The 109,764-nt window shown below is 45.1% G+C and overlaps 6 protein-coding genes and 4 non-coding genes across 35 annotated transcripts; 7 read left to right on the top strand and 3 right to left on the bottom strand.

The window, feature by feature from the left end:
- Positions 1 to 1,677: 1,677 nt before the first annotated feature.
- CFAP141 (cilia and flagella associated protein 141) lies at positions 1,678 to 4,878 on the bottom strand. The gene is made up of 4 exons (XM_069478685.1): positions 4,820 to 4,878; positions 4,408 to 4,448; positions 3,075 to 3,204; positions 1,678 to 2,118 (listed from the first exon to the last, which is right to left on the bottom strand). The coding sequence occupies exons 1-4, from the start codon at positions 4,850 to 4,852 to the stop codon at positions 2,017 to 2,019; spliced, it is 306 nt and encodes a 101-aa protein (XP_069334786.1). The 5' UTR covers positions 4,853 to 4,878; the 3' UTR covers positions 1,678 to 2,016.
- Positions 4,879 to 5,258: 380 nt separating this feature from the next.
- C8H1orf43 (chromosome 8 C1orf43 homolog) lies at positions 5,259 to 14,353 on the bottom strand. Of its 6 annotated transcripts, none has more exons than XM_069478679.1 (7): positions 14,036 to 14,348; positions 13,545 to 13,646; positions 9,911 to 10,028; positions 9,664 to 9,717; positions 8,833 to 8,999; positions 8,687 to 8,745; positions 5,259 to 6,207 (listed from the first exon to the last, which is right to left on the bottom strand). In XM_069478679.1, the coding sequence occupies exons 1-7, from the start codon at positions 14,099 to 14,101 to the stop codon at positions 6,012 to 6,014; spliced, it is 762 nt and encodes a 253-aa protein (XP_069334780.1). In that variant the 5' UTR covers positions 14,102 to 14,348; the 3' UTR covers positions 5,259 to 6,011. The 6 variants fall into 6 exon arrangements, with proteins under 6 accessions (XP_069334780.1, XP_069334783.1, XP_069334781.1 ...); XM_069478682.1 differs by having other exon boundaries at positions 14,113 to 14,348; XM_069478680.1 differs by lacking the exon at positions 9,664 to 9,717 and having other exon boundaries at positions 14,036 to 14,349.
- Positions 14,354 to 14,539: 186 nt separating this feature from the next.
- UBAP2L (ubiquitin associated protein 2 like) lies at positions 14,540 to 58,707 on the top strand. 18 transcript variants are annotated; one of them, XM_069480535.1, is made up of 28 exons: positions 14,633 to 14,667; positions 19,058 to 19,187; positions 20,751 to 20,828; positions 21,450 to 21,560; positions 26,180 to 26,348; positions 26,784 to 26,879; positions 27,296 to 27,341; positions 27,962 to 28,074; positions 32,260 to 32,312; positions 34,349 to 34,434; positions 36,260 to 36,431; positions 39,639 to 39,837; positions 40,636 to 40,913; positions 41,082 to 41,254; positions 42,318 to 42,507; positions 43,251 to 43,305; positions 44,068 to 44,242; positions 44,593 to 44,665; positions 45,671 to 45,866; positions 45,952 to 46,040; positions 47,811 to 47,864; positions 48,504 to 48,585; positions 49,319 to 49,536; positions 50,346 to 50,451; positions 55,223 to 55,290; positions 56,596 to 56,790; positions 57,203 to 57,253; positions 58,060 to 58,707. In XM_069480535.1, the coding sequence occupies exons 2-28, from the start codon at positions 19,098 to 19,100 to the stop codon at positions 58,153 to 58,155; spliced, it is 3,312 nt and encodes a 1,103-aa protein (XP_069336636.1). In that variant the 5' UTR covers positions 14,633 to 14,667; positions 19,058 to 19,097; the 3' UTR covers positions 58,156 to 58,707. The 18 variants fall into 18 exon arrangements, with proteins under 18 accessions (XP_069336651.1, XP_069336636.1, XP_069336635.1 ...); XM_069480534.1 differs by having other exon boundaries at positions 56,593 to 56,790; XM_069480533.1 differs by having other exon boundaries at positions 26,180 to 26,381; positions 56,593 to 56,790.
- On the top strand, positions 27,458 to 27,625 carry LOC138390946 (U1 spliceosomal RNA). Its single transcript, XR_011234612.1, has one exon. It is a non-coding gene; the product is annotated as a U1 spliceosomal RNA (small nuclear RNA).
- On the bottom strand, positions 29,557 to 29,662 carry LOC138391081 (U6 spliceosomal RNA). Its single transcript, XR_011234718.1, has one exon. It is a non-coding gene; the product is annotated as a U6 spliceosomal RNA (small nuclear RNA).
- LOC138391178 (small nucleolar RNA SNORA58) lies at positions 48,285 to 48,420 on the top strand. Its single transcript, XR_011234792.1, has one exon. It is a non-coding gene; the product is annotated as a small nucleolar RNA SNORA58 (small nucleolar RNA).
- Positions 58,708 to 60,304: 1,597 nt separating the features above from the next.
- On the top strand, positions 60,305 to 63,063 carry HAX1 (HCLS1 associated protein X-1). Of its 4 annotated transcripts, none has more exons than XM_069478678.1 (7): positions 60,305 to 60,497; positions 61,170 to 61,288; positions 61,466 to 61,653; positions 62,110 to 62,161; positions 62,341 to 62,447; positions 62,574 to 62,664; positions 62,808 to 63,063. In XM_069478678.1, the coding sequence occupies exons 1-7, from the start codon at positions 60,445 to 60,447 to the stop codon at positions 62,891 to 62,893; spliced, it is 696 nt and encodes a 231-aa protein (XP_069334779.1). In that variant the 5' UTR covers positions 60,305 to 60,444; the 3' UTR covers positions 62,894 to 63,063. The 4 variants fall into 4 exon arrangements, with proteins under 4 accessions (XP_069334779.1, XP_069334778.1, XP_069334776.1 ...); XM_069478677.1 differs by having other exon boundaries at positions 60,305 to 60,410; positions 61,026 to 61,288; positions 62,808 to 63,046; XM_069478675.1 differs by having other exon boundaries at positions 60,306 to 60,497; positions 61,026 to 61,288.
- Positions 63,064 to 67,476: 4,413 nt separating this feature from the next.
- Positions 67,477 to 67,579, top strand: LOC138391100 (U6 spliceosomal RNA). Its single transcript, XR_011234732.1, has one exon. It is a non-coding gene; the product is annotated as a U6 spliceosomal RNA (small nuclear RNA).
- A 14,052-nt stretch (positions 67,580 to 81,631) lies between these two features.
- AQP10 (aquaporin 10) lies at positions 81,632 to 84,359 on the top strand. The gene is made up of 6 exons (XM_069479228.1): positions 81,632 to 81,736; positions 82,185 to 82,311; positions 82,861 to 82,998; positions 83,104 to 83,222; positions 83,467 to 83,684; positions 84,161 to 84,359. The coding sequence occupies exons 1-6, from the start codon at positions 81,632 to 81,634 to the stop codon at positions 84,357 to 84,359; spliced, it is 906 nt and encodes a 301-aa protein (XP_069335329.1).
- Positions 84,360 to 88,911: 4,552 nt separating this feature from the next.
- Positions 88,912 to 109,113, top strand: ATP8B2 (ATPase phospholipid transporting 8B2). Its single transcript, XM_069478674.1, has 27 exons — positions 88,912 to 88,999; positions 90,292 to 90,350; positions 90,683 to 90,796; positions 90,922 to 91,020; positions 91,290 to 91,351; positions 91,450 to 91,522; positions 91,799 to 91,869; positions 92,124 to 92,203; positions 92,838 to 92,996; positions 93,249 to 93,337; positions 95,339 to 95,535; positions 98,416 to 98,624; positions 100,628 to 100,671; positions 100,951 to 101,116; positions 101,263 to 101,451; positions 101,604 to 101,719; positions 102,116 to 102,280; positions 102,366 to 102,477; positions 102,618 to 102,723; positions 102,849 to 102,993; positions 103,184 to 103,367; positions 103,529 to 103,752; positions 104,012 to 104,095; positions 104,415 to 104,660; positions 104,794 to 104,932; positions 107,076 to 107,206; positions 107,426 to 109,113. Exons 1-27 carry the CDS (start codon positions 88,912 to 88,914, stop codon positions 107,702 to 107,704), a joined length of 3,630 nt encoding a protein of 1,209 aa, XP_069334775.1. The 3' UTR covers positions 107,705 to 109,113.
- The last annotated feature ends 651 nt before the right edge of the window (positions 109,114 to 109,764 follow it).

Genomic DNA, 109,764 nt, shown 5'->3' with positions numbered 1-109,764 from the left:
GTAGAAGTGATGGGAACTGGGCGATGAATAGATATATAGGACAGAGAGAAGGATGGGCATGGGATGGAGAATGACATTTGATCTGGATAAGGGGGCTGGCCAGAGTGCTAACAAACAATCTCTGAAGGACCTGGGTCACAGGGAAATCTCCTGGGGGGGGGGGGGGAAACGGAGGATACCTACTGTGTGCTAAGCACTGGGCTTGCTCTGTCTCTCTACATACATTATCTTGCTTATCAAAAGGATCCTATGAGATGGGTGTCACTGTCCTCATTTTCAGAAGAGGAAATTGAAGCTCAGATAAGTTAAATCCCTTACACATGATGATATAAGAATTAAAGAGATGAAACCTCTTTAATTTGAACCCACACCTGACTCCAAAGCCTTTGTTCTTCTCCTTACACCCTGTGGCCTCTCAATGCTCCTGATCAGTGGGGTGTGCAGGGGCAGAGAAGGGAGAAACCCTGACAACTAGGAGATGAATAACGGGGGATTCATCAGGAGACTGAAGGATAAAGACAGACTTGGGCAGTGGGGAAGGAAGGGTATGAGTTTTGCAGTGGAGACACAGGCACATGGGAGTTGAGGGTGGGAAAAGATCATGTTGATAGAATAAGTGACCAGTGAGGACACCAGTGGCAAGGTGAGAGCACAGGGCAAAGTAGTGTATAAAGGTGCTGACAGCAGGGAGTGCTGGTGTGCTCCTACAGCTGCCACTGGCTGTGAAATGGGGGTTTCTCTGGTTTGGGATGTCATTTGCATGTAAAGTGGACCCTTATAAGTGATGTTCTTTTTTTTTCCTTTTTTTTATATTTTTAAAAAAAGCGATAATTTTCTTTCTTTCTCTTTTTTTTCTTTCTTTTTTTTTTTTTTGTTTTGAGAGAGTCTCCCTCTGTTGCCCAGGCTAGAGTGCGGTGGCGTCAGCCTAGCTCACAGCAACCTCAAACTCCTGGGCTCAAGCAACCCTTCTGCCTCAGCCTCCCAAGTAGCTGGGACCACAGGCATGTGCCACCATGCCTGGCTAATTTTTCTTTATATATTTTAGCTGTCCATATAATTTCTTTCTATTTTTAGTAGAGACGGGGTCTCGCTCTTGCTCAGGCTGGTCTCGAACTCCTGAGCTCAAACAATCCGCCCACCTCGGCCTCCCAGAGTGCTAGGATTACAGGCGTGAGCCACCGCGCCCGGCCGTAAGTGATGTTCTTTATGGTCTATGGATGCATATGGTCAATCAGTACTTTTCAGTATTTTTCAGAATTTTGAATGCCTTTCGATTGGACATGTTCTTCCCAGCAACCTACAAATCCCACCAATCCTTATTCCCTTACACTTGCCACATTACCAGCCTGAATCCTGGAGGCATTTAAGTTTGGAACTCTCTCATTTGGCAGAGGTGGGAATTCAGGCCCAGAGGAAAGAGACTTGCCCAAGGTTTCACAATAACTAGCTGACTCAAAACCCAAAATGCAGGCTTCCTGACACCAAAGCATCACAGTGCCTGTAGATTAATAGCCACAGTCAGAGCAATTTGTCCAAGTATACAGAAAAGATCAGCACAAGAGAGATCTGAGAGGTGGTGAGCAAAATCCAGGAAGTTAAGATTATGGTAGCTGAGAAGTAAGCACTTTTAAAACAAATCAAGAGTTAGAGCTGAGAGAATGAGCCCACTGACCTAAGTTTGAACCTTTAAGAGCTAGCTTTATTTGTTAAACCAAATTGGGATTCTCAATTCTCAAATCACATTGTCCACCTACCCCATTCCCGGCCCCCTTACATCAACACTGTATTTCCCAGTCTGACCACAAGGCGTCACTCTTGTTTTTAACCATTGTTTCATAGATTGTTTCCCAAATAGCAGTAGGGGGTCGACATGAAAGTGAAGAGGTCAAGAGTTGGAGTCTTAGGCAGATCACTACATCCAGGAATGTTTTGAGAAGGAAGTTCAAGGCGGTAGAGGCTCGAGAAGGCTAGGTTAGCAGACATGATGAGAATGGAAGAACGGAGTTTTGGATGCTGTCAGAGTCTCTCCACATAAAAAGCTTTGCCCATCTGATTTAGTTCCTGCTGGTACTGCTGATGCTCCTTTTCAAACAGCTGGTGCAGGGCAGCTTGACGGACCTGGTGGGGAGGGCAGAATAAAGTGTGTTGTTTGTCTTGTCTTTACCACCCTTTCTCATTCTCTCTCCCTGGTTGCTTTCCTATTACGTGTGTTCTCTTGGACCTGGACTTAACTGTGACATAAAGTTAGGCAGGAGCAGAGAGGCTGAACCAGTGGAGGAGAAGCCTATCCAATTTTTTTCTCCATGGGTGAAGCCCCATGTTCAGCAAATATTTGCTGAGAACATACCATGAACCATGCATGAACTCTGCTAGAGTACTTGGGATACAAAGACGGTTACACGACAGCAATTGGGGACCCCAGGGAGAGGGAGATACTGATAGGCAGGTGCTGGGCACTAAGAGGCAATTCTTTTTTTTTTTTTTTTTTGAGACAGAGTCTTGCTTTGTTGCCCGGGCTAGAGTGAGTGCCGTGGCATCAGCCTAGCTCACAGCAACCTCAAACTCCTGGGCTTAAGCGATCCTACTGCCTCAGCCTCCCGAGTAGCTGGGACTACAGGCATGCGCCACTATGCCCGGCTAATTTTTTTTTTTTCTATATATATTTTAGTTGGCCAGATAATTTCTTTCTATTTTTAGTAGAGACGGGGTCTCGCTCTTGCTCAGGCTGGTCTCGAACTCCTGACCTCGAGCGATCCGCCCACCTCAGCCTCCCAGAGTGCTAGGATTACAGGCGTGAGCCACTGCGCCCGGCCTACTAAGCGGCAATTCTGAGTCTCACCAAGATGAAAGGTGCAGGGACTAGAATGCACTTTGGTATTTTAAAATGTGCCACTGCCAGTTGGATGCAAAGAATCATTTAATGAAAAAGAGCTTTAGCATTTGAAGTTAGAGTTGTTGTCCTGCTCTAATGGTGAAAACCTCAGAGGCAAATGAGATGGGTGAGTAATGACAGAGACCAAGAACTTGGAAATCCTAGTGGGCAAAGGCACAGAGCAGTAATGAATAGAACTCACCATCAGTAGTTGCTTGTTGGCCAGTGCCAATTCCTGTACCATGGTCTCCTGCATCCTTAGGGTGGCATATGGGTTTCTTCTCTGGCTCAATGTCATTTGCCACAGACAGTTAGTATGTGAATTTTGCCACCTGCCCCAGGTATACATAGGTGGAGGTTGAACGGGTTAGAGTTAGAAGTGGAGACAAAACCCTCATGAGTGAGGCTGCTTCTTCACTCAGAACCTCTATGCCAATGTCAGAAGATGTAAAATCCTTAAAAGTGTAACTTAGAACCTAGTGTATATATTATGCCATTTAATCATTACAATAATCATGTGGCAGAGGCATTAATTTTTACACAATACAGTCGGGGAAACTTGTGAGTTGCCCAAGGTCACTTGGTGGTGGACCTGGGTCTCTAATCTCTCTAAGGCTAACATTCCTTCCATCATACCAGTGATTCTCAACCCTGGCTGGACACTGGAATCTTCATTAAAGTTTTTTTAAACAATAAAAAAGATTTTTAATGCATCAAAGGAATATACATATATATCATGCATATAAGTATGTGTATATATACACTGTTGACATTTTTTAAAAAGTCAAAAGTGGTTTTTCCACAACTAGAAAATTTAACCCACATAGAAATATATTAAATGAAAAGTAAAAGCTTCACTCTGCCCCAGTCCTTCTCAACAAATTTAGCAGTTTCTTGTGCATCCTTCCAGAAAAATTTTCTATCATTTATTAGCAAGTATATCTTCTTTTTTTTAAATGAGAGATCATACATTTACATAAGAAGTGTTACTTAATAATTTGGATTTTTCATATTAGCACATACAAATTTGCTTCATTCAGCTTAAAGAGGCTTCTCTTATTTCATCCCAGACCATTTAAACCAGAATCTCCTAGGATAAGACCTGGGCATCAGAACTTTTTAAAAAGCTCACCAGGTGAAACAGATATGCACTGCAAACTTTTGAGGTTTCTCATTCATTCATTCAACAAATACTGCAATACCTACCACATGATTAGTATAAAGCCAGACAACAAATGCTTGAATTCTTAAAAAATGAAAAAAACAACAAAAACTTGCTCTAACTTTCCTTCAGAGACTGGGAAGCAGGAAGCAATTAAAAACCATACAGTCTATACAGCCAAACCTAGTGAGCACTTGGAGGTTGATCTCTGCTTGCTTTGAGAACAATACTGGTTCATACCCCCTTCCACATCTGTTCGCCTTCTTGATGAGCTCCTAACAAGATGGAACAGAGTTGGGAGGTGGCTCAGGGAGGACAGGGGAGTGGAAAGGTCAAGCTGAAAGAAAAGGGAGGGGATAGAAGCAGCGATTACCTGTCGACCATCTTCTTAAGACTCATGGCCCTTTGAAAATTCTGCAAGAAAAGGGAATTCTGTTGATCTGCCTTCATCTCCAGTACCTCACCCCCAGTACCCTGTTCTAGGGAGAGACACATCTTTCTCTTTTGAGAGAGGAAGCAGTCACTACTCTAGGGACGGTGGGGAGAAGAAAGCTCTACTCCTTCCAGAATGGATCAAAGAAAACATGCAGGAGGTGGGATGGAATATGTATTTGAATACCTACTATGTGCCAGATACAGCCTCCCACTCCTGTTACTAACTACAGTATATCCTTCTGTTACATCAAAAGCCTTTCCCAATAAATGATGCACTTCTGGCAAACTGATCTGGAAACCTCATCAAGGGAAATTCCTCCAACCCAGCCCTTCTTTCCAACTCTGCATACCTCTTCTACTTTTGTCATCTTTTCCATAGACATGTCTACAGACTTGCTTGATATGGTCTTAGGAGACTGGGCAGGCTCTCCTTTCTGTTTAGTTCAGTCACCGAGGTTTCAGTAGTCATAGCAACATTTATGCCTCCAACAATGACCCTGGGCCTAGGAGTTGATTGGTCACCTGGCCTGTTGCCCTGGAGACCTAAAGAGAATCCTGCTTTTGCAGACTTCTATTAGTGACACAGCCAAGTCTATGAGCAAAGGCCACAGTCCCTATTTCAGGATGTCTTCTGCTGGGGTCCCAAAGAGTATCTGAATGGTCCTAGGTCCAGGGTATGCACACAGTTCCACCAATTCTCTGGAAGCAAATCCTCATGCCCTATACCCTATTAGAAATGTGCAGAGAACATATCATATGCCTGTTTGATTAAAAGAATCAATCATATACTTTATTTTTTAATAGTTCATTTTATTAAATAATTTATAAGTCAGACCACTGCATTGGCTTGTTTGGGGAAACCATTTCTTCCCATTATCTCAAAGCCTGGCATAGATTATACCAGGTGCCAGAACATTCCCTTTTATTCACAACAGAGTATGGAATGAAAGTGGAAGGATAGATCCTTGCAGGTTAGGAAAGCTGTGTTAATGTTTCAACACATCTTGGTTTAAGTGGAGCACCGGGGTAAGTTGTTCCACATACCACCCACTTCCTCATCTCATCCCCCCACCAGTTTCTACCTGCCTTTTCCACCAATCAACTCTGAGATGTCCTGTACCCAAATAGTTTCTATTTAACCATGAACAAAGGGGTAGATACAGAAAACACCCCACTCCAACTCTCACTTATGGGATTAAAACCCTGGAACAGGGCACACCAACCATGGCTGAAACCAAGTGAAGATGTTTAAGGAGGCTTTGACAGAAACATTGAGAATAACATCTGAATTCAAATCCAAAAAAAAAGTGCTATTGGCAGAAAATAAAAACTTAGCCAGTGTTCTAAAATTGCCTGTAAGAAAGGGTTGGGAATGACTCTCTAGGCACAAGCTCTAAGAACTCTGGACACAATGGGAGCTTCAGCTGATATAGTCTGGGCCTGCTAAGCCAGATGTCCTGAGGGCTGCCCAGCAAGCAGCCTGTCTGCTCAATCTGTCTGCAACTGTCTGGCTCAATCTATAGTGAGAGTCCTTCAGCGCCATCACAGAGTACTCTCCAATGTGTTATAGTTGTCCTTAAAGCTCTTCAATTCGAGGAAGTGCTTGGCACGTTTACTCTTCTGACTGGAGGGGAGGTATGTCACCTGGATGGTTGTTGGGGAGACTTCAGGGGACTGAGTTAGGTCTTTTGCTGCTGACTGGTGTTGTCGCTGAGAGCTCCCAATTCGTGCTTTGACCCTGAAGAATTACAGAGAGGGGAGGTCATAGACAGAATGAGGACTAATGAAAGAATATCATTCAGGGCCTATCCCATCCCATAAATACAATGGTAGCCACAAATGGTCTCTGTTTTTTCTTGTAAACTACTTACTAACATCCCATCTGGTAGCTTAGAAATAACATAGAAACCAATTTCCCACCAAGTCCTTACTTCTGGTTCACTATTGCTTAAAGAAAACTTTTAGGCCAGGTGCGGTGGCTCATGCCTGTAATCCTAGCATTCTGGGAGGCCGAGGTGGGAGGATCGCTCAAGGTCAGGAGTTTGAGACCAGCCTGAGCAAGAGCGATACCCCGTCTCTATTAAAAATAGAAAGAAATACGGACAACTAAGAAAATATATAGAAAAAATTAGCTGGGCATGGTAGCGCATGCCTGTAGTCCCAGCTACTCGGGAGGCTGAGGCAGGAGGATTGCTTGAGCCCAGGAGTTTGAGGTTGCTGTGAGCTAGGCTGACGCCACAAAACTCTAGCCCAGGCAACAGAGCAAGACTCTGTCTCAAAAAAAAAAAAAAAAAAAAAAAAGAAAGAAAGAAAAAGAAGAAAAACTCTTTTTTTTTTTTTTATTTAAAAGGGAGTCCCAGGGTCTGTTCCGTCCAAACACTGTTGAAGCAAGAGACAGAACCACGAGACCACCCAACGCGCCGCCGAAAAACTCTTAACTTTACTGATTCACTCAATGTAAATATGCAGCTAACATAAAGACAGTCCCTTGAAAATCAAATACCAAAAAATAAGAACAGAAGCAGCTATTGGGTACTTACCACATGTTAGGACATTACACCTGGTGCTCTACCAATATCTAATTTACCAATATCCCATTACCCCCTATATAAGTTATCACCCTGTTTTGCAGGTTAGGAAACCTGAGGGTCCAATAATTAATTTGCATGAGATTATAAAGCTAGTAAGTGACAGACCTGGGATCCAAACTTAAAGTTGTCATATTTCTTTTCACTATACTAGAAAGGTTTGGACCTTTCTAGAAATTAGACATCAGAGGCAGAACTTTAAAATATATATAACATAAAATTTATCATCTTAACCATTTTTTACACTACAGTTCAGTAGTGTTAAGTACATTCACATTGTTGTGCAATCAACCTCTACTTTTCATCTTGCAAAACTGAAACTCTATGCACATTAAGCAACAACTCCCCATTTCCCCCTCTCTCCAGGCCCAGGCATCCACCATTCTACTTTCTGTCTCTGAGTCTGACTACTTAGGTAGCTCATGTAAGTGGAATCATTCAGTATTTGTCTTTCAAACAGACTGAATTTTGAACAGGCTTCCTGCCAACGTCCAGACCAAATGTCCTTTTCCAGCCTCCATACATGTCACTTTTCATAACTGTTCTAAGCAGTTTTTGCTAGGACTTTTTGTCTTTAAGAACAAGGCAGCTAATTTCTAGGGACAGGAGGCAGATAGAAGATAGAAGACTTACCTCTTGAGAGTCATATTCAACATAGAAAACAGATGTATTCTTTTTATAGCTGGCAACTAATTTTTTACTCTAGATTGGCTTTGCTTCTTCACCAAGAACTTTCATTTTACCATTTATATAAACAACATAGTGAAGCTATGTTTAGTACATATTTATAACATTCCCAAACAAAAGTCATGATTCCTCTCTCACAACACCAATGCTCAACAGCTGACTCTTACAGTGCTGCCCTCTGTTTCAGACAGGGTTACTAAGGCTTTACATAGTAATAAAAATGGGTGACATTTAATTCTTTTATCAGATCAAGACACAAAAGGACACTGAGACCCCAGAACAGAGGGAATCCCTATGTGCTGCAAAACTTTATTCCCATTGTTAGGCTACACCGATTTTGACATTTTATTGGGCTAGACCAAAAAAGGGGGGGGGGGGTAAGCGGATGCCTGTAATCCCAGCACTCTGGGAGGCGGAAGCAGGAAGATGGCTTGAGGCCAGGAGTTCAAGACCAGCCTAGGCAAGAGCGAGACCCTGTCTCTACTAAAAATAGAAAGAAATTACATAGACAACTAAAAGTAAAAAAAAAAAATATATATAAAGTTAGCCGGGCATGGTGGCGCATGCCTGTAGTTCCAGCTACTCGGGAGGCTGAGGCAGTAGGATTGCTTGAGCTCAGGAGTTTGAGGTTGCTGTGAGCTAGGCTGACACCATGGCACTCTAGCCTGGGCAACAGAGTGAGACTCTGTCTCAAAAAAAAAAAAAGAAAAGAAAAGAAAAGAAGATGCACATGAAAGTAGAAGCTTCTCTTATTAACTTGTATAGTAGCACTGCTTTCTAATGTGAGCAAGAGGCAGTTCTAATAGTTTAGAACCTGACAACTCTTATGGTATCATGGATTTTGCTCACATTACTTTCTGAAGGTCTTCTCACTGTGGGAACAGTCCAGCACTACCATATTCTCTAACTAGCCCCCTTTGACAGGTTCCCCTCCAAACTCACACGGTGGCCAGCTCACTCAGGGCCTCTTGATAGCGCAGGTATTCATTCTGGCCAAAGACCTTAGGAAAGAGAAAGGAAGAGTGAGGATTTCTCAGTGTGGGGCATCCCTTTAGCTCCTAAAAGGAAAAACTGACCATCTAGCTTACCCCTGTCCCATAGCGGGCAGTTTCATAACCATCCAGCAGGGTATCAATGAGGGCCTTACGCACACCCTTAAAAGGAGTACTAGTGTTTCGAAGATCTAGTAGGTAGGAGCGGAAATTCTTGCCCATTAAGGAACGAGGATGCCGGCCTTCAGCATGAAATGGGATCTCTGAGGAGATAATAGCACAAATATAACCCTTCTCCCATAATTAAGTCTTTCTAGTTAATTTCCCAAATTTAGAAATGGATCTAATGAAATGAGTGAGCTGAGGTGGAAGGAATTTCTGACAGAATTAAGATGAAAGCTACAGAGCTGTGCCAGACCGGTCATTTGGTGGTGGCAACACAACTTTAAGCTGAGTAATGATACATGATAATGTCATCATACGTTTTACCATCCTACTTACCAATCCTGGCTTTAAGATATAAACTAAGTTTTGGTAGATACAGAGCATATATAAGTGGTCACAGGATGGAAAAAATTCAAGAACCACCTATCTTGTGCTTAGTGAAAAAGCAGATGTCACCTATCTTTTGTGGAAAAACAAGCAAATTACCACCATCCAATTCATCAAACTAAAGGCTTCAAAACAAGAACCTTAAAAAAAACAAGAACCTTAAAAAATAAAAACACCCAGACTCTTTGGAGAAGAAATAACCTGCTTACATCATACCTTTGGCAAACAGCAATCTAGCACTCTCAAAACTCTAAGAACTTCCTACTGGCCAAAGACATGCAGAAAGGGCAAATCCTAACATTAAAGTAGGTCATCACTCTGTTCCCTAGGTGAGCTTTCAGGATCCTGGAATTGACCCTGTCAGGCAGCCCTTACCAGAGGCACGAATGGCATCCAGAGCTTTCATCCTGTACAGATAGTTGTAGCAATCTGTTGAGAAAAAGACTGGTCTCAGGCATAACCCTCAAATAATCCCCAAACTCTAGCAAGCTAATAAACTGCCTCCCTGCATCTGGCATATATCCAGTAACAGGAATAACTGAGGCTTTGCCAGCAGCTGCAAAAGGAATTCTGAACTTGTGGAACTCCTCACTGAAGCATCCTCCAAGAGCTTGCTACATACTTTGATTTCCCTGGGTTTCCAGCTGTAGCAGTCTAGCATCATCATTTGCAAGGAGCTGGGGTTCATACTTGATATCCTGAACCCTGGATAGTCGAATATCAATCTCCTCTTTCAAGTCCTGTTCACATAGAGAAAAGAATACATAATTACTTACCCTGCACTCTGCTACCCAATGCTCTGGAAAAGTGGGCAGAGTAAGTGAACAACTAAGACAAGAGAGGCAGAGAAAATGCTCTTGTAGCTAATAAAATTGCCAGACTTTAAATTGTACTTAGAAGAATCTTGGTTAGGTGTCATAAAGAACTTCGTGAGTTGAGAAAAAATGGACAGCAACTGAAGTCATAATCTACTCTAAAAATCTGTAAGTAGCCAGCCTGAGCAAGAGCAAGACCCTGTCTCTACTAAAAACAGAAAGAAATTATCTGGTCGACTAAAAAAAAAATATATAGAAAAAATTAGCCAGGCATGGTGGTGACACGTGCCTGTAGTCCCAGCTACTTGAGAGGCTGAGGCAGGAGGATCCCTTGAGCCCAGGAGTTTGAGGTTGCTGTGAGCTAGGCTGATGCCACGGCACTCACTCTAGCCCGGGCAACAGAGGGAGACTCTGTATCAAAATAAATAAATAAATAAATAAAAATCTATAAGTAGGCCTGTATTTATATTAGTTTGGAGACTATTCCACATGGTGGACCACAGGACTTCTAGAGGCTAAAGAAAATTAAAGCATATTTAATTTTTAAAATAGGTAATTTACATCCATGGTATAAAATTTAAAAATGTACCACCTCTCATTTATCCAGAAGCAACCACTTTTATCAGTTTTATATCCATCTCTCTTACCTAAAAAGGATTACCAGAGCCCCAGGAAATAAATTTTTTGTTATAACTTCTTAGAAACTTCCATTGTGAAATACATCATACACAGAATCTGGATACTATATATGTACATCTTAAATAATTAAAAAATCATTAAGATGAACACCGAAATATCCAGTTTATGAAATGGAACATTACCAATGCTTTTGAAGTCCTGTGTGCCCATCGCTCATTGAATGCCCCCCATTCCAAACCTTGTCAACAGTCCTCTTACTTTTCTTCACTATTTTATCACGTTACCCTAAACAAGATGTTTAGCTTTGTCTCATTTTGAACTTTATACAAATGGACAAATACTTTATGAATTCCTCTGCAACCTGTTTTTAAAATGTATTCACATTTAACCATACAGATTGATGAATTTTGACCCTCCAACCACCATCTTAATCAAAATAAAGAACATTCCCATCACCCCAAAATGTGCCCTCATAGTCTTTTGCAGTCAATTTCCCCATCCCAGCCCCAGGCAACATAATGTGCTCTCTTCTAGAGTTCTGCCTTTTCTAGAATTTCATATAAATGGAATGGAATCATATGGTACATATTCTTTTGTGAATGGCTTTTTGGCTTTTTTCACTCAACATATTTTTGAGATTCGTTCATGTTAGCAATTTACTTTTTTCATTCAAAAATACTTTGAAGTTCATTTGTGTTCCCTCATTTATTACGTCTCCATTTTATTTTCATTCCTTACAGTATTCCTGTATATATCCATTTAAAAGTAGACATTTGGATTAAGTTTGGGATTTTTTGCATTTATTTTTTGTAGAGATGGGGCCTTGTTATGTTTCACATGCTGGTCTTGAACTGGCCTCAAGCAATCCTCCTGCCTCAACCTCCCAAAGTATTAGGATTAAAGGCGTGAGCCACCCCACTCAGCTGAAGTTGCTCTTTTAAACATTAACAATGCTGGTATGAACACTCTTGTACATGTCTCCTGGTACATATAAGCAAAAATTAATTTCTCTATGGTAGGAGGGGAACTGCCAGACCACAGTTTAGGAACATGTACAATCTTACTAGATAATGCCCAATTATTTTCCAAAGTGGTCTTGCTAATTTACTAACCCACTAGCAATGGATGAAATTTAGACGAATTTCTTAAAGCAAAAGGAATCTTGATCTCATATAGGCCAGAAGGTGCCTAAATAGCCAAAGTTTTGATTGATTCATGATGTGCTAGAAACAACTCTATGTCCCTCTCACGACAGGTAGGTGGAAGGAAGTGGGTGGGGTAGGTGGAAGGAGCACTGTTGAAGTTTCAGGCCATGTCTTCCTTGAGCCTTTCCATGTGATGTCAGCAAAGAACAAGGAGGGGGAAGGTTAATAACACTAGTTAATGAAAGAACACTGTTCTAGGAGTTGACAGTGCACTAGCCCTAGCTCTCTCACTATCCTGTTTTTCACTCGACAACAAATTATTGAGTACATGTTATATGTAGGCCCTGGCATTAACCTGTTTTTCATTCAGTAAGAAATTACCGAGTACCTACTACATGTGGGCCGTGGCTTTACAGTGGTGAACAAAACTGGCATGGGTGCCTGTATTCCTGAAGCTTAAAGTCTAGTGGAAGACAGAGGCATGTTTTAAACAAATAGGTATGTATAAAAGAAAAATTATGGTAAATGTTATGAAGAAAAAAATCAGGGTACCATGAAAAAATAGAGATGGGGACCTACTTTAAAATAAGCAATAAGCATTCCTTTTTTTGAGAAAGTAACATTTAAGCTGAGATCTAAAGAATGAATGAGCTATCCAAGTGGAGACCATTCCAGGTCACAGTAGAAAGGTGAGAAATTCCATCAGTGGTGGTGGTGGGGAATGCCATAAACAAAGAGGCTGGTAAGGGCAGTAGGTGCCTTTTACTAAAAAGTGAAAGACTGAAGCAACAGGATGAGGGTGGCAGTTGGGTATTAAGACTTCCGATTTAAACATGTTATGTTTGAGATGTCTATTAAATGGAAATGTCAAGTAGGCAGTTGGATGTATAAGTATGGAACATAGGAAAGGGGTGTGAGATAGAGGTAAAATTTCATCTATAGATACTTAAAGCTAAGGAAAGGGCAAGGTGCAGTGGCTCACATCTGTAATCCCAGCTACTTGGAGGCTGAGGCTGGAGGATTGCTTGAGCCCAGATCAGGGCTGCAGTTAGCTATGATCATGCCACTGCACTCAAGCCTGTGTGACAGAGACCCTGTCTCTTTAAAGAAAACAAAAGCCAAGGAAAGGAAGGCAATCACTAAGGAGAGAGAGTAAAGACAAAAGTAAGAAATCACCCTTATTCACTTTCTATGTTCTCTGGTAAATTGCTTCCTTTTCATGGGCTTGTATATAACAAATGATGGAATTAGATAATTTAAAGACTTTTAGGCCTAAAGCTCTGCAAAGGCAACCCTTTTCATTGCTCTGGGGTTAAACATACCCCAACCCCATTCTAAAACAAAATCAAAACAAACAAAATAAACCTAGGTAATTTAAGATGAACTGGGAAACACCTTAGGACAGTTGGGAACTTCAACCCAAGCTCTTCATTCTGCAGATCCAAAAACTGAGGTTCCTGGTTAAGCTACATGCAGTGTCACAGCAGTGGGCAGGTAAACCAAGGCGCAGGGCTGACAGTTATTGCTTAATTAAGTAAGAGGGTAATTGGGCCAAGAAACATGGGAATGAAAGTCATCTCTAAAGGCAGAGAAAGTCTCATTTTTGTCCCTAAAAAGATTTGGAGAAATAGGTTTATCTTGTACCCTAAGGACCTACCTTGGGGGCATTGTGTCCCACAGGGACATGAGGTCCCCTTCTAGATTTCATTGCAAAGCGCATGATTTGCCTCTTCACAAAAATAAAGAGTAGTACAAACACCTGTCCAAAAAGACATAAGGAACCTTTAATGAAAAGTTAAAAAAAAAAAAAAAAAGCATGCCTTCATTCCAAATCCCCAGTTTCAGGCTCTCAGGGATGCTTCAAGGGTAAAACTTGGGGCAAAGCAAGGCGGTCAAAGATGCGTGTGGATCAGGGAAGCCACTAGCGGGGAGGCGTGGGGTCTGTGCCCTAGGACTTAAAAGGAGGGTTCTCGGCCAGGGAGGTTCGGTCCGGGTCGGTGAATTAAACTCCCAGCTACTTCTGAGATAGGAGTCAAATTCAGAAAAAGCCAGGTGAGTGGGTGGAGAATGAAGTCATGGAACAGCTCAAGAGGAGGGTCTCTATTGGGTCAGATGCGACAGCAGGAATGGGGTGGGGGATCTCCTCACCAGGCTGCCGTAGGCCATCACCAGCACGACATTCACCCCGGACAGCCAGTTACTGCCGGACGCCATGGCCTCCCTACCTCGCGCAGAACTGCTCGGATTTACCCCGCTGCCCTGCCTCGTCAGCCCGGGCTCCGCCGAAGCGACGGCGCCTGGGTTTCCCGGAGCTCCCCGGCCATTTCCTTATGGGGGAAGACCAAGACAAACCCGGCCTGAAAACATGGCGGATGGGGGGGTGCTAAAAAGGAGAACGACGCCTTCCCGCTTCCCCCCGACACGTGACTTAGGCAGGTTACGGCACCCGGGAGCTGAACGCGCGGAGACGCGGAACTACGCCAGTAAGAGGAAGAGGAGGCCATCAGTGCGTCACGTAGCGGAGGCGGGGCCGCCGGGCAGTAGGCGGGGTGGATTCGCGGAACCGGAAAGCAGTGTCTCGTGGCGAGGCGGCACGCGCACGCTTGCGTGCGCGTCCCTTTTCACGTCACGTACCGGGGGACGCAGGAAGGCAAGTGGGAGGGGGAAGGCGCGAGAGCGAGCGCGAGAGGGAAAAGGAGGGAGGGGGGTGGGGAGGAGGGAATCTTATATCACGTGACAGGGGCGGCGCGGCCCGGGGTGTCAGTGTGGAGGAGACTGAGGTAAAGTTGGGAGCGCAGCGGCGTTGGCGGCAGCGGCGGCGGCAGCGGCAGCGCGGCGGGGCCGGGTATTGTCCGCGGCCCCTTTAAATCCGCGATCCCCCTTTTACCCTCCCTCCTTTCCCCCCTGCCCCCGCCGTATCCCCCTCCCTCGGTAGGCGCCCCCCCCGCACCGTGTGTTCCCCACTGTACACCCCCCTCCTAGTCATGCGAGCCTTGGCGCCCCCCCTCGAGTCGGCCGCCAGAGGTTTTGTTTATGGTTGGGTTCGCGGCCTAGTGGGCCGCGCCAGAGCCGGGGCCTCGATTTGGGAGCGTGGCCGGGGCGGGGCTTGGGGCAGCCGTAGGGGGGGGCATGCGGCTAGAGCCTGACGGGGGGGAGAGCGAGAAAGAGCGCGAGCGAGCAAGGCCTGGGCTCTGCTTGAGGTAGGGCCCTCTCTTCCCTGGCCAGTGCTTGTGGAGAAGCAGAGGGCCTCCTCCCTTTCCAACCCCCTGCGGGCCTCCTCTGATCCGGATTCGGCTTGGTTTGGGGGTGGTGGGGGGAGGGAGGGCGATAGGGTGGAGCTGCCCCAAACTCCCCCATGTGGCCCTCAGTTTGGAGTGCGGAGGATTAATTTGTTTCGGGTGGGAGGTAGTGAGGCGATGGGCCCTGTGGGTTCCCGATGTGGCGCTGAGGGGGGTGAGCCTCCCATCCTCCACGCGTGGGCTTGCGTCCCCTCTCCGTTTCCAGCCTCTTTGTCAGCTTCTCTTATTACCCTCCCTTTTTTCTCACCAACCCAGCTCTTAGAATATATTTTTGCTGCTGTCTTTAGCTTCCTGTTGTTTATACTGTAGTTTTGGGTACCCGAAACAATTATGATGTTATTTTGGAAGCTGGACATGGAGGCCCCCATAGGGTGTATTACGCTTAAGGGACGTCACTAGAGCACTGGGGTATTTGTTCACTCTTCTCATAATGGGACAGGAATTCCAAATTTCTGAAGACCCTTCACCTTGTGGACGCCTGAAATCGCTTTGCAAACTGATGTCACAAACAGGAGACTGCTCCTTTTCCACCATTCTTGAAATGTAGCCACGTCTGGTGTAGGATGTTGAAAGAAAAACACCACAGTAACAGGCGTTTTTGTTGTTACTGTTAATGTTTTTGCTTTAGACTCTCCCTGATTATTAAATGGAGAAATCCTTTTTTTGTCTCCTCTCCCCGTCCACCCTCCACCCCCCACCCCCCCCCATATCCTGCTCTGGGGATATCTGATGTGACTTGCTGGGAGGTGATGGGGGTCAGTGATAACCAGCATTACTAAAGAACTAAAACATTTTAACTGTATCAGTTGATAAAACTGCTTTGAGATCCTACACCATTGTCCTTAAAGATTAGACTATCCTGGTGATTGTTTCCTTTGTGAATGGGAAGTATTGCTGGCACATAAACTAGTGATGAAAGGCCTAAAAATGTACTGTTTTATTTTTGATTTTTGAATCTTCTCCTTACTGTGTCCTACCTGGGCAATGCTCTTATTAGATTCAAGGTGGTGGGGAAGGGATCGCAAGGGCCATTTTCAACAAAGAATCTAGGGAAATTAGTTGCTCTGTTAGAGGTAGCTAATTCTTAGCCAGCCCAGTCCAGCTTCAGAGTTTCTGAATTGTCTCTTAAACTAGATTGTAAGCTCCCTGAGGGCAGTAACCAAGTCATAATTGCTTTTGTATTTCCTGAAGTACTGGACACATAGTAGATACTCAATAAATACTTGTTATTTATTTTTTTCAGTAAAATTTCTCTGGCTATTTTTTTAAGTAGCTGGTTTTCAAAAAAATAGTCAAGGGCACCCCTGCGTTGAAACCTGTATTTACTCCTGCACTATTTCCTTGGTCTCCAGTATTTCCCACCCTACTTCTATTAAATATTTTTATTTTCTAAGAAAAAGTAACAAGATTCCCACTTCACTGTGATAACTCTGGGTATGTGTCTGTGCTACTAAAAAGCTACTAATTCCGTGCCCTCAAGTGATCCATCCCAGATCACTTACTTTTGACCTGTTGCTCAGTGTTGTTACAACCTAGATGGTAAAATTTTCATAGTCACACTTTTCAAAGCATTTATAAGAGGGAAATGTTAATAGCAAGAGTGATCAGGAGGCTTTTTTTTTTCTTTCCTGGTTAATTATGTGTCTTTCAAGATAACATTTTAATACATTTACACCTAACTAGTATGGGATATGTGGTCACATATAGCTAGTCTTGCAGTTTATTTCTGCAATATAACTCATCCTCACAAATTGATATCCCATGTGGAGTAGAAAGCAGTCAATATTTGTAAGTTACAGGGGTGGGTTGGAATGACTACATATTAAAAACTTCAGTTTAGAGCCAATTTAAAAACATAATAGTTTTCTTCTTGCCTTAACTTGCTTTTTTTTCCCTCTTGTTGATTTGGATCCAGGGGTATTTGGTTAAACAACACTTATTTTTTTGTAAATTAAATGTTGAAACTTAACTATAAAGCCAGCATGGGAAAATGGACTACTGTATAGCAAATAATCCTATACTAGCTTGAAATATTTACAGGCCTATGTATGCACATGTGTGTTGGGGGGAAGAGGTAAATGGTTAAAAAATTACCTCTGAAGCTGCCTTAAAAAATCTTTCTTGGTGATAGAGAATGTACAACTCTTAATTAATGACCACATCAAAAAACAAAGACCTATGCAACTTATTGACACACTTGGTGAAGAATTTATCCACAGGGAAGTCAGCTTTCTCTGACATCCAAGAAACAGTCAGGTGAAATTCACTTCCCTAATAGTTAATCCTTGCATATTTCTTGAGAACCCTTTCCCGTCTCCCTTAAGTCCAGCAATGTCTTCTGTCCAGAACTACCCTGTATGAAGTTTCATTAACGAGAAAAATTAAATATTGAGCAGAAAATATAAACTTTTCCTCTTTGGAAGGGAATAAAACAACAGATGCAAAGTAACCTCTTATTTTGAGCACTCTGTGATATGGTGAATGTTTTCTTTGTTTACTAAATATAGCAGCTGAGATTGCATTATTAAAACTAAGTATGAATGAAGGGAACTTGAATTCAGTAGAATCCTTGCTGCTTAGAAGTCTTATAACAAAAACTAAGTTCTGGTTTTGGGAAGGCCCTGTGTGTTCTCTTTTTAAAAACTCATCTAAATCATCTTGCCAGCTTTAATGTCTCAAGTTTAAATGATAAAACTTTGTGCTTTGTTTGAGACAAATTTGGGATTCCCTGTATATTAAGGTGAGTAGTGGAAGGTAATTGCAATTCTGGTTTCCTGAAAATGTGGTCTTAGGAGACCAAGAGAAGCAGCTGTAAAAGCATTGTGTTGGAATTATCCAGGGAACTGAGGTTCTGGACAAAGTCACTGGGGCCAGTACATCCCCTGTTGAAGGCTATGATATTAAATTTTTAAAAAAATCCCATAGCATACAGAGAAGATGAAACTTTAGGGAAAAGAGGCTAGACTTGAATTTGTCCTTTCCCAAGCAATGAAGGTCACATGCAATTTATATAAAATGGTTGTAAGGCAGGTAATGCTATTTTCTTAGGTAGATTGAATACAATGTTTTAAAATATTTCTTTGGCGTGTAGACTAATCCCCTTCCTGGAAGACTTATGCTTCCAGGCTTTGCTGATTATCTTTCCTTCTGTCAAAGATACTTCAGATACTTTCACCTACATAGACTTTTGATTATTAACATTGTCTTGCTTACAATCAAGATAGCTAAATGTCTTTTTTTTTTTTTTTTTTTTTTTGTTGAGACAGAGTCTCACTTTGTTGCCCAGGCTAGAGTGAGTGCCGTGGCGTCAGCTTAGCTCACAGCAACCTCAAACTCCTGGGCTTAAGCGATCCTACTGCCTCAGCCTCCCGAGTAGCTGGGACTACAGGCATGCGCCACTATGCCCGGCTAATTTTTTCTATATAGATTTTTAGGTGTCCATATAATGTCTTTCTATTTTTAGTAGAGACGGGGTCTCGCTCAGGCTGGTCTCGAACTCTTGACCTTGAGCAATCCACCCGCCTCGGCCTCCCAGAGTGCTAGGATTACAGGCGTGAGCCACCGCGCCCGGCCGAGATAGCTAAATGTCTTAAAGCCTGCTTTTAGGGGACTGATAACCAAACTGTGCTGTAACTTCTTTAAAAAGTTCATCATTTTTTTAGTTTATATATTTTTTTGTTATACAAAAATGGATTAACAGCCATAGTTCCTTAAGGAATTTGTCCAGCTGATTATGTTGCGCGAATAGGTGAATCTTTTTGGTTTGTTCCTTTGTAGAAGTGAAAGTGGTGGTGAAGGTGCTGATGAAAGAGATGTTAAAAACAGATTTTGCCTACATTTAACACCTAAATTATTTTTTTTAATCTTTCAGTATTCTACCTTGTAAATACTGTTATTTGTATATACTGTAAATGATGACGTCGGTGGGCACTAACCGAGCCCGGGGAAACTGGGAACAACCTCAAAACCAAAACCAGACACAGCACAAGCAGCGGCCACAGGTAAAGAACCCAAGAGATATGGATCCATGGGTAGCGTTGCTGGTTGATACTGGTTTCCATTCATTATAGCATCATTCTGTGCTTTGGATTGTTGATTTAGGTTCTTTTTTTTTTTTTTTTTTTTTTGAGATGGTCTCACTCTGTTGCCCAGGCTAGAGTGCCATGGTATCAGCCTAGCTCACAGCAACCTCAAACTCCTGGGCTCAAGCAATCCTCCTGCCTCAGCCTCCTGAGTAGCTGGGACTACAGGCATGTGCCACCATGCCCAGCTAATTTTTTTTTTCTATATATATTTTTAGTTGTCCATATAATTTCTTTCTATTTTTAGTAGAGATGGGGTCTCGCTCTTGCTCAGGCTGGTCTCAAACTCCTGAGCTCAAACGATCCACCTGCCTCGGCCTCCCAGAGTGCTAGGATTACAGGCGTGAGCCACCGCACCTGGCCCTAGGTTCTTTATTTCTGTTTTCTAGTCCTGGACTCTTTATTTTTTTTACTTAGGGTCTGGTAACTGTTCATGACGTGCTGTAATGCGAAATACTTCTTTTTCTTGTTTAATACTGCATTGTGAGGCTTAGTGCATTATTATGGGTCCTGTGCTTTATATCTCTAAGATCGCATTTCCCTTCTTACATTTGGGCCATTTTATAATACATTTCTTATTTCCTAGACCTTCCACCTTGACATCTCTAGCCAACCTTTGTCTTGACACCTTTCCCCTTCCAGATTTTATTCTTTGTTCCTCTTTTCCCTGACTTGTCTTTTATCTTCCTCTCTGGTCTCATTGAGGCCTTAACCTGATTTTTCCTTTCCCATGAGGAGTTGGCATCTTCATTGTATTCCTTCAAAATTAAATGAGACAACTTAGAGCATTGCTCAGTTTTAAGTTCTAAGGAGTAAATTAACCTCTTGGGTATTAAGTTTGATTTAGATATGATCTGTTTCCCATAACCAGTTTGGTGTTGGTTGGTACCTAATATGAATGAATTGCTTATATTTGACTGTGGCCTGATAAATTAAATATGTAAGACTAAAACTTTTCCCTTATGCGTTTTTCTTTCACCTCTATTTCCAAATGAATTTCTAGTAGAATTTTAGTACTTAGTTGGGGCAGTAAAATTCCTGCTGTCTTATTGACATATACTGGGTACGCAGAAGATGTGTTATTTATGGTCAGACCAAACCTTGTGTGGTATTCTCAGCCCCAGGAATAAGTGAGTGGCATTGGTAATTGCAGAAATAGGAACGGTTTACACATGACTTTGTGAATACATTAATGTGAATTGAGGGACAGATGTTTCATAGATGAAAGTCCTTTATGAACACTGGTGAGAGTTTCCTGCATTTTTGGAATTGTAGAGTAAGATAATAAACAGCTTTACTTTTTTGTCTTTTTTTTTTTTTTAACTGATTTAAACATCTTAAATGGTGCTTTACTGGTCATTTTTGACAAGGAAAAAGAAACTGGGGCAGTGGGGAGACTGGAGATTGACTACCTAGGTCTCTGTTGTTTCTTTAAACTGTTGCCTCCTGATTATGCTTTCTTGATCTAATCTCAATGCCTAGGCTACTGCGGAACAAATTCGACTTGCACAGATGATTTCGGACCATAATGATGCTGACTTTGAGGAGAAGGTGAAACAAGTGAGTGTGCCACTAATTTGTTGTAAGCTATGGCTAAAAGATATCAAGACTAAAGCATAATTGAATAACACAGATGTCCACCAGGATATTTTATTCTATAGGTATTGAAAGAATTATGACCTGAAATAAAATAGGCCAATAAATAAATGCTTTCATTGTCTGATTTACTGTACCCCTTTGATAGAAAATTTGTTCAAAGAGATTTTATTTCAATTTTAATCTCTTGTTTATTGAATAACTTTGTTGATGCCATTTTATAGCAACTTTGAGCAGCTGTGGATCTAGGAAATGTAGAAATTCATGTTATGCTGAACCTTGTGTGTATCAGGATTTGATTATCTACTTGATGATTAACTGATTGCTTTTTAAATACTTTTGACCCCATCCCTAAACCACGGGTATTAATATTTTGCTTTTGGAAATAGAATACCAAAATTTTATATATCCTGCTTTTTTGGGAGGGAGGGTTTCCAGTAAAAACCAGAAAACCTGCTAGATATTTTGTTTTTTAAGCCTGGTTCTTTCAAACTCAGCTGGTATCGTCTTCCTTCACCTAGTTTCCTTTCGTTGGAAATAGGAGCTTAAGCTTATTCTTGATGGTTGCTAATTTTTCTCTTTCAGTTGATTGATATTACAGGCAAGAACCAGGATGAATGTGTGATTGCTTTGCATGACTGTAATGGAGATGTCAACAGAGCCATCAACGTTCTGCTGGAAGGAAACCCAGATACGGTAGAGTGCTAATAAAGCGTTCTAGAACGTGGGTCCTGGGTAGGGAAGCTAGTAATATTCTAAAAATAGCAAGTGGAATAACTTGCCTTAAAGCAAAGTACTTTATTCTTCAAGTAGCATAGGGAACTTTCTTGGAGACGTTTGCTTTAGCTTGCAAATACTTAAAATTTATGTGTACTATATCCTTTTCATGGGGAAAATGGTTATAGGTGAAAACAAGTGAAATCAGTCTCTTCTAATTGGCCTGGAATAAATTATTCATTCCAGGCTAGGGACTGTTTTTAAGGCTTGGCTTAGACTGACTTAGAGGTGCTATGTGATAGCCTTGGTTACTAATCGTGGAAGATTTCTGCTCACCTTTTTTATTGTTGTTGAACGAAGTCACAAACTAAACTCAACTGTCAATCAGGACATTCCCGTCAATATCACCTTCACATTGCACAATACTATTTCATTGCATGAACTTATTTCTGTTGAGATAGAGGAACAAGCTTTATAGTCTGTTGATCATCCCTGGAGATGGTAGGGGATATCTTGGAGGACCTCTTGCCCTGGAATTTAAATAAGTTGCTTTCACCTTTTCTCCTTCCCACTTAATGAGAATTGTGTTTCTGTGCTTGTCTTTGTACCAAATTGTAATCCTCTTAAGAACAGGGACACTCCCCCATAATAAGCTGGAAAAAAAAAAAAAAAAAAGAACAGGGACACTGCCTTACGAACTTTTGGCATATTCTTGCATGCTTACTAGAGAACTTTATTTTTTTTTTAAATGAGCAGTGTATCATTTTGAAATAATTTTTATTTATTTGATCTTATACTTGATTTTGGTTGTGATACTAGAATTCATCCTTAGAGATAACAACTTTCTGTTACAGTGTCACTTCAGCTAAATGCTGGAGGTTTGTCAGTTTCCTTGAGACAATGGGAAATAATAATGGAAAACTTTTTTAAATCAGTGAATTTAAATTTGTGGATTTTTTTATTCAAAAGTAGTATTTGGTAAAATAAGACACTTATTTCTGTTGAGATAGCAGAGAAACAAGTTTTATAGCCTGTTGACCATCCCTGGAGATGATAGAAGGGATATCTTGGAGGACCTCTTGTCCTGAAATTTAGACAAGGTGTTTGACTAGTTGTAGGCCTGGATTCAATTTTACCTTATTTGACCTTATTTGAAAATTTGCTGCCTTGACAATCAAGATATAGTGCCTTTGGTTCATTTTGGGTTTACAATAAAATAATTGTCTCAAGAATTTTTAGGGGGGAAGAAGTGGGACTACTTATACTTTTTTTTTTTTTTTTTGAGACAGTGTCTGTGTTGCCTGGGCTAGAGTGCCGTGGCATCAGCCTATCTCACAGCAACCTCAAACTCCTGGGCTCAAGCCATCCTTCTGCCTCAGTCTCCCGAGTAGCTGGGACTACAGGCATGCACCAACATACCCAGCTAATTTTTCCTATATATTTTTAGTTGTCCAGCTAATTTCTTTCTAGTTTTAGTAGAGACAGGGTCACACTCTTGTTTAGGCTGGTCTCGAACTCCTGACCTTGAGCGATCCTCCCGCCTCGGCCTCCCAGAGTGCGAGGATTACTGGAGAGGCGTGAGCCACCGTGCCCAGCCCTAAAGTCTGAATGTTTTTTCACATAAGTCACATTTTATGTTACCTTCCAGCATTTTCTTCTTGTTCTTTTTTTTTTTTTTTTTTTTGGGAGACAGGGTCTCGCTGTGTTGCCTGGGCATGAGGCATGAGGGCATGAGGCACACAGCTGTCATCACAGCTCACTGCAACCTCAAACTCCTGAACTCAGGCAATCCTGCTGCCTCAGCCTCTCGAGTAGCTGGAACTACAGGCATGTGCCTCCACACCCAGCTAATTTTTGTATTTTTTTGTAGAGATGGAGTCTTGCTGTGTTGCTCAGGCTATTCTCGAACTCCTGACCTCAACCTCAAGTGATCCTCCCACCTCGGCCTCCCAAAGTGCTGGGATTACAGGCATGAGCCACCATGCCAGGCCCCTTCCAGCATCTTCTGTCTAGTGCTATAAGTCTGACTTTCCACAGTATCAACAAGGAAAACAAGCAGGAGAATGTAGGTTTATACGTTAAATAAACCAGCTATTAGTGAAACCAATGGATAGCCAAGTCACCTGCTGGGATATTGGATGTATTTGGGTGGGTGAGATCATTATCAAAAAACTGAGAGTGCCTTTGGGAAGATCATAGTAATTCTTTTTCCCTTATAAAACCCATCTGGTGCCAGCATCTGGTACACAGGAGAGGGAGAAAGGTGGCAGGTTCTTTAAACTTGCCAGGTTTTTGAGATAAACTAGCATACATTCTAAAAGCTAACTGTTTTGAGTCTAGTGTCTAGGATGTTGCTGGTGCAGATTTAGCTATAGGGTTATTGTAACTTAAGAATTGAAGCTACTGTGAGCATAAAATGACCCCCTAACTGTCATGTGGAATAAGCTGGGGTTGGAAAAGTAGGCAGCAAGGAAATGCTGAGTCCTAGGAGGATACTTAATCTTGTTTTAAAAAATTGCTTTAGTAAACTATTACAGACTATTTAGAATATATATAGAGAGAATTTTATTGTTATTATTTTGAGACAGAGTCTTGTTCTGTTGTCCAGGCTAGAGTGCAGTAGTGTCATCATAGCTCACTGCAGCCTCAAACTCCTGGGCTCAAGCAGTCGTCCTGACTCAGCCTCCCTAGTAGCTGGGACTACAGGTGAATGCTACCACACCCAGCTAATTTTTTAATTTTTTGTAGAGATGGACTCTCACTCTTACTCAGGCTTGTCCTGAACTCCTGTCCTCAAGCGGTCCTCCTGTTTTGGCCTCCCAAACTCCTGGCCTCAAGCAATCCTCCTTCCTTGGCCTCCCAGAGTGCTAGGAATACAGGCATGAGCCACCATGCCCAGCTGACTTTATTATAATTTTAAATTTCCTTTTTTTGAACTTAAAAACTTTTCATTGTGGTGAAATATACATAAGATTTACCATTTTAACCATTTTTAAACCATTATAACCAAATGTATAATTCAGTGGTATCAAATACATTCACAGTGAGTGCAACCAACACTACTGTCTATTTCCAGAACTTGTTCTTTCATCCCAAACAGGAATTCTGTACCCATTAAACAATAACTCCTTATTCCTCCTTCCCACCAGCTCCTAGTAACCTCTATTTCTATGAATTTGCCTGTTTTAAGTAACTCATATAAGTGGAATCATACAGTATTTTTTGTGTTTGACATATTTCACTTAGCATAATATTTTCAATTCATCTATATTATGGCATGGGTCAGAATTTCATTCCTTTTTAATGCTGAATATTCCATTGTATGTATGTACCACCTTTTGTTTATCCATTCATCCATCGAGGACACTTAGAATTATCTGGAAGTAAGGTGTAGACATCATAATACTTTGTACTCTAAATTCTACAACATACTTTGTTTAACAGAGAACACTCTTTTATATGACCATGATACTATTATAAATCCTGAGAAAATTAATAATTTTATATTTTCTAATACCCAGTCTATATGCTTGAAACTGATTAGATATTAGACAGCTGTTACTGAGCATCAAGGCCATGGTTGTTTGAGTTAGATGGTATTGTAGTAAAGATCTGATAGTCTTGATGTTTGTCCTGAACTTTTTTGTTTGTGTAGGTTTTTTGCAAAAATGTGTATAAACTAAGGTATGCATGTTTTTAAAACTTTAAATTTGTAAAGCTCGTTTTCCTGAAGAGTGTTTTGCAATGGTATTTAGCTTATTTTCCTTACCACAAATTTTCTATCTTGCAATTTGGAATGTATCATAGATATGATCTGCTTTGGGGGGAGTTATGTTGGATTATATCGGTTTAGGAAGTATAGGGAGAACACAACAGGTAAAACCTGGATGGAAGGCTTCTTATAATCAGTATGTCTCAGGGTCAGAGCTGTGACTGCTATTTGGTCTTCTTTTATATGAAATTGCTCTGTGTGTGTGTGTGCTTGTGTGTGTGTGTGTGTGTGTGTGGTCTCCTTTTAAGTGAAATTGCTCTTTGTGTGTGTGTGTGTGTGTATGTGCGTGTGTGTTGCTTGGTATAGTTGTTTTCCTCCTCAATTTGTGGGCTCCTTCATTAGAGAAGGTACCCAAGAGCTAAATGCTGTTCATTCATTTTGAATTCATAGGTAACTTTCAGAAATTTTTTCTTCTTTTGTTTATTTGATATGAATAAGACTATGAAAAGTTGAGGGTCATTGAATCCAAAGGGAATTAGGTTTTTCAGCCCAAGAGACAACACTTGAAAGATAGGGACCAATAACTAGATCCTTTGACTAATACATGGAGTGACTGAGCTGAATGGAGATCTTTGTGATCCTCTTGGAATAGATCCCTACAATCCATTATCTATAAGTACCTCTCCTACAAAAAGGACTTTACTTTTGGCAGTGGTAGGTATAAAATTTGTTTTGAGGTTTAGTCTGTACACTCTAAACAAAGAAGTAAATTAGACATGGATGCTGAGGAGAAAATGACTAAATCAGCCATTTGTCCCAGCTTTCATCTTTGGTGTACTGATAGGAGTCCATATTGATTAGACATAAATGCTCTACTCTCTTTTAGCATTCCTGGGAGATGGTTGGGAAGAAGAAGGGAGTCTCAGGACAGAAGGATGGTGGCCAGACGGAATCCAACGAGGAAGGCAAAGAAAATCGAGACCGGGACAGAGATTATAGTCGGCGACGTGGTGGGCCACCAAGACGGGGGAGAGGTGCCAGCCGTGGACGAGAGTGTATGCATGGGGCTTTATCAAAACCAGCTGTGGGTCAGTAATGTCTAGACTCCAGGGATGTGTGAGGGCCCTGCTAGGCAGGACCCAGGAACCATTATATCACCTTCTTGCTTTTCTTACCATCATGCGTTCTGAGATCTTGGCACCTCTTTTCTGTAGCCTTTTCTAGCAATAGCCACCAGTCTGGCTTAAAATTACTCTGTAATTGTTTGTGAAGTTACTTGATTTACAACTCGCTGTTATGGCTCAACGCCATTCCCTGAGTGACCTTCATGTCCTGTCCTTCCAGCTCATTTTCTCTTGTTTGTGTTTTGTATCCCCAACACCACATTACATACTATTTACTTATATATTTGTATATACCCTGTTAACCCTGCTTGGGCCATCTGTGTTTTTTGTTTTGTTTTGTTTTTTTAATTTTTATTTTTATTTCAGTTCGGGGTCAGGAAAATGGATTGGATGGCACCAAAAGTGGAGGGCCTTCTGGAAGAGGCACAGAAAGGGGCAGAAGGGGCCGTGGCCGAGGCAGAGGTGATCAATTTGTGGGGGGGTGGATATTGGGAGCAGGTTACACTTTAGTTCATTAGAGGTCTTTATTTAAAAACAAATTAACGTGGAGTCTACTTACCTTAATTGTTGAGGTATTGTGTATATACTAGAGATTGCTAAAGTGGAGAGTGGGAAGGAAGCATATGTCATTTCTTCTAGTCTTTATTGCTGGTGTTATTGTATTTGCAAATGAGGACCCAGCAGTTTGAGCAGCAAGAGAATAATCTGTCAACAGTAATGATTGTCTTACTGTATTAACTGATGCGCCACAAGGGACTGAGAGGAAAAAAACATGATAATATCAACCACTTACTATTTGAGAGCTGCCTCTGCTGGCAAGGTGGTTTTGTATCAGTTTCTAAAATACTTCTCTCTTCCTCCCTTTTTCTTTTCTTTAGGTGGATCTGGTAGGCGGGGAGGAAGGTTTTCTGCTCAAGGAATGGGGTAAGTTTCATTGATCTAGTGTCTTTAATTTTTTTCCCTTAAGAATCTTGACAGGCAGCCTTAACCAAAATGTGATCAGAAAGATTTCTAGAGTATTTAATCAGAAAGATGTGTGCATACTTACCTGGCAGGGAAGATACCATGATTATGAAGGTGGTTTCCCCAGGGCAAGGCCTATCCATTCCACTCTGGATGTGCTGACTCCTGGAATTTCCCCAAATGTGGGGAACTGAACCACATAATTTGTGGGTGTAGGAGTGAGAGACTGTGCTTAAGCTTTCCTCTGGTGTTTTTGCTTTTTTTTTTTTAATGTGGACTTAGGGTTCATTTCTTAGGCATAAACATTTAACACTTGGATCATTACCTCTACGTTATATCTTCATTTGAATGCATGTTCCTTCTATTTCTCAAAATGCCCTACGTACAAGTGGAGATTATACCATGAAATTTTGGGTAGCTGATAAATGAGAAAAAGTAAACGGCATATAGGATTATGGGATGGGGTCATGATTGATCTGTACTAGGAAGGAGACATTTAAAATTTTGATCGTCCTGTTTGAGTTAATATTCACAGAAGCTGATTAGAGATGAGAGACTCTTTTAAGCTTTGTTTTTTTCAGAACCTTTAACCCAGCTGATTATGCCGAGCCAGCCAATACTGATGATAACTATGGCAATAGTAGCGGCAATACGTGGAACAACACTGGCCACTTTGAACCAGATGATGGGACGAGTGAGTGACCATTTATTATTCATTTCTTGTTTCTGGGAATCTAAGGAAATAATTTTTTTGAGGTTATAGTTACATAAAAAAGTGGAGTAATAGTGTTTGGGTGCGGAGATAGGATGAGAAAGGGATGGCAATTGAATTACTGTGTATACTGTTTACTATGAGCACATTATACATGCTATTTTACTTCATTCACATGACTGTTTTATGAAATGGGCATTATTTATCATCACTTTCCAGATGACAAAACTAAGACTGAAAAGAGAAGTTAAGAATTTGCTAGTGTTTGAACTCTGAATTACTTGATTTTAGGTTTATGCTCTTTCAATTATACCGTGTCACTGCTATTAGCTCCACATGTATTTCCTAGTGTTTATATTAGAGTAGCTTTGCCTTTGTTGAAAAGATATCCAGAATTAATCAGTTGATTAATCAAGCCACTACTTGTAAAAGATGATAAGAATATCCGTTTTTTCTCCTTTCATTTTTGGGAAATCTCAGTATCTGAGCAAGAAGTCAATCTCTTCTCTAGCCTTTCTGGTTTTCGTTTTTTTTTTTTTTTTGAGACAGAGTCTCACTTTGTTGCCTGGGCTAGAGTGAGTGCCATGGCATGAACCTAGCTCACAGCAACCTCAAACTCCTGGGCTCAAGTGATCCTCCTGCCTCAGCCTCCTGAGTAGCTGGGACTACAGGCACGTGCCACCAAGCCCTGATAATTTTTTGTTTCTATTTTTAGTTGACCGGCTAATTTTTTTCTATTTTTAGTAGAGACTGGGGGTCTCACTCTTGCTCAGGCTGGTCTTGAACTCCTGACCTCAAGTGATCCTCCCACCTCGGCCTTCCAGAGTGCTAGGATTACAGGTGTGATCACCACGCCTGGCCCTCTTCTCTAGCCTTTCTGATGTTCTGTTGAGTAGCCCTGTTGGTGCGGTGTGGAGTATTATGGGATTTGAATATGATTGTTTTTTTGTTAGCTGATTTTGGTGCCTGCATCTGGGTAGGGTATAAATATTTTAGGATATGTTAGGCTGAGGGATATACCAGCACGTGTTTAGGGGTAGAAGATATTTGTGCTGCTTTTAGTAAGAGCAGGGTCTTAGAGTGCTTTCTTCTTATAAGATCACCTTCCTCTTTCTGGCTGAGCTAGGACATGAGAGCTTGAGACTTTTTTCCCATCCTTCTTTATAAAAGGGGATGAGTAATAGGGCCTGAAATAGACTCTTTAACTCCTTATCCATTTAAATTTGCCTTGTCCACTTTCAAAGATCAGTGATTTTTATCTCTGGATCTTTGGAAGGGTCTTTGGCACAAATAACTTCTTACCTACTTTCCACAAGATGTTATACCTCAGGTCCTGAATGTTGCCTTCTTTTTGTTCACTAAAGTGCTTTATCTCAAACATTTTTATTTGAAAAGTTTTTCTTTATTTTTCTTTTGTGTTTTTGTTATTGGTAGCACTAGGATAGTTTATCAAACAATTTTTTTAAAATTATGGAGCGGTTCATGAATTTGTGTGTCATCCTTGCATGGGGCTATGCTAATCTTCTCTAAATCATTCCAATTTTTGTATGTGTGCTGCTGAAGCTAGCACTATAAACTCATTTTTAATATTTCCCGTGGGTGGGAGCTAAAGTTGGGTTATTGACAAGGTAGGTATCCTGTTGAATTTCCCTCTCATTTGGCTAGGAAATGTCCTGTTCTATTCTAACTTACTATACATTGGAGGCATTAGAACTGCTCTTCACTCATCTCTTGATGGCTTTGGAGAGGCAGTAATAGCAGTCTTGATAACAAATAAGTTACTGTTTTTGAGCTGTAGTTTATTCTTTTTATCTTCTTATATTTGCTACCAGAAAAGATGGTGGAAGTTACGAGATTTGTTTTTAGTTTGGAATAGAAAGTCAGTCATGGGGTCCCAGTCCTTAGCCTTAGCTGTCTTCAACAAGGATCTGGTTAGAAAAACAGGGAAGGGTGAAGTATGTGTTTATTTCTACTGAATAGAAAACGGTGTGTGTGGGGGGCAGATTTGTAAGGCTAGAATCAGAAATCTGGTTTCAGATTTGTAGCTGAATGTGGTGCTGCTGTCATCTTATTAGTGTGAAATGTTGGATATATCTTTATGAATTTCCATTGTTAATTTTCATGGTAGGAATATTTTTTCTTTTTGTGTTTTCATGATAGCAAATTTAAAATTCCCCTTTTAATTTAAAAATAAATCCAAATCTCCTAAAATATCCACAGGTACAATGGGAATTATGTATTGGGGGCCAGCATTCTCCTTCACAAGCAAAGTTTCATTGGTGGTTTTTTCTTTTCTTTCTTTTTTGTTTCAGGACTTGATTTCATTGGGGTTGAGGGGTCAAATTATCCCCGAAAATTTGAATCTGCTCCTGGTATGATACATCCAGGTGCCTAACTGCCCCGGATAGTTTTGTAGCTTTTTATAAACTGAAATATCTGTGGATATGTCATTTTTCTTTTCTGCTTTTTCTCCTTTTGCCTTTTTCTCTCATTTTCTATATCTACTTTTCTTTCTTAAAAGTTTGTTCATTTAATGAATGTTTGACATTTACATCGACTGCTTTCTGCTTGTGGAATGGAAACCCTAATTTGTTGTTCAGAGCATTTCCATCTTATTGTTCCTTAAAGCTTCCTCAGCATAGCTCTCTTTCTTGGCCATGATTATGTAGCCTGTATGGGAACATATCAAGTAGGTATCTACATTCTTCCTCTCCATCCCAGTTGAAGTCACCAGAGTGCAAAAAAAAATTCTTAAGAACCTAGGTTAGATGATGTCTCATACCACTTTTAATTCTAGGATTGCTTGTAAGTGCTAACTCATCCTGGGTTGCATTTAAGCAGGGTAAGATGGATGTCCATGAGAAGAAAGTGTGGTATTAACAGAGAGAGAGAGAAAAATGTGGTTTGTAACTTGTTTATACTGAGATTAGACTTTGGAGAACATTGTCGTTACGTGGTTTGGGATTTCCTGGGTACAGTTTTAACATTTTCTTGGAAAGTCATTACAATGAATACATTTTGCTATAGAAAATTATTAAATGTTTAGAAGAATTTCAGATGGATTTGTTAAGTGTTATAATATTTCTCTTCAGTGACAGTGAAATCTGAGTGTTAGACTTTCATTCTTGTAAGCTTTTTCCATTTGGAGAGAAGGCTTCAAAAGTTAATCGATATAGACTATAGTTCCAGAGAAGAAAATAAAGGGTGTTCTTGTCCCTTCTACAGATAAGTTCTTGTTTCTTACTGTGTTCTTTGGTTGAAGGGAAGAGTCCTGGTTCTCAGAAATTCTCACCAAAATTCCTTAAGAAAGGGCATTTTCCCTTTCTGAGAATATATGTATATATGTAGCAAATAAAGGGTATGTGGAAGGGGATTTGATTGCGTATAGACCTTTCCATAGAAACTATATCCCAACTTTGGTATTACCAACTTGAGGAGAGTGTACACCTCCATTGTCTGTGTCATGACCTTGGCAAGTCAAATTTCATGTTCTTTATGAGCAGGATTCGGACAGTAACTATCATTCATATTTGATTTTTCAGTCTTATCCATAGTTGTTTGAAAAGAACAGGTCCATAAGGGCTTGCCTTACAGTTATCTAAACCAGTAAGATCTTATAAACTTAACTTCTGCTGAGTGTGCATTTTTTTATTCTGTTCTAATAGGTCTCATTACTCTCAGTTTGGGTTTCAAACCTACCCACTGCTCTTGACTATCATGTGGCAGCCATTTGTGTTCCTTTGTCACTTCTACTCTCTTCAGACTGTCTGCAGTGTTTTTTGTCTTACAGCCGATCAGTAGGTATAGTTTGTGTGTTCTGGTTTAAATTGGCTGTTGCCATTTTACAGAATTGATCACTAAATCAGAGAGCTGAGGGCCTTAAAGATATTGCCTAGAGCGTTGGATCGGTGTCTGGTCCCTCCCTGCCCCGCCAATGCAACAAAAACTGAAAGTTAGCTTTGAAATCATAATCTTATTAAAACCCTGGTACTCTGAGGTATCCCTTTCTAAAGAGTCTTTCCCTACCTCTGAAGCCCAAGAATTCCTTCTGATTATTAAATTCTGGTCATAAATTTGGTGGCCAAAAATGTTAGTACGTTAATGTTTTCTGCACATGCTTTTGTACTGGCACTTAAAATTACTTCACTGTTTTTCCTTTATTCCCAGGTGCATGGAGGACTGCAACAGAGGAGTGGGGAACTGAAGATTGGAATGAAGATGTAAGTATTCCCAGATCATTCCTCACTGGTGCCTTCTATCCCTAAGTGGTGTTTAGGGATAGAAAATGGGTATGTTTCTACCCCTCAAAATTCACCCTTAAGATTCTGACCCAAAACTTTTACATCCAAAATAGTGTTCTGAGCCAGAACATTTCACATATGTTATATGAAGGAGACTGGGCATGAACAGGACTCTGTGGAACCACACTATGGAAAGGGCAAGTGCACTTGTGTAAGTCCAATATCTGATTGTCGGATTTATCCCAGGAAGAGATGGTGGTTGGGTAGGGCACCAGAAATGGAGTTAGGCAGGTAGTGCTTTAGTCACAGCTGCTGGTGGCACATGACTCTACTTGGAACCATTCATTATTTGGTTTGTGTTTAAGTATTTGGTATAAGATCCTGTAATTGATTGGCAATGGATATACAAAGTGAGCATTATGGTCCCAGATCCTCAAGGTTGCAATCAGGTCGGCTCTGGAACCCTTGTGTTTAATTGTAATTGAGATGAGTATGTGTAGAATTGGTTATCTGCCAGCTTGACTCAACTTGAAAACCTCATAGATGGGTGGCATATGAATGAGCTCTGTGAATCCACTTTAGTATTACCTGAGTAAAAGAATTTTGCCGATTCCTGGTTAAAGTTAAGTTTTTGCCATGAATTACGGTTTTCAATGATCATGGATAAACTCTTATTTTAACATTGTAAAATCTACTTTCCTATACTTATATGTAGTCAGGCAAGACAGCTTTTGTGGTAAGAGGAAATGATATGTCAAAATTGTTTGGTTGCCAGTCCTGGGTTTTTAAATTTCAGATGCCCCAGCATCAGAGGGTGATTATTTTCTGTTGTAACTGTGCTAGACTACCTTGTGAATATGGGCAAATTCTGCTAGTTTCTGAGATTTGGCTTGTCAAAGCAGAGTTGCTTAAGCAACTTTCAGAGAATGATATATTGGAGAGGGGTTGATGGAGAGGGGTTGATTCCTTGTTTTTCAGAGAGGAGATTTTAAGAAGTAAAACAAGGCCGGGCGCGGTGGCTCACGCCTATAATCCTAGCACTCTGGGAGGCCGAGGTGGGCGGATCGTTTGAGCTCAGGAGTTCGAGACCAGCCTGAGCAAGAGCGAGACCCCATCTCTACTAAAAATAGAAAGAAGTTATATGGACAGCTAAAAATATATATAGAAAAAATTAGCCGGGCATGGTGGCGCATGCCTGTAGTCCCAGCTACTCGGGAGGCTGAGACAGGAGGATCGCTTGAGCTCAGGAGTTTGAGGTTGCTGTGAGCTAGGCTGACGCCACGGCACTCACTCTAGCCTGGGCAACAGAGTGAGACTCTGTCTCAAAAAAAAAAAAAATAAATAAATAAAAAAAAATAAATAAATAAAAAGAAGTAAAACAAAAATAAAACAAAGCCCAAATCAACTTTTGAGTAGTAGAAAAAGTTACTCCTTACAATTGCTTAACTAATTTTGTTACCTTAATAGTGAAAGACTAGGTATAATAAAGTCAGTATTAAGGCAAAAATTGCATGTAGTTAAAATTAACCCTGAAAAGACCTTAACTCACCAGTACTTGGGCCCTTACTATTCAAAAGCCAAAAATTAACTTTTCTTTTTTTCTTCATCTTGGCTATGATATTCTTTTTTGGGTGGGGGGAGAGTAGTGGAAGGTAAATGTAGTTTGGGTAGAGATGGGAGTTGGAAACTATAATGGGAAAATATAAAGGGATTTTCTTTCTCTCTTTTTATGTCTAGCATGTATATTAACCTTCCTGAAAGTTCAGTGTACATATGATGCTGTAACTCCACTATTAATTTATTGGGTTCCTTGGTTCTACCTTCTCTTTAGATACAACCATTGAGCATATATATTAAAGGGGCTTGAAGGTCTAGCCATTCAGGATTCTTCAGGGTAGATAGTTTCCTCTTCATAGGGTTTTCCCTTTTACTTGATGTTGAATTCCCCTTACCTATGCCAAGTTTCCAACTGTAGCCTCCTGACACCAGGAGTGACTAATCCCTCTGTTTTCCAGCTTTCCGAGACCAAGATCTTCACTGCCTCTAATGTGTCTTCAGTGCCTCTGCCTGCGGAGAATGTGACAATCACTGCTGGTCAGAGGCAAGTGTGTGGTAAAATTCAGTACCTTTTTCCAAAGAGATCTGTAAGGAAGTGTGGCACTGGCTTTCATAAACCCCTTTGATGTTGGTAATAATAATAACCAAGTCACATTAGGTTCCTCTTTAATTGATTGAGAGATTTATAAGAGGTGGTACTAGTTAATCTAGGGAATGGAAGGAAGTCCATGTTACAATTATAAAGTTGAATCTCCCCCAAAATAGCACTTCAATTACATAAATCAGCCTGTCACATCACCAGCATTGACTATATAACCTGTTTGAAATAAGTCAGGGAAAGAATAGCTGAAAGTGGAAAATGTTTTCATTTATTTCTGAATTCTGCAGAACTGCTCAGTAGCTTCTTCTCTTGCTTTATAATAATGGTCTTTGTCTGCCAGTTCCACTGAGTATAGTGATCCCTTTTTTACCCTTGGATCAGCAGGATCCAGCTAATGAACTTTTTAGAACTTGAACCTCTAGGGGTCAATGATAAGGAGATACTCTCTTCTTTATATTTAATCCCCTGAAAGCCTTTTGGATTATTTCTAGACCTGGGCATGATAGCTCTTGACTCAGAAGGCCTTAAAGAAGAAGTGTGATAGGAATAGAGTGCTAAGGATGTCATTATCAGAGTTAATGTGTGTTTTTTTCTGACACCAAAACGTGTTCTGCAATTCTCTGATACCAACTGCGTGTTCAGAAATTCAGTTCTGACACTACCCACAGTTAGCACAGACCCCACAAGTTGAGGGCTCAGTTCCATAAGACTACCCGCACTTCAGAAGTCTGCCAACCAATTACAAATTTAGAGGTTCCCATGACCCCCTTGTCAGGTTTGATAATTTACTACAGTGACTCAGAACTCAGGAGTTTTACTTACTATTACTGGTTTATTGTAAAGGTAACAACACAGGAACAGCCAAATGGAAGAAATGCATAGGGCAAGGTATGGATGGGTGGGTGGGTGGGTGGGCACACACAACTTCCATGCCCCCTCCAGGTATCCTGAAGCTCTCCAGATCTCATTGATCAAGAATTTTGAATTGAATTTTCGTTAACTAGGCTTGATTGATTAAATCGTTGGCCATTGAACTTAATAACTACCTCACCTCCCCTGGAGTTGGGTGGGATTGGGAGGGGCTGAAAGTTCAGGCTCTGTGGCCAGCCCCCATCCCGAAGCTATCTAGAGACCTTCCCTACCCTGGGTCACCTCATTAGCATAAACTCTGGTGTGGTTGAAAGAAGCTTGTTATGAATAACAAAGGACACTATCACTTAGAAAGTTCTAGATGTTTTAGGAGCTCTGTGCTGGGAACAAGGTAAAACCCAAATACATATTTTTATTATCCTACAGGTAACTTGAAATTTTTTTAAAGTCAAGGGAAAAAAATCTTTAAAACCCTCCCTATTCTAAAGCCATTTTTAGAGATACCAGAGTCCTGGTATATGGTTATATATTATAAAAATTGGTAATGACAAGTATTTAGTGTTAAAATCATGGATAAGTGTTTGTAAATTTTGGCCCAGTTATTGAGCTTCCGTATTAAAACTAGCATTTGATATTTCATTAAATTAATAACTTCACTGAAATAAAAAATTTAAACAATCATTGGCAACATTATGGAATTCAGCTGGATGCTATAGTGGCCCTTATGTATCAGTTATTTTGGTAAATTAAGCATTTTGGGGCTTTTTGTGTCTGAGCCCATTTAGAAGTACCACCAGGAAGTGACTTCATTTTGATCTAACTGTAATCTAAGTCAGGTGTTTGGGAATGCTGGAACATTCAGTGATTATTCATCAAGATCCCTTCCTCTTGCCACTAGAATTGACCTTGCTGTTCTGTTGGGGAAGACACCATCTTCAATGGAGAATGATTCATCTAATCTGGACCCATCTCAGGCTCCTTCTCTGGCCCAGCCTCTGGTGTTCAGTAACTCGAAGCAGAGTGCCATATCACAGCCTGCTTCAGGGAACACATTTTCTCATCACAGTATGGTAAGTAGGAAACATGGTTTATCCTAATCAATCAAACATTCCTGCTAACACACACAGTCATTCCTTCCAAAGAGAGGTTTGTGGTAGGGTGAAGTATCCTCTTGGTCTTAAGCAGTCTTTGGTGTAGAGATGCTGAGTTGGGTAGTAGGGGATAGCTCTAGGAGAGGACTTAGCTTTTGGACAGACTGGATCTTATAAAAAATTAGTTAACACCATTTATTGGATACTCTCTGTGCTAAACACTGCTGTTACTCCTGAAGAGAGAAAATCAGTGGTATCAACTGGTCAACAAATTTTAATCCTTTTACAATACTAATCAACCTTCGTTGAGAGATTGTAGCAGTTCCCCATTTCTTGATGGCGCAGAATTGCCTTATATATTTACTTAAACCAGACATTTGCAGACTAGGATTCTAAAAACCAATGGTCTTCGGAAATCTGCCACTTATTAGGCTATGTCTCCATTTCTCTGTAAATGGGGATAAGAGTGCTTGCTCTTCTATTTTGCAAGGCTATACACCTATGACACATGGTTTATTGACTCAGAACATTTAAAAAATCCAGGGTCATAAACTACATCAAAGGAATCATTTAAGCTAAACAAAGATGGTGTAAGTACTAATTTTCTTATAGTCAGTAAGCCCTAAGAAGTACTGCTTTTTCTTTTTTTTCTCTTCTTCCTCTCTTCTGTGTGTTTATTTTTTGGTGGAGGGATACTAAAGTTTGAAGAGGTAAGCAGACTGTGTGTGCATATAATTTTATTTTTGCAGTTGTAGTAATTATTTTAACTAGAAAACTGCTGAGCTAGCCACTAATCCAGAACTCTGTCAGTTTTTAACTATTGTTTTAGAATGGTTTTGTGTTAATTTAGTAGTGGTTGATGTTCTGCCACATAGGAAAGGTAACATGAGAGGTGGGGGAGAGAAGGGGAAATGAAGAGAAGTGTTAGGATTAAACAGAAAAAGAGGAAAGAAAATAGGACAAAGGTCATAAGAAGGTATGAAGATCAGAAGATAATTACTAACCACTAAGATACAAGATTGGAAAATGTGGTCAAGTGCTCTCTTTTAATTGCTCTCAATGTCTGGAATTATGAGGATTTACAACCAAATCAAAATTTGGATATCAAAAAGATGTTTTCAACATGATTCCACTTTACCTTAACATTCTATTTAATATGTGCTACCTGATGTGTTAAACTAAATAAAAATACTATTCTGTTTTTTTTATTACATGTATTAATATGTTATTTAATATAGTTTCTTTTTCCTTGAGAATAAATGTTAGAGGATTAATTTCCCTTAAAATTTAATACATCTAAAGAACATAGGAGTTCCTCTGTTTTTGTGTATAATACAATAAACATTGGGTAATTTTCTTTGTTTTTAATATCACGCTTTGCACTTGCAGAGTATCTGATAATCATTGGCTGTGTGAGAACAAATCTCTGCCACAGACTTTGAGGTTTTCGTTTGTGTAATCTTGGGGTATAGACTGTGGTGGGAAAAGTTTTATCTTAAGTTGGATGAACTGGTTTTGTGTAAGAAAGCAGCATTGTTTGATAATGATGAGGAGGAGGTTGTTAAAACAACTACCTAAGAAAGACTAGATTTAACGTCCTTGGAGGTTTTTTAGACTAGTCAAGGCCACATAGTTTATCTTCTCGACTAGGGTGATAGTTTTACCTGGTAGTGGGTAATGGGGGGAATTTCCAGAAGCATTAAGAGAAAATTTTGCGTGGTTATCATAAAGTGATTATCCTGTAGAACTTGTATATACACAGAGGAAAGAATCAAATCCTATTGACTTGTTATTTGATTATCTAGTGTAGAAGTTGGGATGGCCGGTTAACTTCTCTTTCTTGCTTCTGTGTTAGTTACTAGCAGCATTGAGATGAGGCTCCATTTAGTTTTTGTTTCTTTTGAAGTTTAAAAAATTTTCTTTTTATTTACCACTTCTACATGATGATGGATCTTTTTTTTTTTTTTTTTTGAGACAGAGTCTCACTCTGTTGCCCAGGCTAGAGTGAGTGCCGTGGCGTCAGCCTAGCTCACAGCAACCTCAAACTCCTGGGCTCAAGGGATCCTCCTGTCTCAGCCTCCCGAGTAGCTGGGACTACAGGCATGCACCACCATGCCCGGCTAATTTTTTCTATATATATTTTTAGCTGTCCATATAATTTCTTTCTATTTTTAGTAGAGATGGGGTCTCGCTCTTGCTCAGGCTGGTCTCGAACTCCTGAGCTCAAACGATCCGCCCACCTCGGCCTCCCAGAGTGCTAGGATTACAGGCATGAGCCACCGCGCCCGGCCATGATGGATCTTTTGAGTTATTTAATGAAAGAAGCAAGGACCTTGTTGTCTAAAGTAAATTTTTATATTACCTTTATGTTAATTTAATAATCAATTTGTTGATTTAAAAATATAAAAGAAAGGGAATACCCTCCCGTCAACAGAGCTTTATCCCTGAGGAGGAGGGAGGAAGAAATGATGGTATGAGCTCTAACAGCTCTCATTTTTTTTGAGTGTTTATTACTATGTGCTATGCATGTATTAAGTGCTTTGATACGTTGTTTAATCCTACAACTTTATGAGATACTACTTTTATTCCCAGTTTCAGATGAAGAAACTGAGGCAAAGAGAGATTAGAAGTAATTTTTTTTTTTTTTTTGAGACAGAGTCTCACTCTGTTGCCCAGGCTAGAGTGAGTGCCGTGGCGTCAGCCTAGCTCACAGCAACCTCAAACTCCTGAGCTCAAGCAATCCTCCTGTCTCAGCCTCCCAAGTAGCTGGGACTACAGGCATGCGCCACCATGCCCAGCTAATTTTTTCTATATATATTTTTAGCTGTCCATATAATTTCTTTCTATTTTTAGTAGAGACGGGGTCTCGCTCTTGCTCAGGCTGGTCTCGAACTCCTGAGCTCAAACGATCCGCCCACCTCGGCCTCCCAGAGTGCTAGGATTACAGGCGTGAGCCACCGCGCCCGGCCTAGAAGTAATTTTTTTAAGATTACATAGCTGAGGTTTCAATCTCAGACAGTCTGACTCTGTATCTTATACTCTAATGGACTATGCTGTATACTTAGTCTAGTAGCAGACTACCAGACTTTTATTTGTCTGATCTATGCTGGCTTTCAGTCTGGATAAGTGTCTTTCTGACCAAGGTTACTGGCTATAGATTTCTCTCATCTCTTTGTTGATCTATAGGTGAGCATGTTAGGGAAAGGATTTGGTGATGTCAGTGAAGCTAAAGGCAGCAGTACCACTGGCTCCCAGTTCTTGGAGCAATTCAAGACTGCTCAAGCCCTGGCTCAGTTGGCAGCTCAGCATTCTCAATCTGGAAGCACCACCACCTCCTCTTGGGACATGGGCTCGACGACACAGTCCCCGTCACTGGTGCAGTATGGTGAGAAGATGGAAAATGATTTGAATCTAAGCATACTGTCAAGAGGCTGGCAGGGGAGGGGGTGGAGAATGTGTCCTGAAGTGAAAAGAGGGGCAGCCAACTGGCTGGTTTCCCACATTGATTTCTCCTAATCAGATGGGCTTAGTTCTGAAAGTTGAACAATAAGAATTCGAGGCTGTGTATTTATGCCTCCCATCAAATTTAGTCATATACTTAGTTGCAGTCTTCTGTTGACCTGGGGATTTTTTCAGATTCCCTCTAGATTTATCTTCAGCGTTTGAAAATAACATATTGCCTTTGGGTTCTTGGGCTTGGCCATCTTAAGACTTATATAGTAGTAAGTTCTCACTTAAAATTGCAGTAGGTTCTTGGAAACTGACTATGCAAAATGACATATAACAAAACCAGTTTTTTTCACATTAACATTATAACAAAATGATGTTGAAGGAAATGATGTTATTTGAGGACTTGTGCATTGTTTTGCTTAAAGTCACAGTTTTTAAGAACCTATTGGTGACATTCAGCGACCACTTACTGTGTTTTAAACATGGGCAATTTGTAGATTCCTGTCTTACACAGGCAGGATAACAGTGTTGATTTATTTAGGCTCTACCTAAGAACAGATGTGATCCAATGATTGTCACCTATAGAAATGAGATTAAGTCCTAAAAGAGGACCTGTTTATATATGAATTTCTGATTTTTGAGGGCCTTGTTCATGCTGCTAGTGCAGGACAATAGCATTTCCTTGAGATCATCAGTATCTTTGGCCTGACACATATTGGGTTTCCTCTTGCAGATTTGAAGAACCCAAGTGATTCAGCAGTGCACAGCCCCTTTACAAAGCGCCAGGCTTTCACCCCGTCTTCAACCATGATGGAGGTGTTCCTTCAGGAGAAGCCACCTGCAGTGGCTACCTCCACGGCTGCACCTCCACCCCCTTCTTCTCCTCTGCCAAGCAAATCCACCTCGGCTCCACAGATGTCGCCTGGATCTTCAGACAACCAATCCTCCAGCCCTCAGCCGGCTCAGCAGAAACTGAAACAGCAGAAGAAAAAAGCCTCCTTGACTTCTAAGGTACTTGAACTTTTAGATAGATACTATCTTAAGGCAAAGTGTATAGGGATTTGAGAATAGAGGTTGTTAAGAGTAAGTTTGGACATGTGAGGGGCAAGTTTTTTATTAGTCTACAGTAAGATTGTATTAAAACCATTACTTTCTCTTCTCCTTTGTCTTTCTCTACAGATTCCTGCTCTGGCTGTGGAGATGCCTGGCTCAGCAGATATCTCAGGGCTAAACCTGCAGTTCGGGGCATTGCAGTTTGGGTCAGAGCCTGTCCTTTCTGATTATGAGTCCACCCCCACCACGAGCGCCTCTTCAAGCCAGGCTCCAAGTAGCCTATATACCAGCACGGCCAGGTAGAGGAAACATTAGCTATGAGACCTCTTATTAGTCTTTTATTACTTTTTCTAAGTATCTTGGTGATTTCTAGAACTGTGGAGTGCCAATCTTCTGACTGGTGAGAGGAAAAGTAGTCAATCATAGCATTTTGTTGAGTATTTTGAGATACTGTTACTAGGATTACCTGTGACTGTAAACAGAAATATACCCCTTGGGTACTTCTAGAATGTCCAAGCATAGTTCTAAAAGATGTGTACAGCACTTCTAACAGTATCTTGGCATTTGCCACAGCTAAAAATGCTATTGGCACTTCTTTCAACACTTTGGTGTGGGACTCATGCCTGCAAAGGGTATAACTTTGAACTCCTAGGAAGGAGGGAGCATTAATATCTTAAATTAAAAGGAACCTTACCAGTAGAACCTTTTCTACCTCCTATGATAGTTATGAAGGAGGATCATCTTTAGCAATAGAAAATCCTGGAGGAATTTCAGGAGAGTAGGCTGTTTATCCTCAATCCTTAGAATTTAAAGATACAAATGCCTGGCCCTAGTCTAGATCTATGGAGTCATAACTGCCACTGATGCATCTAAATATTCTAAAAAGTTCCTCTCAGGAAACTGTTCTACCAGTAATTTTTAAAATCTAATAAGGGTTCTCCAAGGAGCCTGGAGCTCAGAATTCCTTAAAATGAGTGTGAACAAAACATGGCTTTTCCTGTGCTTGGGGTTCAGGTTAAACTAATGTATAGAAGGGACCAACAATAGTATATCCTTTCTATCGACTGTTAGTCTCTTTTTCTTATAATAGCAGAATGTAGGGGAACAAGAGGCTTTTCTCTTTCTTTAAGAATTGAAGATACTTTAAACTCTATTCTTAATTCAGATCTCTGGCATCATAGAATGTGGAAATTCCTAGTGTTCTCAGGAGAAAATTGTGGCAGTTTCTTTTATTTGTTACTGGAAATTTTCTTTTTGATTGAAATCAGCTTATTCCAGTAGTAGATCTCCAGTACTTCCTTAGTATCAGTAATCTGCTCTATTTTGTTTCTCTGAGATTTTCCTTCTCTTCATTCCCCACAGTGAATCTTCATCTACAATTTCATCTAACCAGAGTCAGGAGTCTGGTTATCAGAGTGGCCCAATTCAGTCGACAACCTATACCTCCCAAAACAGTGCTCAGGGCCCTCTTTATGAACAGAGATCCACACAGACACGGCGGTACCCCAGCTCCATCTCTTCATCACCCCAAAAGGACCTGACTCAGGCAAAGGTAGTGGCTTCAAGTGCCCCCCTGGGCATTGATTAGGAGAATAGTGGGCAAAAGTCCCTGAAATATTTGTGTTTTACTTTTCGGCAAATGGTACTAAGAAACATTGGATGTACTAATTGAGAAGCTGAAAACACATTTCTATGGTTAGTAAATAAAAGTTCTTTTCACCAAGCCTAGAGACTCATGAGCCAGAAAACCATTCTCTTTGCACTAAAGATTCACTGTCTCTAGTAGAATCAGTCTCAAGTACCTGTCCTGTCTTCTGGGAAGATGTGAGTGCTAGATTTCTGGGTGCATATCAGTAGACCTCACCTTGCTATGTCCTGGCATGGTGACGGGGACAACATATTCGAGAGGTGATGTGGAGTGACCGTCAGATGCAGCCAGCAGAATAGGTGGTTTGGCTGAACGGTGGTACCTCCCACATTCTCCCCCAAGGATCACTGGATTTGGGCTTTGGGCTTTCCTATATCTATTTTGGGTTTGTGGTATCCTCTGCAGTTCGGGGGGGTTGCCTTCTGTTGTTTTCGGTCACACAGGGTTGGTATATCTATCTAGATTTTGTTGTTGTTTAATTTTGATTGCTATTTTGGTTCTTTGGATAGTCTGCATTGTGTTAATCCTTTGGTTAACTTGCAGAGTTTCTACTAATGGTTTGTTGACCAAAATTAAGCTGAGTCAGTGTTTAACTGCCCCATTCACATGCGTTTGTCTATTTCTTGCTCCTCTGTTTGTTATATCAGAATGGCTTCAGTTCTGTGCAGGCCACGCAGTTACAGACCACGCAATCTGTTGAAGGTGAGTGTTCTCTAGGCTTTTTCCTGTCAGTTGTAGTGTGTTCCCTACCCTCTCAATAGTTTTGCATTTCTTAGATTGTAGTGAAAAGAGCCCTGGCTCAATGATCAAAATATTTGGTTATGGTCTGTGTGGTTTACACTTGCTGCTTAATCTCAAACCATCCTAAGTTTCAGATTCTCTATTTTAAAACGGTGATAATTCCATTGGTTCCCTTTGTTGAACAAATGAGATCAGTGCTGTGAAATGCTTGGAATTAAAAAGAAAGAAGAGATTTCTACCTAATACAAATGATGCATTGTTTTTGTTTGTTTGTTTGTTTGTTTTTGAGACAGAGTCTCACTCTGTTGCCCGGGCTACAGTGCTGTGGCGTCAGCCTAACTCACAGCAACCTCAAACTCCTGGGCTCAAGTGATCCTTCTGCCTCAGCCTCCCTGGTAGCTGGGACTACAGGCATGCTCCACCATGCCTGGCTAATTTTTTCTATATATTTTTAGTTGTCCAGCTAATTTCTTTCTATTTTTAGTAGAGACGGGGTCTGGCTCTTGCTCAGGCTGGTCTCGAAGTCCTGAGCTCAAACGATCTGCCTGCCTGGGCCTCCCAGAGTGCTAGGATTATAGGTGTGAGCCACCGCGCCCGGCCTAAATGGTGCATTGTTACATAACTCACACGCTTGTTTTGGGGGCAGCCTAGGACTGTAGTCACCCCTTTACTTACAGACACTCTTTTTCGTCTGATGAGGTGAATTCATTACTTTATTTCCAGGTGCTACAGGCTCTGCAGTGAAATCTGACTCACCTTCCACTTCTAGCATCCCCCCTCTCAATGAAACGGTATCTGCAGCTTCCTTACTGACGACAACCAATCAGCACTCATCCTCCTTGGGTGGCTTGAGCCACAATGAGGAGATTCCAAATACTACCACCACACAACACAGCAGGTGATTTGGGGTGAGAATGGAGGTTGGGGTTGGTGAATAGCAGTAACAGAGCTTTGTGGTTCTATCTTATTCCCTCTACCTGGCAGAGACCACATTAGCCCTGCTTTTGTGGTAAGTGGGTGACTTAAGAACTGTGAGAAATGAAGACAGGAGGCTTGTTATATTTTCCCCTTTCAGCATCTACTCTTGCTTTAAATGCTCGCTACCCCGGCTGGCCATTGTGCTTAACCATTTGCTCTCACACCACCTTGGTCCCATATTTTACCTTATTTCCTTGCTCATGTTCTTGACTGAAGCTCCAGTTCAGGCAGCCATACCACTGTGGCTGATGGTAGTCTCTTTTCTGACAGCACGTTATCTACGCAGCAGAATACCCTTTCGTCATCAACATCTTCTGGGCGCACTTCGACATCTACTCTTTTGGTAAGTGCGATGCTGTGAGGAAGTGTGATTTTCTTACACTTATGAAAACCTAAGATTCTCTCAAGAGGGAGTTCTTGAAAATTTCTTCATGAGGTGGCAAAATGATAATTGATCTGAGGTTTCAGGATAAGGAATTAAGGGATATTGGGAAGCCAAGAGAGGCAGAAGAATCCACAAATATTGCAGAGCTCTGGAGAACTGTCCTAAAAGCCTGGAAGTAACTTTCTAACCAGCCCTCTTTTTCCCCGAAGATAGATAGGCTTTGTATGCTCTGATAAATTCTGTAAGATCATACCTTTCTAACTGGTAGAGCTGTTCCCCTTCCTTTGTCTGGGGCATGCCGAATGTAAGTCCTGAAAGTAATTAGTGTGGGACTGGACATTTTTATGAAAGGAGAGGGCAGATGAAAGCTTTTGGTCAAAGAATTACACTGTTTCAATTTATAACTACTATTTGTAGAATTAAGCTGAGGTTGTAGAGGGAGGACCCATTTGGACAAAAGTGTCAGGTTTGCCAGAAGCCTGCAGAAAGAGGTGTGGGCTAAGGCTTTCATAGGGGTCTCTCAAATATGCAATTTTAGGTTTAAAGTCAGAACTTTTACTTTTTTCTAGCCTACCAACTGGTCTCTTGGGCTGGACTAGTGAAGAAAGTATGGGAGAAAAGGCTCTGAAACATTATTCATATCCCAGCTATCTCTGTCCCTTTACCAACAGTGTTTGTCTTTGAGAAGTTTGTTCCCATCCACTTTCCTGTATTTCTGAACGTGATGATGATGGGCAGTGAGTCTTGTTACCATCTTTGCCAGATGAATCTTGAGGAATGTGTAGCTGGAGATTCTGACTACTTTGGCAGAGGGCACCCTGGTATCCTGCCTTGGACTTTTTAATTGGGAATTTGACATGATGATAATATAATCAGCTAAAAGGATTGTTTTGTCTTTACTGACCTGTGTTGGTAATCTCTATTTTCTTACTCTCTCCTTCCACTGCCCCCCCCCCTTTGAAGCACACAAGTGTGGAAAGTGAGGCGAATCTCCATTCTTCCTCCAGCACTTTCTCTACCACATCCAGCACAGTCTCTGCACCTCCCCCAGTGGTCAGCGTCTCCTCCAGTCTCAATAGTGGCAGTAGCCTAGGTCTTAGCCTAGGCAGCAACTCCACCGTCACAGCCTCGACTCGAAGCTCAGTTGCTACGACTTCAGGTAGCCTTGTAAGCGGATGGCATTCCTCTGGGATGGAGGAGATAAGTAATTGTGTGACAGGATAAAAATGTAATGTCTCTTCTAGGAAAAGCTCCTCCCAACCTCCCTCCTGGGGTCCCGCCATTGTTGCCTAATCCGTATATTATGGCTCCAGGGCTGTTACATGCCTATCCGGTAAGTGGGGCTGAAGGGTCTTTTCTAAAAGGTGAGGATGGTGTGGCTGCTCTTGTTATAGCTCTAGCTTCAGGTGGAAGACCATACAGTTGTCCCTTGGTATACACTGGGGATTGGTTCTAGTACCCCTGCTTTACCAAAACTCGCACATACTCAAGCCTGCCATTGGACCTGCAGAACCTCAGTATATGCAGGTTTCTAAGGCCAAAGGCCAGCATATTCACCTGGAATCTCTTTTAGTTTCTTAGAGAATTCTTTTCTCTAGTTGGATTGATTGTGTAATTCTGGGGGTCTGACCTCCAAGCAGAGTTCCCTGACTCATTCTAGGACTGTCTGAGAATAAGTGGCTGACAGTAGTAGCTTTCTGCCCTGGTGTATCTTTTATCATCTTTAAGTATTTGGTACCTATTAAGATGAAAGGTATTTATGAAAAAATTTTAAAGATTCTTGTTCTTAGCCAGGCATAGTGGCTTAAGCCTATAATGCTAGCACTCTGGGAGGCCGAGGCAGGAAGATTGCTTGAGCTCAGGAGTTTGAGACCAAGCCTGAGAAAGAGCGAGACCCCATCTCTAGTAAAAATAGAAACATTAGTCGGGCGTTCTGGCATGCACCTGTAGTCCCAGCTACTCAGGAGGCTGAGCCAGGAGGATCACTTGAGCCCAAGAGTTTGAGGTTGCAGTGAGCTACAGTGATGCCACTGTACTCTACCCAGGGCAACAGAGGGAGATTCTGTCTCCAAAAAAATAAACAAAAAAAAGACCAGCCTGGGTAACATAGTGAGACCCCATCTCTACTGGGAAAAAAAAAAAAAATTAGCCAGGTGTGGTGGTATGCTCTTATACTCCTAGCTACTCTGGAGGCTGAGGCAAGAGGATTGCTTGAGCCCAGGAGTTCAAGGCTGAAGTGAGCTCTAATCATACCATTCCACTTAAGCCTGGGTGACAGAGCAAGACTCTGTCTCTTTTAAAAAAAAAGGCAAAAAAAACCTGTTCTTGTCTTCATAGAGGAAGGCTAGATAAACATCACATACATGAAACATCCAGATAGGACTCTTATGCATTTTTTTTAAACAATAACACTACCTTAGTACCCAGAAATTAGAGAAAACAAGAATAAAATAAGTCCTTGGCTGGGCGTGGTGGCTCACGCCTGTAATCCTAGCACTCTGGGAGGCCGAGGTGGGCGGATCCCTGGAGGTCAGGAGTTCGAGACCAAGCCTGAGCAAGAGCGAGACCCCATCTCTACTAAATATAGAAAAAATTAGCTGGGCATGGAGGCACATGCCTATAGTCCCAGACTGAGGCAGGAGGATCGCTTGAGCCAGGAGTTTGAGGTTGCCGTGAGCTAGGCTGATGCCACTGCACTCACCTGGGTAATAGAGTGAGTCTCTGTCTCAAAAAAAATTAATCCTTTCTGGAGGAGATAAATTTTTAAGCCTGATTTTGAAGGCTATGAGAGGATAGATTGGTAGAATAGTGAGTAAAGCAAACTATTCATATATAACTTATGTCTGCCCTGTTGCTGCCAAGAGGCCAGCCTAGTTGAGTCAGTGGTATGTAGCTTCAAAGACAGCTTCAAGACCTTTCATGAGTCATTTAATGTCTTTGTACTTCACTGTTTTCTTCTTAAAGAAAACTGAAGGAAATAGTCTATGACCTGCTCTAACCAAGAATGAGGATGAATGTTTCTTTTAGAATTGGCCTATCCCTTAGCTCCTTGGTTTGCTAACATGACCAGTTCCCATTATTGTTACATATTTATATCTTTCAGCCACAAGTATATGGTTACGACGACTTGCAGATGCTTCAGACAAGATTTCCATTGGTGAGTATGTGGGGCACAGCTTTGGAAAAGAGTGATTCTAAAATTAGTGTTGGCAGGATTATCTCAAATGTTCCATTGATAAGTTACAGGTATTGCTCTTTGTCATGCCATCTCTCCATACACACACTTTAAGATATATTAGAATATAGGGACTTGGAGGGTTGGTTCTAATAGAAGGTATCTTTTTTTTTTTAAATCAGAGTTGTGGCATCTTTGAAGTAAATACATTTTAACCTAATCCGTAGTCCAATAGTACGATGGAACTCTCTGGGTGCTTTCCGTATGTCCCAAACACTTTAAATTACAGAAAGAAAGATCCGTTTTCTCAGTAGAATAAGCAGAATAATTAGATTGATAGGAATGATGTCTAGAGTGTTGGAAATATTATTGATCCTGATGCACCTTGATAGGTTTTCAAGTGAGCATACCCGTAGACCTTGCCTGACTGGGCTAATGGCCAGGCAGGGGGGACAGTGTATGCAAGAGTAATTTGGAGTTCGTGCCAGCTCTAGCCAGCTTAATCAATGGCTGGATAAATTGCAGTACTCTAACATTCTTCTGCTTTTCACCCTGTACAAATAATTCTCATATTGGAGAATGAGTGCATTGAATCTCTGCTCTTTTATTCCTCTTTTCTAGGATTACTACAGCATCCCATTTCCCACACCCACCACTCCGCTGACTGGGAGGGATGGTAGCCTGGCCAGCAACCCTTATTCTGGTAGGACTGAGATGGGGCTGAATAAAGGGAGATGGTGTTGAGATTGATAGCAGAATACTGATTAGCATCAGGAAGGGACCTGGTTCTCACCTTAATTAAGGTTCTTTGGTAGAAGTATAGAATGGAAATCAGGGTTGGTAGATTCAGAATCCTGCTTAAGGTGGACATGTGGCAGCTTTTTACTTTTCATCCCACTTTTTATTGTCTTCCTGTTATTTCTAGATGATATCTTGACTTGGTTTCAAGCCATTCTCCAGCTTTTTCTGGAAAGTACAGTGGTTGACCTGGCCTTCTGTGCTCATCTCTGCCCCTGTACTCTACTCATAGTGGCAGTCTCATTGCCTTGCTGGGCCTTGGGCCTCCTTTTTTTTGCCTGACCTATCATTGTCCTTCAAGTCTGGCACAGGGTGTTCCCCATGGAGGAGGAGAGAGGAGGAAGAAGGGGGAAGATGAAAGAGAACACGAGTGGGCAGAGAAATCGTGCAGGAGCTTTATTCTGGGAGCCTATCTCTGCCACAGTATTGCACAGTTACTCAGCATTAGTCTTTGACTAGCACTGGGCTAAGTATGTGCTGAGCAATGCTACGTAGAGCCACAAAGAAATGTAATTCAGGGAATTGAACTTCAACAGTCTTTGAACGGAACCTCTTAGAATTATGTGAAACCAGAAGAGGTAATTCTACGCTGGTGTTGGGGTGAAAGAGGCAGGTACATTTAGCCTCTCCTGTCACAGGTGACCTCACAAAATTCGGCCGTGGGGATGCCTCCTCCCCAGCCCCGGCCACAACCTTGGCCCAACCCCAACAGAACCAGACGCAGACTCACCACACCACGCAGCAGACATTCCTGAACCCGGCGCTGCCTCCTGGCTACAGTTACACCAGCCTGCCATACTACACAGGGGTCCCGGGCCTCCCCAGCACCTTCCAGTATGGGCCTGCTGTGTTCCCTGTGAGTACCTGGCCTTGGTCTGTCCTTGTGGTAAAGGATCCTAGCCCTGAGCACCATCCTAGCTACTTTAGTAATGGATAAGAAGGAACAGTTTCCACCTCCAGCCTGCTTCTGCCCTGGGAGAGGGAGTGGGGGTGGAACTGGTAGAATGAGGATAGAGATTGCCTGTTCTTAGAATTAGCCACAGGGGGAATGTGATACCATATATCTTTGCTTCACTCAGGCTGTCATTCATTCCCTGCTCCCAGTGCCCCTTTCCCTTCCTCTAGACTACCATTTCTTTCTTTTTTTTTTTTTTTGAGACAGAGTCTCACTCTGTTGCCCGGGCTAGAGTGAGTGCCGTGGCGTCAGCCTAGCTCACAGCAACCTCAAACTCCTGGGCTTAAGTGATCCTACTGCCTCAGCCTCCCGAGTAGCTGGGACTACAGGCATGCGCCACCGTGCCCGGCTAATTTTTTGTATATATATATTTTAGTTGTCCATATAATTTCTTTCTATTTTTAGTAGAGACGGGGTCTCGCTCTTGCTCAGGCTGGTCTCGAACTCCTGACCTCCAGCGATCCACCCGCCTCGGCCTCCCAGAGTGCTAGGATTACAGGCATGAGCCACCGCGCCCGGCCTAGACTACCATTTCTTGACTTCACTGGTAGATTCCAAAAATACTAGTAAGCCCATTTCACCAAGCCAACTGTGGCCAGCCTATATCAGGATATATAGCCATTTGAATGTATAGTCCCTGGAGTAGGACAAGTGGGACAAATGGTATTCTGCTGCCATTTCATTGTAGTTTTGGCCTTTTTGCTCTTTAGGTGGCTCCTACCTCTTCCAAGCAGCATGGTGTGAATGTCAGTGTGAATGCATCGGCCACCCCTTTCCAACAGCCGAGTGGATATGGGTCTCATGGATACAACACTGGTAAGCTCACCTTGGCCCTGGCTCGGTGGTATCTGTGGGATGTTATTGGATGAATTTCAGGCAGAAAGACTTGGTGTTGAGAAAATGGGGTTGGTGAGGGTGTGCTGCTGCTCCAGATATGATTGTTAATGCTTGACTGACTTGGGTGTCTGTGGGAGCAGCACCAACAGAGGAGCTTGATACTAGGACATGTGTCTGCTATTCATGATGGGAATGTCCAAGCATGTGTGTTGGCTAATAGAATATGTTGACTGGCCAAAAGTTTGGGTGGGAAGTAGGGCAGGGAGCCCCAAGATTTTGCTGAAATGTCAGTGGAGGCAAGTGCTAATATGTATGATACTAATAGTACAAAAGGGTATATATTCAGTGATTAGAAGGATTGAGTGGGTTTATAGCTAGCACACTATGATAGGTTTGGCTTAAATTTCTTTGTAGTACTACTTTTCTTATGTGGCTCCTTGTTTATTCCCTAGCTAGAAGACCTAAGACATGGGGAGGAAGGAGTAGGCATGACTACTCCATAGAGTGAGAATTGGACTGGGAGAGTTGGACCTTTAGGTTCCTTCATTTGTATGGCTGGTCTCTTTGCAAAGTCCATTTGCACATTTGATGTCAGGGAGGGAAGTGTAGGAATCCTCTGGATAGGTACTGACCTAAAAGATACTTAGCCTATCCCTTGCTTCCATACCTGCAGTTTCCTCCTCTTTTGGAGGACAGGGAGTGAGAAGCAGTCTTTGAATAAAACAATTTCGTCTACTTTTTTCAGTGACTTGTAGGTGAATATGGGGAGTAGGTTGCTGCGATTGCTAGGGGTTGAGGGATGTCCTTCAAAGCTGTCAGCTCAATTACAGTTTCATGGTGATTTGGATGGAGCAAGTGGGCTCTAGGTGGGTAAATTGCCCAAGGTTTTCAATAATTGGGAAACTGTCTGAGCTGACTACAGAAGGCAGTAAGGCTAGGAACTAACAACCAAGGTGGAGCTTTGAATTGTGCTGTATGACTTAGAGTGAGTCATGATTTAAATTAAAGAAATCCTGAGAAGCATCATTGAAATTTTTTATCTACCTCCTTGTGGCCACCTCTTTTCACTGAGCAAGGTCCACCCTAATCCTTGATGGGGAGAATCACAAGCTTTTTTACTTGGAGTGGCCCCATTCCGAGAACATTTTAGGTGTAAGTCGTAGCTGGAACAGGCTCAAGAATTTTAAGAGGTAGGTGATTAATATAAGAGAATTGGCATACCCAATCATGGAAATCCTAGCTTCTCATCTCCCTTAAGATTTCAGAAACCTGTTGTAACAGCCCTTTGAGAACCCCCAGTTCCTAACCCCACAGAGGGCTCTTGTCATTCTATTCCTCATCAACCTCTAAATTCATTTATTTTTATGTATTTGATTCCTTTTAGGAAGAAAATATCCACCCCCTTACAAGCATTTCTGGACGGCTGAGAGCTAATTTGGCCCAAGGCTGGGGGCTATGTTTTGTGTGTGTGTATAAATTTGCACTGAAGTCTTGTTTCAGAAACCAGACCACTGAGGAGAGCCTGCTGAGCTGAGGCCATGGCCTGCGTGGCTTGGGGAAATGAGTTGGTGGATACCTTCTGGGCTTTTGAACTTGCGTCTCCCCCATTTTCCTCTCCCCCATGTGTCTGACCCTGTCTTACCCATTTCGAGTTCAAGCGGTGCAGCACCTCCGAAGCATCAATGCACACACCTGCTGTTGCTTTTGATTTCTGGAAGGCATGTAGTTTCAACTTGTAACAAAAAATATTTGTAGTCTTCAATAAACTGTGGTATTTCTTTAGCTAACTCTGGCGTTCTTTCCGTGCATGTCTTTCTGGACACTAGGAACCAATGTTGTGCTATGTGTGGATGAAGGGTGGAGGGTGGCCTTTTCAATCAAACCCCAGCATAGCCAAAGTACTGTTAACTTTTCAGTATGATGGTTTTATTAAAGTGGGGGGAGGGGAAACAGCCTCAGTTTCCAGCCTGTTGATTGGTTGGTAAAGAAAACTATTTGTAGAAAATCCCTGATTCCCCATGCTTATATTGCTTCACTTTTCCATTTAGATCTTCCCTTTGCCTCTGACATAAGCAGCGGGAAAAGGACAAATAAGTTTGGAGTGTCATGTTTTGGTGAAAGGCAAAATAGATGGTGTTCAGAGCTGTTAAAGAAGTATCTTCCAAGGCTTAAGTCCCACATCTGGTTCCCAAAGGCCAAGTGGCTGAGATCTGATAAAAGTTCCTAGTGATCAGCTAGTTGATGACTCGGGCTTTGTGGAAACTGTGCTAGCCTAGAACATGGTCTTAGTCCCTCGATGGCTTATTAGAGATTGTGGATTATAAGTCGTTTTGCACTTGTGGGTGTAGCTAAGGATGTGTGGGAGTGGTTTGGTTAGACATCTAGACTATGGAAATTCTAATCCCCACCCAGCCCAACCATCAGCCCTTTGTTTATAGAGTTAACTTAGAGAGGTCACCATCCTTGGTTAATTGGAAACCAAAGTGTTCAGCTTTCCTTGTATTTGTTCTCAGCCCTCTGGAATAATTTTGCTCTGTGGAGTGTGACCAATTTCCCAGGGGCTCTCATGCTGGGAGAGATTGGCTCTTGTTTCTCCTCCGTGCCATCACATCGTGTTGGTATTATCACTGTTGGGAGTGGAGGATAGGCAGGGGGTGTTGATGTTGCAAGGAAAGCAAGAGAACTGAAGATGTTTCTAATAACTGGTGAGGGGTAGAGAAATCCCATTATTTTCTAGGGTCTATAATGCTTAGATTGAGGCTGTTGTGGCCACTACACAGAGTATTCTTATTTTTCCTGCATTTCCAGTCCCTTCAACCCCATATCCAAGATAAGGCCTCTGGACTAGAAGCTAGAAGTTTTTAGCTAGCCTGGTATCTAGAAAGAGTGAGACCAGGTGAGGTCATGTTGGAGCTAAATTTCTCACTACCACCCAGCTTGAGAATCTAGTTAGTCATTTCTCCCCTCCTATGGCAACCTAGCCTCACTTTGCAGAGGGTGACTAAGCTAGCTTTTTTTTTTTGCCTTTGAGGTAAAGATAAATTGTCTCATAACTTATCTTAAAAACGTTCTACTTATATCTTCTTTATTCCATCTTCATTCTCAACCCTTCCATATGAACCTCCTTATCAACTTAGATCTTTACATAACTGAACTCTGTTCTTAAAAGTTATCCCTATTACCCAGTGATTTGCCAGGCACCTGGAGTTTGAAAAGGGAAGGAAAAAAATACTCCATTAGCTCCTTAAGAGGTTCCTGTATTGTTGCCTTTTACTTCAGTGCCTTTAAAGTGTAGAGAGTTGATACTTGGGAGATGGGGAAGTGTTTTCTCTTGCTTGGTTTCTATAGTTCTGTTCTTTTTCCTATTTGGTGTTTGCTTCTCCCAGGAACTATCTGGACTCATGATGTGGGAGGGTTTTCCAATGCCACTTCTTTTGGGAAGATTTTTAAAGTGACTGTCAAAGGTGGGCTTAGCTTTTGAAGGCTACCTTTGTCCTAGGCTTTGGGTTCTGGTTTGAAGAGGGATTGCTGTTGAATTGTGGGTCAAAGGAGGATTCCTTATTTGTGATCTGGTCACTTGAGCACAGTGCTTCTAAAAAACTTTTCCAACAAAGTGCTCCTAACAGCAGAGAAGGAATGTGTACCTCTGAGGGGAAGGATCCAAGTACATAGAAATGCAAAGATTTTCCTGGAGCTTCACTTTATCATCATAGGGACTGATACATCTTTTTTATTTAAAAAAAAAAAAAATCATGCTTTACTTTCCTAGTTAAATTACTTTTCCTCAAATCTTTGTTTAAAATATGCTAGTTTATCCCATGGCTTTTCCTATCTTCTTGACCCATTTCCCTAAAACCTAGGAATTAGAGTGTAGTATGTGTATTTGAGGAGTATAAATTACAATGAGGAGTTTTACTACTTTGGTTTCCTTAAAGTTATAGTGATAGGGAGTTTTTTCAACAGGAAAAAACATGGAAGTCGGGGTATGGGTTAGAGCCTTTATGTCATGGAGAAGCCGAAGTTGTAAACTAAAAGTAACATTTGGTTTTTGTGCTCCACCTATGCTGTAGGAGATAGCCTACTGTCCACTTTCCTATCCCTTCTCACCCCACTGTGCTTAGGCTTAAATTGTGTAAATGGAAATTCATCTTTGTGCCAGCCCTTTAAATCATAAGTATATAGGCTAGACGCTTCAAGACTGGAGAGACTGGACTAAGTGAGCTGAGGCTTTGAGAATGAAAGTGCTCTTGGGGATTAAATTGGACCACTCCTTTAGTTCCTACTTTATGTTGTGGGGGCATGGATTTTAAGCCCAAAAATGTCTCTTCAGCAAGAGAAATAGCCAGACTACCAAAGTCTTCAGGGGCAGGATTGAGTGTAGTTTGGGTAGGTTGATTTGAAATGGACATTAAAATTAAAAGTTTATTAATTCCTGTTGGGTTTTGGCACAAAAGTGTTTTGAAAATTGTATATCCTAGTAAGGCTTGGTTATATGCCCCTTGTCCTCCAAAAAACAACTTGCCTCACTCTCTCATACATATACTCAGCACACTCCTGGAAAGAGCAAAAGAACCTTTAGGGAGACTTTGTGTCATGAACTCATTTCTCAGGACTAATGTGAAGCTGGAAAACAGACCAAAATTCCCTTGCAGTGGTATAGCTAGAAAGGCTACAGATAACACCGCATCCCAGAAATAGGGACCAGGCAGCTAGCTGAGCTAATCCTCCTGTCTGTTTCCTCCTCCCCCAGGTGTATCAGTCACCTCCAGTAACACGGGCGTGCCAGATATCTCGGGTTCTGTGTACTCCAAAACCCAGGTAGGTGCCTGGCTCTGGACAGAAGTGGAAAAAGAGAGATGGACATAAAGGAGGTGGAGTTGAAATGGTAGAAATAGAGTAGACAAGAATAGCCTTAGGAAAGGTGTCAGGAATCCCACTCTACCTTTTCTAAATGAATGGTCTTCTCTAGACTTCGTTTCTCTTAAGAAGGTTAAATTTAGCCCTCTGAGAAAAAAACGAGAGAAATGTAAATAGGAAGGTGAGGTGTGGCAAATTGTTGTGTCATGTGATTTACTGTGCAACTATCCTGGTCCTTTTACCAACCTACTCCCAAACTTTTTCATAACTTTCCAAGAGAATGAGTATGGGAATGAAGTTAATTCCATTCTTTGTGAGTTAATCTGTAATAAAAAGGGGGAATGGGAAAGGAGACAACCCCGAAACTAAGTGAAGCATTTGAGTTATCCACGGGTTTGTGTTGTGTTGCTTTTATCCTCCATCAACATAAATGAAAGCTTGTGGTTGCTCATGCCTATAATCCCAGCACTTTGGGAGGCCAAGGCAAGGATCATTTGAGTCTAGGAGTTTGAGATCAGCCTGGGCAACATAGTGAGATCCCCTCTCTACACAAAATTTCCAAATAGCTGAGCATGATGGTGCACATCTGTAGTCCCAGCTACTTGGGAGGCTGAGGTGGAAGGATTGCTTGAGCCCAGCAGTTCAAGGTTACAGTGAGCTATGATCATGCCACTATACTCTAGCCTGGGCAAACAGTGAGGTCCTGTCTCTTTAAAAAAAAAAAAACAAAAAAAAAAAACACATTAGGGGGGAGAGGTTAAAAAAATTAAAAAGATAAATAATAATAATTAAAAAGCTTGCTATAAAGTGTTAGAGGTTTGGGGGAAGTGCTTCATGACCAAGAGCTTCAACACTTCAAACATCTCAGTGTGTATTTATGTTGAAATATCCAAGGAGTTCTAATTTCTGCCCAACTCCAGGAGTAGGATGCCAAGAGTAGTCAGCAAATTTCACTATGTTCATATGTGACATTCAGTTTTACAAAGTGCTTTCACATTCATCCTCTTGTTTGAGCCTTATAACAAGAGAGGTCAGTAGCATCCCTACATATGAGGAAACTGAGGCTGAGAGATTAATTTGCCCAGGATTGCACGGCTATTAAAGAGCAATGCTGGAACTGAGACCTGAATATCTGATTTCAGGTGCACTGTCCCTTCTGTGACACCGTGCTGCTTTCTCAGGGTGGGGGAACTTGGGCTCAGAAACTCCCGGAATTAGTTTGCTGATCCCTTTTACTCTCTCTCCTCCTGGCCTCCTGGATAGCAGTCCTTTGAGAAACAAGGTTTTCATTCCGGTACTCCTGCTGCCTCCTTCAACTTGCCTTCAGCCCTAGGAAGTGGGGGGCCCATCAATCCGGCCACAGCTGCTGCCTACCCACCTGCCCCCTTTATGCACATTCTGACCCCCCATCAGCAGCCGCACTCGCAGATCCTTCACCATCACCTGCAGCAGGATGGCCAGGTAATAGCCCTCCCCCCTCTCCTTTCCCTTCCTCTTTCTTCCTGTCCCTTAAAACTGCCTTCCCTTTCCTTTTCTTACCCTTCCTTACCACCACCTTCACCCAATCCCTCCCTAGCGCCAGCCATGGGCAACAGCACATACAGACACAAGCGCACATAACATGAGCGGCCGGTAAAGGAAATGTCAGAGAAGGGGCCAGATTGAAAGCTTTTTTGCCCAATTCCTTTGGTGCCTCTCTTCCACCTCCTCCCATTGCACAGTTGTCCTGGTCCCATCAGACCTGGGTCACACCTCCCCTCTTACCTCTCCCAGCCTTCCCCCTTCCCTGGCATTATAGCTTTCCCTTCTAATGGTGGAGTTCTATTGTCAAAGTTTGTCCCTTTATTTTCCATATATCCTGGTTCTGCCTCAGCTACCATATTTGCAGATGATTCTCTGTTGCCAGCGCCAGCAGGAGGAGCAGGTAATGAAATTGAATGATGATATGCTTGAACCCACTCCTTTTCAGTCTCCATTTCACCTCCACAGCCTCAGGGAAATTGAAGAGAAAAGACTGCGCGGTCACAAATCGGGATACACAAACACAAACACCTTGCTGAGCTCTCTGGCCTCCCTTCCTTTCTCCTCCTCCCCTCCCCAACACCCTCTTTATATTTCTGCCTTTCCCCAACTCTGGAAAACACCTGGGTTACTGGAATGGAAAAGATTCTTGGGACAGCATCTGAAGCCTGAGGCCTCAGACTCTCTCCTACCTTGCTTGAAATGGACTCAGACAGATGTGATGTGTCGTAGGGGTGGGGATTCGTGGGATGGTGCAAGTAGCCTCTTTAGAGTTTCATCATTGAGCTGGCTGGGGAGCTAGAATAAGGGCTTCCTTGCTCTCAAAGACAGCTTTCCAAATTGAGGCATTCATGGGAATCAATGAAAATGAAATTGCCTTGTGATCACTCATCTCCAAGAACAGGGGAAGATGGTGGGGTAATGGGAGAAGGTAGAATTGAAAATAAGTGGAACTGACTCACTATCTTGTCTCCAAAGGTATCTTGCCCTCTTCATCTTTTCCTTATTTAAAGGTCAAAAATGCCTTCTTGCTTGTAAGAGAGAGGCTCTAGCTGCTTTGTAGACCGTATTTTCTATAGTTGAGAACTAACAGTAGTAAGGGGAATGGGAGAGCAAGACAATTTGCACATCTCCACCTGAAGATGTTACAAGTTTGTCACACTAACTAGATACTTTTTTCCTCCCCATCATCGTCCCATTCCCCTGCAGACGGGCAGCGGGCAACGTAGCCAGACCAGCTCCATCCCGCAGAAGCCCCAGACCAACAAGTCTGCCTACAACAGCTACAGCTGGGGGGCCAACTGAGGCCCTGACCCTCTTCTCCTGGTCCCATCTTCTCAGAGGGCTTCTCAGCCTGGAAACTATGGAAACAGCATCAAAGAGAGAAAGGAATGTGGGGGGGTTCCGCTGCTCCCCACCCCCAGCGGCCCACCCCATGCCTCAGCTTCATGTCTGTCCCGTTCCCATACCATCCCCACCCTGTTGTATGTATTATAGGATTTGTATTTTCTCCTTTTTTTTTTTTCCCCCCTTCCTTTCCTCTTCCTCCTCCTCCTCCTCCCCCCTTGCATTCAAGATTATGAAACTTTGCTGTGGGCCTTGCCCTTCCTTCACTTTGTCCTGTTCACCCTGGTGGTGTACGGGTGAGGTGGGGAGGGAGGACCCCCAAATATATATCAGCCCAACAGCCCTAAGTCTCCTCCTTTATTATTAGGAAAACAAAACAACAACAAAAAAAATGGCGTCATATGAACAGCATTGTCAGATGAATTAGTTGAAGTGTTCTTTTTTTTTTTGTACTGTGTCCTCAAATTTAATGGATTAATGTGTCTTGTATATATAAAAAGAAAACCTCTACCTTCAGCCTCTGCCCATTCTTGCTTCGTCTAGGATATCCTCAGTCTCGTCGATGACCAGCTTGGTGAATAAGTATTACTGTACCAACGGGGCCTCATCTAGCAGGCCCCCCGAAGGCAGTGGAATAAAGTGAAATCTTCGCCCTTTAAGAACTCCTTTGACCTTAATGTGCTAGTAGTATCTTGTCCCTGAGGGGATTCCCTTCCCTTCACCCCTAAGCATTTCATAACTGGTGACTGGAAAGAACCACCATAAATTTTTATTTCCTCCAGAAACTGCTACGTCTACAGCCGATTTCACGCAGTAAAGGGAGAGGGCTAGAGGAGATTGGGTGGAAAGGGGAGAGGATTAAGAAGGAGCTGACACCATTTCAAAGGAAAAAACAATGGCTTTATGGAGGTTTTTTTTTGAGACAGAGTATCTGTTGCCTGAGCTAGAGTGCTGTGGTGTCAGCCTAGCTCACAGCAACCTCAAAATCCTGGGCTCAATCGATCCTTCTGCCTCAGCCTCCCAAGTAGCTGGGACTACAGGCATGTGCCACCATGCCCGGCTAATTTTTTTCTATATATATTTTTAGCTGTCCAAACCGTTTTCTATTTTTAGTAGAGACGGGTCTCGCTCTTGCTCAGGCTGGTCTCGAATTCCTGACCTCGAGTGATCCTCCTGCCTCGGCCTCCCAGAGTGCTAGGATTACAGGCATGAGCCACCGCGCCCCATATGGAGTCTTAAGTGTAACTTAGATGGATCCAGGCAAATAAACTGAAAAGAAGTGAGGGAAGCGTGCACTGTTGTCTGGCAAAACTAAAGTTTGGGGTCCGTTCCTCCTAGAAGTAGACTAAAGTACTTCTTGCTGCTTGGGTGCTTTCTTGTGGCATCGCTATACTCAATCCCTTGAAGAGGAGTCGTCTTGAGCAAGGCCTGGCATAGGGATGGGTACAGGAAGGAGAGGTGGAGAGACTCTGAAAATCAATGATAGGAAAAAAGAGATACTTATGGCCCCAAACTCTTCCTTCCCAGGACTTTCCACTATCCTCCCGTCCCTTAAATTTCTCACCAATCCTTTATCTTGCTGGTTGCAGAGCCTGCTTGGAAAAATGAATCCTTTATGGTTATGACAGACTCCTTCCTAGCTGGAAAGGAGGAAGTCCTTGCGTTCCCATGCCTTTATCACTACTCAATTCTGGGGAATTCAATACTAGAAGGAGCTTAGTAAAACGTTTTTGTCCACCCGATACCAGATGGCACCTAGGTCAGTCTAGAAACAAAGAAGACCGAGAAGGAGGCAAGGTGGCTTCTACTGGCCGTCCCCGGGTGTGGTTAGCCAGGGGTGAGGAAGGGCCTCACACCGATCCATTTGTGCGGTTAGGCTGCCCTCTGGCGGCTTTACCTGGGTACTATCCAGAATCAAACCCTCGAAACACCTTTTTGGACCGGGTTGGTCTGCAGGAAGAAGAATGGGCTTAGGAGGGAGGTGGTTATTTGAAAATGGAAGTTCGTCGTGCCCATTTCCCTAATAGGAATCTGGCCTCTCAAAGGTGGGGTAAAGTCCGTCTTCAAATTTGAGAGCCCTTCCACGTCCGGCTGAGAGTCATTTTACGACAGTGTGTCCGGATCGCGGGCTTGCTTTCCGGTAACGTGGACTGACGCCTCGCTCAATTTCCGACAGCGTAACGCAGGCAGCCCCCTGGTGCGAATGGGCCACGGTAGGCGTTCGAAGGTTCGAGTCCCAATACGGGAATGAGCTTGTTTGACCTTTTCCGGGGTTTTTTCGGCTTTCCTGGACCTCGGAGGTGAGAATAGGTCCAGCTCGGACAAGGGTGGGGACTTCTGGGGAGAGCTTGACCCCTTACGCCATATTTTTGGAAAAACATTCTCTTCCCCACTCCTTCAACTCCTACGGAGAGGACAGAAGTCGAAACATTGAGCACTCACCGCGCGACCGCGTTGGTCGTTAAGAGGAGAAACAGCACCCTAAGCCTTTCTCCAACCTGGGATGATGCAACAGGGACACGGGTGGGGAAGACAATGGGCATCCGGGGAACAGGACAATGAGCAAGTGAGCAGGAGCTTGGGAGAGAGGGGAATGGCTGGGGGATCCTGAAGAAAAACCGATGGGAGGTGTTTGAAGGGAGTTGCGGGGTGCTGACTGATCAAAACCAGAAAGAATTGTCAGCTGTTATGTTTTGATTTGACAGGTAGTCCTCTAACCCTCTCCCCATCTTCCCAGACCCTTGCTTTTGTCCCACTCTGCCACCATGAGTTGAATTTATGGCTTAAGTAGTGCTGAATCTTGGTGGCCAATCTGCCTCCACTCTCAGCCACAGAGATACCTTTTTTGGAGGGATGACTCGGGATGAAGATGAAGATGAGGAGGAAGAAGAAGAAGAAGGAGCCACGTGGGGCCGTGGGAGCCCGAGGTTTAATGGTCCCCAGCCCACTGAGGAATTTGGCTTCAGCTTCAGCTTCAGTCCAGGAGGAGGGATGCATTTTCATGATAACTTTGGCTTTGATGACCTAGTACGGGATTTCAATAGCATCTTCAGCGAGATGGGGGCCTGGACCTTGCCTTCCCATCCTCCTGGTGTGTGGCTTTCCCTGAGGGAGAACCCATGGTTTCTAGTCAGTTGGTGGGGGAAATTAGGAGCCTGCTGGGAGTAGTTGGGGGATGGGAAGTATAAAAAGACTTGATGATTTCCAGGGAGATTTAAAGAGCCCAAGTCCTTTCCCACCCTAGCATCCACCTTTCACTTTTCTGCAGAACTTCCAGGTCCTGAGTCAGAGACACCTGGTGAGAGACTGCGGGAGGGACAGACACTTCGAGACTCAATGCTTAAGTATCCAGATAGTCACCAGCCCAGGATCTTTGGGGGGGTCTTGGAGAGTGACGCAAGAACTGAATCCCCTAAACCAGCACCAGAATGGGGTTCCCAGAGACCTTTTCATAGGGTGAGTACCCCATCTGGGTCTGAAATGAGAGCCTGTGGGAGACCACTAATAAAGGACAAAGACTGGAATCCTTGGGTGAATCTGATAGACTTGGGTGGGAAGCCTAGGCTCTCCACTTGGTGTATTTATATGTTTTCTATATTAAGCTTCTTGTAGGATTTTCTATGGGAGGAAATGGGAGTTCTGCTGTTTCTTTAAAAAAAAAAAAATCACTGGTCTAGATAATTCTTGGATGAGGCAGAATTGTTTGAGGAGGATAGGAAAGTATTTCAGGAATGCTTTTTGGAAGAAGAATACATAAAACAGCCAGGAAGGAGAAAGGAGTAGGGAAGTAAAACTATCCTGAATGGAACTGTTTCTTCTGGGGAAAGGGGATTTAGAGCAGTTTGAGGTCCATGACCCTTTCAAGTTTCAGATTGGAAGGTATCTTTTTACCTACTGTGGCTTCTTCTGCAGTTTGATGATATATGGCCTGTGACCCCCCATCCTAGAGCCAGAGAGGACAATGGTGAGTCTGGAGGGAGAGGACATTTGCCAGCCCTCTATTATATTATTCTCCTGAAGTTCTGTCTATTCTCCCTCCCTGAAGTTTCTTCCTGCTACACTTGTCTTTTTTTTTTTTTTTTTTTTTTTTTTTTTTACCATGGACCCTTTCCTTCCTGGTTCTTCATATCTTTGCCCTTCCAGATCTTGATTCCCAGGTCTCCCAGGAGGGTCTTGGCCCAGTTTTACAGCCCCAGCCCAAATCTTATTTCAAGAGCATCTCTGTGACCAAGATCACTAGGCCAGATGGGGTGAGTTGAGAGAAAGGGGTAAAGGAAACTGTGGCCAGGGAATGCCCTGGAAAGAGGGATCTGTGTAAAGAAACCACTGAACATAACCTTTAGTGATGTTAGGAATATGGTGGGGACTTCTTGTAGATAGTAGAGGAGCACCGGACTGTGGTGGACAGTGAGGGCCGGACAGAGACCACAGTAACCCGACAAGAGGCAGACAGCAGTCCTAGAAGTGGTAAGTTAAGAGTATGACTCAAAGGGGTCCATCTAAGACTCCTTGGGGAGGGGGAATCTTACTCTTCTACCCTTTAATATTTCCCCCATGTGTCTCTACCCAGTCTCTTTCATTTAGCCTATGTGTATGACTTTCTTCCTTAGATCCAGAATCACCAAGACCTCCAGCCATGGATGATGCCTTTTCCATCCTGGACTTATTCCTAGGACGTTGGTTCCGGTCCCGGTAGCCTTGTTAACCCTCAGTGGCCTTCAGGTCCTTTCCACCTCCCACCAGTTGCCCATTATCAATAAGCTTAGCTTCTCCTGTCACTTTAGGGCCTTGGGTATGTGGAATAGTGAATTTGGGATATGTCAGTATGTCACCCAAACTGACCAATAAAACCTTTATTTATGCTAATTTCTTGGTCTTGGTTTTGTCAAGGCTATTTCACTTTCTAGAACTATCTAGGGTTTCCCAAATTATCTTTTCTTTTTCCTTTTTTTTTTTTTTGAGACAGAGTCTTACTCTGTTGCCTGGGTTAGTGTGCCATGGCATAAACCTAGCTCACAGCAACCTCAAACTCCTCAGCAATCCTTCTGCCTCAGCCTCCCAAGTAGCTGGGACTACATGCATGGGCCACCATGCCTGGCTAATTTTTTTATATATATATTTTTAGCTGTCCATATAATTTCTTTCTATTTTTAGTAGAGACGGGGTCTCGCCCTTGCTCAGGCTGGTCTTGAACTCCTGAGCTCAAACGATTTACCCACCTTGGCCTCCCAGAGTGCTAGGATTACAGGCATGAGCCACCGCACCTGGCCCCCAAATTATCTTGGCCCCCAAACTTCTCCTTATTTCTTAATTTTTTGTTCTACTTCCAAAACCTGATTTTGATAGAAAATGATTTTCCTTAGGAGATAACTAGAGTTAATCCCAGGAAAATTTCTAGAAAGAGATGCATCAGATTCCAAAAAAAGTTGGGATAACTGCTTCCTTGAGTGTGAGATCACTGGATAGTTCATGAGATAATTTGAGGAAGTACATGGGGAAATATTTCTTAAATTACTGACTATGTTTTTGTTTTTAGAGTATTAGAGGAAATATAACTAGCACAAACATTACTAGGTCTTTTTCTCATTAAGACATTTTTAACAGTATGGTTAAGAGTGGCAGATCTTACACGGTTATGTACATCTATCTGTTCCCTCTGGAAACCCCACTGAAATGACAGCAAAGGAATTTTTCTAAAGAGGCGTATCACAAGAACAAAGGACAGGAACTAATAGTAATGAAACTTTGTCTTTTGAGGGTTTTTTATTACATCTTTTGGGAATATAAGTTGATTTATTGTAGCTGAATTCATCTTTCCTTTGTGGTTAGTGCTCTATCTTTTAGAAATCTCTTATAACCCAAGGTTAAAAGGATACTCTTCTGTGTTTTGTGCTGTAAGTTTTATAGTTTTGTCTTTTTCACATAGGATTTTAAATACCTGGAATTTATCTTTGTATATAGTATGAACCTGGGAACCAATTTCATTTTTTCCCATTTGGAAAAAACACATACAAATACATAAATATTTCTTTATTTATAAACACACATGCACATCCCTGTTCTCTTCTGTTAATCTGTTTGTCTATCTTTGTGCCCATATCACACTTTTAAACACTATAGTTGTAATTTTTTTTTTTTTTTTTTTTTTTTGAGACAGAGTCTAGCTCTGTCACCCTGGCTAGAGTGCAGTGGTATTATCAGAACTCAGTGTAACCTCAAACTCCTTGGCTCAAGGGATTCTCCTCCCTCAGCCTCCCAAGTAGCTGGGACTATAGTCATGGGCTACCACGCCCAGCTAATTTTTCTATTTCACTCTCGCTCAAGCTGGTTGCAAACTGTAGTTATATTTAGTAGAACAACTCTTCCTACCTTTTTATTGTCTTAACTTCTCTAGTGTATAAGAATACAATTGACTTTCCTAGTTAGTTTTTTAGAATTCCACCATAAATATAAATGGAGCTGGCTGGATGTGGTGGCTCATACCTGTAATCCCAGCACTGTGGGAGGCCAAGGCGGGAGGATGGCTTGAGGCCAGGAATTTGAGACCAGCCTGGACAACATAGCGAGATTCTGTCTCTACACAAAATTTAAAAAATAAATAAATAAATGGAGCCAAAGATCACCAGATATATGAGGAAAGCCTCTAACAAGGGATGGAGACTCATACAAATAAAAGAAGCAACTTGGAAGAAACAGTAACTATGCAAGGAGATAAAAACTTAGCAAGTGTATAAATCTTTACAGTGCTTAGAAATATGACATAATATATTGTATCCATAAAACCAGAACAGGATGCTATAAAAGAGGAATAGGCTGGGCACAGTGGCGTGTACCTATAATCACAGCTACCAGGGAGGCTGAGGCAGAATATCCCTTGAGCCCAGGAGTTTAAGACCAGCCTGGGCAACATAGACTCTATCTCAAAAAAAAAAAAAAAAAACCAAAATAAGAAAGAACTTTTGGGACTGGGTGTGGTGGCTCACGCCTGTAATCCTAGCATTATAGGAGGCTGAGGCAGGAGGATCCCTTGAGTTTAGGAGTTTGAGACCAGCCTGAGCAACAGCAAGACCTGTCTCTACTAAAAATAGAAAAACTTAGCCAGGCATGGTGGTGCCTGCCTGTAGTCCCAGCTACTCGGGAGGTTGAGGCAGGAGGATTGCTTGAGCCCAGGAGTTTGAGGTTGCTGTGAGCTAGGCTGACGCCACCGCATTCTAGCCCGGGCAACAGATCGAGACTCTGTCTCAAAAAAAAAAAAAAAAAAAAAGGAACTTTTGGGAGTTAAAGAATGTAATAAGAATGTAATAGAAATGAAAAGCTATGAAACAATTTGGAAGACAAAGTTGAGGAACTCTCAAAAAAAAAGTAGAGTAGAATTGTGGTTACAGGGGCTGGGAGGTGGCGAATGTTGGTCAATGGATACCAAATTTCAGATAGAAGGAATAAGTTGAAGAGATCTATTGTACCACATGGTGACTATGGTTAATAACAATTTTTTATTTAGAGACAGGGTCTTGCTCTATTGCCTAGGCTGGAGTATAGCTCACTGCAGCCTCAAACTCCTGGGCTCAAGGGATTTCCCCCCACCTCAGCCTCTGGAGTAGCTGGGACTACAGGTATGTGCCACCATGCCCGGCTAATTTAACAAAAATTTTGTAGGGCAATGTGGCTCACATCTGTAATCCCAGCACTTTAGGAGGCCAAGGTGGGAGGATCACTTAAGGCCAGGAGTTTGACACAAACCTGGGCAACATAGCAAGACCCTGTCTCTACCCCCCCAAAAATGAGCTGGGCATGGTGGTGCATGCCTGTAATCCCAGCTACTCGGGAGGCTGAGGTGGAAGGATTGCCTGAGTCCAGACGTTCAAGGTTGCAGTGAGCTATGATCACACCACTGCACTCCAGCCTGGGTGACAGAATGAGACCCTGTCTGAATTTAAAATAATTTTTTTTTTTTTGGTAGAGATGGGATCTTTACCTGCAGTGGTACACATAAAAAAAGACAGACAGAGAGAGAGAGAGAGAGGAGAGAGAGAGGGAGGGAGGGAAGGAAGGAGGGAGGGAGGGAAAGGAAAGGAAAAGGAAAAGGAAGACAGGATCTCTCATGTATTGCCTAGACTGGTCTTGAACTTCTGGCCTCAAGCAATCTTCCCACCTCAACCTCCTAAAGTGCTAGGATTACAGACTGAGCCACCATGCCTGTCGATGAATTGTATTCTTGAAAATTGCTGGCCGGGTGCGGTGGCTCACACCTGTAATCCTAGCACTCTGGGAGGCCAAGGCAGGAGGATCACTTGAGGTCAGGAGTTTGAGACCAGCCTGAGCAAGAGCGAGACCCTGTCTCTACTAAAAATAGAAAGAAATTAGCTGGACAACTAAAAATATATAGAGAAAAAATTAGCTGGGCATGGTGGCGCATGCCTGTAGTCCCAGCTACTCAGGAGGCTGAGGCAGGAGGATTGCTTGAGCCCAGGAGTTTGAGGTTGCTGTGAGGTAGGCTGATGCCATGGCACTCTAGCCTGGGCAACAGAGTGAAACTCTGTCTCAAAAAAAAATAAATAAATAAAATTGCTAAAAGGGTAGATTTTAAGTGTTCTTACTACACACACACACACAAATGATAAGTGAGGTAATTCATATGTTAATTGGCTTGATTTAACCATTCCACAATGCATACATATTTCAAAACAATATGAGGGGCCGGGCGTGGTGGCTCACGCCTGTAATCCTAGCACTCTGGGAGGCCAAGGCAGGAGGATCGCTCAAGGTCAGGAGTTCAAGACCAGCCTGAGCAAGAGTGAGACCCCGTCTCTACTAAAAATAGAAAGAAATGATTTGGACAGCTAAAAAAAATATATATAGAGAGAGAGAGAGAGAGAGAGAGAAATTAGCTGGGCATGGTGGCACATGCCTGTAGTCCCAGCTACTCAGGAGGCTGAGGCAGTAGGATCGCTTGAGCCCAGGAGTTTGAGGTTGCTGTGAGCTAGGCTGACGCCACGGCACTCTAGCCTGGGCAACAGAGTGAGACCCTGTCTCAAAAAAAAAAAAAAAAAAAAAGTAAGCAATTAGAAAAAAAAAGACAAAGACAAAAAATCTTGAAAGCTGCAAGGAAAGAAGCCTTATCAAATACAGGGGAAGAACTATACAATTGACAGACATCTCATCAGAGATAATGGGAGTAAGGAGGCAAAGGAATGACATATTCAAAGAGCTGAAAGAAAATAAGAACTGCCAACCAGGAATTGCATGTTCAAGAAGACTAGACTTCAAAAATAAAAGCATGTGCTTGCTTTAGCAGCGCATATACTAAAAATGGAATGATACAGAGAAGATTAGCATGGCCCCTATAGATAAAATAAGATAAAATAAAATAAAAGCTGTAATCCTAGCACTCTAGGAGGCCGAGGCGGGTGGATTGTTTGAGCTCAGGAGTTCAAGAACAGCCTGAGAAAGAGCAAGACCCCATCTCTACTAAAAATAGAAAGAAATTATACGGACAGCTACAAAAAAAAAAGAAAAAGAAAGAAAAAAAATTAAAAAAAACCCCAAAAGAATAAAATAAAAGCAAAGTAGACATTTCCAGATAAACATAATTTGTTATAAACAGACCAGCACTACAAGAAATAAAGTCTTTTAGGTTGAAAAGAAATGAGATCAGATGGTAACTTAAATTCACAAGAAGATTGTAGACACCAGAAATAGTAAACATATGATAAGTATACAACACCATGTGTATCTTCTCTTAGTTTCCTTAAAAACACCATGATTGTTAAAGCAATTATTATAACACTGTATTGTTGGGTGTCTACCATATGTAAGTTAATATATTTCATAAAGAGGTAATATATTTCACAATGTTGGCAAAAAGGAGAGAGAGGAAATGGAGCTATATTGGAGTAATGTTGGTCCAGGACAGTAAAGAAAGATTAGGGGAGGCTGGGCACGGTGGCTCATGCCTGTAATCCTAGCACTCTGGGAGGCTGAGGCGGGAGGATCGCTCAAGGTTAGGAGTTCAAGACCAGCCTGAGCAAGAACAAGACCCCGTTTCTACTAAAAATAGAAATTATCTGGCCAACTAAAAATATATATAGAAAAAATTAGCCGGACATGGTGGCACATGCCTGTAGTCCCAGCTACTTGAGAGGCTAAGGCAGGAGGATTGCTTGAGCCCAGGAGTTTGAGGTTGCTGTGAGCTAGGCTGACGCCACGGCACTCTAGCCCGCGCAACAGAGCGAGACTCTTTCTCAAAAAAAAAAAAAAAAAAAGAAAGATTAGGGGAAGATGAAAGATGTGAGGCACATAAACAAAGAGCAAAATGGCAGACATAAATGCAAACATCAATCATTACATTAAAGATGAACAGATTAAATTCCAATCAGCAGGCAGAGATTCTCAAACTGGATAAAAAAGCAAGATCCAAGCATATGCTATCCACAAGATACACACTTTGGAATAAAAGACACACATAGATAAAAAAGGCACACGTAGTTTGAAAATAAAAGGACAGAAAAAGAAATACCATGCAAACAGTAACCATAATACAGAGTGGCTATATTAATATCTGATAAAACATGCTTTTTTTTTTTTTTTACAAAAAAAGAAATATGGTAAGAAATATTACTAAAAACAAAGAAGGACATTTCATAATGATAAAAGGGTCAAGACATCAGGAAAATATAAAAATTATACAAGTTGTTACCTAACCACAGAGCCCCAAAATACATAAAGCAAAATTTGAGTGGCAAGGAGAAGTAGACAATTTAACAATTATAATTGGAGGTTTTATACCTCTCTCTCAGTATTGGTAAAATAACTAGACAGGGGGTGTGATGATGGCATGTGCCTCTAGTCCTAGCTACTTGGGAGGCTGAGGTGGGAGGATCACTTGATCCCAGGAGTTCGACGTTGTAGTGAGCTATGATTGCACCACTGCACTCCAGCCCTCCAGCCTGGGCAACAGTGCAAGACCCAGTTTAAAAAAAAAAAAAGAGGCCGGGCGTGGTGGCTCACGCCTGTAATCCTAGCACTCTGGGAGGCCGAGGCGGGTGGATTGTTTGAGCTCAGGAGTTCGAGACCAGCCTGAGCAAGAGCGAGACCCCATCTCTACTAAAAATAGAAAGAAATTATATGGACAGCTAAAAATATATATAGGAAAAATTATCCGGGCATGGTGGTGCATGCCTGTAGTCCCAGCTATTCGGGAGGCTGAGACAGGAGGATCGCTTGAGCTCAGGAGTTTGAGGTTGCTGTGAGCTAGGCTGATGCCACGGCACTCACTCTAGCCTGGGCAACAGAGTGAGACTCTGTCTCAAAAAAAAAAAAAGAAAGAAAATGAAAGTATAAGAGTAACTAGACAGGCCGGGTGTGGTGGCTTATGCCTGTAATCCTAGCATTTTGGGAGGCTGAGGCAGAAGGATTGCTTGAGGCCAGGACTTTGAGACCAGTCTGAGCAAGAGCAAGACCCCCTACTCTACAAAACACTGGAAAAATTAGCTGGGTGTGGTGGCACATGGCTGTAGTCCCAGCTACTCAGGAGGCTGAAGCAGGAGTTGGCCTGAGCCCAGGAGTTTGAGGTCGCAGTGAGCTATGATGACACCACTGCACTCTAGCTCTGGATGACAGAGTGAGATCCTGTCTTGAAAAAAAAACAAAACAAAAGAAACAAACAAAAAAACCCACAAGAAGCTCAACAGATTTAAACAACAGTATCAACTAACTTGATCTAACTGACATGTATAAAACATCCAAAAAGAACCAGGAACAATGGTTCACACCTATAATCCCAGCCCTTTGGGAGGCTGAGGAAGGAGAGTCACTTGAGCTCAATGTGGGTGAGTTCGAGGCCAGCCTGGGCAACATAGCCAGACCCTGTCTCTACAAAAAATTAAAAAATTAGCCGAGCATGGTGTCTCGTGCCTATAGTCCTAGCTACTTGGGAGGCTGAAATAGGAAGATCACCTCAGCAGGAGTTTGAGGCTAACAATGAGCTATGATCATGCCACTGGACTTCCATCCTGGATGACAGAGTGAGACTCTGTCTCTAAAATAAAAACAAAAACAACCCCCAAAAGAGCAGTATACGTTATTTTCAATTGCACACAGAACGTTATCATGGATAGGCCATAAATAATTCTCAATAAATTTAAAAGTGTTGAAGTCATACAAAGTATATTTCCAACTACAAAAGAATTAAATTAGAAATCAAAGACAGAAGGAAAATCTAGGAAATACCTAAATATTTAGAACTTAGTACACTTCAAAATAACCCATTTGTCAAAGAAGAAATCACAAGGGAAATTAGAAAGTATCTTAAACTGAATGAAAATAAAAACATCATATCAAAATATAGGGGATAGAGCTAGAGCAATATTTACAACTGAAATGCCTTTATTAGAAAGGAAGCAAGATCTAAAATCAATAATCTTTTACTTCAAGATGCTGGAAAAAGAAGAGTTAATCAAACCTAAAGGAAGTAGGAGAAAGAACACAGTAAAGACCAGCAGGCCGGGAGTGGTGGCTCAGGCCTGTAATCCTAGCACTCTGGGAGGCTGAGGCAGGTGGATCATTTGAGCTCAGGAGTTCGAGACCAGCCTGAGCAAAAGTGAGACCCCGTCTGTACTAAAAATAGAAAGAAATTAGCTGGACAACTAAAAATATATATACAGAGAAAATGAGCTGGGCACGGTGGTGCATGCCTGTAGTCTCAGTTACTCGGGAGTCTGAGGCAGGAGGATTGCTTGAGCCCAGGAGTTTGAGGTTGCTGTGAGCTAGGCTGACGCCACGGCACTCTAGCCTGGGGAACAGAGCAAGGCTCTGTCTCAAAAAAACCAAAATCATAAACAAAACAAGAATATCTTCTCTTATCATTTCTGTTCAACATTGTACTGGAGGCTCTAGGCTAGAAACAGAAATGAAAGACATATGGGATGGAAAAGAAGTAAAACTTCTTTCTTTGAGCTGAAGCTGCAAGGAAAAAAACCAAAAAATAAAATAAAAAAAAAAAAACCTGTCTTCATTCACAGGTGCTATTACCTTATATGTAGAAAATCCTAAGGGATCAACAACAAAGAACTATTGGAAGTAATAAGTGAATATAGCAAGGTTTCAGGAGACGAGAACAAAATACAAAAAAAATTGTATTTCTATAAATTAGCAACAAACAATCTGAAAATAAAATTAAGAAAATAATCCCATTCATAATGGCATAACAAAGAATAAAATACTTAAGAATAATTTTGACAAAAGAAGTGCAACAGCTGAACATTGAAAACTGCAAAAATTAGCCAGGCTTGGTAGTGCATACCTATAGTGCCAGGTATTTGGGAGGCTGAGGTGGAAGGATCACTTGAGCCCAGGAGTTCAAGTCCAGCCTGGGCAACATAGAAAGACCCTGTCTCTAAAAAAACAAAACCTACAAAAATTGCTGAGAGAATTATTTAATATAATCTAAATAAAGGGAGATATATACCATGTTCATGGATTGGAACACTCATTAAGATAGCAATTCTCCCCACATTTAACTATAGATTTAATGCAATCTCTATCAAATCTCAGCAAGGTTTTGTTTTTGAAGCAATTGATGAGCAGTTTCTCCTTTTCTGGAAGTGAGTCCAGCTAGGTCAGTTTTAAAAGTTCACAGGGACCTGATTGATGCAGTCCCTACATATCATCTTCTGTAGGCTTCTTGCAATCACCCACTATTGGAGGGATGAAATCCGTGCCATTTTAAGTTATTGTTCTCAGATTGACTTGCTGATCTTTCCAGTGAGTACCTGAGGGGCATTTTGGAGTTTTCTGGTTCTCAGGTCAATCACACACCCTGTTACTTTTCTCTGTTTCTTCCGGCATGGACACTGATACTATACAGGTCTAATGGCTATTGATGTTGTTCCTACCCACTTGTACTATAGAGCTTGAAAATATACTTTGTCACCTAGTTTTATTACAAATGTTTTTAATGAGCTTTGATTTTATCTATTTGTTTTTATGTGGTGATTCCAGAAAATCTGAAAACTAGGCTTTCATTCCTGCTGCAATCTTCCCAGAATTCCAGACATCATTAGCTTTTTTATTTTTAATTTTTTTTTTTTTTTTTAGAGATGGGGTCTTACTGTGTCACACAGGCTGGAGTGCAGTGGCCTGATCATAGCTCACTGCAACCTTGAACTTCTGGGCTCAAGCAATGCTCCCACCTCAGCCGCCTAAGTAGCTGGAACTACAGGTGCATACCACCACACCTGGCAAAATTTAGCCACTGCTAACTTTTTCTGAAATAGTGAATGGTCCTTGCTAAAGTTCCAAACAAAAGAACTGTCTCCCCACAATTTACACACTGATTGCATTCCTAGAAAATTCAGTATGCATTAAAACTGCTAAAAAACACTTTGTGTTCATATAAAAAATGAGTCATATTCTGAGTTTATATAATTATAAACAAGTTTTTCACCAATGTGTATATCTGATAGGATATTCTAAAGCCATGTAGGACGTAGAACAAGTCTTTGTCGTGTGTCTTGCAGGATGTTTAGAATAGCTGGCCTCTGACCACTAAACGTATGAATTACCCACCCCTCCTTGATTGTGAAACAACATCAACAAAACTTCTAACTGCACAAATTTTCAAAATTCGCCCCAGGGTATAGTACCATTCCTGGTTGAAGAACTCTGGTTTAATAGAAGTTCTCCTACCTGGAAATTTTTTTTTCTTCTTTTTAAAAGTGACATGGGGAGAGAGAGAGAGAAAAGAAAAGAGAAGAGAGATTGAAGATATGGTGCCTTTTGATAACCCTTAGCCTGAAAGGCTCAAGGAGGGTGGCTACTAGGAAGAAGTGTGTAGGGTTGGGAAAACTAAGTGTCTTACACTGGATCCCTCTAGAAACGGATTCTGATATAGAGAGTTCCGTGCAAGTTTATTTGGGAGTGATCTTGGGAGATACACCTGTAAAGAAGTGAAGAGGGCAGGATGGAGCAGGTGTATAAACTGACACATGATGAGGTTGCAACTGAGGCCTCCACTGACCTAGGATTCTACAGGGAGTTCTGGAATGGAGATAATTCTTCAGAATTGTCCCAAATTAAGGCAAAGGGGCCAGGACTTTGTGTCCCTGCACCAACCAATCATTGGCTGCCGGAAACCCACTGAGAAAGGGCAAGACAATTCCCTGTGGCTGATGGTAATTTCCAGTGAAGTAGCTGGGAGCCATCAGCACCTGATATTCCTGGCAGCTGGGGAATAGGCTCATGGCCCTAGAGAGGGGATCCAGGTTAAATACTGTCGTGTCCACTACAGTTTACCACTTGTACTGCTAAGATCCATGCTTACAGTCAGTTTGCCCTGTTGAGGGAAAGCATCTATAGGATTCTGATTGGTTTTATTTCTTGGGGGAACTTTAAGAGAAGGGTTCGTGGCCTGGTATGGTGGCTCACGCCTGTAATCCTAGCACTCTGGGAGGCTGAGGCTGGAGGATAGCTCGAGGTCAGGAGTTCGAGACCAGCCTAAGCAAGAGCGAGACCCCATCTCTACTAAAAATAGAAAGAAATTAGTTGGGCAACTAAAAATATAGAAAAAATTAGCCGGCCATGGTGGCACATGCCTGTAGTCCCAGCTACTCGGGAGGCTGAGGCAATAGGATTGCTTGAGCCCAGGAGCTTGAGGTTGCTGTGAGCTAGGCTGACGCCATAGCACTCTAGCCAGGGCAACAGAGCAAGACTCTGTCTCCAAAAAAAAAAAAAAAGAGAAGGGTTACTGAAAAAAATCTATAGCCTTTACTGCTGCAATTGTTTTTGAGGTTCTAGCAGCTTCTCATTATCCCTTCCTGTACCACTAATGCTAGATTTTCCTAACCTCTGGCTAGCACCTCTGCTGGTCTAGGCAGCTGGATACTGAGATGACCCAGACCCTCATCCCTGAGAGTACTCTTGGTCACCATGCCAAGAGTACTCTTCTCAGTCTGTGGCTGCTATACTTTTCTATTTACTGTTAAAAATGAGCATGGGAACACCAAGAGACATCCCAGTGCTTTACCTGAATGCCAGTATTCTTCCTGCCCCCCATGTGTAACTGCAGTCCTCCATCCTCCGTTATAGCCAATTACTCCTGCCAGTATGCGGACTCCTTTTCTTGCCTGCTTATCTCTTGTGCAAGGACCCCAAAGTTCAAAAGGAATTCTTTTGTTTTGTTTTTTGAGACACAGTCTTGCTCTATTGCCCAGGCTAGAGTGCCGTGGTGTCAGCCTAACTCACAGCAACCTCAAACTCCTGGGCTCAAGCGATCCTCCTGTCTCAGCTTCCTGAGTATCTGGGACTATAGGCACTCGCCACCATGCCCAGCTAATTTTTTCCATTTTTAGTTGCCCAGCTAATTTCTTTCTATTTTTTTTTAGTAGAGACTGGGTTTCACTCTTGCTGAGACTGGTCTCAAACTCCTGATCTCAAGCGATCCTCCTGCCTTGGCCTCCCAGAATGCTAGGATTACAGGTGTGAGCCACCATGCCTGGTCCAAAATGGATTCTTAACTCTGAACCCTGGAGGAAGCATTACATCTTTGATTTCCAGGACCTCTAAACTCTCAAAATCGAATTCCTCAGTGGCTCACCGTGAGAGAAGATAAGTAGGGCTATTTGAATTTCTATCCCAAATCCATGTAATTAATTCCCAGGTCTATGTAATCTACCTGTTGGGGATACAGCATCCTAAAATGATCATTGATTTAGAGTATATATTATATATTGTGTTCTGGAGGATGGTGTCCCATCTGCCCAGGGTGTCATCTTGAAGCTGCACCTCAACTGCATCTTTCAGAGGCCATTGAACTGCTACTGCTCTATCATACTGGTGGCTTCTGAATAGGGCAGTATAATACCAGTTGATCGTTTTGTTACACACCCACTGCTATGCCCCCTTCGCTGTAATGTAGATCCCTTAGTCTAAAGTAATGTCATGCAGACCCCATGTTGATGGATCGAATACTCTGTAAGTCCATGGAGAGTGGTACTATTATAGCTGAGACCCCATGGGCAGGAAAGGCAAACCTATACTCGAATATGTGTCAATTACAGTCAAAGGTGGTGGGGTCTAGTGCCATCAACTTGTCCCTGAATGGCTGCTTATTCTCCTCATGGGATAGTGCCATCTAGGGGCTTAGTGTTGTTATTTGCTTGTTTTTACAAACAGGGTCTCATTCTGTTGCCCAGGCTGGAGTGCAGTGGCATGATCATAGCTCACTGTAACCTCAAACTCCTGGCCTTAAGCAATCCTCCTGCCTCGTCTCCTGAGTAGCTCAGACTACAGGCCCACACCACCAAACCCAGAAAATTTTTCTTATTTTTTGTAGAGACAGGGTCTTGCTATGTTGCCCAGGCTGGTCTCAAACTGCTGACCTCAAATGATCCTCCTGCCTCAGCCTCCTGAGTCAGTGGGATTTAGTGTTGATAATTGTTAATGACAAATTGGACATTGGCTGTGGCAGTAGCTAGTTCAGCCTTGGGGACTAGGAGCTCGTATTAGTGAGGATTCTCCAGAGAGACAGAACCAATAGGATATACTGTAGATAGATACATAGGTAGATGAGAGGGGATTTATTAGGGAAATTGGCTCACATGATTATGGAGTCCGAGAAGTCCCACGATAGGCCATCTGCAACCTGGAGAACCAGAAAAGCTGGTGGTGTGGCTCAGTCCGAGTTGGAAGGCCTGAGAGCCAAGGAAGCCAATGATGTAACTCTCATTGGTTCTGAAGCTAAAGGCCCGAGAGACCCGAGGGGTGGCTGGTGAAAGTCTGAGAAACGAAAGGCTGAAGGACCTGGAGTTCTGATTTCTAAGGGCAGGAGGAAAAGGGCACCACACTCTGGGGGGTAGAGAGAGAGAGAGAAAGAGATAGATAGATATCACCCTTCTTCTACTTGTTTGTTCCATGCAGGTCCCCAGCTGATTAGATGGTGCCTACTCACATTGAGGGTGGATCTTCCCCGCTTAGTCCACTGACTCACATGCCAATATCCCCTGGAAACACCCTCATGGACACACTCAAAAACAATGCTTCACTAGCCACCTAGGCATCCCTCAATCCATTCAAGTTGACACCTAAAATTAACCATCATAGAGCTCACACTGTTGGTCCCATGCATAGCCTCCATCCCTACCATCAGTTACTCCACTCATTGTACCCATTGTTCAGAGCTGGGGTGGCTGAGTCCTTCTGTCCACTTGTTTATTCAGTGCCTCCTTGTGATGGATGCTCTCTGGTGGGCATTAACATGTCTTACAAAGATCTTTACACTTTAAGACCAGTCTCCAGCCAGGCACAGTGGCTCACACCTGTAATCCTAGCACTATGGGAGGCTGAGGCAGGAGGATCGCTTGAACTCAGGAGTTTGAGAACAGCCTGAGCAAGAGCGAGACCCCGTCTCTACTAAAAATAGAAAAAATTAGCCAGGCGAGGTGGTGAGCACCTATAGTCCCAGATACTTGGGAGGCTGAGGTAGGAGGATCACTTGAGCCCAGGAATTTGAGGTTGCTGTGAGCTAGGCTGATGCCATAGCACTCTAGCCCAGTGACAGAGCAAGACTGTCTCAAAACAAAAACAAAAACAAAACAGCCCACCAAAACAACAACAACAACAAAACAAACCACTCCCCTAGGAGATATCTCATCCTCAGACCTTTTTGTCCCTGATCTTCCACTCTCTTTTCAAGCCCCCAATGAACCAACCAGGGCATTTGCCACTGCCCATATGATTGCATATATTCTCACCTAATGAGACTTCTCTTTCCATACAAAGTGGATTACGAAATGTACTACCCAAATATTTGTCCACTGGGAGGATTTTCTCTCACCACAGTCTTCCAGAGCCATTCATGGGTGGGGTTGCAATGCAGCAGCATTTTGTTTTTGGCTTTCACCCATATACTGTGCCAATCCATCTGTGAATGAAGCTGGGGCTTTTTCTTTCTCCACCAGCTGGTCATAAGGGATCCCTGGTGGGGCTATACTTGTGAGCTGAGGGAGGGGTGTCAGTGCAACACTGGTTAATGACATGAAAGTCCACTGCTTTGAAGCTTGCTTGTGCCTTCTGACCCTGCTTTTGCCTGATACCAAAGATGTCACTTTCACCTTACAATGTATTCTTGCTGGGCCCACCCTTCATAATGACATGGAGTATCTGACAAAGCCCAGCTTATGATGGCCAGTTGGTCATTTGATGTCCTGTAGTCACATGCTCTGCCTCTTCTGGAGCCCAGTAGCAGTTCAAGAGCTACTTTTCAGATGTACATTTCTCCGCTGCAGATGGCGTAGATTTGCTCCAGAGCCTTAGGGGTCTACATTATGATTCTCCTATTAGAGCTGCCAAACCACAGACAGCATCTTTTCCAGCCACAGATATTCTGGTCTCATAGGCTCTTCTGGGTCACATGGCTGCCAATGCGTTTTCTGCTTTTGGCCCCACTCAAAGTTGACATCTTTCAATGTCAGCTGGTAGATTGGTCAGGGATGTATTCCCAACTTTGAAATGTATTGCTCCAGAATCCTAAGAAGGTTGGTATTGTACTTCTTTCTTAGTGGTAGAAGGTGTGAGATGCAATAATCTGTCCTTTACTTTTGAGAGGATATTCCAGCATGTCCTAGACCACTGGACCAGTAAAACCTTTACCAATTTACAAGTTTCCTGAATCTTTGTAGGGTTTTATTTCCCACTGTCTGAATACATGTATCTTTCCAAGGCCTCCAATATACTTGCCACTTCTTGCTCTTCTGGTCTGATTAGCATGATGTCATATATACAGTGGACCAATATGATATTCTTCAAAATGTCCAGATAGTCAAGTTCCCTTAAGACTATGTTATGACAGAGGTCCAGAGAGTTAATATAGTCCTGGGACAAGTCCATAAATGTACATTGTTGTCCTTCCTATATGGTTGCAAACTGCTTCTGATCCTCCTTTCTGATCCAATTGGGATGGAAAATAACATCACCAAATTAATGGCTACACACCACCAGCCAGAGGCTACATTAAACTATTTTAAAAAGTTACCATATGGGACACAGCAACTGTAATTGGGATCAGTTACTATTTGGTTAAGTTTATGTTAGACCATTGCCATCTGCCATGATCTAACACATTTTTTTTTTTTTTTTTGAGACAGAGTCTCGCTCTGTCGCCTGAGCTAGAGTGTTGTGGTGTCAGCTTAGCTCACAGCAACCTCAAACTCCTGGGCTCAAGCAATCTTCCTGCCTCAGCCTCCCAAGTAGCTGGGACTATAGGCATGTGCCACCATGCTCGGCTCATTTTTCTATATATATTTTTAGCTGTCCATATAATTTCTTTCTATTTTTAGTAGAGACGGGGTCTCACTCTTGCTCAGGCTGGTCTCGAACTCCTGAGCTCAAACAATGCGCCCGCCTCGGCCTCCCAGAGTGCTAGGATTACAGGCGTGAGCCACCGCACCCGGCTGATCTAACAAGTTTTTACAGGGAACAAGCTAGTGATATGATAGGGGCCACCTCCCCTGTATTTTTTAATTCTTTGAGAGTGGCTGCAGAGGCCTTTTCTACTTTTGGCTCCACTCAAATTCTCTTCCATTTTCCTTAGGATGTGGTATTGGTTTTATTTATTATCTTGGTGTGGGGCAGTTTCAGACTTCCAGTTGGCCTTCATCACTTACTCCATGAGTCAAGAAACCAGTGTGAGTGTTCTGTAACTTCAAAGGTATCCATTTCAGTTACGTTTTGGGGCGTGGGGGGGAATGACAACTGGGTAGATCCATGGTCCCAGGGAACATATCATGAACCATACCTGAGCCAGGACTCCATTTATTACCTAAACCCCATATACTCCTCCTCTAACAAGAGGCCATGGTATAACTTTGCATTGTCAACTATCAGTGTTAATTTAGATTCTTTGTTTAAAAATCCTCAAAAGGTCTGAATATTTGCTTTTCTTCAATAATGGTCACCAACATAAATGACCAGTTCTGGCATTTTTACTTTTCTTAGTGTGGGCCATCATTATTCCCAAGCTTCCTAGAACTATCCTACGAGTGTATTCATCCCATATCCCAGGGATCTTTCCAGGACATTAAATCCTATAGCACAAGAGAGCACTCCCATATCAACAAATTCTTCCATATCTAACTTTATGTTCCACTTCCCTTGAGCCAGCATTCTCAGTATCCAGTCCCATGTATAATTCTACCAAATTCTGCAGGTACATATTAGCCATGCCCTGAAGTTCCTTTACCATATATTCCCTCTTTTCTCTTAGTAGGTCAGAACCTTCTCTTTGGGTCTCTGCTAGAATTTGATCCTTATTATTTGTCTTGTTGCCGAAGAGAGAAGGTAGAGATAGATTTCGGAGGGGATGAGTATGTCTTGTAAAGCACCTTTCTCGTTTGAAGCCTTTGTATGACCTTTTTGCAAGTGAAGAGTGAGCCAATTCCACAGGCTCAGAGAGCTCAGAGGAATCTGGGTACTCAAGATTCTCAGTTGCATTTACCTAGATGTTCCTATCCCAAATCTCAGGATCCTACCCTTTTCCCTTTGGGACCCTAACCGTGGCACCAGAGATCTACTGGGGCTGAGAATATAACCTTCTCTAAAGTTCTGCTACTCATACAATTAAAACTGGAGCTGGTCCTCTGCTCTGATGCTCACTGGATGCAAGAGATTGGGGTTGCCTTAAATGCTGTTAAGGAGGCCTGAAGGCTTTCATAGTCTGCCTTGACTTGGTGATTAATTCTATGGAATTTATAGTTACCATTTCCCTCATACCTCTCAAGTGCACACCTCTTGGAGGTATTGCCCTAGTATGTTGTATCCTTTCCACTAGTAACCCCTTCCAATTTACTGCTGCTGACAATTTAAAGAATTGCATGGCTACAGCATGCTAGAGATTATCCATACTCCACCTACCACCATGATGTAGTCCTTACTGTCAGCCAGCAGTGAATAATCTATTATACAAATCCCATTTTAGAGTGTGCTCACCAGGACCACTCCTGCCACCAACCATCTTAAATTGGGTTCCCTGGAAAAAAACTAAGATGAAGAGATACATGAATAAGATCTATCTGGCTGTGCTAGCACTCGTGGGAAATATACATGTAAGGAAGGGAGTAAAGCAGGATTAAGCATGAAGAGAAACTGACACACATTGAAGGTAGAAGAGAGGCCTAAACTGGTCTTATAGAGAACTCTGGAGCTGGAACAGCCCTTCAGAGTTGTCCCAAATCGAGGCAAAGAGGCCAGGCCTTCGTATCCCTGTCCTATCACTGGGCATGGGCCTCATAGGAGGGTATATAACCCTGGGTGAGGCAGTTTCCTGCCTCAAAGGGCGTTGCCCAATGAGGGAGTCAGCTGTGTGGTATCAGCAGCTGGGGAATAGGTGCATTGGCTCCCAAGAGGGGATGTGGAGCGAGCACTATAGTATCCATTAAACCCAGTAAAGAAGTATTATTGCACACAGATGTGCCAGGACTGTGCTAGAGCCCATGGGATTATGTAAATCATGGTCCCAGCCTTCAAGAACCTCATAAACAGTATATGATATTTTAAAAATTTGTGTGTTACCTGTTTTTACCTACTAGAACATAAGCTCTAGGAGGGCAGAGACTGTTTTTTCACCACTTTCCCCAGTGTCTTGAGGTAGATTCATTGTTGAATGAATCTAATTGGAGGCTTGAGCTATGAAGAAGTAGGATGCGGCTCTGTGTTATGCAGAATAATAGTGGTGGGTGTCCAGAGAAGAGCAGGTCGGGCTCAGCGTGAGTGTGAGGGCCTCATCTCATGCCATGGCAGGAGACACACAGATAGAGCCTTCTCTAAGCAACATGAGCCTCAGCATGAAGGAAGTACAAGCATTCAGTGTGGGGTTTCATTCCCATCATCTGTGGTCTGCAGCCCAGTCTCTCTGGGTGCCTATTGAGTTCTCCAAGCATCCAAATGGTTTGGGGAAAGGTTTCACGTTCCAGATGAGAGGCATTGCGGATTTGAATTCACTCAGTCGTGAACTAACTATGTGCTCTTGGGGAATTCTAAGGCTCAGTATCCTCATCTGCAGAACAGAAGCAATAGTACTATTTTACAGAGTTGTTTTCAGGACCAAGAGAACTAACGTATTAAATATATGAAGCAGGGGACTCCCCTCAGTCTTTCAGCATAGGGAAGGTTAGTCCTGTAAGAAGTGGGGATGAAGGACAGAAGAGACAGAGGTTGGGCAAACTCCAGGCTCTGGTTGTGTACATGGCCTGCTCACAAACATTCTCCAGTAATCTGTATCTTTCCTAGCCTACCCAGGTGCGGAGACGCTAGCTGCTGTTCAGGAGCTGAGCTAATTGGTTTTAAAGTCTCTTTCTTATCTTTTCTCGGGCACACAGTAGCTGTGTAGTAGCAGTGTACCTATGCAGACGGAGGGAGCAGTGACCAGCGAAAGGGTGTAGTCACCATGGCCCTCGAGCAGCCCCTGGCCAAAATCAGGGGCCAACTCCGGATCCGCAGCCGCCTGGCCCGACAGTGCCTGGCAGAGTTTCTGGGTGTGTTTGTGCTCATGGTAGGCAGGGTAGTTGGGGGAAGGAAAGAAGGGAGGTGGGCAACAGTTTCTGGCTCCTTCTGGTGTCCTTATCTCTTTCTCCTGCTGTCCCACTTCCTCTCAACTCTCAATCACTTCTCTTTTTCCTCTTCTTTTCTCTCCTAATCTCTCTCCTTTTCTCTCCTACTTCATCTTTTTTATTCCTGTCCCTTTCCTTTCTTTTTCCTCTTTTCTCTCCTAATCTCTCTCCTTTCCTCTCCTACTTCATCTTTTTTATTCCTGTCCCTTTCCTTCTTTCCCTTTCTTCTTCCTCTACTTCTCCCATTTCTTTTCCCTTCCTTCTCTCTGCCTCTCTCCTTTCCTTGCAGTCTCTCAGGTCCGTCCATCTCTCTCAGCCACAGCCTTCCCAACCTCCCTCCCCTGTTGGTCCCTGGGGCTCCCTGTTCCTCATTTCTCCTCTTCCCAGCAGCTTCTCACTCAAGGGGCTGTGGCCCAGGCCGTCACCAGTGGAGAAACCAAAGGCAACTTCTTCACCATGTTTCTGGCTGGCTCTCTGGCTGTTACAATATCCATCTACGTGGGTGGCAATGTCTCAGGTGAGGATCTGGTCATCAGAGTAGGTGGGTTGTGCATAGGAATGTGGGTGGTTGTGGATGGTGAAAAGGCAGGTCTTTGGTGACTCATGGACATTATCTCCTTGAACTTGACCAGTGCCCTGGACTGAGATAAGCCTTTGGCCCCATCTGGCCTCTCCCCTTTCTGAATCTCGCCATCCCCCTTTCTCATGCTAATCCCAGGCAGAAACCTATGGCAGGGCATCGAGGGTAGGTGCTCTCTTCTTGTGCCCCCACCTGAAGCCCTCTGGGGCTTATTTCTGCCCAGGACTGGGTCTGCTTGTCCCTCAAATACACACTGTGTCAATGCACCTGGCTAGAGCGAGCAGACAGACCCAGGTTCACATCTTGGCTTCACTGTGTGATCCTGATAAGTCACTTAATGTCCCTGAGCCTCAGTTTCCTAAGCTATGTGATGGGAATAATATTATCTGTCTTAAGGATTGTGGGAAGGAGTAGTAGTGTTGCTTGGCGACAGTGCCTGGCAGCAACAATTAGTGGATGTTGGTTTTCTTTACTTGATCCTTGAAGGGGCCCACCTGAATCCAGCCTTTTCCCTGTCCATGTGCCTCCTGGGACGCCTCCCCTGGGCAAAGTTCCCCATTTACTTCTTGGTACAGCTGCTGTCTTCTTTCTGTGCCTCGGGAACCACCTACATTCTCTACTATGGTAAGAGAAGGAACAGGGTTGGGGCACCTGTGTGTGGGCGGAGGTGCCTCAGAATGGTTTTGGATGAACAAAGATGGAAACCCTGGGTGTCCCCCTCCTCCATAGATGCCCTACAGAATTATACAGGTGGGAACCTGACAGTGACTGGCCCCAAGGAGACAGCCTCCATCTTTGCCACCTATCCTGCCTCCTATCTGTCTCTGAACAATGGCTTCCTGGATCAGGTAGGTGTGAGGGTGAGACCTGGGAGACCCAAACTTTGCCCTGTCCCTTGGGACTCCAGCCTCTTGTTCAGTCTCGGTGGGGTGTGGGGTTGGCTCTGTCTTGGCAGCCTCCTCCCCACTCCAGCTGCCTGTGTTGAACAAAGCCAGATGCCATGAGGATGGTTGTGAGGAGGGTTTTGGTGAGCAAGGGCAGATGGAGCACCTGGCACCTGATGGAGACCCCTTTGTCTCTGTTGACTTCAAGGTTCTGGGCACTGGGATCCTGATTGTGGGGCTCCTGGCCATCCTGGACAGACGGAACAAGGGAGTCCCTGCAGGTCTGGAGCCTGTGGTGGCGGGGCTGCTGGTCCTGGTCATCGGGCTATCCATGGGTGCCAACTGCGGGTTCCCACTCAACCCTGCCCGGGACCTGGGCCCACGGCTCTTCACCTACATTGCTGGCTGGGGCCCTGAAGTCTTCAGGTGGGAGATGGCCTCCCTGGTGCTGTCCTTCACTCACTTCCCTCTGCTAACATCTCTGTCCCTGAGTCCCCGGCATCCTTCTCTTAAATTGTTCTCTTGGCCTCTTAGGACAGTGTCCCTTCTCCAAGCCACATATTCTCCCCTTTCTCCTTTGCCTCCCTCCCCCCTTTTCACTGAAACAGTAAGATTTAGAGGTCGTATTCTTAGGCACATCATATTACCTCTTTGGGCCCCAGTGACCTCATCAGCAAAATGAGTATATTCAGATAATTCCCTAAAACAAGAAGCTGGACCAAGGTCTCCTGGCATTCCCTCCTCTCTAATTGCTATGCTTTGGTGTCAAGACAATGCTCTTCCTAGTGACCATCACCCCAGGAACTACTTTAGGGAGCTTTCCTGTTACTGTCCCCAGTCCCTAGAGAGGGGGAAGCTAAGGGAGTCACCCCTGACATCTCTCTTTTGTCCTTCTCTTGAAGTGCTGGTAATGGCTGGTGGTGGGTGCCTGTGGTGGCCCCTCTGGTGGGGGCCATCCTTGGCACAGCCACATACCAGCTGCTGGTGGCTCTGCACCACCCTGAGGACTCGGAGCCAGCTCAGGATCTTGAGTCTGCCCAACGCAAAGCCCCAGAGTTGGAGACTTCTGCCTCAGCTGAGATGCTGGAGTATAAACTGTGATAACCGTAGCCTTCTCTGCACTCGCGGATACTGGACAAAGTCACCGACCCCGCCTGGTAGCGAGACAGACATTCTTTCTCATTATTAATATGCCAGACCCTGGGAAGCTTTTCCGTTTACCTATCTAGGCATCCCTTCCTCTTAAACTGGGAAGGACCGTGGACACAGAGAACTGGAGGAGGATAAGGCCTGGGGATTCAGGCTCCTCATCCCCTCCTCCTCCAAGCCGGGTTTCTGACCCTCAGGCCCTCTAAGAACGTAGTTGCTCAAAGTAGCCGCCAGAGGGTGCGCCCCGGGATGCTGGGTAGGGAAGGCTGTGGGAGTCTGGGAGCGGAGGGGCCCACCATCCAGAGTCGCGCTGGGGAGCCTAACCCTGAGGACTTCCCTTCAACGCGTGGTCCCAACTGCCGACCTCCAGCTCTCACCACCAGCGCCGCCCGCCTTTACCCTCGCAGGGCGCCTCCCTGCACGCCGCCGCCCCCGGGCGGTGGTTAGGGGTGGGGAAGCTGTCTCCACCCGGGGGCGTGGTGGGGGCGGAGAGCGGGAGCGCGGCGGGACACAGCCCTGCCCGCATCTGGAGACTGGGAGAGCAAGGCGGAGAAACTGAGGCACAACCCTGTACCTAGGCATTCCGGGGCTGTATCATTCAAGGAGAGGATCAGATACAGTGAGATAAACCGGGGCCAGGAGAGAAGGTGAAGGAACAGAGGGCGGACTGCTCTGAGGAGCACGAGTCGGGGGCTAAGAGGAAACTGACGCTGAGGAAAATTCTCGTTGTTCACCACTCTTCCAGCTCTCACGCCCCTCCCTGCAGAAGATGCTTTTTTTTTGCAGAGAAGGCACTGTTCTTCTATTCCCTTTCTTACAAATTAAAAAAAAATCTCAGAGCTTTTAGCCTCCTGAATTTTCCTAATTTTTTTTTTTATAGATGCGGAATGGATGTGTGTCTGTTGGAGGGGGCCGGCCTGGCAATGCTAAGCCTCGGAAGGGTTAAGACCCTCCCCCTGCCCCGCACAAAGATGGCGGCGCCCTCCTCCTCTCTCCCTCACCCCTCCCCAAAACCCCCTCCCGCCCCCCGCCCTCCACCGCCACCTCCGTCACTTCCGCCCCGCGGTGGCCGAAACTGACACAAAGTAGCGGGCCGAGGCCCCGGGGGGAGCGGGGCTGCAGCTGGGGGGCGGGAGCCCGCGGGGAGCTGAGCCGGGCGCCCCCCGCCCCAGCCCCCGGCATGGGCAGGACAGGGCCGCCGGGGCGGGCGCCGAGCGCTGAGCGCTGAGGTGAGGCGAGGCGAGGCGGGGGCAGCCCCGGAGCGCGGGGCCGGGAGGGCAGGGGGAGATGCGGCTGTGGCCGCCGACTTGGGGCTGGAGGGGCCCGGGAGTGGGGTGTGGACGGGGGAGCGGGAGTCGGGAGCTGCGGTGAGACGGGGCAGGGGAAGTGGATGATTGGCGAGAAGGGGGTGTCGGGGTGCCTGAGGATGGGGGAGACCAGGAGGCTGTCCGCAGGATGGGAGGATGGGGTGCCGACGGGGTGCGTGGAAAGCAGGAAAGGGGCGGGGAGTGCCAAGGAGAAGCTTATGGAAAATCAGAGAGCGGAGAACCGCCTAGAGAGTTGTGGGGGTGAGAGGAGTAATCGGGGTCCTAGGGTTTAGGTGCCCGGAGAACGGAGTTTGGGGCTGGAAGGCTTTGTCTCTGGAAGGTGGAGGTCTCTGTGCCTTAGGAAAGCCAAAGGTGCCAGGAGGGGAGGTAGCTTTGGGAGCTCAGAGCTGTGGAGTGAGTCCTGAGTTCTGTCCTTGGTGATAGAAGGTGGCTGGAGCTGGTCTTCGTTGCAAGTGAGCTGGGGGGTCTTGGATCTAATTTCCTCCTGTTTTCTTGACCTACTAGCCTCCTCTGAAAGAGGGGGTCAGGCCTTGGGGCTCTTGGGTGGAGGGAGTAGGGACCAGACCTACAGAAAGAGCTGTTTTCCTTCATGGAGCATTGCCTCCTTCCCAGGGCTGGCTATTTTTATCCCAAATGTGGCCGCAGAGGGGGCTGGGGCAGGGTGACGGGGCAGGGCGACGTGGCTGATGGGCCTGACCTGTTCAGAAAACCAAGGCTGTGTGAGACTGGGAAGGACAAGTGAGAGGGGGTCCCTGTTCCCAGGCCTCCCTTCCCTTTTATGCCCCCCACAGGGGACGAGCCCTGGGCCAAGCCTGCTTTCAGTCTCCCCAGGGTCTTAGAGGTAAAACAACTTTCCTGGTCGGTGTCCAGATTCCTCACTCTCGATGGCATGCAGCTCCTTCGTTAACTCTTTCATAGGACTCAAATCCAAGTCCTCTGGCTGACAGCGTTTCTTGATTGCCTCCCTCTCCAAGGGTGGGGCTGGCTTTGGAACCTGCGATGCCCACCCTTGCATCCTTTCCTTTAACCTCTCCCTCCACACCCACCCTCCCATGAGTCATACTCTAGACTGGGTGGAGACCCTGGCTGGGGGCCCTGGAGGAGGGCTTGGCATCTCTAAAATGTGGATGAGGTTTTTCTTCCTGAGCCAGGCACCCTTGCCTGCTGTAGTGGGGAAGGTCAGGGATGAAAAGGACTTCTGGCTTTCAGGATTGGGGTCAGGGAGGGAGTCTGAGCTAGTGAAGGGAGAACTGGTGTGGGTGACTGAGCTGTGGCCAGAGTCTGTAATTATAGAGGTTGGGCAGACAGGCAATTAGTATCTGGGGCTGACAGCCTGGTGGGGTGTGCCCAGTAGGCTGGAGGCAGGGGAACCAAGGACGAGGAAGAGGTGGAAGGCCCTCCACCCAGACAGAGAAGGAGGAGGTGACAGGCTGTCAGCTTCCTTTGGGCCAGGCTGAGGAATAGGCATGAAGCTCTGTGACCCTGTCCTATAGGCCAGGCCTCATACCTATCTAGGAGAAAGAAAAGACATGTGGAAGGAAGCAGAGGCCTGTCTGACTGATGCTCCCTGAGCCTGCACCCAGTGCCATACTGATCAGACGAGGCTTGTGGTGGGAGAGAGTGAGAGACAAACTCCCTGCCAGGGGTGGAAAGACCCCTCTGCTGGCCCAGAAGGGCGCTGGCCCAGACTGAGAGGAAGTGGTTTGGGGACTGTCTGTGCAGGAAGTGAGGGCCATGCCTTTAATGTGAGCTCCCCTGGAGGAGGTGATAATGGAAGCCCCAGTATTGAGGGGGATGGGGGAATTATAAGCATTTCGAGAAGTGTGGAGCCTGCCCACTCTATTTCCTGATGCCCTGCCAGGTGTTTCCTGACTTATAGTCCCTCCACCCCACCCTTTGGGGGAAATTCTGCTTTCTAGTAAGCACAGGCACCAGTCATTGCCACCAGGAAGGCACATGGGACCATCCATTGTCCCTGGGATGGATGCCTTGAGAGCTGTGTCCCTCTTCAATATCTGGCCTGTTCTCCCTTCTCCCTTTCCCTGCAGGCCTTGGCTCCTGTAAACTGTCAGTCTCCCCATGTTATCCAAGGCGGATGCATGATGGGAGGCGGCGTGCAGTCCCCTCTTCTTTCTCAGGGACCCATCAGGGCAGTAAGAGAAGAGAGTGTTGGTGGAGCTGGTGGGAGAAGGCTGGGGGAGGGGCAGGGTCAGAGCTGGAGAATAGAACATTCAGAAGGCGTCTCATGAGGGGAATGAAGGGTTACCCTCAGCTGCCTGACCTCACTCATCTGTCACCTTCCTGCAGGGACTCCCATGGGATTGCTGGGACCTTGCTGGGTGAGATGGCACTGTGTGCAAAAAAGCGCCCCCCAGGTAAGATAGGCAAGAAGAGGGGATCCCTGGGACCATCAAGAGTTTGTGTTGTTATGGCTCGGGAAGCAAAGGGAAAAGGGACAACTGGTATGGGTCTGAGGACGGGTAGATTAAAACCCCTACCCCTCTTGGGGGTAGCCTAGGAAACCGAATTCTTCCGCTTGATCCCAGAGCTGGGTTCTCTGCTGTGAGGAGGCTGAGCACCAGCTCCCACCCGAAACATCTGCACTCGTATCTTGGGGCACCTGCAGCTCCTGCTCTCCGGCCTAGGGAGCTGTGTTCTCAACTCCCCTCGTCCTCTCACCTCCTTTCTCCCCTCATTTTTCCATCCACCACGCTCTCCTCGTTTTCCCGCGGGCGGGGTGGGGGGATGAAAGCGGTTGCCCGCGACAACGCCGGCAGTCCGCTCACCCGCATTGGCCCGGCCCGGGTGGGTGGGTGGGGGCGGGGCTTGCGCGCTGGCTTTCGCCTACGCGGCGCGCTGGCAGGCGCTGCCCCTGCAGTTGGGGAGCGGGCGGGGGCGGAGCCCCGGGCGTGCTCACCGCGTCCCGGGCCACTCAGCGCACGCTGGCGTCCGCTGGGGGCATTGGGGGCGGCGGTGGCTGCGGCGCAGCAGCTGAGCTCGGGGCGTCCCCGGGCGCAGGCGGCCGAGAGGATGGCCTGGGCTGCGGATGGGGCGCGCGCCCGTTGGCCGGGGCTCCCCTCTGAGTGGCCACAGCTTCACCTCCCTGGGGGTCCGCCCCGTCGGCGCCGCTGAGGCCAAGGACAGACAGTCTGCTCTCCCCCGCTCAAACCGGGATCATGACGGTCCCCAAGGAGATGCCCGAGAAGTGGGCCCGGGCTGGGGCGCCTCCCTCTTGGAGCCGAAAGAAGCCCTCTTGGGGGACAGGTAACGGGAGGCAGCGCCTGGCAGCTCTCCTGCGTCGGTTATTTCCCCCCTCCAATCCCCACATTCACTTATTCTCAGCCACCCCCAACCTTCCCTGATCCTTCTTCCAGACCCAGAGATCCTGGCTCCGAAGGATCCAGTCCCTGCCTTCTTTCTCTGCATGGTCTTTGGTGATTGCGCAGCGGACTCTCTAGGGAAGTCCCAAGGGGGCCTCTCTAGGGAAGTTTCTGGAGTAAAGTGGCTCAGAGGCAGAGGACACTATGGCCTGGGGTTTTGTTACTGCAGTGTGCTCTGCAGGGGTCTTGGGGGTGGTGTTGAGGGGTCTGTTGTGCGATCTTTGGACAGGTTTAAGGCATTATGTTTACTGTCTGAGTAAGTTACCCCCTTTTAGAGCCTGAGGTCACAGTGACCCCCGGGAGATGAGCTTCATAGCACCGCCCCTTGTTTTGGGACTTGAACTTGGTGCCTGCAGTCCCAGACCAGTGGAGGTTCAGGATAGGTGTAGCTAGATAGGTGTCACTAACTGAGTGACAAATGAGTGAGCCATTTAAGGGAAATGTGTGCAGATGGTACAAGAAAGGTTACAGTTAGAGAGCAACTGTTTCAATTACATTTCATTCCTCCTTCCTCCCTCTCTGTCTCAGTCTGTGTGACCCATATCCCTGACCCCCCCCCCCACTTCTACTTGAAGATGAGCTTTGAAATAAGGTGATGTCATTGTGGGCCAGTCAGAAGCCGCTGCTGGTGACATGTGACAAGCAGAGGCTCCTGTAGGGGGGACTGCACGTGGGGCTTGGATGCTGCCGCAGAGCAGCTCCAGGCCACGGTGACCCTCCTTGTCACCTCCCCTACCCCCTGGATTGGGGGAGAGCAGTACCATGGCTAGATCTGCAGTGGTCCTCAGCGGGAGGGAAGCTTTGTCTTCAGCGCTACTCCTTAATTATGACAATGGATGAATTCATAGCAGCAAAAGAGTCTGTGGATCCCCAAGACCATTAATGGCTAAGATTCCTCCAGAGGGGTGAGGGAGAGAAACTGAGTGCTCCCAGTGGAAGACCTTGAAGGTTGGTGGTGAGGAAAAGAGAGCACATCCTGTTCTGTGAATGTGACCTGCGGATCCATGTGGTGGGGCTGGTGGTGAGAGGCAGACTAGAGGGAAGAATTTAATGACACCTCAGATGTGGAGCTAACTCCATAAAACTATGTTCTGTGGAAAGAACCAGGGACCCCCCACAGAGTGTTGATGCAGGCCTCAGTTTGCTCCTCCTGACTTCAACATCATTCTGTTGCAGAAGAAGAAAGGAGGGCGCGGGCTAATGACCGGGAATACAATGAGAAATTCCAGTATGCGGTAAGTGAGTTGGAGCATACTGAGTTGGAGGGGGGAAAGGTGCAGGGACATCCTAGGTTGGGAATGAGAGCTGACGGGAAAGAGTGCTGGGGGGAGGGGACGACAGCTTCCCCGGCCATTCTCCATTTGCTACTGTGCTGAATTTTTCATGCCTTCACCTGTCGGTGAACCCGTGAAACTCCCATCTCTCCTCCTTTCACCCTCCTACACCCGGTGTTTGCAGGTTTTTAGGGCAAAGGTTTGGGGAAATGTAAAGATGGAGGAGGCAGCCTCAGTCTGGCTCTGGGCTGGGGTTGGAGGCTGCCTCATTATCTTCTCTCCCACTGCCACAGAGTAACTGCATCAAGACCTCCAAGTACAATATTCTCACCTTCCTGCCTGTCAACCTCTTTGAGCAGTTCCAGGAAGTTGCCAATACCTACTTCCTGTTCCTTCTCATTCTGCAGGTGAGTGACCTGTAGTAGACCCTTTGCAACCCACAAAGCTGAAGAAAGCCAAGGAAGGAGAAGGTCTGGGGAAAAGAAGGCATCCTGTGGGGCCTCAGAGGCATGCTTCTCTTTCCTCTTTTCAGTTGATCCCACAGATCTCTTCCCTGTCCTGGTTCACCACCATTGTGCCTTTGGTTCTTGTCCTTACCATCACAGCTGTTAAAGATGCCACCGATGACTATGTGAGTTGTTTTCATTCTTCTACTTTTTCCCACTTGCGCCACCCCCAACTCAAAGACACCTCAACTTAGCATAATTTCTTGGTGACTTTGACATCCCTTACCTGGTCCGTGTTGTCTTTGCTGAGGGTGGGGAGGAAGAGTTAGGGGGAGAGTTGGTCTGTGAATAGGGGTATACAAGGTGTTAACCTAGCATGCTGAGTTCCACTGATCATGTAATTCCCTTGAAGCGGGAGAAGGTGTCTTACCTTCCTCAGTTTTCTTCTTTTCAGTTCCGCCACAAGAGTGATAACCAGGTGAATAACCGTCAGTCTCAGGTGCTGATCAATGGAATGTGAGTGCCTGTTGGAGACAAGGGCTCAGGAGGAAGGGGGTCCTCTGGGAACCTCTCTAGCTACTGACAGCCTCTTCACTGTCTTCTCATTGCCTCAGCCTCCAGCAAGAGCAGTGGATGAATGTCTGTGTTGGTGATATTATCAAGCTAGAAAATAACCAGTTTGTGGCGGTAAGGGACAGTGCCCCTGTGAGCCTGTAGGGCTCTTCCTCCTCTTTGGCAGAAAGGGACGAGTCTTTCCTGATTTACTGTTTCCTCTTAAACACCCGTGGAAGGAAACTTTCTTGAGTGGGGGGCTTCTGTGTCGTGTTAACATGCCTGGGACTGGCCATTCATATGCTTAGAACTAAGCAAACTAAGAATGCTTAGCAGAAGGAGAGATCATCAAAGAGTGCATTGAGGGTGGAGGTTTGGGTATTTGGACTTCTCATTAGGTTTTCTCTCTAGGCGGATCTCCTCCTCCTCTCCAGCAGCGAGCCCCATGGGCTGTGTTACATAGAGACAGCAGAACTCGATGGGTAAGTGGCATGCTCAGTGTCAGCCCTCTCCTTCTGTCTCCTTGTGGGTAAAAAGATTGTCTTTGAAAGAGGTTCCCAGGTCTGGGCTCTGTCTAAATTTGGGAAATTTAGGGGTAGGAAAGGCTTAGGATGTGTAGCAGTATTACCCACCCAGTATTTGCTGGGCTAAGCAGTTATGTCCCGTGGTTAGGTTCCCCCAGGTAGAATCTAGAGGCAGGGGAGGGAGCCAGGACTCAGGGATACTGTCCTTCCAGAGAGACCAACATGAAAGTACGTCAGGCGATTCCTGTCACCTCGGAATTGGGAGACATCAGTAAGCTTGCCAAGTTTGATGGTGAGTAATCTTGGAGAAGCAATCTTCAGGTAAAGGAGGTCTTAGCTGGAGGAGCTGGGTTAGGTTTTGGGGTTTAAATTGTATCTTTTCCTTTTGGCTTCTTGTTGCTATGATTTTCTAACTCTGTGGACTTTTTGGGGTTTGGGGGAGGGGAGTGTTGGGGATGGCACGTGGCTACTGTGTGGTTTTGAGTTGATGATTATTTCAAGGGAGATTTGTGGCTGATAGCTCCCTGCTTGCTGTGCTTGTCGAGAGAAATTCAGCTTACTCTTTTTGATTATTAACTCAGAATAATGATACGTGCTCCCTTATAATAAGGCAAACTGTATACAGAGTATTTAAGAAAAAGTTAATAGCTCCTCCTTCCTGCCACTTCTACCCTACTTAGGTAGCCCCATTAACTGACAGATCGGTGTGTATTCATCCACACTTTTACACATGTTTATACAAACATATTAGTTCACGCTGCCTCATTCTTTTCCTGAAAAGTTGCAGCAATTCCTGCTCCCACCAGCAGTGTGTATGGGCCCGTGTCCTTACGTCCTCTCCCTCGGCTACTTTTTCTCTGTTTCATTGTCTTGTGGTCAGGCCGCAGGCTGGACCTTGAGCAGTGGGACTCTTGTCTCCCATTCAGGTGAAGTGATCTGTGAACCTCCCAACAACAAGCTGGACAAATTCAGTGGAACCCTCTACTGGAAGGAAAACAAGTTTCCCCTGAGCAACCAGAACATGCTGCTGCGGGGCTGTGTGCTGCGAAACACCGAGTGGTGCTTCGGGCTGGTCATCTTTGCAGGTGAGCCTCCTAGCATCCGAAGCAAGGAGGGTAAGAGTTAGTGACTCAGCCAGCCCTCTCTCAGAAGTGTGGCTTGAGTCTGGGTTGGCTGGAGAATACATAAGGGAAAAAAAACCTCCAGCCCTGAATATAAGCCTCTTGTCCAGCCAGTGTCTCTGTTCCACCCTGATGTCCTGCAGTCTGGGGATCAGGGGAGAAGTCTAGAGGCGGATTTGTTATTTGGTTTTCCTAGCCCTTCCCATTCTTTTCTAGGTCCCGACACTAAGCTGATGCAGAACAGCGGCAGGACAAAGTTCAAAAGAACGAGCATCGATCGCCTAATGAATACACTGGTGCTCTGGGTAAGACTTCTCACATCTGGTTCCCTGCCTCTCCCCTTTTGATTCTCCCTGGGCGGTTCCTTTTGCTTTCATCTCTCTTCCTTGGCCAGTAGTCTTCAGGTTTGGCTTTAAAGCCACTGGCAGGTCAGCTACGCAAAGGTAGTGTTTATTTCAGGCTCCTTTTAGACTTGGAAGATGTTATTTAAAAAAAACTTTAGGAACGTGCATGAATCAACACTTAAAGAAAGCTAAAACAAATCATCCCTTCTCTGAATTCCAGTTACGATGATGACTTAGTGCAACATGTGACCTTCTGTTTGCTTTTGCCAAGGACAAGGAGGCCTTCATGGGGATGGAGAAGGAATTGAAGAAAAATTTCCATTTGGAAGATGGTTAGCAGGGTCTTTCCCCCCAACTTCTAAGAATGAAGGATCCCAAAGGAAAAGTTTCTGTTTTAGTTTTTGGCAGTTCCTGAATCCTTCTCTTGTTTAGCTAGAAATCTGAGCTCCTGGTTGGGCATTCCTCCTCTTCTGGTACCCCCACTGCCTGCTGCCTGCCCCCCACCCACATGCCAGCCTGCAAAGGCTGGGGCCAGCCTCTGGTGAGACGGTTTCCACCCAGCTTTAAAGGGATTGTAGATACCCAGCCTGGGGAAAGCGTGGTTAAGTCTATCACGCAAAGGCTTATTTCGCCCCCTGGTGGTCGTTGGGCACCGGGATGGTGCCTGTTTTGTTTCAAAACGTCAGCAATAGAGGCAACGTTGGATATAGATGTCGGAAGCCAGAGATTGGCCTCAATTTTTTCTTTTTAATCACCAAAACTTTCTCATGATCCTTCTTCGAAGACTTCAAGCTTTATAAAATTTTTGATTAATCAAGAAATCTGGGCCGGGCGCAGTGGCTCATGCCTGTAATCCTAGCACTCTGGGAGGCCGAGGCGGGTGGATCGCTCGAGGTCAGGAGTTCGAGACCAGCCTGAGCAAGAGCGAGACCCCGTCTCTACTAAAAACAGAAAGAAATTTTCTGGCCAACTAAAATATATATAGAAAAAATTAGCCGGGCATGGTGGTGCATGCCTGTAGTCCCGGCTACTCGGGAGGCTGAGGCAGGAGGATCACTTGAGCCCAGGAGTTTGAGGTTGCTGTGAGCTAGGCTGACGCCACGGCACTCACTCTAGCCAGGGCAACAAAGCGACACTCTGTCTCAAAAAAAAAAAAAAGAAATCTGTCTACATTTATGAAAATACAGTTCGTTTCCCTGGTTTAAAAAAAGGGCAGTCTGTAGGAGATGATAAACATAACAATAACTTTGCATTTTTTTTTTTTTTTTTGAGACAGAGTCTCACTCTGTCGCCAGGCCAGAGTGTCATGGTGTCAGACTAGCTCACAGAAACCTCAAACTCCTGGGCTCAAGCAATCCTACTGCCTCAGCCTCCCGAGTTGCTGGGACTACAGGCATGCGCCACCATGCCCGGCTAATTTTTTCTATATATATTCTTAGCTGTCCAGATCATTTCTTTCTATTTTTAGTAGAGACAGGGTCTTGTTCTTGCTCAGGCTGGTCTTGAACTCCTGACCTTGAGCAATCCTCCCACCTTGACCTCCCAGAGTGCTAGGATTACAGGCATGAGCCACTGCACCCAGCCAATAACGTTGCATTTTTGTTGGCTTTTGGAGGCTTAGCCCAGGTAAGCAAAATGATTAATTTACTACAAGTGTTTTGGTATTTTAAAAGTAGCTCACCTCCACTCTTACCACCTTTGAGGACGCCTGAAGGTTCTAGGCTGCCAGATTGGGAGCTAATCAACTACTTCAGCTTCCCCATCACACAGATGGGATAATGTTCAGAGAAAAGTCCACATGATGATCCGTGACAGACCAGAACCTGTCACAGTTCTGACCTCTTTCCAATAGAGCATGCTGCCAGTTTAAAGATGCCTGAGCTTTTGTGGGCTCAGGGTACGAGTGGTGACTTGAGGGCTTTCTCAGTGTCAGCCTAGCCTCTGCTTCTCATTCCTCCCCAGATTTTTGGATTCCTGGTCTGCATGGGGGTGATCCTGGCCATTGGCAATGCCATCTGGGAACATGAGGTTGGGACGCGCTTCCAGGTCTACCTGCCCTGGGACGAGGCGGTGGACAGTGCCTTTTTCTCTGGCTTCCTCTCCTTCTGGTCCTACATCATCATCCTCAACACCGTTGTGCCCATTTCGCTCTATGTCAGGTACGTGCTTTCTTTCCCCAGGGTCTTTCCAGGGAGCCCAGGTGGTCCCTTGGAAAACTTCTCTTATCTATGATCATAAAATCTTTGAGAAGGAACCTGAAGTCCTCTTCTTCCTGTACTGTGAGCATTTTATGTTATCTGTTTATCTTTGTGTGCAGAGCAAACTTTTTACCACAGTTTCCTGGAACTTGGGACTTTATTAGAGCAAAAGCCATATTGATTTATTCAGCACACATTCATTGCTTGCCTACCCTATGCAGAGAAGTCTGCTAGGTGCCATGGCACACACAAAGATGAATTAGAAATGGCTCTCCTTGCCTCTAGGGGCTTCAGTCTAATAAAAGAAGAAAAATGTAAACACATTATAAAACTAAATAGAAACAAGTGCTGTAGAAGTCATTCTACCTAGAGTCTTCTGTGTGAAGCAAGGGGACACAGAGTTGTGTGAGATGGCCTCTGCCTTCAGAAGCAGCGGTTGGGGGGGGAGGGGAGACCTGAACATGTCAGACTGAGATATCACTGGGAGGCAGAAAGCGCCAGGAAGGCTGGAAGACCATTGCTCCCGGTGCAGTTAATCAGGGGGGACGTCTCTGAAGAGGTGGCATTTGCTCTGGGTTTTTGGTGGTGACAGGGATAGGCGAAGGTGGAGCCACAAAGAACAGGAGAAGAGGGCTGGAAGCAAAGGCATGGAGGTAGGAACCTGAGAATGGGCCATGAGTGAGGAGCCGTGGGAGGAAGAGCTAGAAACATCAGCTTGCTCCTGACTGTGGAGGCTTTCCAGTCTTTGCCTGTGTACTGTGTACTGAGTAAGCCATTAGAGGTTTTTGAAAAAAGTTGAAAGAATGCATTCTAAAAAAATCTGAAGAATGCTTTAGGAAGTGTGTGCAGCATGAATAGGATCAAGGAGACATCTAGGATGTTTGAGGTAAAGAGAATGTTAGTAGGGATTGGGCCATGAAGAATGAAGGGGAGGAGGGAGGAAGAGGAGGAAGGAAGAATGGCTGGGAGAAAGAAACTTTCTTACTTAGTGCCTTGCACTGGAGATAAGGGGATCTGTGATGTTTTTAAGGAAATGTTTTATAGAGGTGCTCAGAACTCTTCCTATCTTCCATCTTTTTTTGCACAGATTTTTTTTCAGACTATTCCTCAAATAGTTCTTAACTCTCCCCATCGGCCCCCAAATCCTAGTGCTGATGATAATGAGTACAAGGCAAAGTGTTTCTGTGCTGAGGAGTCCGGTCTGGGCTTTTCTAGAGCATGAAGAGAAAAGCTGGAAGGTCCTTGGTTTAGTCCTGCCCTCGCACTGGCCATGTGACCTCAGGCAAATCCACAGTTATTCAGGGCCTCACACCATTTCAGTTTTCTCCTGTGAAATAGGAACAATAATACCTGTTTCACCTTGTCTGTAGGGATGTCTTGATAAAAGATACTGGATTAGGGCCGGGTGTGGTGGCTCACATGTATAATTCCAGCACTTTGGGAGGCTGAGGCAGGAGGATCACTTGAGGCCAGGAGTACGAGACCAGCCTGAGCAACATAAGGACACCCTGTCTCTACAAAAAATTAAAAAATTAGCTGGGCATGGTGGCGCAGCTGTAGTTCCAGTTATGGGGAGGCTGAAGCAAAATTGTGGCCTGAGCTCAGGAGTTCGAGGTTGCAGTGAGCTACGATCATACCGCTGTACTTCGCTCCAGCCTGGTAGATAGAGCAAGACCCTGTCCCTAGAAAAAAATAAAAATGCTGGATTAGAAAATACATTGTAAAAATTAAATTACTGTACAAATATCGGGTGGTAGCATGTTCATCATTATCATTGAAACTCCAGTTCTGCATTACTATTGAAAAATGTTTTCTTTTTTGTTTTCCCATCTTTGGGCTTTGCTGTTCATGTTTTGTATCTAAGTTCACTGAAAGCCCCCCGGTAGCAGCCTAAGACAGTTTTCTGAGTCTTATCAGGTTAAAGTGTGTATGTTTTTGGGCATGGGGGTGACGAGCTGCATGTAGAAAAGGCTATGAAGATGTTTCCAGCTCTCTCATTTTTTTGCTTGGGAATGAGGTCCTCACAGAAGCCTCAGCTAGGTCAGAAGCGGGGTTCCAGGTATGGTTCTTTGCTCAGCGGTACTGGACCTAAACTCAGGGCCCTTCCTGGAAACATGAACAGCCTACATCCCAAGTGACAATTAGCAGGAAGAGGACGTGTGCAGACCTGGGGATGTTGAGAGCCCTGTGCTGCTTGCTGTACACTGGTGCCATTGCCCAGATTCTCGAGGCCCCTCTCCCTTCCGGAGTCAGCACCCCAGCTTTGCCTTGTGTTCTTTCTGAAAGCGGCAGAGTCAGGGTTGTGGGGCCACCAGGGTGGAAGGAGCGTGCTCCACGTGTGCCAGGGCAGGGAGGAGTGGGCTTTAAGCCCTCTCCGTTTTCCTTCCCGAGCGTGGCCCCTCTTTGAGGTGGCATCTGTGTTGTGGCAGGCACAGCACCCTCATTATTTCTCTCTTTTTTTTTCTCTCTCCCTATCCTCTCGCACTTTCTCTTGTTTTTCTCTGCATGGTTTCTGTATTATTAGTCCTGAGGTAAGAAGTGGTTGAGTGCCTCGTCGTAGCAGTCCCTTTCCTCCTCTGCCCGTGCCGTCTGACCTGCCTGCCCAGGCCCTTTGCACCTTTTTGTCTGGAGAGCGTCAAAGGGTGGGGCGGGAGTTCCTCTGTCGGCCGTATCCGCCGGCTCCACCTCCAGGCTCTCCTTGCCCTTCCCTGCCCAGGTTCCCGCGCCCAGGTGTCTTCTCCCTCCGTCTCTCCCCAGGCGAGGGCCTGCAGTGAAGGCCCGTGGGGGTGGGGTGCCTCCTCCCCTTCCCGACCCCAGCCTCACCTCCTGTCCCCTGTGCAGTGTGGAGGTCATTCGTCTGGGCCACAGCTATTTCATCAACTGGGACAAGAAGATGTTCTGCATGAAGAAGCGGACGCCTGCCGAGGCCCGGACCACCACCCTGAACGAGGAGCTGGGCCAGGTGGAGTACATCTTCTCCGACAAGACGGGCACCCTCACCCAGAACATCATGGTCTTCAACAAGTGCTCCATCAATGGCCACAGCTACGGTACGTGGTGCCACCTGGGCCTGGGGGCTTGCGTCTCGCCTGGGAGGACAGTGGAATTCAGGCTCCCACAGTCATCTGGACGCTGGGTTTTTCTTCCTTCTTACTTGGGTCTGAGGGGCCTTAAAAAGGTCCATTTTGAGGACCACAGTTTCCTGCAGCTGTTTTCCTTTCTTTTTTTATTTTTATTTTTTTTTTGAGACAGTCTCACTCTGTTGCCAGGGCTAGAGTGCTGTGGCGTCAGCCTAGCTCACAGCAACCTCAAACTCCTGGGCTCAAGCGATCCTCCTGCCTCAGCCTCCCGAGTAGCTGGGACTACAGGCCTGTGCCACCATGCCCGGCTAATTTTTTCTATACATATTTTTAGTTGGCCAGATAATTTCTTTCTATTTTTTTTTTTAGTAGAGATGGGGTCTCGCTCTTGCTCAGGCTGGTCTCGAACTCCTGACTTTGAGCAATCCGCCCGCCTCGGCCTCCCAGAGTGCTAGGATTACAGGCGTGAGCCACGGCGCCGGCCCCTGCAGCTGTTTTCTAGCACTTGCTGTCCCCTGTGCCTGGCCTGATTTGAATACCGTGTTTTCTCCCTGTGCCAGTTACGCTCCCGCCTTTCCTGCCTTCTGCCACTCTTGGATGAACGGATGTTGTATTTCTAGCTGTTGGGTTTTGTGATTTGTTATTTTTGTTGTTTTTCTGTGAAGCACGTGCATTGGATGTGGGAGGTAAAGGAGTATGTCAGTTGCTCTGGTCGCTCCTTTTATAGCCATCACTGTCTTGTTTCTTATAACTCGGGTTAGGTTTTGGTCTCTCTTGCTCCACTGCAAAGAAAAAAAAAAAAAAGGTCCTGAAGAGACGAAGAGATGGGACAGGAGGAAAGACCTCACAGCCAGATCTGCCAGGTTTTGGAGTGATTTTTTTTCTTCCCTTGAAGGGGAAAAAGCTTTTTTCACTAGTACAGTTAAAGTCCCTCTCCCCACCCCTCGTTATGGGGAGGACCAATTCTGGCAAGTGCCACTGCCACGCAATACTCAGAGAACCTGAACTTCTCATCTCTGGGGGAGCAGAAACTTTCTGTTGGCCACTGCCGGGTCTGTCTGGTATTTCAAAGGAATGTTGGGTGCTGCAAATAGAAACTGAAGGGGTAAACTTACTAAGCCCATTAAATCCTGTGATTGGTTGTTGTTTTCCTGTCATTATGAGAGACTGACTATGGGGGGAATGTCAAAATACTTGTATAATTTTAAAATTTCATAATTAAATGTGAGCTGGTTACCCACCAAAAAAAAAAAAAAAAAGGTCCATTCTGTATCCCGTGTCAGGAAACAAATACTGAGAGTCCTTCTTTTGTCCTCCCCTGATGCCTCCCCCTGGTCTCGGCTCCAGGCAACAGGGAGCTCCTTGGCTGTTTGAAGTGAAGCCCAAGATCCTGGCCTCTGGGCATATTGGCCGGGTGGGACCTTGGCCGCCCTGGTGGAGTGCTAGACTCTCCCTGTGTTGCTGCTCAGGGCCCTTGTGAGTCTCTGGAATGTGACCGTGGTCTTCCCAGTGTGGCCACGCTGCAGTGGCCTGTGGCTGAGCTGCTGGGATGGCCTGGGCAGTGTGTGTAGGGGCTGACTTCTGTGCAGAGCGTGAGCTCCTCTTGCAACTGCTTTCTGGACTAACCTGCACCTTACGGCCGGTGCGTGAGGCTTTATTGCATAGCCCTAAAGGGTGTAAGGGGGCTTGGGAGCCCTGTGTGGGGGATGCAAAGAACTGGGGCTGCCCTAAGGGGAGAGCCGCTGGGGGAGTAGGGACAGGGGTGGTAAGCACAGCCAGCATCCTGGAGTTCTGGGACCCTGGTTGCCTGCTGCTTCCTGTCCCTTGGCAGCGTGAGCGTGTGTGACATCTGCTCAGTGATTAGGGCTAAGGGTTCAGGTGCCTGTGGGGGTTCTGTATTGGAGGCTTCTCCCCCTTGCTCTGGAGATCTACAGTTCTGACATCGTCTCTCATTCTGTCCTGGCTGTGTGTAGGCGACGTGTTTGATGTCCTGGGACACAAAGCTGAATTGGGAGAGGTAAGATCTTCATAATTCTATGTGCCAATGAAACAGGATGCCTGACCAGTAACGCTTGGGGTAGTCAGGAGTGATGTGTTGTGTGGGCCGGAAACAGAAACTGCCTGGAGAAATGGGTGTTTTAAGAAAGAGTTGGTGACAGAAGTGGGAATCTTGAGGTCCACAGTGGACAGGATCTTGGGCTCTCCTTACTGCGAGTTGGGAGAGCAGGGACAACCTCTGCTCTGGGGGGCAGCCTGGCAACCCAACCTTTCCTAAGAGCCTTCTTCCCTGTTCCAGAGGCCTGAACCTGTCGACTTCTCCTTCAATCCTCTGGCTGACAAGAAGTTTTTATTTTGGGACCCCAGCCTCTTGGAGGCTGTCAAGATGGGGGACCCGCACACGCATGAGTTCTTCCGCCTCCTTTCCCTGTGTCATACCGTCATGTCAGAAGAAAAGAATGAAGGTGGGCCGAGGAGCTGGCTCGCTCTCTGCCCTGACCTGACTCTGCTCTGCCGTGCAGTGCAGCTGGGCTGGGGCTTCCTGGGGGGAGCACATGGCTGAGAGGGTGGCCGCTTATACCACGCGTGTTCTTCCTTCCTCCCCACCCAGGAGAGCTGTACTACAAAGCTCAGTCCCCGGATGAGGGGGCCCTGGTCACCGCAGCCAGGAACTTCGGTTTCGTATTCCGCTCTCGTACCCCCAAAACAATCACCGTCCATGAGATGGGCACAGCCATCACCTACCAGCTGCTGGCCATCCTGGACTTCAACAACATCCGCAAGCGGATGTCAGTCATAGGTGAGGCCAGGACGGGGGTGCTGGGGGGATTTGGGGCAGCGTAAGGGTTGGAATGGGTGAGGTGTGCCGGGTGACTCTTGTAGATGTGTGTAGGTTGGCATCTTCGCCTGCCTGAATTTTCCTAGCACTTTCTCCCCTTGCTCCATTCCTAGTGCGGAATCCAGAGGGGAAGATCCGACTCTACTGCAAAGGGGCTGACACCATCCTGCTCGACAGACTCCACCACTCCACCCAAGAGCTGCTCAACACCACCACTGACCACCTTAATGTGGGTGTGAGGAGAGGGGCCGGCCCGGGCTCGGCTGCTCTCAGTGCAGGGGGGCAGGGTGGGGTGTGTGACTTGTTTTGTTTTACTGTGTAAGTTTAAATTTAAGGTATATGACATGATTTTTTTTAAATAAATTTAAGGGATACAAGTGCAGTTTTATTACATGAATGTATTGCGTAGAATAGAGGTGAAGTCTGGGTTTTTAGTGTAACCATCACATAGTTACCTCTTTGTGTGTGTGTGTGTGTGTGTGTGTGTGTGTGTAGTAGGAGCACCTGAAATCTACTCTCTTAGCAAATTTCCGGCATACAGTACAACATTAAGCATTGTAGCCTTTATGCTGTATGTTAGCTCCTTAGACTTACTCGGGTGTGACTTTCCTGACTGTGCCTCCAGGAGTATGCAGGGGAAGGGCTGAGGACCCTGGTCCTGGCCTACAAGGATCTGGATGAAGAGTACTACGAGGAGTGGGCTGAGAGACGCCTCCAGGCCAGCCTGGCCCAGGACAGCCGGGAGGACAGGCTGGCCAGCATCTACGAGGAGGTTGAGAGCAACATGATGGTATGGGCTGTGGGACGGGCCAAGGGAGGGCAAGGAGGGGTCGTGCCTAAGGTTCTCGTGTCAGGGACCCTTGTGGTATTTTCAGCTGCTGGGTGCAACAGCCATTGAGGACAAGCTTCAGCAAGGGGTTCCAGAGACCATTGCCCTCCTGACGCTGGCCAACATCAAGATTTGGGTGCTAACGGGAGACAAACAAGGTGAGAGCCCAGCAGGGTGGAGAAATAGCTTCTGGACAGTAGCCCTGTTGGACCCCTGTGTGGAGCCGAGGACATGAGGCACGAGAGTGTGCTGACCTTGTTGGATGCCTATCCGTAGCTCCTGCGTTCTCTCTTGGTAGAGACGGCTGTGAACATTGGCTATTCCTGCAAGATGCTGACAGACGACATGACGGAGGTGTTCATAGTCACCGGCCATACCGTCCTGGAGGTGCGGGAGGAGCTCAGGTAAACAGGAGGCCCAAGGCAGGCAGATGCCCTCAGGCAGGGTTTCTGGATGCTGCTTAGGCTTGAATCCCTATTCCCCACTGCTGTCCTGGAAGACCATGGCCATTTCATTTTCACTTTCACAGGAAAGCCCGAGAGAAGATGATGGACTCATCTCGCACTGTAGGCAACGGCTTCACCTACCAGGAGAAACTTTCTTCTTCCAAACTCACTTCTGTCATGGAAGCCGTTGCTGGGGAGTACGCCCTGGTCATCAATGGCCACAGCCTGGTAAGCATCACCATCCTTAGCTTGGGCAGTATCTTTTGAGAGAGCACTTATCTCCTCCAGCTTTTATATCAGTATCTTCTCATTTCCCCTGATGTCATGGGGGGCTGTGGTCTTACAGGGGTGGGAAGGAGGTGAGACTCCCAGCTATCTCCTGGGAAGACTGTGGCTCTCTCAGGTCTCTGTGTTCTAGGCCCACGCCCTGGAGGCAGACATGGAGCTGGAGTTTCTGGAGACGGCCTGTGCCTGCAAAGCTGTCATCTGCTGCCGGGTGACCCCCTTGCAGAAGGCACAGGTGGTAGAACTGGTTAAGAAGTACAAGAAAGCTGTGACACTTGCCATTGGGGATGGAGCCAACGATGTCAGCATGATCAAAAGTGAGTGTGGACTATGCCGGTGTGTGGGCTGGGCAGGAGGGCAGGGAGGGGCCCACTGAGGTCTCTGGACCAGGGAAGAATGACAGGGGAGGGGGGCTGTAACTTGGTAGGATCTAAAGTGTGTGGCCATCTTCATCTTCTTGTCATCTCTGTCTCTGCAGCGGCTCACATTGGCGTGGGCATCAGTGGGCAGGAAGGGATCCAGGCTGTCCTGGCCTCCGATTACTCCTTCTCCCAGTTCAAGTTCCTGCAGCGCCTCCTGCTGGTCCACGGGCGCTGGTCCTACCTGCGCATGTGCAAGTTCCTCTGCTATTTCTTCTACAAGAACTTTGCTTTCACCATGGTCCACTTCTGGTTTGGCTTCTTCTGCGGCTTCTCCGCCCAGGTAGTAAGCGTTCCCAGTCCACTGTGGTGCACACCTGTAAGCTCTTTAAGGGCAGAGGTTGCATCTGTCCTGCTCGTTGCTCAGTCCCCCAGAGCCTACCTATTGTCTGATACATATATTTAAAAATGCCTGTTGAAGGAGTGGAGAGGGAGCTCGAGAAAATTTCGTAGGGCTCCCTGTGTGTGACATCAGCTGTCTTCTTGTGCCTGATTTGTGAAGAAAGGTTGCATACTCCTCTCTCGCCCCCTTTCTCTTCCAGACTGTCTATGACCAGTATTTCATCACCCTGTATAACATCGTGTACACTTCCCTACCAGTCCTGGCTATGGGGGTCTTTGATCAGGTATGGGGAGTTTGATGATTCAGCAGGATGTGGGGGAAGGACATTGCTTGAAGGAGTCACACTGATATGGTAGATGTGACACTTGTGTCCAGGGCCTGTGGTCACTGGGAAGGCAGTTCTTTCAGCTGGGGAGGGGTGGCTGTTTCCCCCTCTCAGCTGCAGCTGAACAGAGACTGATTGGGTGCAGCTGGCTTGAGGTTGCTTCTAGCTGCCAAAGACTTTGGAAAGGAGGAGGCAGGGGCAGAGTCTGCCCTTGGCCATCCTGAGTCAAAATGGCAATTTCTGAGGCCTCCTATGCCACATGGCCCTCCCCTCACAGGATGTCCCCGAGCAGCGAAGCATGGAGTACCCTAAGCTGTATGAGCCAGGCCAGCTGAACCTTCTCTTCAACAAGCGAGAGTTCTTCATCTGCATCGCCCAGGGCATCTACACCTCTGTGCTCATGTTCTTCATCCCCTATGGGGTGTTTGCCGAGGCCACCCGAGATGATGGCACCCAGCTGGCTGACTACCAGTCCTTTGCAGTCACCGTGGCCACGTCCTTGGTCATTGTGGTTAGTGTGCAGGTATGAGGCAGTCGAGGAATTTCTCTCTTCTCTGGAAGGAGTGAGCCTCCTGTCCCTGGGGCTGCCCTGGGCACCCAGTTCTGTTTCTGGGAGAGGGAACAGGGTTTTTAGTAACTACACCTACTTTTTGCAGATTGGGCTGGACACAGGCTACTGGACGGCCATCAACCACTTCTTCATCTGGGGCAGCCTAGCTGTTTACTTTGCCATCCTCTTTGCCATGCACAGCAACGGGCTCTTTGACATGTTTCCGAACCAGTTCCGGTTTGTGGGTAAGCCCCTGTGCCTTCCTGTTGAATCAATGAGGAATCAAAACTGTTCTGGGACTAACAGGGTGGTCAGCCAGTCTTCACATCGTAAGCATTGATTCAACATTCCTTAAGTGCCCTGTGTTTGGTGAGGTGCTGTGGGGATATCAAGGTGTATCTGACCCAAGCCCTGCCCCCAAAGAGCTTCCATAGCCACAAAAGTGAAGACTGACGCTGCCAGTCCTGGGAGGCCAGGGCTCCAAGGGGTTGAGGGCTGGCAGGCTTCGCAGTCAGCAAAGTCCTGCCTTTGGAGTGGCCAGGGATAGTTCCAGAGAGGAGGCTGCTATGAGTGGAGTCAGGACTGGGGAGTCAGGTTCCAAGGTGGAGAGCTGGAGGTGTTTCTAGGGACTGGAGAGTGCTCCAGCTCAGGTGGGCAGGAACCGCCACTGAGGGTTCTTGGGAGAGAGGCTGGGAAGGTGGGATATTCGAGGCGTCAGAATGCCAGGCTGTCAGGATTGCATTTGACTTGCCAGGAGTCTTTTAGAGGAAGAGGTGACAATCAAAAGATTGCTTGAGAAAGATGAAGCTGGCAATGATGGCCAGCGAGGAAGCCACTGTAGTGACCAAGTGTGAGGCTGTTCAGAACTGGTGCCCGGGTGGCCGTGGTGGGTCGCAAAGAGGGGTTGGTTGGGAGGTATGAAGTGAAAGGAGCATTTACAAGTCTTGGCATTCGCTTTAGATCTGTCCATTCATTCATCTCGTGGGCATCCCATCAGCACTTGCTATATGTCCCGTTATTCTGGGTGCCAGGGATGCAGCAACTGACCAAGCAGGCAAAGTGCTTGCCCTCCTGGATCTTAATGTACGAGAGACGGATAATATACAAGTAAATAGATGTAATGTCTGGAGCTAATAGGTCCAATAAGAAACGTGAAGTGGGGTGGAGAGAGACAAGCATGGTCAGCAAAGACCTCTTGAGGAAAGGACACGTTGACAGAGAGATCTGAATAAAGGGAAAAGGGAGCAAGCCACCTGGCTGTCTGGGAACTAATGGGAAGCGGAAACAGCAATACGAAGGCCTTATGCCGGGGCTTGGGAGGAGGAGTGGAGGAAGTTGGGGGGTAGGGGTGCATATGGGGGGCAGGGATGAGAATCAGTCCAGACCCTTTAAGCCCTTATAGGTGAGAGTAAGAACTTTGAATTTTAATTTAAATGCGATAGGGAGTCATCGGAGGCTTTGGAGCAGGGTTTTGAACTGACTTATGTTTTTATTTTTTTTTTATTTTTTATTTTTTGAGACAGAGTCTCACTCTGTTGCCCAGGCTAGAGTGAGTGCCGTGGCGTTAGCCTAGCTCACAGCAACCTCAAACTCCTGAGCTCAAGCGATCCTCCTGTCTCAGCCTCCCGAGTAGCTGGGACTACAGGCATGCGCCACCATGCCCGGCTAATTTTTTTTCTATATATATTTTTAGCTGTCCATATAATTTCTTTCTATTTTTAGTAGAGATGGGGTCTCGCTCTTGCTCAGGCTGGTCTCGAACTTCTGAGCTCAAACGATCCGCCCACCTCGGCCTCCCAGAGTGCTAGGATTACAGGCGTGAGCCACCGCACCCGGCCTGACTTATGTTTTTAAAGGGTCACTCTTGCTGCATTGTGGATAATGAAGTGTAGGGGCAAGGGTAGAAACGGGGAGACCAGCTGGAGGCTATAGCAGTAACCAGGGGAGCATGATGGGGCGTGGACTAGAGTGAAAGGTGGTAGGATTCCAGAGACGATTTGAGAGTGGAGCCAACAGATTGCACGTGGGGTCCGAGGAGGAGAGAGATCAAGATTGACTGCGGGGTTCTTAGAGCAACATGGACTAGATTTGGGGTGGAGGAAACAATAGTTCGCTCTTGGCCATGTGATATTTGAGATGACTGTTAGATGTCAACAGAGTTGTCAAGTAAGGCTGTTAAAGAAGCAGGTCTGGAGTTTCAGGGGAGAATTCGGAACTAAATTTGGAGATGCACGTTTAGGGGCTGGGCAGGGAGAAAAGGGAAGCCAGAGATGACTTAGATTTTGAGACTGGGGAAGTGGAGCTGCCAGAAGCAGGCCCGGGGAAGTCAGGGGCTGGCCTCTGTCTGCCTCGTGACTCCTGGGGCCACCGCCTGCTCTCCACCGCCAGGGAATGCCCAGAACACTCTGGCCCAGCCCACGGTGTGGCTGACCATCGTGCTCACCACAGTCGTCTGCATCATGCCTGTGGTCGCCTTTCGGTTCCTCAGGCTCCATCTGAAGCCAGATCTCTCCGACACGGTAAGAAGCCGGGCTGTCCGCTTGGGGGATGAAGGAAAAGGCGGGAAAGGGCCCTGGGTGACCACTGGTGCTGCTGTGTTCTGGGCTGTGCGACTGCTTAGTGTGTGGGGGTCATCGGCTCCTCTGTGTGGCTGAGGAGGGACCCGAGCCGGCTTGGTCCCCGGGTGCTCTGGGTCCCTTCCCCATGGTGGTGACAGAGGACGCCTAACCCCCTTCCAGGTCCGCTACACCCAGCTGGTGAGGAAGAAGCAGAAAGCCCAGCACCGCTGCATGCGGCGGGTTGGCCGCACGGGTTCCCGGCGCTCCGGCTACGCCTTCTCCCACCAGGAGGGTTTCGGGGAGCTCATTATGTCTGGCAAGAACATGCGGCTCAGCTCCCTGGCGCTGTCCAGCTTCACCACCCGCTCCAGCTCCAGCTGGATCGAGAGCCTGCGCAGGAAGAAGAGCGACAGCGCCAGCAGCCCCAGCGGTGCGGCGGACAAGCCCCTCAAGGGGTGAAGGCTGGGACCGGATGCCCCGTGCTGGGGACCAGAGCACGCAGGGCCGCTGCTCGCAGGGGGAACAGTCTCGGAACTGCTGGTCCTCACTCCTTCCGCCCTGCTGGTCCCACCAGGAGTGGCTGAGGGCCCTGCCACCAGCTGGGGAGGTGTAGGGAGCAGGGCCGAGGGCAGAGCAGGGGCTGGGGAATCAGGAACCAGCCCCAGAGGGGGATCAGGTGTGGAACCAAAAATAAGAAAAATCTGTGAGAGATTGGGTCTGCCCCTGCCCTGCCCGGGAGCCCACAGGGGGACTGTAATCTCGTATTTTTTTACTCCTACTCCCCAGAGGGGCCTAGCGCCCCTGTTCCTGAATTACACAAGAATGTATCATGCCGGGAAGCCAGAGACCTGCTGGGGCCTCTGGGCCCCTCACATTGTGTGTGTCTCTCCTTGGTTTGTGTTGTGTCCCGTTTGGTTTTGTCTCTTTTATTTGGCAAGTGGAGGAGGCCTTTATGTGACTTTTATGTTGTGGTTGGTGTCTTAACTCTCCTGGGAAGAGGAGGCTGGCACACACTGCGATGCCCCCGCCCAGCTGGATATAGAGTGGTGTGGGAGGAGCCACCTCTCTTGGGTGTCCCTACAGTGGCTAGTGCCCTTGTGGGACAGAGGGGCTGGCCGGGGGGAGGTACTGGTCAGCCAGAGGGTGTCGGGAGAGTATGAAGGAGGGTTTGGTCCTGTCTCCTTCCTCACCTTGAGAGTAAAGTGCTACCCTCTGCCCTCAACACACACCCACATCAATTCCTGGATTCCGTAAGTCCTGCTGGTACTGGGCTGGACCCTGGGAAAGTGGCCCCATCATTCTCAGTGAGCTAAAGCTGGGTATGAAATTTGGTCCAAGAAAAAAAATAGTTTTCATTTTAAATTTAGCCCCAAGTTCATTAACTGATTCTCTTTTGACTCCCCTTTTCCTTCCTCATCTGGTGCTTTCTTGCACCTGTACCCCAGGACCCTGAGGCAGGGCTGCAAGGGGAACCTGGCCTCTTTGTCCCCTTCTCCTGGTAAGCAAGGGCCCCACCCCTCCAGGCCCAGCATCTGGCAGGAGGTGGTGCGGTCCAGGTACTGGGTGGAGGAGGAGGAGGAGGAGGAGGGCGAGGCTGGGCCGGAGACCGCCTGCTCAGTGCCTGGCGTGTTCTGGACAGGACTCCGTGGGAGCCTCAGCACAGCCTGTCCCTTTTCTCTACCCTCCACACCTGTGAAGCTATTCCCCAAATTAGGCATTTTCTAGTTAGTTGCTACCTGATCAGCCTTGGGAAGAATCCTTTCCTCTTCTTTGGTAGTGGGGGTGGGGGGCACTTCAGGAACGGTGTGCAGCTGGGAGTGGGGTGTGGGGATATTACGTGTTCCATGCGGGAGCCCCAGAGGAGCTGGAGGTGGGCTGCCGTGAGGTGGGGGTGGGGCGGGGGTGGGGGAAGGGGAAGGGGAAGTCTTCACAGGGAAATCCCCTTTGGCCACACAGTTTACAAACCCAGTATCATGTCTGTCTGTGTGTCTCTCAAGGTGAGAGTCTGATTTTTATACCAAAGAGGAAATGATTTTTTTTCATATTTGGTTTGTCTATATTATATAAATATATATATATATACAGTTATATATATATTATTTTTTTGGTTCTCTCTCGTTTTTTAGGGAGGGAGGAAAGTACCAAGTTGCATTGAGCTGTAATTAAGGAACATTATGTATAATTTATGACACATTTCTATACTTGCAAAAATTATATCATTTTATGGATATAAGAGAAAAATGCTTTTTATAAAATTTCAATTTCTGAGAAGTGTGTAATTTGTCTCTTTTCTGATGTTTAATCAAGACTGGCAGTGAAAGTAAAGACAGATGGCAACTGTCTCTTAAGTGTAATCGAGTGGGCAGCTCCAGGCTAAGGTGGACGAAACGACTCTGACTGGCGAGCATGGCAGCTCCTCTGTTTGCGCGTCCTGGGATCTGAGCTTTAGCGGGCGACGGGGCAGTGGGTGGTCGGTCCTGAGAGGCAGATCATAGGGACTTGGTGTTCAGCCGATGGCT

This window comes from Eulemur rufifrons, chromosome 8 (genome assembly GCF_041146395.1).
Source record: "Eulemur rufifrons isolate Redbay chromosome 8, OSU_ERuf_1, whole genome shotgun sequence".
Classification (NCBI taxonomy): domain Eukaryota; kingdom Metazoa; phylum Chordata; class Mammalia; order Primates; family Lemuridae; genus Eulemur; species Eulemur rufifrons.
This window is presented reverse-complemented; position numbering and strand designations above follow the sequence as displayed.

Excerpts from the sequence above, each read along its gene's own strand:
- CFAP141 (XM_069478685.1), bottom strand. The coding sequence starts at position 4,852 with ATGTCTATGGAAAAGATGACAAAAGTAGAAGAG. Across the intron at positions 3,205-4,407 it reads CTTAAGAAGATGGTCGACAG|GTGGCAAAATTCACATACTA; the intron begins GTAATCGCTGCT and ends TACCTGGGGCAG. Across the intron at positions 2,119-3,074 it reads CCAACAAGCAACTACTGATG|GTCCGTCAAGCTGCCCTGCA; the intron begins GTGAGTTCTATT and ends CCTCCCCACCAG.
- AQP10 (XM_069479228.1), top strand. The coding sequence starts at position 81,632 with ATGGCCCTCGAGCAGCCCCTGGCCAAAATCAGGGGCCAACTCCGGATC. Across the intron at positions 81,737-82,184 it reads TGGGTGTGTTTGTGCTCATG|CTTCTCACTCAAGGGGCTGT; the intron begins GTAGGCAGGGTA and ends TCTTCCCAGCAG. Across the intron at positions 83,685-84,160 it reads TGGGGCCCTGAAGTCTTCAG|TGCTGGTAATGGCTGGTGGT; the intron begins GTGGGAGATGGC and ends CTTCTCTTGAAG.
- C8H1orf43 (XM_069478679.1), bottom strand. The coding sequence starts at position 14,101 with ATGGCGTCCGGCAGTAACTGGCTGTCCGGGGTGAATGTCGTGCTGGTG. Across the intron at positions 9,718-9,910 it reads GGAAACCCAGGGAAATCAAA|ATTGCTACAACTATCTGTAC; the intron begins GTATGTAGCAAG and ends TTTTCTCAACAG. Across the intron at positions 6,208-8,686 it reads CTGAGTGAGCTGGCCACCGT|GGTCAAAGCACGAATTGGGA; the intron begins GTGAGTTTGGAG and ends GTAATTCTTCAG.
- UBAP2L (XM_069480531.1), top strand. The coding sequence starts at position 19,098 with ATGATGACGTCGGTGGGCACTAACCGAGCCCGGGGAAACTGGGAACAA. Across the intron at positions 26,880-27,295 it reads GGGCCGTGGCCGAGGCAGAG|GTGGATCTGGTAGGCGGGGA; the intron begins GTGATCAATTTG and ends TCTTTTCTTTAG. Across the intron at positions 34,435-36,259 it reads ACAATCACTGCTGGTCAGAG|AATTGACCTTGCTGTTCTGT; the intron begins GCAAGTGTGTGG and ends TCTTGCCACTAG.
- HAX1 (XM_069478675.1), top strand. The coding sequence starts at position 60,445 with ATGAGCTTGTTTGACCTTTTCCGGGGTTTTTTCGGCTTTCCTGGACCT. Across the intron at positions 61,289-61,465 it reads CTTGCCTTCCCATCCTCCTG|AACTTCCAGGTCCTGAGTCA; the intron begins GTGTGTGGCTTT and ends ACTTTTCTGCAG. Across the intron at positions 62,162-62,340 it reads TAGAGCCAGAGAGGACAATG|ATCTTGATTCCCAGGTCTCC; the intron begins GTGAGTCTGGAG and ends TTGCCCTTCCAG.
- ATP8B2 (XM_069478674.1), top strand. The coding sequence starts at position 88,912 with ATGACGGTCCCCAAGGAGATGCCCGAGAAGTGGGCCCGGGCTGGGGCG. Across the intron at positions 91,021-91,289 it reads AAGATGCCACCGATGACTAT|TTCCGCCACAAGAGTGATAA; the intron begins GTGAGTTGTTTT and ends TCTTCTTTTCAG. Across the intron at positions 104,661-104,793 it reads TCATTGTGGTTAGTGTGCAG|ATTGGGCTGGACACAGGCTA; the intron begins GTATGAGGCAGT and ends TACTTTTTGCAG.